This window comes from Malaya genurostris, chromosome 1 (genome assembly GCF_030247185.1).
Source record: "Malaya genurostris strain Urasoe2022 chromosome 1, Malgen_1.1, whole genome shotgun sequence".
Taxonomy (NCBI): Eukaryota; Metazoa; Arthropoda; class Insecta; order Diptera; family Culicidae; genus Malaya; species Malaya genurostris.
In genome coordinates this window covers 61,402,756-61,538,089 of record NC_080570.1, presented here as the reverse complement: position 1 = coordinate 61,538,089, position 135,334 = coordinate 61,402,756, and the positions used below count along the sequence as shown (strand labels likewise).

General features: G+C 37.2%; 1 protein-coding gene across 1 annotated transcript; it reads right to left on the bottom strand.

The window, feature by feature from the left end:
• Window positions 1-34,518: 34,518 nt before the first annotated feature.
• LOC131425990 (uncharacterized) lies at window positions 34,519-132,985 on the bottom strand. The gene is made up of 4 exons (XM_058588361.1): window positions 132,767-132,985; window positions 36,993-38,284; window positions 35,526-36,921; window positions 34,519-34,737 (listed from the first exon to the last, which is right to left on the bottom strand). The coding sequence occupies exons 1-4, from the start codon at window positions 132,983-132,985 to the stop codon at window positions 34,519-34,521; spliced, it is 3,126 nt and encodes a 1,041-aa protein (XP_058444344.1).
• Window positions 132,986-135,334: the final 2,349 nt, after the last annotated feature.

Sequence of the window (135,334 nt, the reverse complement as noted above, 5' to 3'; positions counted from 1 at the left end):
ACAAAAATCTATTTCTTCGCGTTTCGCCTTCGGCTCGTCAGTGCTTAAAGCAGTTCAAATTGAACTGTCATCTCGTGCCTAGCAGTTCAACTTAAACCGCTAAGCAGACGCAAAGTTTGCACTACTTATGCACTCCTCAAACAATATTGCACAAGTGCTATATTATTTCTGACGTCTCAGGCGTAAACGAGTGACGGCTTATTACTGGCCGTCGCAGAATGTGAACATTTAGGAGTTTTGTTGGTTTGCGCCAAAAGCACACTTTGCGTCTGCTTAGCGGTTTAAGTTGAACTGCTAGACACGAGATGGCAGTTCAATTTGAACTGCTTTAAGCACTGACGAGCCGAAGGCGAAACGCGAAGAAATAGAAACAAAATATGTGCTTTTTGCGCAAACCAACAAAACCCCTAAATGTTAACGAAAATCGCCGAGCTCAAAAAAACACGTCCACACCAGCCGCTACAAGACAGAATGTAAACAATGAATACAGCTGAAAATTTCACCATACATTAGGGACATATGTACCAACACAATAAAAAAAAAAATTTGACCACCGGACTCTCCAGACGCGCGCAATTAAAAAATTTCGGGAACTTTTTGAACAGACCTCGTATACATCAAGGAATGTTTACAAAAACGACTTCTACCCATGATTCGGATACACAAGCATCCTGTTTTCTTCTGGCCAGATCTTGCTTCTTCGAAATCAACGGTAAAATGGTATACTACCAAAAATGTCACTTTCGTCCCAAAAGACATGAATCCACCAAATTACCCACAACTTCGACCAATTGAGGAATTTTGGGCATTAACGAAGGCACATCTTAGGAAACATGTATCGGCAGCCGAAACCATTCAACAGTTCGAAAAAGATTGGAAAAAAGTGTCAAAACTTGTCGCCAAGAAGTCTGTACCGAATCAAGTGAGGAACGTTCTCAAGAAGGTGCGCCAGCTAGTTTACAATAGCTAAGTAGCAAATGTTGAGAATAATATTCTGTTGTTGTAGTCAAATATTATCAGTATATCCAATAAAATTTGAATATCTAACACTTGTGAATTATTTACAGCGAAATCAAAGTTCGTCCATACTTTCTGAGACAGTCTTTAGAAGAAGCACATAAGTCGAGCATCATATTTTACACAAATTTAAATTCAAGAAAATCTAAAATTGTGTGATTTGAAAATTACATGACTTGAAATCGAATGAAATAAAAAAGAAACGACCGATGGGTAAAAATTGTGTGTTGAAAATCTGTATATGAAAATAGTAACAAATTAAAGTGCAACGAAATGAAAAAGTTATTAAATCGAATGTGAAAATCACAGCTACTTTTTGTTTAGAGGTAGCGTATTGTAATGTAATTGAAAATTATTTCTTGTTACTGTATTACGTTATGACCAAGCATCTTTCAGAAAACATTAAGAATTACGCTAAAATAATTGCAAGAAAAGTTGACATAGATAAACCGTTATTAGCAGATGGGACCATTTGTAGTGTTTACCAATTTCTTTTGCTTTCAATTGGTTCCCATTTGTTAATATTGTCACAAAATCGTGGTAACGATTCTGTTCCTTAAAAGTATTTTTATTGTCTTTCTCATACGGAAAGTTTAATGTTTAGCTTTTTAAAGAAGTTTGTACTATCAGGAATCAGGAATCAGAACAAATTGGCTCAAATGGCACGTTCCCCTTGACATTTGGAGATTTGTGCCTTGCCATCAATTTGTTTTTAGCATCATTTTCCCGATATATAAGAGGGAAGGATTGAAAGGAAATGGTAAGGGTTGGACTAGGAGGATGGGAAAAATTGACGACACAAAAACACATAAAAGCAGAAGTAAATTCTGCACCCCTAAGGGATGCCGAACAATCTGCTGAGGATCACATTTAGTGGAAGCAGAAGTAAATTCTGAACCTCTACGAGGTCCCGAACAGTCTGCTCTTAATAAAACCTCCAACCCCCGAGAGGATTTAGAGATCTTACAAAAGCGACACCATTCTGCACTCCCGGAAGAATGCAGAACGATTCACAGTATGTACGAGCAGAAGTAAATTCGGCACCCCATAAAGGATGCCAAACAATCTGCTAAACCCTATTTAAGGTGAATACAGAAGGGATTCATTCACTCCAGGAAGAACGATGAACCCTTCTGACTATAGCTCCTTACCACATTGGGTGAGAAACGAGAGAATATCCTTCAATTTTAGCTCCGCATACACAGACTCAACCATGTATGGAGAACCAAAAACCCGGATACGTAGCTGCGTCAATGCGGGACAGTTACATATCAGATGATATGAAGTACCATAATCGCATTCACACAAATCACACGAATAATACTCAGCACGTTGAATAGTAGCCATGTGATAATTGAGTTTGCAATGTCCAGTCAGAGCTCTGACCAGAATACTGCAATGTTGCTTGGAGAAATGCAGTAGACACTTTGACATTTTCAGATTTAAACCTGGTAGAAATGCTTTTGTCTGAGCGCAAGTTTGCAAGCTGCGCCAGTAGCTGGCATGTTTGGATGCAGCCCAAGAACGAATCTTGTGCTTTATCCAACTAGTTGAAAGTGGTAAAGCTGGTTCAGGACCAACGAAATCATTCGTTGCACCAGCTCTAGCCAACTCATCAGCCCATTCATTTCCAGTAATACCAGAATGGCCGAATACCCATAAGAAGTAAACAGCATTTGAAATGCTGAGGTCTTCAATTTGAGTTCGACATGCGATCACTAGATTCGACCGTGAGTCATTCGAACTGAGTGCTTTTAAGGCTGCCTGACTGTCGGAACAAAAATAAATTCGTTTACCACAGATCCTCTGCTGAAGTGCCGATTGTATTCCAGCCAGAATCGCGTAGATTTCTGCTTGGAACACAGTACAGTATCTACCAAGTGAATGAGACTGCTCCAGCCTCATTTCACGACAGTAGACACCAGCACCAGCACGACCATTCAACAGAGAACCGTCCGTATAACAAACTATGTGTTCATCAAGTTGTCGTTCCAGACAACCAGACAACCATTCCTCACGAAGAGGATAGCTCACATGGAATGTTTTGAAAGGAAAACTGCATGTGAGAGTTAGGTCACTAGGAGCGAGTAAATACTCATCCCATGTAACCATTTGAGACCACAAGCGAGTGTGGCTGGTAGCATAATCTAATGGGTTACTGTTCCAAAGCCCTGTAACCTTAAGACGGTGTGCACAAGATAATGCTTGTTGTTTTAGGAACACATGTAGTGGTTTAATGCACAGTAGCGCCTCTAGAGCAGCAGTAGGAGTTGTCGTGAATGCTCCTGTCATCGCCATTAGGACCATCCTTTGGAGATGATTTAGCTTTGACTGAACTGTCGCGACTTCTCCTTTCTGCCACCATACAAGACATCCATATGCTAGAATTGGTCTAACAATAGTTGTGTAGATCCAATGAATATATCTGGGTTTGAGTCCCCATGATTTTCCGAAAGCTCGTCTGCATTGGCCGAAAGCCATACAAGCTCTCTTAATCCTGAAGTCAATGTGAGCAGACCAATTCAGTTTTGAGTCAAGAATAACCCCAACGTATTTAACTTGATCGACCACAGTGACCTCTGAACCGAAGAACTGTAACGGACGAGCTCCTGTGATTATCCTACGATGAGTGAAAAGCACCATTGATGTTTTGCCCGGATTTACAGACAATCCAACCTGACAACACCATTGTTCAACAGATCGCAGGGCTTGCTGCATTAAATCAAAGAGAGTGGTAATGCTTTACCGGTCATCAATATATGATAATCGTCGGCAAAACCATAAGTCGGAAATCCAAGGTTATTAAGTTTCCTTAACAAACCATCAGCGACTAGGTTCCATAAAAGTGGGGATAGTACACCACCTTGAGGACACCCACAGACACTCAGCTTTTTAATCTCTGCTTGCCGAAGCGATGAACAAAGAAGTCGATTGCTAAGCATTGCGTGTATCCAATTTGTGATACTTGAAGGTATGCCATGACCACGGGCTGCTTCCAGAATTGAATTGAAAGACACGTTATCAAAGGCACCTTCAATATCTAGGAAAACTCCCAAGCAAGATTGCTTTAGTGAGAAAGCTTTTTCAATGTTGTACACAACATCATGTAACAGGGTTGTAGTGGACTTTCCACGCTGGTAAGCATGTTGCATTCCATGTAGCGGATGCACGCCCAGACTAACATTCCTGATATAGTGATCGACTATGCGTTCCACTGTTTTAAGAAGAAATGAGCTAAGACTGATAGGCCTGAAACTCTTCGCTTCCTCATAAGTGTCGCGACCGCCTTTGGGAATAAATTTGACAATTATTTCCTGCCAGGCTCTTGGAATATATCCTGTTGCAAGACTAAAAGTAAGTATTTTCTTCAAAACATGTTTGAAATGTTCATACCCTTTCTGCAGTAACACTGGGAAAACTCCATTCTTTCCAGGAGATTTGTACGGAGCAAAACTCTCAACTGCCCATTTGACCGATTCAATCGTCACAACGCTTCGAGCAAGGGCCCAAGAATCGTAACTACCTGAAAAAGTCTCGGGAAGAGCTGTCGGTGATGGATCCATACATCCTGGAAAGTGAGTGTTAAAAAGGCAGTGAAGTACATCACTTTCATCAGACAAGTGTTCACCATCTGAAGTTCTTAAGAAACTGACATTAAAGTCCTTAGACTTCGAAAGTAACTTATTCAATCTGCTAGCCTCGTTGAGACTAGAGACATTTGTGCAGAGGCTTTTCCAACCACTTCGCTCAGACGATCGAAGAGCATTTTTGTAAGCCCTTCGAGCCAACACGAATGCCTCCGACTCATCTCTGCGTCGGTGGTTCCAAGCTCTTCTGCATAGTTTCCTTAGTCTAGCAAGTTCAGCATTCCACCAAGGAGTTCCTCTAGTAGCTCGCACAATCCGAAGTGGACAAGCCTCTTCATATGCTGCAACTATGAGTGAATTTGTCTCGTCGACAACATTTTCCAAATCAATTGGGGTTTCAATTGTTGGTTGGTACCCGTAAAATCTAGTCGCCAAGCCCTCTTCATAGAGGTCCCAGTTTGTAGATTTGGGATTACGATATGTGATAATATCAAATTTAACGTTTGAATGATCAAAGAATATGTACTTATGATCAGACAACGAAGGTTCGAGCTCATCGGAGACGAGCCAATTCACCAACTTATGCGCAATTCTATCAGATCGGAGAGTTACGTCCAAAACCTCCTCTCTTCCAGATCTCGCAAAAGTTGGGCGGTTTCCTGCATTGACTATGTGCAGGTTTGTACTGCTCGCGAATTCCATCATATCAGAGCCTCTCGAATTTATATCTGTGCTGCCCCAAATGATATGGTGAGCATTTATGTCACTGCCGATTACAAGCGGTATATCACTCTTGCAGCAGTATGATACAACCTTTTTGAAGTCATCGCTTGGCGAAGGTTGGTTATGCGGTAAATATGCCGAACAATAGACATATTTCCTGTCTATGCCATCAATAATCATACCAACTGTGACAGCACAAATATCCCGAGTTGTGAGCTCCGATATGAGAGAAACATCGAGAGCACTATTTGCAAGTATGCATGCTCGAGGCATTTCACGTGGATTAGTCATACCGATCTTGTTGAAGGCAACAAAGACTGGGTTTAACAATTTTCCAACGTAGAAGTTTCCCTTTTGGAAATATGGTTCTTGAACCAAAGCTGTAGAAGCTTTACCTTCTTGCAGAAGTCTGGATAGATTCATAGTTGCTGTACGTTTATGCTGAAGATTGATTTGTGCCACTCTAACCATTATAAATTAGAGTAACGAACATTCCACCTCCAGCACCAACCGTACAACAACTACAAGAAACCAAATATATTGGCTTATAATCGCCTATAGCGAACCATGAAAGGATTTTTTTAAATGTTATTATCATTTAAATCCCACGAGTTGCGAAGAAAGAAGTCGTCCACTGTGTCAGAGCTTCGCTTAATACAGTAAGGGAACACCCCAAGATATTCCGTTCACGACTGCATTGTTGAACCTCCTGCAGCCATTCAGCCATCGGCACGGAAATACACCTTGGCTTAGGAGTTCCTATTTTTGTGGCCTTTTACGACATGGAACAGGAAACCAGTGGATCAATTCTTGGTAAAAAATAATTCCGCCGGATGCCACACGGCTTACCTGTTTGGTGGTACAGGTGGACCGTAGCGTTATTCTTAGCCAGTTGGGAAACCGCTACCGACACTACACGGCTATCTAGGCTGCTCAGAGAGGGAAGTTGACATTGATGGTCAACTTCCATGGATGGCCGAGCAGCATCGCCAAGAAACTAAATTTGTGCTTTTTGCGCAAACCAACAAAACCCCTAAATGTTAACGAAAATCGCCTAGCTCAAAAAAACACGTCCACACCAGCCGCTACAAGACAGAATGTAAACAATGAATACAGCTGAAAATTTCACCATACATTAGGGACATACGTACCAACACAATAAAAAAAAATTTGACCACCGGACTCTCCAGACGCGCGCAATTAAAAAATTCCGGGAACTTTTTGAACAGACCTCGTATACATCAAGGAATGTTTACAAAAACGACTTCTACCCATGATTCGGATACACAAGCATCCTGTTTTCTTCTGGCCAGATCTTGCTTCTTCGAAATCAACGGTAAAATGGTATACTACCAAAAATGTCACTTTCGTCCCAAAAGACATGAATCCACCAAATTACCCACAACTTCGACCAATTGAGGAATTTTGGGCATTAACGAAGGCACATCTTAGGAAACATGTATCGGCAGCCGAAACCATTCAACAGTTCGAAAAAGATTGGAAAAAAGTGTCAAAACTTGTCGCCAAGAAGTCTGTACCGAATCAAGTGAGGAACGTTCTCAAGAAGGTGCGCCAGCTAGTTTACAATAGCTAAGTAGCAAATGTTGAGAATAATATTCTGTTGTTGTAGTCAAATATTATCAGTATATCCAATAAAATTTGAATATCTAACACTTGTGAATTATTTACAGCGAAATCAAAGTTCGTCCATACTTTCTGAGACAGTCTTTAGAAGAAGCACATAAGTCGAGCATCATATTTTACACAAATTTAAATTCAAGAAAATCTAAAATTGTGTGATTTGAAAATTACATGACTTGAAATCGAATGAAATAAAAAAGAAACGACCGATGGGTAAAAATTGTGTGTTGAAAATCTGTATATGAAAATAGTAACAAATTAAAGTGCAACGAAATGAAAAAGTTATTAAATCGAATCTGAAAATCACAGCTACTTTTTGTTTAGAGGTAGCGTATTGTAATGTAATTGAAAATTATTTCTTGTTACTGTATTACGTTATGACCAAGCATCTTTCAGAAAACATTAAGAATTACGCTAAAATAATTGCAAGAAAAGTTGACATAGATAAACCGTTATTAGCAGATGGGACCATTTGTAGTGTTTACCAATTTCTTTTGCTTTCAATTGGTTCCCATTTGTTAGTATTGTCACAAAATCGTAATAACGATTCTGTTCCTTAAAAGTATTTTTATTGTCTTTCTCATACGGAAAGTTTATGCAATCACTTGAAAAACTAACTAGTGAAAATCGTCCTATACCATTCGACACAGTTAATCTAGTGTAAAGTTTTATGTCATTTAGTGGTCGTCAAATGGTGAGATAACTAAGTCCTCACATGACATTTGGTCAATAGAACGGCGTCGACTGGGTGCTATCGGCTTCTGCGTTAGTAGCAGAATGAGAGGGTGCGAAAAGGCTGGTAGTTTGAAGCATATCCAATAGTAGTTTGAAGCACATCCAATAGTGCAATATTTATCATAGTATATTGCAACATGTGGTTCTGTTGTTTGTTGCATTATTTGTTATATATTGAATTGAATTATATTACATTGTATTATATATTGTTGTTATTATTATTATTATTATAATCATTATTATTGTTATTATTATTATAATTATTTTTATTATAATTATTATTATTATTATTCAAAATGAAATTTTATATTTCCTGCAGTACTGCGACGAAAGAAGAGCATAACTTACACTGCGACATCAACTGTTATACATTGTATCATAGCATATTATTTCGTATATTATCTTCTGTTATGTTATATTATGTTGTATGGTATTATACTGCATTGCATTATATCATATTATATTATATTATATTATATTATATTATATTATATTATATTATATTATATTATATTATATTATATTATATTATATTATATTATATTATATTATATTATATTATATTATATTATATTATATTATATTATATTATATTATATTATATTATATTATATTATATTATATTATATTATATAACATTATATTATGTTATATTATATTATAAGTATATGTATTGTGTAATGGTATCCCGAGTAGCAATCCGCAACTAGTTCTGATGCGACTAAGTCCAAACTATGTTGCAACAAGAGCACGAATATGTTTTTTATGTTATACTGGTTAAAACAAGGCGATATCAATGTTTCTTCATAACACAACTGGTTACGAAATAGTTATTTAGGTTTCAAATCACCACATCTTTTTGTCATATTGAATTAATTATAATTCATAAGCTATCGTTACTTAATCCAAACATATCTTTAATAACAACTATGCTTCTAGCTACTAGTTGAAAATAATATTAGCAACCTGTAACTAGTTCTGATACCACTTAGCCCACCTATGTTGCAACAAGAGCACGAACATGTTATGCTGGTTGAAACAAGGTGACGGCAGTGTTTCTTTATAACGTAAACATTGAACTAGCAATCATTTGTAAGTTATCGTTACTTGATTCTAACATATCTTTAATCACAGCTCTGGTTTCAGCTACTAGTTAAAAAAAGGTTGCGAAACCATTATAAATACGTAAGCGTATATGTAAATCGTTACGGTTAAATGATGTAGCAATAACTTTGATATTATAAGATTATAACATACAATTTCTGCATTGATTCAGATAGTTATCGGTAGGTTTTCGCAACGTTATGATAACGAAAATGTAACCAAAAAAACTTTTATTGGCTTGAGTATGGCGAACACAATGTGGAGTCTCAAAAAGTGTATGAAACGTAAATAAAACCAGGATATTACTATTTTTAAAACTACTCTTTGACGAAAATAATTTTTGTTCTATGCACTATTATAAACTCGAAGAAAACAATATAGAAACATCGATTCTGATAATATTATAATTCTCATGATATATGAATTTAAAATGATGAGAAATCACTCTACTTGGAACAATTTTGAGCATTTTGAACATAGAATTATTTTGTTGTTTATTCTTTATATTTTTATAAACAGATTTTGATTGATGGCGCATAAAAAAACAGTTAAGTAAAATTGAATTCCGCTCGACAGTTTTATAATTGTTGTGAATTTGTACCTTGTATTAAATTTTTAATTTCAAGTACTATACTGTCTTTTTATTGTTGATAGGAAAGCATTATGGATTCATTCAATGTTTATAATGTCGATGGCAACAAAGTTTTAACTAGTTTACTTGAAAATAAGTTATATTCAAGTTATGGAAAATAAGTTATTCCAGTATGGCATTACAACGTAACGACAACTTATTTTTAACCGACATAGAAACTAGTAGAAACTGCGCTTTTTGAGTCACGCAAGTGGTTAGATGTTAGTAACAATAACTCAAATATCTGGTTGCAAACTAGTCACAAATAAGCTAGCATAACAAAAATTGTTACTTGGGATATTATATTGTGCTATATTATATTATATTATACTGTGTTATATTATTCTATATTATGTTATATCACAGAGAAAAGATATCCAACAAACATTCATACGTGCAAAGCCGTGGGCAACGGTGATTTTTAACGGATTTTCACTTGTATGCTTTACACAGCTTTTTAAAGAAGTTTGTACTAGTTTGGATGTCTATTCTCTGTAGTTATATTATATTATATTATGTTATATTGGATTATATTATATTATGGCCCTTATTACCGGTATCACTACACGGTGAAAACCAAGTGAAGTGATTGTGACCCTTATTATCGGTATCATTTCACGATGAAAATCGAGTGAAGTGAATTTAAGTCTATAGTTCGGAAGTCGCTTAAAATACAAAAGTAATTATTTGGATGAACTTGATGTCACTATGAACATCACGCCATCAACATTTCGTGTAAAAAATGAGTTTTTTCTACTACAGTGATCACTTCACTATGCGTGATACTGGTAATAGGACAAATCAAGTGAAGTGACATGTAAGTGAAGTGAATGTGAAAGTGGAAGTGAGAACGGTAATAAGGGCCTATATTGTAGTATAATGTATTGCATTATATTTTGTTATATTAATTTATATTATATTATATCATATTGTATTATGCTCAAGTATATCGACAACGGGGAGGGGCAGGGAGTGCATCAGGGTATCTTCCAAGTGAATGACTGGATGATGGAGTGGATTGCCAACCTGAGTCACGTGGGGGGGAGCTTTGTGTTTTTCCCTGAAAGTCTGAAATGAGTAAGACGCACCCTTCTAACAAACAAACCATCAGTCGGGTTTAAGCTGGTACAGCGAAATTCTTTATTATATGGCCGGATGTTCTTGCTGGAAGGTGCCGGGTCCTCAAAACCCATTTTGGCCTTCTTAACAGCAGTTATATGAAAGCTATCTGATAATCAAATTCGAATCTACTGTAAGTCTACCCGCATACACTGGTAATGCCTTGAACTGATGGTGGCTTCACACATGCATACATACATACATACATACATACATACATGTAAAGTTTTATGCCATTTAGTAAAATTAATGGAATATTAAAAACACACCACTAGGAGAATTGAAACAGATTTTTCTTCTTTTTTTTTATTTTACAGGAACAGTTTCACTGAAAGCACCATAAATACCGCACCATAAATTGATCGATGACATTTGAGAGATGTCTCTATTGAACGCAAGTGAAATTTTCAACCAGTGACGCCATCTGTCTATAAGATCGGGGACTTATTGACTGAGGTATTAGTTAATATGCGAGCCTATATATCTATAATCTGTGAAGAAACATTAACAAACAAATAATAATAAGAGATTAAATGATTAAAAATACGGGTTGGTATCCATCTCCAAATCCTACATTAATTGTGTCGAATGTTATTTCAAGACAGAAGCTCCACCCGATATGTGATGAAACTAGACGTTCATGTTCATCCGCCCGATCAATCTATAATTCGTACAAATTGTCTCCGTTTTCTGTCGACATGCTCGCAGCCAATGATAGATTTCGAACAGCTAAACTCGCATTGCTAATTCGAAACCTCGTTAGTCAAACGATAGCAAACTTCCAAATCCGACCCCTCAAATCAATAATCAATAGCAGTACACGCCTTCTCTTGCACTCCAACGCGGCAACTGCGATGTGTCTTACTCTAATGATCGTTGTCGTTGTCGTCTTTGGTTGCTACCATCGCATCGCAGCACATGGCATCGAGAAGAAGTTACAACATCAATTCACCGATGCAAGAAACCGCGAATCTTGTTTTCCGACAAGATTATGGTTGGGAGCGATGATTCTACGTCTGCTATACTATTAGTGAGTTACTATCTAAGTGCGGTGCAATAGGTTTGCTTTCATACGTGACAATGACGACGCTGATTTCTGTGAATTTCGACACCCCCCCAGATGCTGGCAGCAGTGTGTGATTGGCTGGTGGTAATGGCAATAGTAGAGATTATCTGCTGTCCATCCATTCACTAGCTTTGCGATAGTGCTGATTTTGACGTTGGATTTTGACGTTGGATTTTGACGCACATTGGAATCCATTGGAAGGTAGCCGAGGTGAGTTTCCCAGCACATTTTTTTTCTATATCCAGTCTATTTATGGACCTAGATTCGGATGTCTGTGGGGTAACTGCATAAGGCTCAGTTAATTTAATGAGGGAATGATAAAGTACTGCTGGGGGGTCTGTATGTAAAAAAGGGTCATACTAGGTTCACTAAATTATGAAAGCAATATGGCCAAGTTAGACGGAGGACGTCGTCGATCGGAGTTTCAAATTACTTGGCATACTGTAAAAGGAGCGTTCCCTACAAGTGACATTTTCTTTCGGCTCCAGCAAGAGTCGTTCGTTTCGAAGGGATCATAAACTATCATCGTTCCCTGCCGAGCTACCCGAGCTGCCGATGAGGTACGAAGAAGGAGGGAGGGTGATCTTTCGCTAACGATTTGTGAAGCATCGCGCACATTTACGAATAATATGCCAAAAGGTGGTTCGTAGCGAAAAGAACATAAATTTCAACTTGATTCGCGTTCAGCGGCTCAGACGACAAAATGTCAAGCGATGATTTGTGGGATAATGTCTGCTAAGTCAAGAATATCTTCGGAAGCAGACTTGTTTACTCAAATACAAATTATTGATCATTTTTTTAGCTCATGAACGACCATTATGCAGATGGTATTTCAAAGACTGGCAAAATCTTGTTACAGAATTTGACAAATGATATTGATTGAGTTTTCCAGTGAACATAAAGTATACATTCTCCAATTTATATACAAAATGGTTTGACACTCAGTAATCACTGAAATTTCATCTAATATTTAATCTAGTCAAATTATTGTTTGCTAGTTTTTTTTGTTTTCAGACAATACACACGAATTTGCAGTTGTCTCAACGGAGTGCATAAACAGCATAGGGTAGGGTGGTCTCATCCCATCCAATTGAAGAAGTGATTTTTGCTTTTCTTATACAGAAAGGTTATGCAATCACTGTGAAAATCGACAAAAATGTGCACTCGATATTTCTCGGAGATGGCAGGATTTTCACAAACTTATATTCAAATGAAAGGTTTCTTGGTCCCATAGCCAGCTATTAAGTTCTGTCCAGATCGAACTGTCTGCTCGGGAGTAACGAGGTAAAATATGTCAAAAACGATAGAAACGTGCACTTGATTTTCTCACCGACTTTCTTCAAATCATGACATTATAGCCCCATATCCTGCTATTAAATTCCGGTTCCAAATGTTCAAAATGAATTAAAAAAGTAAAGCACTTGATTTTCTCCGAGACCGCTCATCCAGTTTGCACTAGCTTAGGTTTTACAATTTCATATAACCCTACCGAGTTTCATTCGGATACGACTTCCGGTTCCGGAATTACAGGCTGATAAGTATGAAAATTTCATTTTCCGGAGCGTGTTTTCATACATGACACGGAAAAATCGCGTTAAATACTTTCAAATAGGCGTGTAATTGTTCATTTAGGCTATGGTAAGATGATGACAAAATACACTGATTTCGGGTATACCGGATCATCGTCCCTGATTCCGGAAATATCGGAAATGTACTCGAACCAATTTCTCAGAAACGACTAGACCCGATCTTCGCAAACTCAGATTTAAATAAAAAGTGTTACATTCCCATAAGTTGATTGTGGAATCCGGCTTCCGATTCCGGAAATACAGGGTGAAGTGTAAATGAAATTGCAACCCGTCATTTAGGCAATAATGCAAAACAAACGAAAAGAATTCTTTGAGCTTGGCTCCAAATTTCGTCTAGTTATAAGATATACTAGTTGCTGGCAAAACGAACCAATATCAGCTATACCAGTTTCCCCGTTTCCGGCTCAGCAAGTACCGGAAATTGTGGTAAAAAACTCAAAAACTATTCAATTTGTCAGAGACAGTGAAATCGATCTCCACAAACTTAGACTCAAATAAAAGGGTCTACGTTTATAGACTGGTTTTGACTTTTGTTTGGATCTAACTTCCCGTTCCAGAACAACAGAGTGAGATGTGTTTAAAATTTTAAACCAGTGATTCCTAAAGAGGTCCCTTCAGCCCATCAGTGGGCACTGGATTATTTTTAGTGGGCAGTAAACTCAAAATTGTCAACAGGTGGTTAATGAATCGGAAATAGTTTGGCTTCGCTATTTAACAAAATCTTCCTGAGAAAGGCTATCAGCAAATATGTGACAAGTTTATATAGTCATGTGGGAAACGTTTCAATATATATGAACAATTTTATTATGGAGAGATTTCTAAAAAAGAAAATGAAAGAGATCAGGTAAAAACAAAGGTGTTGATACAATCAAAAATTGGTCGAATAAGAATGAGTGTAAATAGTTAAAATGTTTCATTTGAAATTCAAATCATGTCTGTATTCCAAATTCAATCTATACAAAATATGTTTCTATTTGGCGGAGCTGTTTTTCTTTTCTAGTAACTGTAGAATATTGCTTCTCAGGAAGCTGTTTAAAACCCTATAATCCCACTTTATCGGCTTCTTGCGCTTACGACCGACGACAAGCAACTATCGCACAATTCATAGTAAACAAATTCTTATAAGTCGACAGTTTTACTAGATTTTAAGTTCAATGTACGATTGTAGACGACATTTCTTGAACGGAGAAGTTGCGGTTCCGGTTGATGACCACTCATTTCAATGTTTTTGTGACATCTGGCTTTCCATTCTCTCCTAATCTGGACTTACTAGCTGCCGACAAACGATTTCCGAATACTTTTATTACATTAGTAACAGTTAATTAGACTCCATTAATCGTTTACGAGCGAATAGTATGAATTTTCTCGACGCACAAGCAAAATTTTGACGGCCATTTTCACAATGGAGAAGCAAATATCAAAATCAAACAGTAGACATGAGGTTTATTGAGGTCGAATGCGACTTAGAGTTCTCAAACAAATTTGTACTTCAATTTCAATAAATTAATTGAGACAAAAATGTTTCAGCTTTGGTCGCAAAAAAAATAAATTTCTTCCGAAGATTTCATTTCAAGATTTGATGATATTTTAAATTTTGATTCCTATTTGGATAAGTTTACAAATTATGTTGAAAAAAACCATGTCTATATTTAAGCGAAATGTTCTGGGTTTTTGAATTCAGTACTTCATTACCTGGCTCCAAGGTTGCTGATCCTATCAATGAAACATTACTCGTGAACTATTCTCTTCACCGGCGATGCTCTACCCGTGCGGCGAGCAGTTTGTATATATTCCGTGTCTGCTTCATTCATTCTTTCCTTCCACTCAGAGAATTGTACCGCTTGGCAAAGCAAGCAAGCATCATATATGCACTCTGTTCGCTCGCAGTGAGTTCGTTTCGAAGCGTTTAGGTAGAAAGCTATTCGGTGGTGCTGATGACTCGCGTTGAGTCGAATTTTCTACTCACGGTGATTCGTTCTCTGCGACGTATGGCGGTACAACTGAATGACCGCCCAGGATAAAATTTTATTCCTGTATAAAGCTTATAAGAAAGATGTCGAATCTTTTTGAATTGTCTTCACTGCACATTTCTTCGGTGTTTGCTATACTTCAATCGTGATTTGTAGCATTAGGGACAACTTTGATACCTGCCAGAATATGTTATTGATTAATCATCAAACTGTAAAGGGTTATTAATGGAGCGTTTTTGTGTATCGTAAATATGTAACTTTCACTCCTATTCCGTAGTTCTATAATAAATTCATTTTGTGTTTCGATCGAGTTCGACTTTTCCAAACAAATTATACCTCATTCGAAATGCCAAATTGGTATTTTTCATTCGGTCGAATGTAGGGTTGTTTATTATGCCTGAGAAGTAATAGTCCCAAGTTTTTGTCAATTATTATTGTTTCTCATGATCGTGAAACTATTTATATACCGATTACAAAGCCATTCGACGATCGTTTCCTTAATAATTATAAACATATGTGATGAATGCTTTTAATTTCATGTTAATCATTCATAATAAACTAATAGTATTTGTATTGACTTCGAGACAAGTTGTGTCGAACCAAGTCAACTACCAAAAAAGTTGAGACCAACTTTGATGATAAACACTATCAGTTCGTACAAATTCTAGAAGAACCATAAACACCAAATAATTCCGTCACATTCAATATACAGGGCGTTAGAGCTACAATATAATAGAAACTAAAACCGAAATAGAACTTCTATAATTTTGTATAAGGCACTAATTTGGAGGCCAACATAAGATTTTACTGAAGAATGATATTTCTATTATTATCAAAAACAAACAAACTCTCTACAGTTACTTGTTGGAAACTGTGCCATGGATAATCGTGCAATGAAGACCTTCCGCAGTTTCCAATAACGAAATAAATATCTAAAAATCAAGTATCATACAATCAAACACAACAAAATTATCTGTCTCGTGACATTAGTGACGTTAAATAAAGTGAAATTAAATGCATATTTTTTTCTTGATCCTATATTCTCCTACTATCTCCTGATTATGTGATAACAGAATTATATTTCATTTGGACTCTTTGTATGTGATCCTTGAAGTATTCACGTAAAAATTTTTTTGCTCAACACAGTTTTAGGGTAAATAATACAATGAGTAGTTTCAAAACTGAATGTGTGATATGAGTAACAAAAATTCTAAATCGCACTATCTGACAAATCGATAAACCACGCGGATTGTGTTATTTTTCAAATTGAAATCGTTTCCTCTGTAATATGAATATTGTAAAATGTTATGAAATTGAATTTACAATTTCTTCTAGCGGATGTTCTTTTTTTAAAAAAAGCTAAACCGATCACTTCGGGAGTCAATTGTAGAACATTTTATTTTCAATACATTTTTGACAGCAATATCAGATTGTAATCTTAATTTGATTTCAGCTCATCAATTTCTCAACTGATATCACATTACGTTATTATTTTGCTGTTTGCTTTTAGAAGAAAAACTTACGAGGCAATAGTTTTGTGAAACTCCAAAAATGATAATATTAAATGCAAAAATTTAATGAATGCATTAAAATAGGACTAAGTTAATAAGGCGATACAAAAATGCAAAAGTAAATTTCAATGGAACATCTATTCCTCCAATTTTATGTTGCGTTTTACAAAATGCTTCGACATCCTGTGGCAGTTGGCCGGAACCACAACCGTGATTCTCAATTTAAAAGTCTTAATTTCCTGATCGTAGTACAGTTATTCTAATCGATAATTTGCGTAGATGTATGGTAAAAGATGCTGAATGAGTATTCAGTTAGTAATGACTATTTCTTTGTTAGCCATTCTTCTTAATTGCTTTGATTTTTGCAGAGCAAGCAGTTACATGGCGTCTCAGTAGATTCAGACGTTGTGGAAAACCCTGCACTCCTATTACTTCTATAAATCAAATCTATGCGAAGAAGCGTTAAATTGTGTTTAATATAATAAAAACATGAGAAAATAAATCATCCCTGAAATTAAAAGATTAGACTTGCCTCTATAATCAATATTCAGAATATATTTTTGTCACTCTATTTGCATTGCATATTGATATTGTGTATTGGACTTGATCATTCATAATCATATGTGATTTTAAAAAATATCACTGTAGATATTTCAGTCCATTTTCAAAATCATAAATAAAATAAATATCAAACCAACCCGAAAGAGAATCAAAAGTGTTGCTACAGTTATATGTGGAAAATAATTCCTTTTATTTTATTTCTTATATAAGCCATATAAACTGCAAAATTTTCACTTTACAAAAGTGATTGCCCTCAGGTGATTCAACTCCAGCTTTTTTAAAATCTATCTGCCATTACTTGCCGCAAAATTTCAACAGCACGGAGTACGAACGTGAGAATAGTATTCGGTGAAATCTGAATAAACTGTTTCATTAGTTTTATTGCAGTAGGAAGTACATTATATGTACATTAGTATACGATTTTAAACGACGTTTTGAAGTGGACTATCAGTTTTATTTATCAGTTTAATTTTTATCCAACCCAATCGTTTCGCCATCTTCCAATAATAAGTAATGATATTACGTTTAAAGTTTTCCAAGCTAATTTGTGATGTTCAACGCACACTTTTTATCAGGGCAATATCTACGAGACAATTAAACTAAGCAAAATAAAAAATTGCTTCCATCGCATCGCTAATTTTTGTCTTCAATTTTTTTCGTACACTTGCATTCATGATTGCTGGCATTTTGACTCGCAGTGAGCCAAAAATTGACTCAATGTAAGCGCTACTCGTGCCTGATGATACCTGCTCTTGAAATGGTAGAGAATGGCTCACGGCGGAATAGCAACAAGCATGAAAAAGCAAGATCTCTTCTCTCTTGCGAGTCGCTCAGGCAGTCACATATTGAGCATAGCTTTTGCCTCGTCCGGCATTACATGCTTTGCTGTCTCCGTTCTTGAATCGTTCGCAGGCGATGAACGTTAATGAGTTGCGTGAGGCGAATTTCAGCAACCCTGCCTGGCTCTATTCTGGCCTATGAATCATTGTTGAAATGAACGGTATAGCGATTCCTTCCTCATATTCTGTCGAAAAAAGATTCAATGTAGTTTTGGTTACCAAACTGAGATGTCTCTTAATAATTACTGAGTGGGAGAATTTGCAAGATTTTCTAACAATTATAGAAAAAATACTAACAAAAATAATGAACATAAACATGCACATCTTTGTCACCAAAACTAAATTTTTGTCCTAATTTTCTCTTTGAAAGATTTTTATTCGCAATTAAACTGTTTGATCTCAAATGTTTTTGTCTCTCACACAAAAAGTAAAACCAAAACCAGAAATGACTCAAAAAGTTACTTTTCGACCAGCACCTGAGAAAAATTCACAGTGTTTTCCACATATGTCACAAGAGAACACACACCCAATGCAAAACTTTTCTCCATTACTCAACGAAAAAACAGTCTGAAAAAATAAAAATGAAATGAAAATAACGAAATATAAAAACTGGCGTCACAAGTTCTCAGCTATAAACCCGCAACATTCTCAAATCCGGCGAAATCGCTCTGCCAACTGAACTACTGAAGATGTGATGACTTTTCGGTAGAAAAGAACTTGATATTTGATCTGACTGTGCGTGACCGATGTGGTACAAATTTTAGTTAAGGAGTGTATCGAAAATAAGCTATCCACAAATTTTTCTTTCAAATTATGATAAAAAACGATATTTTATTCAAACTAAAAATTGATCCTTTATCGTACGAGTTTAAACTTGAGCATAAAGAAAACCGGATGAAATTTAAGTTATTCCTTCACGAATTTTCGAACTTTTCATTAAACGCTCTTCATGAAGTTCCGGACAAGTGCTGCATCGCAATTTTTGGACGCTTGATCCCAAATTTTTTTGAACTCCTGCATGTTCCCAGCTGCCTTACCAGTCTTCTTGAAGACCCTCTTCACGATTACCCAGTAACGTTCGATCGGTCAAAGCCGAGGGCAATTTGGTGGATTGATATTTTTCTCAACGAAATTTATACCCTTTTCCGCAAGCCGATTGAGAGTGGTTTTGGCATAGTGAGCCGACGCTAAATCCTGTCAAAATAGTGGAGGTGTACTATACTTCTTATATAAAGGCAGCAATCTCTTCTGGAGACACTCAGATCGATAGATTTCTGCCTTTATAGTTCCGGTAGTGTAAAAAATGGTTGACTTCAAACCACAGCAACATATTGCTTGCTATACCAGTACCTTTCGACCGAATTTCTCCACTTGAATCGACCTGCCCGCATAGCTTACATCCTCCCCAACGACGACAGTAAAGTATGGTGGACCTGGAAGGGTTTTTGAGTTCTCCTTTACATAAGTCTCATCATCCATCGAATTGCACGCATCCGGACACTGCAAAAGACGCGAATACAATTTCCGGGCCCTTGTTGCTGCTCGCTTCTTCTGTTCGACACTTTATTTCGAGATTTTCTGCTTCTTGTAGGTCTTCAGGTGATTTCGCCTCTTGATACACAGAATCATTGCCACATTCGTTCTTGCTTTTTTTTGCCAAATCATGATTAGAAATACCACTTTCTGGTACAGTTTTGGGCTGGAGGAACCGGGTTTTCTACCTCTTCCTGGTAGCTCATCCCAAGAATAGTGTTCCCCAAACTTATTAATGATGGTTTTAACACTGGCATGATGAATTCCAAATCTCTTCGTCAATTTTCGCATAGTGATACCCTTCCTATTAGCCATGTGTCCAGAACCTTAATATTCACTTCCTTTTCAATACGCCGCATTTTGAAAACGCAGAATGTAAACCGCACAAACAAGTAAACAAACGAAAGCTGACAGCCGAACGCACAGCATGCTGTTATCTGATCATAAAAAACCATCACAAATACATTCGTACTCATTCCTCTACCAATGGAATCTCTCATTAATTCTTCGACTAGAATATGATATGTGAGTTGTATATCTATTGATTTCTATTTTGCTTATAAAATGTTTTTTCGTGTGATCTTGAATTAACATTTAATTTTTACCGTATAATATTAGGAAGAAAACTATTTGTTTGTACCATTTCCATCTATTTTATATTTGAATCTCAAGTTAACTGCAAAAATGATAAATCGATTTCTAGAGCTTGGTGGGCAGTAGAACGAATAATATATTCAAAATGGACTTTTGACCAGAACAGTTTGGGAAACACTGTTTTAAACCGCCAAACCGTTTCTACAAACAACAGTTTTCGATTTACAACGATTTGAAGAATAACTGCACAATTCAACATAAACTTGAGTTTTTCGGAATTCATTCCTAAGTATCTCAAGAACGGCTACTTGTAGGAGAAAAGTCATTATAAGAAAATTTATTAATTTTAATCTGTAAACTCATATTCTAGTGTTTCAATTGATTATAGCTATTATCGTTTATCATATTTAGTCTAATATAGAATTTCAAAATAAAAATGACACGGCAAAAATCGAAGATGTGTTTTTGCCTTTCTCTTATAGAAAGGATATGCAATCGCTGTGAAACCGACTTTACAACCGAGGTCCAGAGGGCCAAGTGTCATATATCTTTCGACTCAGTTCGTCGAGATCCAAAAATGTCTGTGTGTGTATGTATGTGTGTGTGACAAAGAATGTTACTCAATTTTCTCAGAGATTTCTGAACCGATTTCCACAGAACTCTGATTTAAATGAAAGTTCTTATGATCCTATAGACTGCTATTAAATCCGACTTCCGTTTCCGATATTACCTGGTGATATGAACAAAAAAGGGAAAAAATTAGTCACACACGCTTCTCAGAGATGGATGAACCGATTTTCACAAACTTAGATTCAAATAAAAGGTATTATGGGTCCATTCAATTTTCCTGCATTTCATTTAGATCCGACTTTCGGTTCCGGAATTACAAGGAAATATGTGAATTTAATGAAAAAAATGCGTAATCTATTTTATCAGAAATTTCTTAGCCGATTTTCCAAAAAACTAAGAAATGTTGATCCAGATCCCACTTTCGGTTCCGGCATTGCAGAGCGATTATTGAAAATTTTCAATTTCATGAGTATTCTTTCATAAGCGATGGCGAAACGAGATGTATAATTTTATGAAACTTGTTACTTAGTGTGAGCTAGTGAATTTATAAAACTACTTTGGGACTATTAGCCCCTGGTTTGCGCTTCCGAAAGTACAGATAATAATGAAGAAACGTTACAAAAACGGAACTCACTTCGATACTGTGCAATTTCATCCAGATCTGACTTCTGGTTCCGAAATTATAGAGCGATGAGTGTCAACACGACATTCAAATCGTCATTCAAAATGACGATGCAAAACTGGTAAACGATCGGTACGCCGCGTTGCTCCATTCTCAGCGTGCTTTGCTCAATTTCGTAAAGCGTGCAGCTTTTAAATCTATATTTTTCAAATAAAAAATATGTGAATTTGTACATCTTTTATTCAATCTGTATCAACTTGTTAGTATTATCAAAAAACATGATAACGATGTTTTTCTATAAAATTACACTTATTGCCTTTCTAATATAGAAAGTTTATACTATCATTTGAAAAGTTTACTAGTGAAAATGGACCCGAAAGGGCTAAGTTTTCTACACGGAGAACCCTTCGATCCTAAAATTGCGATATCGCAGTTTTTGATTTTTGCGATAGTTGATTTAACTAATTTCTTTTTGATTCAACCAAAATGGTTTTTGATTTGCATATATTCAAGTAGTTGAACAATATGTTGTTTTGAATGCTGTCAAATGCCGGAGACAGTTGAAAGCAAAACAATAATTGCAATGCAAAATCAACAATTTTTTTAGTTGAAATCTGTTCGCGTCGCTTCAAAATGTCAATGAAAACAACATCGATGGTTAAAGCGTTTGGTGAAATTGTATTCATTCGATTTGAGAATTTTATGATAACAAGTGTTTATCTAACAGCGGTGTTGTGATAAAGTTAACCTCGTTTGAGATGAAAAGGATTTGGTGACAAATTAGAAAATGTTAATGAATGATCATCTCGTAATCTTTCAGGTATGCGCAAAAATTTTATGCTTCAAATTCGATCATTATTTACTTCCAGCAGACTGTTTTACTTCCAGCTGTTTGTTACCGATGATGATGTTCATGCATTAGCAATAAAACGCTTTTTGGCATGAATCTAATTTATAAAAGTAACAGGAGCGAAGGGTTTCAAACGCACAGAACGCGCTGCGATTGAATGGCGCGTTTGAATTGCCGTCGCAAAATTCCAATTCCCAGCGGTTGATACACACAAGCTCATATAAATTGACTAAAATTATCAGTGCATAACTTTAGTTCAACCGTTTGAAGGCATCATTTTAGGTAAATTTAATAATTTCGCTAATTATCTCGCCCCTCCGGGCACTTTTGCTGATTAAAAACGTTTTTCTACATCAATCATTTCCGATCGAATCAGAAGTATTTTTTTTTAGAATTTAGATCTTTACTGATCTCAAAACAAACAAACAAATAAAACCGATTTATTTTTCAACTAACAGAATTTTGTTTCAATAACAACACCAGTTATTTCAACTAAAATATTTGTTGAAATTGAAAGGTATGTGTCCTCACTAATTGACAGCATTTTTTTTTCAAACAGTTAAATTAGTTGTTTCAACCATCGTTTCTGCTAATCGAAAAACAAAAATGACAGTTTAGTTAAAACAACAATCGATTAGTTGTACCAAATTTTAACCAATCGAATTCAGAAAATCAACTAATATTCTGGTTGAAATGGGATCGCGGGTGGTTCCGTGTATATCATTCGACACAGTTTATCGTGCAATGTATGTGTGTTTATGTACGTTGTAGAGCGACGATGGAAAAAAGGGTAAAAATCTTCTAGATTTGGCTCTAAACTAGTTTAATGTGTAGGCTATGTTAGTTACTTACCAAACGAACCGACTTCGGCTATACTGGTTCCCAGTTCCCTTTTCCAGACGTACCGGAAATAGTGGTCAAAAACTCTAAAAAGGAAATCACTCGATTTTTTCAAAAATGATTTGATCGATTTTCACAAATTTAGGCTCAAATAAAAGTTCCTATAGTCTCATAGGTTGCTGTTTAATTCCATCCGAATGCGACTTCCGGTTCCAGAACTGTAGAATAAAGTGTGTTCAGTCATTTAGTGTGACGATGCAAAGAAAGAAAAATTCTTATTAACTTGCCAAAACTGTTTACAAATTGAAAAGGTTATGTTAGTTCATACCCAAAGAATGTTTCTCATTTGATTCAAGATTAAAACAAATTGCCTGACAGAATCTTCAAGTGATATTTTTGGAAATATAAGTAATATGAGAAAGGCATCATTACACCACCAGGTGGATTAAAAATGATTTTTTGTTGTAAATTTATCTTTTCGGTTAATTTTCTAATTTTTGAAAAAAAGCATTTAAGTTTTCTTTTCTTTTCATAAATAAGGAGTGTATCGATAAGTAGTTAGTAACATTCAAACAGTTATTACTCTGAAATGGCTTAATTTTTTGCAGCGTGTTTTGCGGTGACATGTTTGTTTACATATCAATAACAGCTGCGCAATCGATTGGTTTCGGTATGGTTTATCGTTTCAATGATGAGTCGAATTGATCCGGAAACGCGAAAGAAAATTCTGCACACTTGGTGCTCAGAAAGTGGTGTCACGTACAACGAAATTGCAAAACGGGTGAAAGTGCACCACACCAGTGTCAAAAATATTATCGAGAAGTTCGGTAAGACCCTTTCCACGAAGGATTTGCCCCGATCCGGTAGGAAAACGAGTCCCAGCCAGCCCGGCCGGGACTTGAAAGTGGTTGAGTACATCAGGAAAAACCCATCGGCGTCGACGCGGGATTTGGCCAAGCAGTTCAACACCAGCATCGGGATGATTCAACGGATCAAAGTTCGGAACTCCCTGAAAACGTACAAGAAACAGAAGGTGCCGAAAAAGTCCCTGGTACAGCAAGTTCAGGCCAAAACAAGAGCGCGAAAACTGTATAACCGGATTCTACAGAATAAAGACGGATGCATCCTGATCGACGACGAAACCTACGCCAAGGAAGACTCTCGAGCGCTTTCCGGACCGCAATATTATATGAAATCGGTGTACCAGAACCTGGACGACGCTGACACTACGGTGGCGATGGAAAAGTTTGGGCAGAAGAAGTTGGTCTGACAAGCAATTTGTACCTGTGGTTTGCGGTCGTCGATTTTCTTCACGAAGGGCACAATTAACGCCAAGGTGTACGAGGAAGAATGTTTGAAGAAGAGAATGCTGCCACAGTACAGAAAGCATAAGGCTCCTCCTCTCTTCTGGCCGGATTTGGCTTCAGCCCCCTACGCCAACTCCGTTCTACAGTGGTTGTCAAAAAATAATGTACAATCCGCAGAAAAGGACATCAACCCACCGAACTGCCCGGATCTTCGGCCAATTGAAAGGTATTGGGCAATTGTCAAGCGACACTTTCGAAAGGAAGGTACAGTGTCCCAAAACATGCAGGAGTTAAAAAAAAAAACTGAACAGCTGCCACCAGGAAAGTCACAAAAGTAACTGTGCAGAATTTAATGAAGAATGTCAAGTCCAAAGTGCGAGCGTTTCACAGAAAATAGGATTTTCTTCAATATAATCAGTGAAATGCATAAAAATGTAATTTTTCTACAATAAAACTGGTGACGGAATAGTTATTTAGGTTTCCAATTATAACATCTTTGTGTCATATTGCATTAAATATAATTTATAAGCTATCGTTACTTAATCCAAACACATTATTAATCACAACAATGCTTCTAGCTACTAGTTGAAAATAAGTTTATTTGACTTCAATAGTAGCAACTCATAACTAGTTTTGAAGAGTACGAACATGCTTTTCATGTTATACTGGTTAAAACAAGGTGACAGCAGTGTTTCTTTATAACGTAAATATTGAACTAACTATCATTTGTAACTTATCGTTACTTGATTCTAACATATCTTTAATCACAGCTATGTTTTTAGCTACTAGTTGAAAAGAGGTTTTTTTTTCGTTGCGAAACCATTATAAATACGTTAGCGTATATGTAAATCGTTACTGTGAATTGATATAGCAATAACTTAGATATTATAAGATTATAACATATAATTTCTTCATTGATTCAAATAGTTATCGGTAGGTTTTCCCAACGTTATGAACACGAAAATGCCTTTGTTGGCTTGAATATGGCGAACACAATATGGAGTCTCAAGAAGTGTATGAAACATGAATAAAACCAGGATATTACTTTTTTCAAAACTACTTTTTGTCGAAAATAGTGAAAGGCAGATTAGTCACTGCACTGTCATAAACACGAAGAAAATAATATAGGGATTGAACATCAATTGTGATAATATTATAATTCTCATGATATATGAATTTAAAATGATTAGAAATCACTCTACTAGGACTAATTTTGAGAATTTTGAAAATAGGGTTAGTTTTTTGTTAATTTTTTATATCTTTATAAACAGATTTTGATTGAAGGCGCATAAAAAACAAGTTAATTAAAATTGAATTCCGCTCGACAATTTTAAAATCATTTGTACCTTGTATCAAGTTTGTGATTTAAAGTACTCTTCTGCTTTTTTATTGATGATAGAAAAGTATTCTGGATTCATTCAATGTTTATAATGTCGATGGTGACTAAGTTTCAACTAGTTTACTTGAAAACAAGTTATTTTCAAGTTATGGAATGAAAGAAAAAGTTACTTCAGTATGGCATTACAACGTAACGACAACTTATTTTTAGCCGACTTAACAACTAGTAGAAACTGCGCTTTTTGAGTCATGCAAGTGGTTAGATATTAGTAACAATCACTCAAATATCTGGTTGCAAACTAGTCACAAACAAGCTAGCGTCAAAAAAATTGTTACTTGGGTCACATCCAGTCCCCTGAACCATGCCTTTGTCGATATTTTAGGAATAATTGAGTGCATCCACCGACCCAGATCATCTCTATCTAAAGAAGCTTGTCAGCTGGCAAGTGTTCTTTGGCGAGACGCACTATAAAATTCGTTGAAAGCAATCGGTCTCTCATAAATTTCATCCTCAGTAGCACCAAGTTTGGCTAAAATATCGGCTCTTTCATTGCCTGGAATGGAGTAATGAGCTGGAACCCAAACTATAGCGATTTGATATTTATTATTCAATATGTCGTTCAGGCACTGTTCCATTTTGCTCAAGAAAAACGGTTCATTCTTGCCAGTTATGTTTGAGCGAATGGCTTCAATTGCACTCAGACTATCTATGAAGAGCAAATAATGGTTTGGAGATAATGTGACGATTACACTCAAGCTATAATGCCATACAAAAAGATGCAATTTTTACTTTCGTCTATTATTTTAAAATGTTCAATCGATTTCCTGCAACAGTTTTTGGACATCATTTTTGTACAATTACCAGCTTCCGAGTTACATTGGTTTGAAGAAAGTGAATGCTAGAATACATCCGTTCTATTAAAAAATCAGACTTAAGCCAAGATAGTCACTCAGTTTGTGTTAAACAAATGATTGGCTATACTGAAGACTTGTTCAAAGTTTCATCAGAATCGAAGTACGTAATGTCTCGTGATTTTATACTCATTTCCGAAAATTTAAATTCAGGGAACGACTATCAAATTATTGAAACAATCAGAGTTCTAGTTATATTGAGTCACTTAACAAATACTGTAAAACAATGATTTAGAAACCGTAACAGATGTACTTGAAGTACAGATGATGGAACAATCATTTTTACCAAAAATATATAGTTTCTTGCATCGGTTGGAACTAATAAAGTGACATGGAAAAGTAACATAGTTAATGTGTAATAGTGTTGAATAAAAATAAATCAGTTTTATTGTGATCTGTAAAATGATCAACGTAGGGTGTAGGGTATCGGTTGTGTCGACAAAATGTCATGGATACAAAATATTCTCAGAACTAAATTAAACTATTGTACAATTTTAACTAAACCAAAACATGCTCTCGACCGTGCCATACCTCACCAAGAATCATTCAAATTGATTTCCTCCGGCGAAACACGATCTGATTTACAGATCCTGATCAGACGTTTCCTAATTGCCGAAATTATTTTAAATTTCCTTCAGCTCAACATTACATTTGATAAAATTTTCGAAGTCTCTTGAATCTAACAATTCCCAACAATGTTCTCATCGACTAACCTGTAACGACGGTATTTTTTTTATTTTGACGACGGTATTTTAACGAAAAAATAATACAAATGAAACTTGACCCTGAAGCATCTAGATTTGTATGTCTGTTTCTAGTTATTATTTTGACGAACAACGAATTAAACAAATCATTCAAACAAGTCAACTTCTTTGAATCTAATTTAGAAATTAAGTTAAGTCTAACAAAATAAGCGTGAGAAAATTGCCCATGCTATTGAAATTCCGCTGTTATTTGATTTGATCACAAAGTTTACAGCATCCTGCACTCGGAAGCAAGCCGAAAATGGACCCGCTACTCAATTAATTACCGTTTTATGGCTTCCGCGCATCGCCACAAATTGTTGGATCAAGTCAGACGACGTGTGAAGTCCTTGACATCAGCAATCAATTGTTGGTGGCAGCTCAATCAGAAAAAAATCGCTTCTAATTAAGCTTAAAGACAGCTCTGAAGCGCGGTCGCCACGTACAGGCGGGATGCCACGAATTGTAGTTTCGTTCCGTTCCTCGAAGACCCCCGATCAGGTACAAAAGGTATAAACACTCCTCATTAAAACCGAAATCAGTCATTAGAACCGGCTCGGAAGACCCATCATCTGCTTGCTGCACATGACATCGAAACCAGTGCCACGTCGCGTTATTTCGTAGGTACATTACAGCTGAACCATGACGGAAAATTGACACTTATCTTCCGCCATTTAACAACTTAACGATCCGATAGAATAAGTAGAGGCAGCAATAATGATCCGGAGCTTTATTTCACTGAAGAGGACCCGGCAATGCGGCACAAGAAATTAAAGTTCAGCGAAGAAGACTCTCGTTGCGCGATCGCCACTGTGTGCAAATGTCATGAGAACCTTCGGTGGGCAAATGGAAATTCCCGCCTGTCGGTGGACTTTACACGGTTGGAACCAGCAAACGATCGGTCCAGTTGAATAATCCCCTCGGCAGGATAGCTGTGATCGATCCGTCGCGGAGTGTAATTTGATATTGCTGCTTTGCCCAAATCATTTCAAGACGCTGACAGCAAACGACCGGGCACTCGAGGGCCTAATTTGATTTTTGCCCATTCGGTCAGTGCTGAAGGTCAAGGCATTGCGCTGTTATAATAAAGGTAATTGGAAGATGAGAAGAGATGTGCATATTTGATTTACGTAAATAATTTTGCAATATTTAAGTAGATCAGAGACAATTACCGAAGCAATAATATGAATGCCTGGAATTTTTCAATCTATTTTATTCGCCACCACAATAACTGTCAGCTATTACGCAAAGTTTGCACTGAATAAGTGACTGGTGGTAGATGGAATGTAAATAAGTGAATGAATTTTATTCATTTCGAGTAGCATTGAGTCTCGGTCGTTTTTTTTAATGGAGCTAAGGCGTTGCCTTTATTAATTCATCTGCTTGTTCTTATCATAAGTTTAATGGCCGTCACAGTAAGATCTAGTGTTGTAAAGAAGTAGAGCCGCCTTGAACTAGCTTAAAATAGTTGCGAATGCAACTATGTAATGTAAACCGCGAAAATGTTACCGCAGAAACGGGACTCGAACCCGTAGCTAGCTCCAATCCGGGGAAATTGTGTTGCCAATTAAACTACCCTGTATGGGTGAAAACACATGAAGAGACAGCCTGACTGACTTGAAGAACCATGCATGCGTCGCTTTACTTGGCCGCCACAGCATTTAATTGTAGTCATATCTCTATGGAAACCCATCCATCAGAAAACAACACACACCGCATCGCAAGTATATCTTTATCACTTTCATTTATTTCTAAATATGATTAAACGATTGTTTCATAGTCACTTGTCAGATTAGCCTTAGAATCAGTATCAGTTTTGTAACCGACAACATTGTATTCTCGTTCAACCCCCACTCCGTCTCTACACCATCTTTTTGGTTACTAAGTAGATCTACATGCCGATTCTAACACCGTCATTAACCCACGCTCGTTTACCAGCCCCTCCACCAACCCTTGTATTCCATTCGCCTATGCACTTTTTTCTTCTCTCTCCTTTTAACCCTTATGCACTCGAATGGGTACCCGGGTACCTTTTCGAATTTCAAAATAAGAAATTTCTGAGTTAGGTTTAAACTAAGATTCTGCAATTCGGTCAATTCCAAGAACTAGTTGGACCATAACTTCTCATGCTTTGACTTTTCATTTTACAGTAAGGGGGGTCGAATGGGGGGGCTCAAATTTTTTTTATTACGTAAACACCCGAATGGGTACCCGGGTACCCACAAATAAAAATGCTTGTAACTAAGGCAAATTCCATCCGATTTGAATTTTTTCAGTACGGGTAAATTCAGAAATTTATCCACTTTTCGATGGCCGTGTATATTGCTGTAGCAGGTTCTTCTGGTTCCCGTTAATCCGGATTTCCGTAGAATGTTCCGACACTTGTGTTTTCCACCATAAATGTCATTTACTAATTTGAAACTTTTCCAAACCAGCTATTTGAGAAAGGCCGTACCAAAATGAAACATATGTAGAATACACAACGCTGCCAACTGTTGCAGGACATCTCACTTATACATATTTACATCGCCTGAGGCCGAGGGGCACGCAGACCGAATTGATTACATGTTCAATTTCAAAATTTATTGTTTTTGTTACATTTTCATTACACTCCTTATATTTTTATTACCTGAAATTTACTACTGCTTTCACTAATTTTGATTGCATTTAATTACATTGCATACATAACACAAAATTTGGTATTGCGTGCTCCTCGCAATAGGCCTGAAGTACATAATAATTTTCAAACTGAAGATGAGAAAGTGAAGTATATAAGGGAACATACATAAAGTACGTCACGCGTTAAGGGGGAGAGGTTTCAAAAATACGTGACAATACATGGTGAAAAGATTGAGAAATGCTCGACAAAGGGGGAAAGGAGTGGTAGAAAAATTCAAAATTTTATGTTACGTACATAACGGATGCCCCCTGAAATATATAAACATAACAACTCAGCATAGCACTTGATTTCATATAGCAATTCTTAGATAAGATTACAAAAATACGTGAAATCCGTGTATAAATGCCTCGATGTCGGAACTCATTTAGGATATCCGGGTTCCTGGGAACCAGGAGCACCATGTCCATCTTTATGGGTACCAATCCCAAAGAGCTTAAGTTCCTGAATCCAACAGTGCTAAAATTACTTCAATCGGTTGAAAAATGCTCAACTTACAGCGATTTAAAAAAATGGGTACCCGGGTACCCATTCGGGTGGTTAAAGGTGTTTTTTTTTTCGAGTGCACAACGGTTAAGCAAGAGCACTATTACTGACCTGTTATGCTTGGGGTCATCAACTAGTTATAGAGTTATAGATTTAGTTTTAACTGTTAGTTTTAGTTGTAGTGTTAAACCTCTGTTGATTCAAATGATGAGGAGGTTATATGCATGCTGGACCTGGAGAGAGATTGCTAAATTTCATCTCCATCGGGCCTCTCTCTGCTCCCAAATAAATAAATATCTTCAATTTCTGCTTTGCTGTCAGACGCTAATTTGAGATTTTGTTTTTATTCTTTTTGCTGCCTGTTGGGTACATCAGTGTTAGTTGCATTCGCATGTCATCTTTTCAATCTATTTTCCTTGTTAGATACTGATCAAATTTAGTATCTACAAGTTTTCATGCAGCTTTGCATTTTTTTCGTAGAGAAAGGCTAGGCAAGCACTGCGAAACCCGACTTTTTAACCGAAACCCGGAAAGCCGAATGTCATATGCCATTCAACTCAGTTCGTTGAGTACGCAAAATTTCTGTGCATGTGTGTGTATGTATATGAGTATGTAACAAAAATAAGCACTGGATTTTTTCGGTGATGGCTGAAACGATTTTTACAAACTTTGATTCAAATAAAAGGTCTATTGGTTCCATAGTCTGCAATTGAATGTTATTCGAATAGAACTTTCGATTCGAGAGTAACAAAAATATTAACAAAGTTTAAAAAAAATCACTCGATTTTTCCAGAAACCGCACAACCGATTTTCTTAAACTTCAAATTAAATTAAAGCCAGTATTGAGTTTTATCCGCACTCGATTTCCGGCTCCGGAGTAACAGGATAAAATGAGCTGGTAAATTTAAAAATCCAGTTTTAATTCAGAGAAAATGAAGAGAGATCCGTTTCTGAGTTTTCGACTACTATTTCCTGTACTTCCGAAACCTGGAGCTGGGAACCGGTATAGCTGAAATCGGTTCGTTTGACCAGAAACTAACATAACCTATAAATTGAAACAGTTTTGAACCAAAGTTAGAAAGATTTTTACGTGTTTTGCCTTATCGCTCTATATGACAGGTAGTAATTTCATACACACTACCCTGTATTTTCGGAACCGGAACCGGATCTGGATAAAATTCTACATTAACTTATGGAAATATAATACTTTTCATTTGAATCTGAGTTCGCGAAGATCGGTTTCTGAGAAATTGTGGTGATTTCCTGTTTGAAACACACTAGCACTTTTCCGGTACTTCCGGAATTATGAACGATGATCTGGTCTACTCGAAGTCGGATGTATTTGGGCATTAACTAACCATACCTACCTAATTGAAGAATTACACGGCTATTTGAATGTATCAGTGCCCAGTAAAAACACACGCTCTTGAATATGAAATTTTTATACTTATCAACCTGTAATTCCGAAACCAGAACTTGAATCCGGATGAAATTTGGTAGTGTTATAAGGGGTTGTAAGACCTTGTATTTATACTTAAGCTCGTGAAAATTGGATGAGCGGATTCTGAGAAAGTCGAGTACACTTTTGTAGTTCATTTTGAACATTTTACGCCGTAATTCTCGAAGCGGAAGTCGGATCCACATGAAATTTAGTAGCACGCTATCAGAAGACCTTTAATTTGTATCTAAGTTGAATAAAATCGGTTGAGCGATCTATGAGAAAATCGAGTGAACTTTTTTACATTTTTGCACATTTTACCCCGTTACTCCCGAAGCGGATAAAATTTAATAGCAACCTATGAGAACAAAACTCCGAGAAAATTTCATTTTTGTTACATACACAAACACACACAGACATTTGCTCAGTTCGTTGAGCTGAGTCGAATCATATATGACATTCGGCCATACGGGCCTCGGTTAAAATGTCGATTTTCACAGCGATTGAATATCATTTCTATATGAGAAAGGTAAAAGGTGCGCTCATTTTTCACTGAGATTGCTCAACCACTTTTCACAAGTTTAGATTGAAATGAAAGATCTTACGCTTTCGTAGAACGCTATCGATTTTCATTGGGATAAAACTTCCTGTTCCAGTATTGCAGTAAACAAATATCAACTTCAAGAATGTATTCATTTCTTATATCGAAAGGTTATGCAATCACTGTGAAAACCGACTTTTGAACCGAGGCCCGGAGGGCTTCGACTCAGTTCATCGAGTACGCAAAGTGTCTGTGTGTGTGTGTGTGTGTGTATGTGTGTGTGTGTGTGTATGTGTGTTTTTTTTTTTTTTTTTTTACAAGGTGAAATACCTACTTATGTACTTTCCCAGTTCACGCGCTCAGTAGTTGTCAAGCTACCGCTATTGTGAACCAGCGAGTGGGACTGGCTGAACCTTACCCACTAAAACACCTTGGACATCTTGCCTTGATCCCCCCGGAACTAAGCTAAGCTCAATACTTCGGGGGAGGCTGTGCTCATGCACTTCTTCGTTTGGGAGAAAATGAGCTCCTGCTCTCTATATACATCTCGGCTGTGCTCATGCACTTCTTCGTTTGGGAGAAAATGAGCTCCTGAGTTTCTATCTTTATCCCTCTCGATCCACCTTTGGCGCCTCGACAGCCCAACGCCGCTACGTCGCGCCGCACTACTCAACTGATCCCCGACGATGGATCTAGCCTACACCGACTGAGAGTTTCCCCTTTTACGCCACGCGGGACACCCGAAGGAGTGCCGAGGTTTGCTCTGCGATTCCGGTTGGAGCATGGCGTCCGGTTCGCTGATGCCCCGACGACTCGAATCGGTGTTGTGGCGTCTGCTCGACTAGTCCCCGGTGATGGATCTAGCCTACATCGACAGAGAGTTCCCCGACGATGGAAGTTCTCCCGAAACCGACGTTTTCGATACCCGTCTACGGCCCGACCGTAATGATGCCTGGGTCGATCCAGTGATGCCGGTTGGAGGATGGCTTCCGGTTCACTGGTGCCCCGACTATCTTAACGGTGCTACGCCACGATCTACTCGTCTAATCCCCGATGAAAGATCTAGACTACACCGACGGAGAGTTCCCCGGCGAAAGAGGCTCTCCCGACACCGAGTACCCTGTTGCACCACTCGGGACACACGAGAGAGTGCCGAGGTCGGTCCAGCGATTCCAGTTGGGGCATAGCTTCTGGTTGGCTGGCGCCCCGACGACACAAGTCGGTGTTGTGGTGGCTACTCGACTAGTCCCCGCCGAAGGATCTAGCCTACCGCGACAGAGAGTTCCCCGACGCTGGAAGTTCTCTCGAAACCGACGTTCCGAAACCGGTTTACGACGAGCCTACTCAACTAGCCCACGGTGGTAGGTCTAGCCTACCCGACGGAGAGTTTCCCGGCGAAGAAACCTGTCCAGAAAACCGAGCCACATTCCACACGCTTCGTCCGTCTTCTTAGGGTGCCGAAAACAGTCCGGCATTTTTCGTCTTTGGACCTAGGTCATTTGACGCTGCTCTTCTCGCCAACTCCTCTGTAGTGTGGACATAATCTGAACAACTGTCCGGTTCACCGCGTTCCATTTTCCTTCGTCACTGCACATCCTTTGAACGATGTTCTCCACACTGACATCGGCGCCAACGATGGCAGTCATTTCGCTACGCGGTTGGATAAACCGTGGGCAGCTGAATATTACGTGCTCCGGCGTTTCTTCTGCTTCCTGGCACTCAACACACAACGGCGACCTTGCGTGGCCAAATCTGTGCAAATATTGCTTAAAACAGCCATGTCCAGACAGGAATTGCGTCAGTTGAAAGTTTACCTCGCCGTGCACTCGAGTTGTCCAAACCGACAGGTTAGGAATTAATCGATGCGTCCACCTTCCCTTCTCCGCGTTGTCCCACTGCTGTTGCCATTTAGTGAGCGTATTGGCTCTCTCTCTGCTCCGGGCTCTTCCTGTGCCTTGATACCTGTAGCATAGGCTATCCTCTTCCAGTAGCAGACAGATGGGGATCATTCCGGCTATCACGAGCACAGCGTCTGACGATATTGTTCGGTACGAACTTGTCACGCGCATTGCCATCAGTCTGAAAGTGCGGTTCAACTGGGCTCGGTTCCTTGCTGTTGTCAATGCCATCGACCACGCTGGAGCTGCGTATCGTACGATCGATGATGACACGCTCGCCAGTAACCTCCTCTTGCTACTGACAATCGCGGAATTATTGGGCATAATCCGAGATAACGCCAATATCACCTTCATTGCCTTCTTGCATATGTAGTCAACGTGACTATTAAAGTTCAGTCGATCGTCCAGTATAGCGCCCAGATGCTTGACCTCACGCTTCGAATTGATGATGCACTCACCGACCGAGATGCTCGCATGTTGCACCGCCTTTCGGTTGCTGATGATTACCATTTCAGTCTTTTCATGTGCCAGCACAAGCTTCTTTTCCCGCATCCAATTCTCAACGTCTATTGCCTCCATGGCGAGAACCTCCACCTCTTCTCGAGACTCGCCGATTACTAGGAGCGCCACATCATCCGCAAAGCCGACAATCCTAACTCCCCTGGGCAGATTTAGCTTCAGCACTTCGTCGTACATAATGTTCCACAACGTGGGACCCAGGATGGATCCCTGTGGAACGCCAGCCGTGACAGACATATTTACGTATCCGGCGTCTGTCTCGTATATCAGCGTCCGGTTCTGAAAATAACTTTTCAGAATCTGACATAGGTACTCTGGTATCCTCAACCTGTGCAGAGAGTCGGCTATTTCTACCCAGCTGGCACTGTTGAAAGCGTTTTTCACGTCCAATGTGACCACCGCACAGTAGCGGTTTCCCCTTTTCTGCTGCTTCTGGGCCTTTTCCATGGTTTCCATGACCACTCGTATGGCTTCTACAGTGGACCTGCCTTTCCGGAATCCGAACTGCATGTTCGACAGACCGTTCTCGCTCTCAGTGTACTTCGTGAGCCTGTTAAGGATCACTCTCTCCAGCAGTTTTCCGACTGTGTCCAACAAGCATATAGGCCTATATGCTGACGGATCGCCGGGTGGTTTGCGTGGCTTTGGTAGCAGCACCAGCTTCTGCCGCTTCCAGATGTCAGGGAAACTACCATCCTCCATGCATTTTTGGAATGTAGTCCTGAACATGTCTGGATTCTCCAGAATCGCAGCTTTAAGGGCCACATTTGGAACCCCGTCCGGGCCTGGAGCCTTCTTCACCGGTAAGGCTTTCGCTACAGCAAGCAGCTCCTCGTTTGATACTCGGATTTCGTCGCCGCGGACATCCTGTACGTCGTACAGTACTGGCGGCCATATCGTAGGCTCATGCTTCGGGAACAGGGTCTCGATTATAGTTTTCATCCTTTCCGGGCACCTATCCGGTGGAACTGCTGGACCTTTCATCTTTGCCATGGCCATCTTATAGGCATTACCCCACGGATTCTCGTTGGCGTTGTTGTTCAGCTCTTCTAAACACTCTTTCTTGCTGAGCCTGATTGCCTTGTTGAGTGCGGCTCTTGCTATTCTATAGGGCAACCTTCTTTCCTCCCTTTCGCCGCTGTTTCTAGCTCTCTGCATCCTTCTCCTGGCATGTAGACAACGGGCCCGCAGGTCAGCGATCGTCGAATTCCACCAGTACGCCGGACGTCGCCCATTTCTGGGTTTTCCCATTCTAGGCATGGTTGCATCACACGCACGTGATAGTGTTGCAGTCAGCTCTTCCGCGTTGAGGTTTATTGTGTTGCGCTCGAGCCTCAGTGCTTCCACAAATACGTCCTTGTTAAAGTTCGCTGTTTTCCACTTTCGCTCACCAAACTGCGTTCTGCTTGATTCCACCTGCGAGTCGCGTCCAACACAATACCGGATCGCTTGGTGATCGCTGTGGGTGTATTCTTCGCACACTCTCCAGTGCATGCTCCTTATCATTCCCGGGCTGCAGAAAGTGACATCTATGATGGACTCTCTACCATCCTTACGGTAGGTGGTAGTGGTACCGTCGTTGGCAAGATCTACGTTCAGCTTAGCTAGGGCCTCCAGAAGACTGCTTCCCCTTGAGTTCGAGAGGCGGCTGCCCCATTCGACCGCCCAGGCATTGAAGTCACCAGCTACTACTACTGGTCTTCGGTCGGTTAGCTCTTCCGTTAGTTTGTCCAACATCCGGTTGAACTGTTCGATCGTCCATCGTGGAGGTGCATAACAACTACATATGAAGACTCCGTTGATTTTGGCTATAACAAACCCTTCATCTGCGCAGTGCACCACTTCTTGAATGGGGTATTTTCCCACTGCCCATATCGCTGCTGTTTTGGCTCCGTCTGATGTCCAGTTTCCATCTCCGGCTGGAATTTGGTATGGCTCCGAAATTATCGCAACATCGCATCTATGTTCCGCAACAGATTGCCGCAGAAGATGTTGTGCCGTATCACAGTGGTTGAGGTTAATTTGCACTACCTCCACTGGGACTTCGTTGCACTCGCTCGTTTGAAGGCCGGGCATCTGCTACCGCCTGTAGGATGTTTGTTATCCCCCGTGGCAGCGCAAATTAGGCATTTCGGAGGCTTCGTGCAATCCTTTGCCTTGTGACCTTCCTCGCCACACCTTCTGCATAGTTTGCTCCTATCCGGCCCTTGACAGTTCCGTGCCAAGTGACCAAAACCCAGACACTTGAAGCACACGTCCGGTAGCTGGGAAACGCTCAGTGGACACACAGACCAACCCACACATATTTTCTCCATTTTCAACGCTTTATTAGCTGCATCTACTGGCAGCTTAATTAAGGCTACCTTGGTGCCGTCAGGTCCATTCCTGATACGGATGGTCATCTGGACCTCTCCTAGCTCGCATTGCTCCTTCAGGGCTAATTTTACCTCCTCCTCCGTAGTAATCTCGTCCAGATCTTTACACCGGAGAGTCGCTTCCGGGCACAAGGCTCTTACTTCCACCTTGTTTCCGAGGGCTTTCTCGGTAAGCTCCTTGTACGAGATGCTGCCTGCTTTGGGGTTTCTTTTCAGCTCGAGAAGCATCTCACCATTACGAGTGCGCCTGACCTTTTGCACGTCTTCCCCTAGCTCCTTAAGATCCGGGTTCATCCGCATAGCGCGTAGGACTTCGGCGTACGAGTCGTCGCTCGCTTTGACGATGAGAGCCTCGCTCTTATTCCTCGTCCTGACGACCTTACGTTTTTTGGGCGGGTTTTTTTTGCTCGCTTTCTCCTTTTTTTTGCCGACGACCTGCCATTCAGTGCGGCTGTTTACCGCGTCGGTTGCTTCTGGTGGTAGTTTAGCTCCAGTGACACGGGCATCCTTGTGTCTCTTGGGACCACCTGGTCTAACATCTCCAGGCGATGCCCTTGGCCTCTTTGGTGTGAAGAAGGGCGTGGACTGCACCCCAGGGGGAACACTACTCGCCGTGTTGACCTCCCTCGTAACTGTGTCGGCTTCTGCCCTTTGCATTTGCGCTGCGCGACGTGCCTCTAAAGCAGTTTTCGCCGCTAACAACTCCTTCTCCCCAGCTTCTGCTCTCTGCACTACGTTTTTCCACTCCTTTACAGCAGAACCAAGAGCGCCTTGGAGCTTAATCACCAACGCCTTGATGTCTTTGTGCACGTTACTTCTCTTATCCACATACTCGTGCAGCTCGTCCACCAACTTTTTCGCTGCCTCTACCCTCGGTGGTTGTGGTGGTTTCGTCCACGCGCTATACTGCTGCTGACCCTGCTGCTCGTTCGTGTGCTGCTTTTGCACCTGCTGGGTTTGCGGCGGCGGTGTCCTCACCAAGCCACTCTTGACAAACGGATTTGTCACTTCTTTCTCAACTTTGGTGTGTGTATGTGTGTGTGTGTGTGTGTGTGTGTGTGTGTGTGTGTATGTAACGTTTATTTGCACTAACTTTTCTCGGAGCTGGCTTAACCGATTTTCACAAACTTAGATTCAAATGAAAGGTCTTGTGGTCCCATACAAAATTCCTGAATGTTATTTGAATCCGACTTCCGGTACCGGAGTTAAGGACTATTCATACATATCCGGTCCGGTTCAGTGCCGGCACGACACCGTGCACGGATACTGATATTATTTCATTCGTTTTCTATGCACGCATTCACACCTATCCGGCACCGTGCCGTTTCAGTGCAGCTCGCTGTCAGTGTACCGTCCGTCCGGCAAACTCAAATTCGTCGTCACCGATATTTTTTATTTTCACTGAAGTCGGTATGTCATTGCATTGGCTGTGCCGAAACGGAAACAGCACGGAAACGGAACGGAAGGGTTCCGATAAAAAAAGAACACTGACGGCGCACTGAAGGCACTTTCACTGAACCCTCACGGAACTGAAATGTGTGAATGGTCCTTTATGGGGTAAAATGTGCAAAAAAATCAAAATATGTGTTCTAACTTTTCTCATAGATGACGCGACCGATTTTCACAAACATAGGATCCGACTTCCGGATCTGGAAATATACGGTAAAAAGCGTTAAAATTTTTATACCATCACTGAAAAGGGAGAAAAACCGTGAAAAGTTTTCTAAATCGGCCTCAAATCTTCTCCAATTGATAGTTTTTATCAGTAGACGGTTAAACAAACCGATTTCGGTTATTCTTTTAAGAATCGAAGAATACCACAGTATTATATATGATAGTATGATTTATATGAGAAAGGCATCATTACACCACTAGGTGGATTAAAACTGGTATTTTATTTTATTTTTTTCAGATCTAAAAAACATTTCAAAAATTATGTTACTATTTCGTAGGTACTTTCGTGAAGACAAAAACCCTTCGCGAAAAAACAAAACCCTTCGTTATGTTTGTGAAAATTTTTATGTCGTAATATATGGAAATTGTAAATTCTTCGGCCCATTTATGAAAACTCTTGCTCTGGAATTCATGCCGATGACGATGATATTATGAAAAACCAATGAATGGATTGGTACCAAAATCAAAAATCTTTTTCAAACTTCCTCGATAAATCGCCAGAGGCAGCCCTCTCTTCGAAGTTATTTCAAAATTATTTGACACATTTTACTCCGTTACTTCGGAACTGAAAGTCGAATCTTGGTAGGTACAATTAACGAATTTCTCGCCAACTCGAACAAATGCTGGCAGCACTCTCTCAGGTTTGTATGAAATTTTCTGGACATGTAGACTTTGTCACAAAAACCCGCTCAGATTTCTAACAAAATTTTATTGAATTCGAAAATGGTGTTCAAGTTTTGAAACCCGTTTTTATTCGGTGTAGGATTCGAGTAGTAGACGAATTTCACGCCAAATAACCCATTCAGATTAGAATGAAACTTTCTCGACATATAGACTTCATCTCAAAAAGAAAAATAAATCCTTCACGCAAAATCAATTTTTTGACAAACAATTTCACAGTAAATTAAATTTTAGGAATTAGTTTGAAATGAAAGAACTCTAGTTAAAGTTGATAAGTGTAGCGCTTTAAATTTATAAACTTTTTTGTTGAAGTAAAAGAACATAAATTCAGTTCTTAAAACTAACCATTTTGTTCGTTATAATCATACTTTTTTGTTTGGTTTTAAGGTAATTTTTTGTATTACTTTTATTTCGATTTATAATCACATTAAACTTCTTAAAAACCAAGCTTTTAATTCACATTTCTAATTTCCAAGACATTTAGTCCTTTTGTCACGAGACATTCGAATTATGCACATACCACCATCAAGCTATGGTATTTTAATTAGTATCCAATAACTTGGCGCTGCATTAGTCCGGTCAAGATCTCTGCTACAAATAGTTTTTCGTTAAGAAAATGTGTTATAAAATGTTATGCAATGTTCAAAAATATTATTAATTATCAATACATACGCTTGAATTGTTGAAAATTCTCTAGGAAATGAAAGAAGCAGAAAAATGTTTACTTATAAAACGCGCACGAACTATATCCGTGGGAGAAAAATGGGAGAAATACTCTGATTTATTCGCGTGGCAAAAAATTGCTCCGGTTAATAAAAAATAAATCAAATATGGTTTATTTAAATATTTAACTCAGTTGTGTCATTACACAAATAAGACCAAAGATAAATTGGGCAAAAACTTTTGTGGGTGCAAAGGTATAGCAGGATGAATTATTATAGACATTGTCGATAACATTCAGTAAAACATTCAGTAAAAACCATTCAAGCGAAGAGGTTGTGTTTCGATTGTACTGGCTCGTGAGTTAACGGCTGCTACCGAGACAATTCTAAGCTTCAGGTAGTTAAACTGCCCATAGCAAACGCAATATTCGGGGCGTTTCCCGACTGGAAAGCTAGCAACGAAGGCCATCCCGTTCATACGCACAGAGGTGTAGAGACACAGAGGTGCGAGAGCATAGAAGTGACGAGTCACAGAGGTGCCATCGCATAAAGGTGCGAAGACGAAGGGGTGCAAAGGCACAGAGGTGCTAAAGCAACCCAGTGCTGATCTACCAGGTACCAGAATTTGTACGCTGCGTAGGATCAAAAGAGACGGCATATATCGCGAGGTGCTACACTGCAAGCATCGCATTTGATCGCCACCAAGAGCAAAAGCACTGTACCTGGGGTCAGGTACAGCAAGTGCAGTGGTGTTCACAACGACGGCAGAGCAACTGAGATAGCAGTAAACGACAGAAGACTGCCAATTGGAAACAGCAAAAGACTGCCAATTGGAAATCGTTGGAAGAGCTTCACGTCGTTCTTCACGATAAAGGAACAGAGACATCAGCTACAAGGTAGATTTAATTTAATTTATTTTTTATTTCTTATATCTGAAATTTTACTAAACATAAGTTTTTATTTTGGTATTATTAATTTAATGTAATGGATGATCTCATGGAAGATCATCCGAATCCGATTCCGGATACTAGTAAAAGTTTAAATACTCCGAGGGCTAAACATTATCCACAGGGTACCACTGGGCCATGGATAGTCTATCTTCGAAAAAAAGAAAAGATTTTAAACTTGATGCAAATTACAAAGGATTTGACATCACATTTCTCTGAAGTTAAAGAAATCTGTAAGGTTAATAGAGATAAAATTCGAGTTGTAGTTAACGACTTGAAACAGGCAAACGATATTGTAACCTGTAAATTATTTGCTATTGAATATCGAGTTTACATTCCATCGAAGGAGGTAGAAATTGACGGTGTTGTGACTGAAGCAAGTCTGACAGCAGATGATTTACTTAAAAATGGAGTTGGCCGTTTTAAAAACTCCATGCTTGAGGGAGTTAAGATACTCGAGTGCAAACAATTGTACTCAGCATCTATTGTCGATGGAAAAAAGTCTTATCGTCCCTCAGATTCGTTTCGCGTAACATTTGCCGGATCTGCATTGCCTAGCCATGTCTATATCGATAAAATTCGTCTTCCTGTTCGGCTTTTCGTACCGCATGTTATGAATTGCACGAACTGTAAAAAATTCGGACATACAGCTACTTACTGTAGTAATAAGTCCAAATGTATCAAATGTCAAGGGCCTCATAAGGATAATCTTTGCGATAAAGATGTTGAAAAATGTGTTTATTGTGGGGAAAGCCCTCATGATGATCTTTCAGTGTGCGCTGCATTTAAGCTGCGTAAAGACAAAATGAAGCTTTCTTTAAAAGCACGGTCTAAGCGCACATATGCAGAAATGCTCAAAACGGTCATACATGTCTCCCCTTTGGAAACCGAAAACGGTTTTTCAAATCTTGCGGAGCCAGAGGAATCTGACTCTGACGGAAATAGTGAAGATACCTCGTTTGTCACTCCTCAAGGGTCTGTTAAGAGGAGATTAACAAACCACAAAATACCAAAAAAGACACCTAAAATTATACCTTCAAAAAAAGATCCCCGTGTTAAAGCTAAAAAGCCAAATTTAAAACCAAAAACTGTGCCTCCTGGTTTGTCAAATTCACAAACCAATCCAGGAACTAGCTCAAGAAAAGACAATAATCCAGTGGGCTCCATTTCACATTCACCAACAGGATTACTGAAATTTTCGGAAATTGTAGAATGGATTTTCGCTGCATTCAATATTTCTGAACCTCTAAAGACCATCATAACAGCATTCCTTCCAATAGCTAGAACTTTTTTGAAACAGTTATCAGCTCAATGGCCAGCTCTTTCAGGTTTTGTATCATTTGATGGATAATTTATCATCCGCCGCAAATGATTCAATCACTGTCCTGCAGTGGAATTGTCGAAGCATCATGCCAAAACTTGATTCATTTAAAGTTTTGTTGCATAGTCAAAAATGTGATGTATTTGCTTTGTGCGAAACATGGCTTACATCAAACATAGCCTTAAATTTTAATGACTTTAACATTATACGTCTCGACAGAGACTCCCCGTATGGTGGAGTGCTTTTAGGAATTAAGAAATGTTATTCCTTTTATAGATTAAACATTCCTTCGACTTCTAGTATAGAAGTTGTTGCTTGTCAAATAAACATTAAAGGAAAGGACATTTGCATTGCTTCGGTATATATTCCTCCAAGAGCTCAAGTTGGACAACGACAGCTTAATGAAATTGTCGAAGCCCTTCCTGCTCCACGTTTGATTTTAGGAGATTTCAATTCGCACGGAATGATGTGGGGTTCCGTTTACAATGATAGCAGATCATCTCTAATATATAATATTTGCGACAATTTTAGCATGACGGTACTAAATATGGGTAGCATGACACGGATCCCAATACCTCCTGCACGTCCAAGTGCATTAGATTTATCTCTTTGTTCGACTTCAATTCGACTAGATTGCACCTGGAAAGTATTTCCTGATTTACATGGTAGCGATCATTTACCAATCATCATCTCAATTAGCAGTAACAAAGGCATTGCTAATTCAGTTAATATTCCATATGATTTGACAAAAAATATTGACTGGATTAAATACCAAAGTAATATTTCAAGTGTCTTAACTTCAATGGAAGAGCTTCCCCCACTTGAAGAATATGACTTCCTCGTTTGTTCGATTCTGGAGGCCGCAGAACAAGCCCAAACCAAACGATTTCTTGGTCCATCGTCTAACAGAAGACCTCCAAATCCTTGGTGGGACAAAGAGTGCTCAGATGCTAAACACGCGAAACAAAATGCTTTCAAGACGTTTTTAAAACGAGGAGGAGGAACTCCTCAGAATTTTGAAAAATTCTTGGTTTTAGAAACCAAGTACAAGAACATACTTCGGGTTAAGAAATGCAGCTATTGGAGACATTTTGTGGAAGGTTTGTCAAGAGAAACCTCAATGAGCACTCTTTGGAATACGGCCAGACGAATGAGGAATCGTAACGTAGGAAATGAGAGTGAGGAGTACTCGAATCGATGGATATTTGATTTTGCGAGGAAAGTTTGTCCAGATTCCGTTCCTACGCATAGCATTGTTAGGGAGTCTTCTTCAAATGATGATTCCATTGATAGCCCCTTTTCAATGATGGAATTTTCCATAGCACTCATGTCTTGTAACAATAACGCTCCTGGATTGGACAGAATTAAATTCAACTTGGTGAAGAATCTGCCCGACCTCGCAAAAAGACGTTTGTTGGAATTGTTCAACAAGTTTCTTGAGCAAAATATTGTTCCACCTGACTGGAGACAAGTGAAAGTTATCGCCATTCAAAAGCCGGGGAAACCAGCTTCCAATCACAACTCATATAGACCCATTGCGATGTTGTCCTGCATCAGAAAATTGTTCGAAAAAATTATTCTACGACGTCTCGACACTTGGGTCGAGACGAACGGTTTGTTGTCAGATACTCAGTTTGGCTTCCGTAGAAATAAAGGGACGAATGATTGCCTTGCATTACTTTCGTCTGACATCCAAATTGCCTTCGCTCAAAAGCAACAAATGGCATCTGTATTTTTAGACATTAAAGGAGCATTTGATTCTGTTTCCATTGATGTTCTTTCAGACAAGCTCCACCAACATGGACTCCCAGCGGTTATAAATAATTATTTGCACAACCTTTTGTCAGAGAAACGCATGCATTTTTCACATGGCGATTTGGCAACAATCAGAATTAGCTACATGGGTCTCCCGCAAGGCTCATGCCTCAGTCCGCTCCTCTATAATTTTTACGTGAATGACATTGACAGCTGTCTAGTAACCCCATGTACACTAAGACAATTGGCAGATGATGGCGTGGTTTCAGTTACTGGATCCAAAGCTATTGATCTGCAAAAACCATTGCAAGATACCTTAGATAAATTGTCCGTTTGGGCTGTTCATCTTGGTATCGAATTCTCTGCGGAGAAAACAGAGCTGGTCGTCTTTTCAAAAAAGCATGATCCCGCGCAACTTCAGCTTCATATGATGGGAAGAATAATCGAACAGGTTTTGACTTTCAAATACCTCGGGGTGTGGTTTGATTCCAAATGCACGTGGGGAGGACACATTAGGTATCTGATAACGAAATGCCAACAAAGAGTAAATTTTCTTCGAACAATAACAGGGTCTTGGTGGGGTGCTCATCCGCAAGATCTAATAAAATTGTATCAGACAACGATACTTTCAGTGATGGAATATGGATGCGTTTGTTTTCGTTCCGCTGCAAATTCTCATATTATCAAACTTGAGCGAATTCAGTACCGTTGTTTGCGAATTGCTTTAGGGTGCATGCATTCGACACATACAATGAGTCTTGAAGTTCTGGCGGGAGTTCTTCCATTAAAAGATCGATTTTGGGAGCTTTCATCACGCCTGCTAATAAGATGTGATGTGCTGAATCCCATGGTAATTAATAATTTCGAACGACTAGTCGAGCTTCGATCTCAAACAAAATTCATGACAGTATATTTTAACCATATGTCACAGGAAATCAACCCTTCAAGATATATTCCTATCCGTGTCAGCCTCCTAAATGTACCTGACTCAACTTTATTTTTCGACACATCCATGCAGCGCGAAGTGCGTGGAATCCCGGACCACCTACGCTCTATGGAAATCCCAAAAATATTTTCAAGTAAGTTCAGGCATATTAACTCTGAGAAAATGTTTTACACGGACGGATCGCGAATGGAAGAAGCGACAGGGTTTGGTATGTTCAACAATAATGTTTCGGCCTCATTCAAGCTTCAAGAACCTGCATCTGTTTATATAGCAGAGTTAGCAGCAGTTCATTATAGCTTGAATGTAATCGTCACATTATCTCCAAACCATTATTTCCTCTTCACAGATAGTCTGAGTGCAATTGAAGCCATTCGCTCAAACGCTGCTGGCAAAAATGAACCGTTTTTCTTGGGTAAAATAAAACAGTGTCTGAACGACATATTGAATAATAACTATCTAATCACAATAGTTTGGGTTCCGGCTCATTGCTCCATTCCAGGCAATGAAAGAGCCGATATTTTAGCCAAACGTGGTGCTATTGAGGGTGAAATTTATGAGAGACCGATTGCTTTCAACGAATTCTATAGCGCGTCTCGCCAAAGAACACTTGCCAGCTGGCAAGCTTCTTGGGATAAAGATGATCTGGGTCGGTGGATGCACTCAATTATTCCTAAAATATCGACAAAGGCATGGTTCAGGGGACTGGATGTGAGTAGAGATTTCATTCGTGTGATGTCCAGACTCATGTCCAATCACTACACGTTAGATGCACATCTCCTTCGAATTGGACTTTCCGAGACTAATCATTGTGCTTGCGGCGAAGGTTACCGCGATATTGACCATGTTGTTTGGACATGCGTGGAGTTTCGTGATGTCAGATCTCAACTAATAAATTCCTTGCGTACCCAAGGTAGACTATCCAATGTCCCAGTTCGCGACATTCTTGCTTGTCGTGACCTTCCATACATGAAACTTCTTTATCATTTCATTAAATCCATTGGAGTTCCAATTTAAATTTTATTTTATGTTAAACTGTTTTCTCTTCCATGAGTTCAACCAATAGCCAACTATAGGATATTGAATATAAGTGGTGAACTGATACAAACAATCCTGAAATAGTTATAAGATCATGTACAAAATAAATGTATTTTATTTAATGTAATTTAAAATAGCAACTCGCTTGATAAAAACAGTGTTTAGATTAACTAATGAGTACCAACATACTAATATGATATTCGAAATGTATTAGGTTTAAACTACTATGTATTGTGGATGCCACGGCGAAGAAAAACTTATGTATATTGCCTATGAAATAAACGTATTTATGAAAAAAAAAAAAAAAAAATTGTCGATAACATCAAGCCAACTGTGACATGTAATAAATAGTTACTTTTGACTAGACCAAAATTTTGGTTCAAATCAAATAACAATTGATGTTGAAGAGCAAATTGGTTCAAAACAATAGCTAGAAACCATCATACATCAAATTTAAAAACTTTCAACAAATATTGGGGAACTAACACAAGGATATTCGGTGTAATTTTCTAACAAACTGAGTTTCATTGGAATCTTGAATGAAATTCCTGAATTTTGTTTGGATTTGACTTCCGTTTCCAGAGTTATGGGGTAAAATGTGCAAAAAAATGAAAATATGTGTACTAACTTCTCTCTGAGACGGTTTGACCGATTTTCACAAACTTAGATTCAAATGAATGGTCTAATTTTCCTTTCCAAAATTCCGAATTTCATCTGGATTCGATTTCCGTTTCCGGAATTAAAGAGTGATTAGTTTGAAAATTCCAATTTCAAATTACTTACTCACTTATCTCAGAGATGGCGTGACCGATGTTTACAAACATAGGTTCGCATCAATGGTCTCATACTTAATTTCTGAATTTCACCTGTTGCTGACATTCGGGTTCGGAATTGTTCAAATGAAAGGTCATATGATCTCACACGGAATTCCTGAATTTCATCTGGAACCGATTTCCGGTTCCGGAATCAGAGAGTAAAGTGTATAAAAAATTTTATACCATCACATAAAAGAGCGAAACAAAATATTTCTAAATCGGCCTCACAATTACTAATACTGGTGGTCATTATCAGTAGACGACCAAATCCGGTTATTCTTCCAAGAATCGAAGAAAATTATTTTGATGAATAGCACAGTATTATATATGATTTCATGGTTGATATGAGAAAGGCATCATTACACCACTAGGTGGATGAAAACAGGCTTTTCAGTATAGGACTCGATAGGGAAGTTTTTCAATATTTTTATTTTAAAATTTGACTGGTTTTGTGAACTAGTGCAACATTATTTTTATAAGATGTGTCCTTTTTTGACGTTAAAAAATTTGGCCCTTTTCAAAAGAACGTCTTGATCAATTTTGGAAAAAAAAAACAAAGTATTCAAAGTGGCTTTTTGGGACAAAGTCCTCATGTCCAGAAAGTTTCATTCAAATCTAAAAGAGTGTTGTGAGCTGCAAATACGAAATTTGGCACGAAATTCGTTAATTTAATAACCGGCTATGAAGTACTATAAGATTTTTCTTTTGAGTCTGTTTTATGTTAATCGGTCAAGCCATTTCCGAGAAATTCGAGTGCACATTTGTTTCATATACACACATCCTACGTACACAGTTACAGATAATGATCGATCTCGTATTGAGTTGAATCGTTTTTGACACTTCACTTTCCGGGCCTTGGTTGTAAAGTACCTTCCGGTATGAGCAAAATAAAAGATCTAAAATTTGAATGCCTAATTAATCTTTAAAGGTACATTATTAACCATTGCAGATCGATGCCAAGTAATTGTGGAATGAAACCGATCAAGTAATTGTGGAATGAAACCGAAGAAGTCTTTATGGTAAAGATGTTATTATCTAACTTTTCAAATGTTGCCTCGCTGCAAAGCCAATCTCGTGTATTTTCTATTGCAGTTTTCCGGTCGCACAATCATGATACTCACTGAACCATCTTGGGTGTTCCTGAAGGGCTGAAGGGGAAAAAGAAACACATTTGCGAGAAAGCCGTATCAAAACCGTATTTTCAAAGCGATGTTAGCAATAATTTACTCCGAAACGTCTTGCAGCTGAGTTGTTTGTAAACATTATACCACCAGCTTAGTATGTGATTATTGCTTATATCTGTCGGTAGAAGAAAATAAATTTTATGGGCGTTGAAGATTTTGAAATATTAGTTCCCTTTTCATTTCTTCAATGCTATCAGCCAGCGAACCTTTTTGAGTTATTTTTACCGAAACGAATCGAAACGATGAGAAATATTAAGCAACTGCTGGTTGCTAAGATTGATATTGCCTCGTGCAGCAGGAAAAAAGCAACATCTCTCGTTTTCAGCGTGGGACTATCGAAACTAATGATTGATTTATTAATTGAGCATCTACACTAGAAAAAAAATGTAACATCCGAGGCAGAAGACTATTTTTTGTTGCGGCGAAACGAGACATTTGACCTCATGCACCCGCTATTTCGCCGTCGTTACGCAATTCACCACCGTGAAATTAGTCGGCGGTGATATGCGAGGGTTTTGCTGCGAAATGTGGGAACTTGAAAAATTAGCAGCCGTTGGAAATTAGTTAATGCTAGTCTGGGTTTAATATCGTGCCGAACGGAAACGTTCGGATGACTTCTCACGCGATAACCCACATTTTGGCTACGTCATTTGGGATGTTACGTGAGGAGGGTAAGATAAATTTCATTATGCTTGATGATGCGGGGTCTCAGTGTTTCTGGAAAATGAAGACAACTGTAGAAATCGAACGATCTTAGCATAATACGCAAATTAGATACTGTTTCCAGCTTGGTTTAACGATTATATAAAGTGCAGTGATGTAGCAAATTTTGATGAGGTTTCGAAAAAGTAATAACGATTCTTTTTGAATATTGGCATTGCGATCCTATTATGTAGGTGCGTTCGAATTTTGTTTTTTATTGTCATATAAAACTGTCATTACAATTGTTTTTAGTGCTAAATCAAAGATGTTATCGCGATTATAGTACAATTCGATGATTGTAGGCCAAATACAAGTACTCAATAGGGGACGGGTATAGTGTGATAGGTAAGTCGATGCCTTCCACGCCGCCCGCCTGGGTTCGATTCCCAATTCCAGGGTCAGAAAGCGAGTAACCTTAAGGTTTAAACCTCTATTATCGAACCAAAGTACTTAATAGAATAGTGTGGTGTATAGACAGACACCAGGTCTGTATGATGTATATATCTAAATTTTAATTTTATTGTCATTATTACAGAACATTGGCAATCTGGTTTAAATTAATATAGTCACTAATTTGTCACTTGATCGTTTAGCAGAATAATTTCACTAGACTACTATTTTAACACCATTCATTTTTACTACATATCACGTCACTATACACAACAAAACTTTGAAAATGTATAATGAACGTTATATCACGGATACGTATTTCGAATACTTTATGCATTAATCATAAAACTATGACAAGCATTTGACTTCTATGTTGTGTTGGAGATTAAGGGCTGAGGGCACTAGGTCGCGTAAAACCACGTGGCTCGCTCTGCGTATTACGTTTCCCTCAATGCTCTCTCGCAAATGTGCAAAATAACTCTCGATGTGGCCTAGTGGCCAAGAAAGTTTTGATATTTTCGGTTACAAGTTTGACTACATCACATAAAATCCAATAAAGCTACCGCTTGTTTGGCAGCCTTGCTGAGCCGATTATATTTCTCTCTCAGAAAAAATGGCGCCGCCATAGAAATCGACTTACCTTCACAAAAATAACATTCACTTCATTTTTATCGCGACAACATATATGTTTTTATGCACTAATCACATCTAAACTAAATTATCTAGACATTGTCAGGATAGATTTTTGATCCATGCTTTTGAGGGCGAGATATTCAATAAACAAGTTGAAAGACGGCGTTTTCAGCTAAGCAATTCTCCCTTCAGAAAAAAGACTTTCCCGACCGCTAAAGTCAATGAATCATTCTGAAATTTTCACAGAATAAACTAATTTTCTAAGAAATTGTCAGTTGGGTTTTTTGATATTAGTCACCGTTTCTGAGAAAATCAGATTTAAAGCGTGAAAATAACCCTCTAAATCACCCTAAAACACACTGGCCTCAGCTCTTAAGGACTTTGATTTGTTATTTGATAGCGAGTTTTGCCTTATCAACTTAGTAAAAAATCAAAAACTTGTTGACTTGTTGTTTCGATGTCCGTTAGTTTCGGTGAATAATTTCAAATACTTGAAAACGATTAAATAAATCGTTGAAACTGTCGGACATTGAAACGTTAAGTCGTTTTTGCAAATCTACAAGACTGATAAGCCGAAACTTGATTTAAAATTGAAAATACAGCGCACCTCTTCTCGCCATCACTTTATTCAACCACTAATTGTCACAGTGAAGACGTGAGTAAGATTTTTTTTCTTAATTGAAAAAGCGAAGTCTTGAGATTACATTCCTTTGTTTCAACAGATTTCGCAGCCATTTTTAGTGTACACAATCATTGCGTTGGCATTGTACTACGATCCCATTGAAACTAAGAATCCTTCTAGGTGGGGGCTCAAACATACGACAACTGGCTTGTAAGATTTGCGCTCTGTGGTTTGAACCACCAACCCGGGCTTCCTAATTGAAATATGTAAATTCTGATTATTTAATACCTATATTTGGAGTGAGTTTATTTTGCCATCAATTAACAAGATATGTAAAGAAAGAGAATTTAATAACTAGAACGGAACGACCGAAATTAGCTCTGCCCCTAATTCGTATTACTGTTTTTGAATTAGTTGATTTTAACAACAAAATTTCCAAAATAACTATTAAATTAGTTAAAATTAGGAATTTACTTTGCTGAAAAAAAAACTTATTTTTAGAGAATGTGTTTAGTTGGCGAATATCCTGGACACAAACCAGCAATATTTCAATCCAACACGAAATTCTCATGGACAACTAATTTTGTGACTAAAATCAGAAAATTTGTCTCTATTTATCTATCACCATCATTGCTGAAGGACAGCACGAAGAAAACAAAAATAAAATCGGTTTTATCAACAAGTTTATTAGCCAAAAACTCATGAGAAGTGTCAAAGCAAAACAATCCATCAAAAAGCTAAATAGGACAGTCTTGTTGAAACTGCTTGCAAATTGTTTTGATGTTTTTTTCACATGTGTTAAGATATATCCACATTTAAATGTCTAAACCGATATGTAAAAATGCCGTAAACTGTTAGTGAATAGTGTATTTATTCAGAATTGGTGCGCATTTGAAGCGATTGTGCGGAATAATGTTTTTACGTGTAACAGTGAAGTGAGTTTTGAATGTTGCACTCTAATTGTATATGTCAAATGAAGTTTTTGTTTTCCGAGTGCTAAAAGTTTTCAGTGAGAGAGTCAATTTCGCGAAGTCGAATGAAGAAAACAGCGATTTAGAAGATGATGATGGTCCCACCTCATACCCCTACAAAGGTGTGAGCAGAACGAGTTATCTAAATGATAATTAATAATTTGCACTTATCTTAACCAGTAAACAAAAGAAAACGATCTGATTAATCTAGCAGGTATAGATTCTTCTTCAAAAGAACGACTGACCACAAAATAACATTCAAATATTTCGGATTTACTATCCAGGGTTAATCAAGAAAATTTCCAACCCGGGAAGATCCTTGATCACATCAGGAATCGAACCCGATATATTTACCATTATCAGACAGTAATTCATCTGACCCTTCCCGCCGGACCAGTTCATCGCTACACACATCAGCTATGATGGAGTAACGAGACTGCGGATGAGCAGAGCCAAGCCCAATTCCATCAACAACTGTCGATCCCAATTAGTTTACCGAATCTATTCCTTAAATTATTAATCAAACCTTGCGATCAGTGCGCCATATAGCTGCAAATTGCAGAAGCCAACTCAACCATTTATGTTGGTTGAAAACAACTAGTTCAACTAAAATATTAGTTGAATGGAAATGAAGTGGGCCTTAGCTAAGAAATGACAGCACGTTTATTTGGTGAATTCAACTAAAAATAGCCATTTCAACAAATATTTTATTATTATTATTAAGGGAATGAGAATTAAAAAATCTAAATTAGCAAAAATAAGATTTTTTTAGTTGTCTCAAAAAATAACTAACTAAAATCCGAAAATCGACTAATTTTTTCGCCAAAATGCTGATTTCGGTGTTTCCGTGTGGTGATCGAATGATATTTTGACATTATTATTGCTGTCTATTGAAAATAACAGAACGCAATGAATTAAATGTATGAATGAGTATGAGTTTTACGAGTTTCGGAAGGAATTTCGTATTTTAGTAGAAAGCACATATTAACACAAGTCACGATAAAGTTGCATGGTGTTCTCGGTAGCCGGCTACCCAGAGCAATACACGTGATGATATAATTTAAAAAATTACTAACAAACAACCTCTTCCTGAAATGCAGAGGATTTCTCGGTTTCTCGTTGCAACATGCATTGAACTAACAATCCTTTCTTCCCAAGTAGATCTGCATTCGGACGTGGCGAGCGTTACTATTGTTCAACATGCAGAAATCAATGCTATTTACACAATGTAAAACTACGTGCTATTCTCAAGCAAGCTGTTTCAGGATAACATTTTGCAAGCTTGGTTCTGGTCAATAACGGAGTAGCAACACACGGGCGTTCTCTAATGCTAATTCTAATGCTAAATTTCTACATTCCTAGAATAGCAAATCTTAAGAAAAACCACTGATTTGTTTCGTTTTTTGGTATATGATAATTTTAGGTTCAATAAAATCAGAAAAATAGGGAAGGAACATGTTTTTACGCACACATTGTTGACAATACTCATACGCTGGCAAAGTGTCTTCCTCCTTAATTGGATCTCGCCATTTCCAATTTTCAATTAGATGTAGAGAACTATTTAGGGGCTTTGGTACCTATGCTATTAGAAACTACGCCATACGTTTTGTTCGCTACTGATTAAAATGTTTGATATTTTAATTATAATTTTTGAAAGAATTCACTATCGCATTTTTCGTATGACACTTTTAATCAAGCTAGTTGGTTACCACTTTTCTTATGCACAAGTTATATGGTCTTAAGCGTACTCTCATGAGTAGCTTCCCTCTTTTTTTTAACTTTGATGATATATTTAATTAACGTTATTGGGTTCAATATATGCTCTATTTCTGCTAGGCTTGTGTCGTATTGTGTTAATCCATATAAATGAACCTTAAACATAATATCTATTATAGCGGAGGGAATTTAGCTTGGACCCGCTGACTACCGAAACAATTAGCCTTAATTATAAATGTGTTGAAAATAGGCAAATCACCTTATGACTGTTTCTAACATGGAATGACTCTCTAAACCATCACTCGCTGTGTGGCACAACGCCATTGAGCAATCCAGGTTCGTCGCTTGGACGCGTCAGCACATGCACGTTGAAATCTTTTGTTTATTTTCCCGTTCAACAAAGCGTTCGCGCCCATGCCAAAATCATGCGGCTGGTGGTAGTTTTTTTCTGCAGTTTGTTTTTTTCCGCTGTGATCTCACTACCGCTTGCCGCTGGAGAGCGCCGGCGTGTGAATTGAATCAACGTAAATTTACATACAATCAATCTCTTGCACCTTCGCGTCGCGGAGCTTTATGATTAATGTGATGAAATGGTAGCATGCAATTATAAAACACAAAATGTTGATTAAAATGCCACTTGACTCCGTTTGAGCGAGAAATATGAGCTGTTTGCTTTTATACTGATTTTTCGTACCTTCGTAGAGATTCATTTATCTTTTTCACCGCTTTCAAAATATGTGCGAGAATTTTTCCCAAAAATAAGATTATCACTCAAAATGATGCGGTTATCTCGAAAAAAAAAACAAAAATTACCTGCCCGTCTGTTGTCCAGCAAGAAATAAGCAAACCCTTTTAGTATAAAACGTAACGCAGCAAACAGACGGAGGCTAGTTGAATTGGGTCCTTCAATTTATCATGCACCTTGTCTCAGTTCTCGTATCTCGGCAGCCTTACAACCGCTCGTTTTGATTACTTAATCCGCGCGTATTCGAACCGATGGCAAGTGAGAGGTGCAATGCATTCCATTCTGGCATCGTTTGCTGAATTTCACGTTTTATCGGTAATAAATTTTCCCATTAGAGAAGCGCATCCCAATGGCCAATGGCTGAGAGGTAGTTGGTTTGTGTGCAATAGTCATTCATTACTGCAAGCTTTTCTGTCGATCGTTCTTGGGAGAGCAAACTTACTCTGTCCCGTATGTCTTGTTTCAAAATATTACTTAACAAGCTTCACCTATGTTGCTTTGCTTGGTGATTGGAAATTAGATATTCACATTACACACATTACAACTCTTTAATAATATTTGAAAGGATTGAAAATGTTGATCAAACAGTATGGTCATTTCTTTATTTGTAGCATTGTGACTGATTCAAGATAGAGTAATTATATGAAAAATATTGTGTGTGAGGAAATTTGTCAAATTTGACTGATTTGACAAAATCCCCTTCGCTTCTTTGACATTTCGTGTTTTCTCTATCGAATATTCTCAGCTTCAAATATTGTTTGGATTTTGATCAAATTTTAGATAATCGTTTGTTGTGAAAAGATATTTATATAGCGTTATCAGTTCTATCACTATCAAGTTGTTCAATTCTTTCCAAAAAGATAACACTAGTTGATCTGTAATATTCAAGTTGTTTTTATTTACTGTAGGTTTTCAGATTGATTCAAATGAACTAACTAACGTCAGGATAGCACCGGATAGAAAACGACAAATTTTTGCGCATGTTTTTGTCAGAGAGATTAGACTTATGTATAGGTCGATTCGCTGAGGCCAATTCACGCTGCGCACTAGGGTGGGACAAGGCTGTATGACAAAAAGATGAAAAGGTTTAATTTCTCGCTCCACTAAACTTTTCGAGTTACTTTTGGGTCCCATAAAAACTGTGCAAAATTTTAGCTCGATTGATGAAACTATATTTTCGTCATTTAGGGGTTAGCCAAATTTTGTGCTAGGGCACATAACCGTTTTTATTAGTTTTACGTTTCGTCTTTGACTCATCAGTGCAGAGCAGTTCAAATTGAACTGCTTAGTGCTAAACTCGGCAGTTCAATTTGAACCGCTAAGCAGACGTAAAGTTTCTGCTACTTACAGAACACTTTTTGTTTTGCAACGGAGTGCAATGTCTTTTCTGACGTGCCGAACGAAAACGTGTTTTCGACTATTTCTGGCCGATGCAGGTATGGTCATTTAGGGGTTAGCCAAATTTTGTGCTAGGGCACATAACCGTTTTTATTAGTTTTACGTTTCGTCTTTGACTCATCAGTGCAGAGCAGTTCAAATTGAACTGCTTAGTGCTAAACTCGGCAGTTCAATTTGAACCGCTAAGCAGACGTAAAGTTTCTGCTACTTACAGAACACTTTTTGTTTTGCAACGGAGTGCAATGTCTTTTCTGACGTGCCGAACGAAAACGTGTTTTCGACTATTTCTGGCCGATGCAGGTATGGTCATTTAGGGGTTAGCCAAATTTTGTGCTAGGGCACATAACCGTTTTTATTAGTTTTACGTTTCGTCTTTGACTCATCAGTGCAGAGCAGTTCAAATTGAACTGCTTAGTGCTAAACTCGGCAGTTCAATTTGAACCGCTAAGCAGACGTAAAGTTTCTGCTACTTACAGAACACTTTTTGTTTTGCAACGGAGTGCAATGTCTTTTCTGACGTGCCGAACGAAAACGTGTTTTCGACTATTTCTGGCCGATGCAGGTATGGTCATTTAGGGGTTAGCCAAATTTTGTGCTAGGGCACATAACCGTTTTTATTAGTTTTACGTTTCGTCTTTGACTCATCAGTGCAGAGCAGTTCAAATTGAACTGCTTAGTGCTAAACTCGGCAGTTCAATTTGAACCGCTAAGCAGACGTAAAGTTTCTGCTACTTACAGAACACTTTTTGTTTTGCAACGGAGTGCAATGTCTTTTCTGACGTGCCGAACGAAAACGTGTTTTCGACTATTTCTGGCCGATGCAGGTATGGTCATTTAGGGGTTAGCCAAATTTTGTGCTAGGGCACATAACCGTTTTTATTAGTTTTACGTTTCGTCTTTGACTCATCAGTGCAGAGCAGTTCAAATTGAACTGCTTAGTGCTAAACTCGGCAGTTCAATTTGAACCGCTAAGCAGACGTAAAGTTTCTGCTACTTACAGAACACTTTTTGTTTTGCAACGGAGTGCAATGTCTTTTCTGACGTGCCGAACGAAAACGTGTTTTCGACTATTTCTGGCCGATGCAGGTATGGTCATTTAGGGGTTAGCCAAATTTTGTGCTAGGGCACATAACCGTTTTTATTAGTTATACGTTTCGTCTTTGACTCATCAGTGCAGAGCAGTTCAAATTGAACTGCTTAGTGCTAAACTCGGCAGTTCAATTTGAACCGCTAAGCAGACGTAAAGTTTCTGCTACTTACAGAACACTTTTTGTTTTGCAACGGAGTGCAATGTCTTTTCTGACGTGCCGAACGAAAACGTGTTTTCGACTATTTCTGGCCGATGCAGGTATGGTCATTTAGGGGTTAGCCAAATTTTGTGCTAGGGCACATAACCGTTTTTATTAGTTTTACGTTTCGTCTTTGACTCATCAGTGCAGAGCAGTTCAAATTGAACTGCTTAGTGCTAAACTCGGCAGTTCAATTTGAACCGCTAAGCAGACGTAAAGTTTCTGCTACTTACAGAACACTTTTTGTTTTGCAACGGAGTGCAATGTCTTTTCTGACGTGCCGAACGAAAACGTGTTTTCGACTGTTTCTGGCCGATGCAGGTATGGTCATTTAGGGGTTAGCCAAATTTTGTGCTAGGGCACATAACCGTTTTTATTAGTTTTACGTTTCGTCTTTGACTCATCAGTGCAGAGCAGTTCAAATTGAACTGCTTAGTGCTAAACTCGGCAGTTCAATTTGAACCGCTAAGCAGACGTAAAGTTTCTGCTACTTACAGAACACTTTTTGTTTTGCAACGGAGTGCAATGTCTTTTCTGACGTGCCGAACGAAAACGTGTTTTCGACTATTTCTGGCCGATGCAGGTATGGTCATTTAGGGGTTAGCCAAATTTTGTGCTAGGGCACATAACCGTTTTTATTAGTTTTACGTTTCGTCTTTGACTATTTTCGTGCCCGAGTTTTAAAGATTGTATGAGATTTAGTATGGGAAAACTGACTTTTTACAAAATAATAGTCAATAGTCAATCAATAGATCACCCCATAGACTCTAAAAATCAGTGCATGTGTTATTTTCATACAAAATTCAACGAGTAAGAAGGAACCTTCCAGGACCGCAAAACTATCAACGAATCTCAATAAATTTTAAACCCTCGAATTTTGTGAAGTTCGTAGATTGATTCAAAAACTTTGTAGGAGACGATTGGTAAAGGAAAACCAATGAAAATTTAATTTTTCCCGTTCCAGGTATTTTTCACGCACTCAATATGCCCTATCTGCTTTCCTATTTTTTTCCTTTGGCATAAACGTCGCATAGAAAATATTGAACACTTCAACTTTACCGAGTCATAACTTTGTTGTTAGTGAACCAATTTTCAAAATTTGCTCACCATTGGAAAGGTACTACTTCCAGAAATAAAATTCACTGAAAAAAATGAGAAATAGTGTTGCCTACCCAAAGTTACAACGAAAACTGTAGATAGATGACCTCAGAATATGTGAGACTTTTTACAATGATCATAAATATCTAGAAATTCAAAGCGATGACCTATATATTTTTACACATCATTCGATTGCTAGTGATACCAGCTACAGTTTTCGCCCAACTACCATTCTTGAACTATCAAAAGAAAACCTTAAAAAATCGATGAATTTATAAATATATATATGAATTTTGCTAGTACATGAACTAGTGTAACCTACAGAATGAAACAGTTCTCAGATCGGTTAAGTCATCTTTCTTAGTGAAGTGAGTTCCACTATTCCACGTACTTATGAAACTGGAATTGCCCCGAATATTGGATTTTTTTGTCGTGAATACGACTTACTTTACTATGGGGCGCCTTTTCAAAATTTACCCTCTGAGAGAGTGATAAGTTTTTGATCGTGAATATCTCCTGTTATATCTAACGAATCAACATAATTCTTGCTACATGCCATCGGAAATATGATCACAATTTTATGATAAAACTTTCAGTTGTGTGACATATTCTTAAATAGTTCACAATTAAACTTTTCTGAAATGTTTGGTATAAACGAGTATCAAAGAGGATAATTCATATGGCGCGTTTGCCTTTCTCGTATTTTGAAAGCTCATAGCTCAGTGATCTGTAGAAGGATTTATATAATCTAACTACCAATAGAATCGAAAATATTCAACTTGAACGTGTATTACAACAATATTGAAGTTTTTCAATAGTACACAAAACCTGTTTGATTTAACCCATGACAGCACCAGCCAATCAGAACGCGAGATGTCTGTATCTATACAAGAGCATCCATATAAAAGTTGAATGGTTCACTTTTCCTATCATTTGCTGAGCAACTCTCCCCGAAACAAGACACACGACAGCAACATCGAGGACCTGTCGTCTCATTGTTTCCCGATATGAATGCACGAGACACCGTCAGCACAATGAAACCGAAAAAGGCAGCCAAAAAGTCCAGCAAGGCCGAAACAAGACACACACGAGAACCATCTCAGATCTCAATATTTCCTACCAAAAGATTCATCAAGATGGGAGTTAAAATAATTTGCACCGTCACTAACACATTCAATTACGAACGGCAATGCGAAAGCGAAAGTGATGATTTTGAACACATCTTTATACTAGTTTACAAATATGCCGTGCGAAACAGAGTTGCCACAGATCAATATGTATTTTTGTCGCGAGTACTTTAGTATGCGGCCGAAAACAAAAATTGTTAGAACAAATGTTTCCACTTGATTTGCGCATTCTACTTTCCAGGCGTATCAGAACTGGCTAAACTTAAAGCAATTCTAAATATTTCTTTATCACAGTGATGTGGTCATCCTGAAAAGGACGGGGTTTTCAACGGATGGCCAGCTGCAGATGACGAGGGATGATTTTCGTTTTCGTTGTCATGGGCAGCGTTACCGGTCAACTCCAACACTTCGGCAACCAAGTACTCCATCACTGCCGCCAGATAGACCGATGCACCAGCACTGACACGCTCGGCGTAGTTCCCCTTCCGAGGCAAACGATGGATTCTGCCGCCAACTGGGCACTTCAGACCAGCACGGTTTGAGCGGGACTTTGCCTTGCCCTTAATTGTTCCTCCACAGCTCGACGACCCATTCAGTATTACTGACTGCCGCTCTGCTAACTCTCTCTTTTATATCGTTTCACTGTTTCCCGTTCTGCGTATAGGAAAGGAATTCTAACAAAGGGGACGTCCTACCGTGCTACCACTAGCACGTATAAAAGGAAATGTGATGTGAGAAATAGCGTCATTCGTCATCTAACACTCGATGTGGATAGACGAATAACCTACTACGACTAATTTCGATTTTGTTTTATTTTTTATTCGCAGTTGTCTACCTACCCAAGCTATGGGTAAAAACCGCCATAGATTCGAGAAGGATCCAAAGGATGCTAAGCGTCTGAAGCCAAGTGATGTACAGGTAAACGACCGTTTGCTGAGTAAAAACCAATATGCTGATCTGCCAGTAGATGTCGAAGAGGAACTGCAGAAGAAGGAAAAAATGCCGCCTTTCTACCTGAAGGGCTTCCCACCAACTCTACGCTCGGATTTCAACACACTGATCAGCAAAGGACTACAGGCAACAATCCGTTTATGTACTGAAGGCTACAAAATAACTGTTCCGGCTTTGAATCACTACAAAGGAGTGGAATGTTATCTGAAGCAGACAAAAGCGGAATACTTCACACACGATATTGCCGCCAACAAACCTATGAAGGTTGTACTTCGAGGACTACCCGACATGATGGAAGCCGAACTAAAGCAGGCACTGTCAGAGGCTGGACTAAAGCCTTTGATGGTATTTAAAATGAAGCGACATAATACGGACAAAAAGTTTAGAGATCAACTGTACCTGATTCATCTGGAGAAGCGCTCCATCACCATGAGTCAACTAAAAACGATTAAATCGTTATTTCACATAATCATCGAATGGCAAAAGTATAAACCGGTACATCGGGATGTCACACAGTGCACGAACTGTTTGAGCTACGGCCATGGAGCGAGGAATTGCCACATGAAAAGTCGGTGCGGGAAATGTGCCGAACCACACAATACCAACGATTGCCTACTAGATGACATCGCTGTAAAATGTGTGAACTGTGATGGCGACCATCCATCTACTAGCAAATCGTGTCCCAAACGTGCTGAGTTCACAAAAATTCGACAACAGGCATCCCGTAAACAATCAACGCGCAAAAATGTTCCACAGAAGGATGAAATTAATTTCCCACGGCTCCCACCGAAGAAGGATATTCCGAATTTGCCGCCACTTCCTCGCAGCAATCCAAAGACATCAGCCGCTGGATCTCAAAAAGAATCTTCCTCAAGAATCCCTCCTGGATGGGGCAATAATCAACCACAAGCAAAGGATGACTCTGGTGATTTATTCTCTGCTGAACAACTGATCGTCATTTTTGAAACAATGACAACAAAACTACGAAACTGCAGAACGCGGTTAGATCAAATCAACGCCTTAGGCAAATTCATCATCGAATATGCAATATAATGAATTGGTTATAGTAAATTGGAATGCTTGCTCACTCAGGAGCAAAACTGCTGAATTGTCCGACTTTCTTCAAGAGAAGAATGCCGATATTGCTATTTTAACTGAAACTCATCTCAAACCTGAAATTTCTATTTTTATTTCCAATTACAGGATTCACAGGCTCGACAGGACAACTACCAGAGGAGGGGGAGTTGCCATTGCCGTTAAACGATCCATTCAGCACAGGCTTCTGTCAGCCTTTAAATTGCAACTCATAGAAGCCATCGGAATTGAGATTACAACGACGATGGGACCCATCATCATCATTGCAGCGTACTGCCCCAAACAAACAAATCTTCGAGATGGTACGTGTGCATCATTGAAGCGAGATCTGGCTATGCTCACTCGACGACAGAACAAATTCATCATTGCTGGGGACCTGAACGCACGGCATGAGCTGTGGGGGAACAGAAGACAGAATCGAAACGGATTCGTACTTGCCGAAGATTACGAAGCTGGACAATACAACATCTTCGCTCCGGATCAACCAACGCGACTTTCCAGATCGGGAGTTCATTCCATTTTGGATATATTCATCAGCAACATCGCCATAGACAGCTCTCCGGTTGTCTACTACGAGCTCTCTTCTGACCACTTTCCAGTAATATTGACGTTGGGATCTTCACCAGAAACAGTGCCTATTCAACCTCGGAGGAACTATTATCGCACCGATTGGGTCCAATTTCAACATATCGCCGACCAACTTATTAATATCGATTTGCCACTTGATTCCCCGATGGAAATCGATGCAGCCCTATCTTCCTTCCAGCATTCAATCACAGTCGCTCGTGATAGGACAGTTCCAGTACAACATATGCCGAGTTCCTCTCATCAAATCGACAGTGTCACCAAGAAACTCATCCGACTTCGGAATATCTACCGGAGGCAGTATCAACGAACTGGCATCCTAGATAGGAAGACTACTTATAACAACTTAACTAGGATAATCCAGGAACGGATATCTGAGCTTCGCAACAGGAACTTCCAGCAAAAGCTTCGAGAAATTCTCCCACATTCAAAGCCCTTCTGGTCCTTAACGAAGGTGCTTAAGAAAAAACCGAAGCCTATTCCTCCTCTGATGTCACCCCAGGACGCAGCTGGAGGAATACCTTTAATCACACCAGTAGAGAAGGCAAATGCGCTAGGCCAGCAGTTTGTGTGTTCTCACAATTTAGGACTTAACATTGTTAGTCCATATGAAAGAGCCGTTGCTGATAGCGTAGCTGAGGTTGACCAATCAGACAGCTTGGTTCCTGAGGAAAGTAGAGTCACTGCGAATGAGCTGATGGCTTTTGTGAAAAAATCCAAAAATATGAAGGCCCCCGGTTTCGACAACACATTCAACATTGAGCTGAAACATTTGAGTATTCGCTCATTTGTCTTCTTAGCTAAAATTTTTAACAGGTGCTGGGAGCTTGGTTACTTCCCTTCAATGTGGAAGTTAGCTAAAGTTATCCCAGTTTTGAAACCGGGGAAAGATCCTTCCTTTTCCAAGAGCTATCGGCCCATCAGCTTACTCTCTGCCCTATCCAAGCTGTTTGAAAAGTCAATACAAAGGCGAATTCTTGCTTTCGCAGATGAACAGAACATATTTCTGGAAGAACAGTTTGGGTTCCGGAAAGGAAGATCCACCATCCACCAACTCACAAGGGTTAACAACGTCATCCAGCAAAACAAATCAGTGTCCAAAACGACTGCCATGGCAATATTGGATATTGAAAAGGCATTCGATAATGTGTGGCACGATGGACTGGTGTTCAAACTGCATCGGTATAATTTTCCCATGTATCTTATTAAAATTATCAAAAATTATCTTGCAGATAGAGCATTCCAGGTTTCTCTGAATAATGCACTTTCAGAAAGATTTACTATTCCTGCTGATGTACCCCAGGGAAGTATCCTAGGTCCCATTCTATACAACATTTTCACATCAGACATCCCACCTCTTCCAGGTGGTGGTGTTCTGTCACAATTTGCTGATGATACTGCCATTCTTTACAAAGGTCGTGTCATTAATGCTCTGAAAAATAAACTACAGACAGGTCTGGACGCTTTAACGGAATATTTTACAAGCTGGAAAATTGTGATCAATGCAGCAAAAACTCAGGTCATCTTGTTTCCACATTCAAGATCTCCAAAACTTGTTCCATCAGACGAATGCAGAATACGATTCGGTGATGAGGTCATTCAATGGTCCGATGAAGTTATCTATCTAGGACTCACCTTTGACAGACATCTGATATTCAGGTCACATGTTGACAAAATCGTTCAAAAATGCAGCATACTCATTAGGTCTCTGTATCCGCTGTTTTGTAGAACATCTAAACTGTGCCTGAAGAATCAGATGGCTGTCTATAAACAAATCATCTACCCCGCAATTGAATACGCAGTCCCTGTTTGGCGGGGTTGTGCACGAACACACAAACTTAGGCTTCAACGCATTCAAAGTAAGATCTTAAAGATGATTCTAAATCTACCCCCTTGGACAAGGACTAGTGAAGTACATGAGATTGCCTCACTGGATATACTAGAACAGAAATTCGAACAATACTGCACGAAATTTGAAGAGAGGTGCTCAATCTCTGAAATACAAATAATTCAAAATTTGTACGTATTAGGTTAGGGATGGTTATAAGTAGATAGACATTTTATAAATAATTAAAATAAATATTATGATTAAACATTAGTATGTAAAACAAGAGTAACTAAAACACCTAATATTAATAACGAATCGTATGAACAACAAAGATGAAAGGCCAAAGGGTCAAAACACTTGTACTGTAAAATGTTGATGTAATACACAAAAATAAGATTAATAAACAGATATTTATGCAAAAAAAAAAAAAAATGAGAAATAGCGTCATTTAAGTTAAAGCAGCTACTCTGTACGTACGAGACACCGTCAGAACGATGGCTCCGAAGACAGGTAGAAAAGCAGATTTGTACCGTCACTAACACATTCAATTACGAACGGCAATGCGAAAGCGAAAATGATGATGTTGAACACATCTTTATACTAGTATGGGGTCGTGTGAAAATATGCCATGCGAAACAGGGTTGCCATATATACAGGTTAATCTGTATTATTATTATTACTATCATTATTATTATTAGAATCACTCTTGCATACCGAAGATCGTAGATACATTTCAGACCAGGCCATTGCAATTGTCTCGTACTGAAATTTCGAGAAGAATCAGATATCTTCGAACTTCATAGCTTCAATAAAAATAAACTACAAATTTGTCGTACCTAGCTTCCTATATTAGCAAATTAAAAAGGAATTGTTTCAAGTTTGGAATATATAGTTGTAGAATAGTAGCTGTTTAATGTAACTAAACTGTACTTTAATGTAGGTGTATCGCTTCAAATTCTATTAGTGAAAAAGAGGAAAGCTTGCACAATTCATACAATCAATCAACTAACTGATATTCGGAAAAGTGATGGGAGCGTGTCAGTTTTTTCGTATTCACGACATCCAGTTATGTCTCTGACATTACTCACCCGCCTTTTGTGATTGGATTTTTATTATTACTACTACCATTATAATTGAACAGTAGGGTGCCAATATTTTGGAATCATCTTTAATTTCGTGAAACGGTAGTTGGGTGAGTGGAGCCGGCCGTTATTGGAAGTTATTTAGGAAGTAACCTTGTTTGTGCTAGGGCACATAACCAATTTCATTATGTTCACGTTTTGTTTTAGCCCCGGCGGTTTATGTTGAACTGCGAGGTGGCATAACAGTTCAACATAAACTGCTAGGCACTGACGAGTCTAAAACGAAAGGTAAAGATAATGGCGAAAGTTTGATAATTTTCCATTTTGAAAAATATCCTCACAAATATTTTTCAATTCCAGGTATCTTAAAATTGGCTGATACGTTAAAATCTAGTGTCATCAAAAAAAAAAAAATTTTTTTTTTAAATTCATCGAAATCGGAAATTTATTTTTTATGTCAAATATCTTTGAATTGCCTGAAACATCGAGATAACACCAGATCTCGACGTTCGATATCGGAAATCTTAAAATTCAAAGTCCCAGAAAGTCAACTTTTTTCCAAAAAAAAAAATCGAGATTACTCATGATCTCGACGTTCGGTGAGGAAGCAAAGAAAGTCAAAATTAATCAATACAAAAGTGTAGGAAAATTCAATCGTTTAGTGAATCTGGAGGAGGTATTCAAACGATTGCTTTCAAAGTCAGATAATCTCTGTAATAGCATTATCAAATAGAGTAACAACCAACGTTAGTGAACTTCATCTTCCCGAATATGCATCTGAATTAGTTTTAACACTCTAGAAGACAAAAATGCCTTATTTTCATGTATAGCTAATAAATGCCTTACATGATAGAGTATTTTTCAATGAAATAACCCAATGTTTGAACACAATTAAAAAAATTAAAAAAAATATCATCCGCCTGATTTTTATAAACATGCTCGAAAGTATTTTCTGTCAAATGCAAGAAACGGATTTTTTTTTCATTTGCCTCAATGGTAGGTATAGCAGTTTAAAAATAACCTGTTTTTGAACTAGTTTTGCTCATAACTTCGGTTTAGAAAACACTACCTGAATTAGTTTAAACAAACTCTAAAAGACGTTAAAAAGATACATAATACCACAAATGTTTTTGTCCCCCTAAATTAAGGATCCGGACCACTGTGCAATGCAATATAACTCGGAAATTTTAAAATTTCCGATCTTCTACCTATTTTTTGAGATTCTATGGCAAAACTAAAACAAAATCAGAATTTGAGTAGTTATCAATTGCGTTTGGGTTGTGCACACAAATTGTTCAAATCTTTTGTCCAACACAAAAATATATAAATATTTTTAGAGTATAGGTATATTTACCAAAATTTTAAAGATTGTGAGTGATATCCAAGTTTCAGATTTTCTGTAAATTTTGTTCATAATAAATTTCCAACTAAAATAATAAAAATATATATGTCATAAAATTTTAAAGTTTTGATTTGATCTTGTTTAGTAAAATTTTCCTAATAATACAGTTTTCGAAAATCGGTTGACAACAAAGTTATGACTTGGTAAATTTGAAGTTCTCAATATCCCATTCGCGATGCAGGTGCCGCATGAATGCAGATAGGGCATATTTTGCGCTTGAAAAAAAAACTTGGAACAGGAAAAATCTCATTTTCATTGATAGAATAAAAAATGTTTAACCATTGAATTCTACTATAAGTAAAAACTTATAGTAGAATTCATTGGTTACCAATTTTTTTATTCTATAATAAATATTCTACTAAACACTCAGATCCTGTTAGTTAGTGACTTTTTCATTAGTTTTTCCTAAACGATTGTCAATAATGATATACTTAAAATAATCTACAAACTTCGAAAAAATTCAGGGGGATAAAATTTATCGAAACTGGTCATGTAACAACTGAGCTATGAGAGCTCAAAGTTACCGTTCCAACTTTTTTTCGGGCTTGGTGCTCCGCGTAACTTTTTTAGGCTTGGTATTAGGAGTGTTAATGTATCTGCTGCTAGTGTAAGGAATATGATGTGACTACCTTTTAATGCGCTATAACGGTTGATCTGCTGTAGCTTTTACCTAAAGCAAGTCAGATTCGAAAAAATTGTATCTCATTGCCACTTGTGTATCTGTAATAACTGAGAATTGATGACACCTCCCTGTGAACGACTTTTAAAGTTACCTAGATAACTAAACTCACTTTCAACACAAATAGTGCATTCCTGCGCTCGCCTTGGGGTTAGTAGTATCATCTTGTTGAAAAACAAAATTTATTTCGACTACTGGACCATCTCGCGAATTATTTTAACTTTTAGTTAAAATTTGACAGTCGTACAGCAGTTTGTCGTTATCAAATATAACCCTGCATAAAAGCATGATTATTTTTGGCAGTTCGAGATGTATTTTCCGACATAGAAAAAAATCTTGCAAAACAATTATAAGTTTATATATTGAGTAAAGGTTATTCCTTTGTAATTTTTTTCATACTCACAGTAAAAGAAAATACCCCAATATTAAGTTTAAATACATTGCCAAACTAAGTTAGTTTTTCTCGAAGTTCTTACGTTCTCAGTATACGACTTGTTATCATTTCATTTTCAGTACAAAATAAATCCAAATAACTTTCCACCCGCCAAACTTTGAGTTCAAAATTTTGGTCTACGTGGTTTATGAACGGTCCCTGATAGACAGACGTCAGTTGGCTGGCGGTTGAGACGTCAGTCTAACGAAAGGTTGAAATTGAGGTATCTTGAGATTTGAAACCCCATTGTATTCGTTCTTAATTTGTGTGTGAAGTTTTATAGTCTAATTTACCCCATAACGAATCATGCTTCCGCGATTCTAGAATTTTTAGATTTTGTGTTAGTCACTACTGCGCGACTTGACACAAAAACCAATGCATATTTTTCTAAATCACAAATTGGGAATTGTAATTGAATGCTGAATCTACACAACAGTATAGATGACTTGGGCTGAAAACCCGGTAGTAATGAATGTTTTTCTTTTCAATTTCTAAAAAGTATCCCCGGTCTGCCCTATATTATGCCAGTACTAAACTATTGTCATAAACTAATCATAACACTCGAGGTCCAATCTGACAAATATATATTATCTATTGGATTTTAAGCCGTTCCTCAGGTTACTTCTAATCAAATTGATTTGGCGAATTTTAAATAGACGCAATAGGATTTTTCTAACCATAAATCAAATCGTTGGAGATCCTCAAAAGGAAAAATTTTCTTTTTACTTCCCTTTGAGAGTCCTTCACTGCTAGTCTGGTGCCATGACAAAGTCGTGCTTAATCGATGTTACGAGGGTCAATTTCATCTATTAGAGTTTTTCTAATCCATTTATGGGCTATTCTGGCCGAGGTTGGGGGTTACAAGGCTCTACACTTTCCATATCGGACGAACTAGACTATGGTGCCAATATGAACACTAGTAACGAAGGAAGAAGCCCTTCAGCATGTAACTCAAGCGATTTAGAGATTTTATTAGTATGTTTGATTTATTCTAAATAATACCTTTCATTTGAATCTAATTTAGTGAAAATCAAAGATTTTGCCAATTATTCCCGGTACTTTCGGAGCTGGAATCTGGAGACCGATATAATTGAATTCAGTTTATTTATAACAAGAGAACATAGTTGGTCGCAACATAGACAGATTTGACATAACGCTGAAACTTTTCATCTACTTCTCAAAATCAGAAATTTTATTCCAGTTATCTAATGACAAAACTCTACAAGCACAACAAAGCAAAGTCAAGGTACTTACGTTCCGATGCGAAACTTGGCCTGTTTCAGCATACTTCGCAGGACTACTGTGCAGCTATGATCATACGGACAATAAAAATTCTTTCAGATCAGGGCTTGAACATACGGTAGCGCCTTTCACTCTGAACCGCCGACCGCGGTCCTCTTCATGCACATCACATGGATCCGAATTTTCTCTCGACGGCCCAGGTTAAAACCATAAATTTCAAAAGTGTGCTTTATAAGTGACGATGTAGAATGAAACGAATACCTTAAAACTTATTTTTATAGTTTAATTTTACCAGTTGCGGAAGCTCCGGAAAAAAGCGATCAAAGACGTCGAAATGGAACTCAATCCAATTTCTCAGGATGTTTTACTCATCTGCACAATCTTGTCCAACAATGGCATTCTCGCGCACTTGTATTGGTTATCCACTACAATTTTATGTATTATTATATTTTTCATTTATTTTGCTCCAGTTTTAATCTTCATTTTATGTACTTTCGACGCAGTTCTGTGTAATCGCAATGTAAGGCCTGCCTCTGCGTGTTTCATCGGCAGAGGAATTTCGACCATCACAGCCTCATCATGTTCATCAAACTTGTTTTTGTTTCTCTGGCCCTCTCTGGGTATGTTCTTGTATGAGACATTATTGACTTCTTTTATTTGAATATGAGTTTGTGAAAATCGAGGCAGTAATTTTTCAGAAAAGCTAGGGACATTATTTTGACTTTTTCGGTGCATATCACCCTGTAATTCCGAAACAGGAAGTCAGATCCAAATAAAATTCAGGAACATTGTATGGGATGATTATTTGAATATAAATTTGTGAAAATCTATTCAGCTATTGCTAACGAGTGAAATTATTTGCCGCACATACGCAATCATCGACGAACTGATGCGAATGGTGTATGAAACTCGACAATTCGAGCGTCTTTTCAAAAGTCTTTTCAATAGATAGAATAACCTATCTTTATAAGAAAGGGAAAAAACGAACAATAATGTGTGTAAATCGGCATTTTCTATTAAGGTTTCTATAATCGTAATCAGGCCGACTTGTTTTCTTTATCGCCTCGATTTGAAGTCGTCACCTTCTTGTAAGTCCTAAGTTAGGTTCGGTTATTAACTCGAAGAAACTTTCATAACGTTGGTGGTAATCGATTTGGTCATATTAAACATTTTCGCCACAACTTGGCGAGTTAGCAGATTGGATTTTTGCGATGCGCGAGAAAAAAAAAATCTAAATCAAACAGTAGGTTTGATGCAACATGAATTGCTAGACTGTAGTTTTTGGTTATATCAAATCGAATAAATAGTTATATAAGCAGGAATAATTGGGGTTCGAAGTTTGACTGGGGCTCGAAAAAACTGTTCCAATTTTTAGGACTTGTTAGTAAAGGGTGATTTTTTAAGAGGTACAGGATTTGATTTTCAAAAAAATAAAAAAAATGAATGAGAAAATTCATGAAACATTCATTGGAGTCGATGGAACGATCAATATATATAATATATATTAATGTTTGAAGATGATTTTATGCAAATATTTTCCGCGGCTCCGCTTTAAATGGTTCATGCGTAAGGTTCAATTTTGGCACACTCTATTCAACATATCGGTCGGTATTTCAAGAATAATGCCACCGGTCCATAATCCACTCCAAATAGTGACTATGAATTGTTGAGATGCATTGGGAGTTCTTGCAATGATTCTGGCTGGTCTTTACTCCAGATGCGGTAATTTTGCTTGTTGACGACCATTCTTAGTTAAAAAAGTAGATCTTCCTCCAACTTTGCCAGTGCCCATTCATGATTAAATGATAGACCAAACTGAACAAGCTTGACAATGACACAAGACACGATTCGAGCGTGATTTGTCAAAAGCACTGTTGCCAAAAAGATTCAAGCAAAAAAATCTCCCTTTAGATACCCAAACAAACTTTCGTGCTAAAGAAAAGTATTTTGAAGAACTCCATTGTATCTGTATTATAAGTATAAGAAAATCATTATTACACCACTAGGTGGATTGAAACAGATTTCTCGATGTTTTTTACTTTCTTAAAACGAACGTTTCACTAATGAAAATCAAAAGTTTAAGAGCTTTTTTTTTTGATGATATTTGAAAGACAATTGACGTCCAAATCTTTGACAAAATCTATGTCGCAAAAAACTTTTTTTTTTTCAAATGGACAACTGATTTATTATGGCTTGCGTTTCTATATTTTCAGATATTCAGTGTGCTTCATTAGAATATAGGAGTGGTATATGAATTGTTTATTTGACAACTGATTTTGCATTCATTCAGTAAAAACCATTCAAGCGAAGAGGTTGTGTTTCGATTGTACTGGCTCGTGAGTTAACGGCTGCTACCGAGACAATTCTAAGCTTCAGGTAGTTAAACTGCCCATAGCAAACGCAATATTCGGGGCGTTTCCCGACTGGAAAGCTAGCAACGAAGGCCATCCCGTTCATACGCACAGAGGTGTAGAGACACAGAGGTGCGAGAGCATAGAAGTGACGAGTCACAGAGGTGCCATCGCATAAAGGTGCGAAGACGAAGGGGTGCAAAGGCACAGAGGTGCTAAAGCAACCCAGTGCTGATCTACCAGGTACCAAAATTTGTACGCTGCGTAGGATCAAAAGAGACGGCATATATCGCGAGGTGCTACACTGCAAGCATCGCATTTGATCGCCACCAAGAGCAAAAGCACTGTACCTGGGGTCAGGTACAGCAAGTGCAGTGGTGTTCACAACGACGGCAGAGCAACTGAGATAGCAGTAAACGACAGAAGACTGCCAATTGGAAACAGCAAAAGACTGCCAATTGGAAATCGTTGGAAGAGCTTCACGTCGTTCTTCACGATAAAGGAACAGAGACATCAGCTACAAGGTAGATTTAATTTAATTTATTTTTTATTTCTTATATCTGAAATTTTACTAAACATAAGTTTTTATTTTGGTATTATTAATTTACAAAAAAAATTTAATGTAATGGATGATCTCATGGAAGATCATCCGAATCCGATTCCGGATACTAGTAAAAGTTTAAATACTCCGAGGGCTAAACATTATCCACAGGGTACCACTGGGCCATGGATAGTCTATCTTCGAAAAAAAGAAAAGATTTTAAACTTGATGCAAATTACAAAGGATTTGACATCACATTTCTCTGAAGTTAAAGAAATCTGTAAGGTTAATAGAGATAAAATTCGAGTTGTAGTTAACGACTTGAAACAGGCAAACGATATTGTAACCTGTAAATTATTTGCTATTGAATATCGAGTTTACATTCCATCGAAGGAGGTAGAAATTGACGGTGTTGTGACTGAAGCAAGTCTGACAGCAGATGATTTACTTAAAAATGGAGTTGGCCGTTTTAAAAACTCCATGCTTGAGGGAGTTAAGATACTCGAGTGCAAACAATTGTACTCAGCATCTATTGTCGATGGAAAAAAGTCTTATCGTCCCTCAGATTCGTTTCGCGTAACATTTGCCGGATCTGCATTGCCTAGCCATGTCTATATCGATAAAATTCGTCTTCCTGTTCGGCTTTTCGTACCGCATGTTATGAATTGCACGAACTGTAAAAAATTCGGACATACAGCTACTTACTGTAGTAATAAGTCCAAATGTATCAAATGTCAAGGGCCTCATAAGGATAATCTTTGCGATAAAGATGTTGAAAAATGTGTTTATTGTGGGGAAAGCCCTCATGATGATCTTTCAGTGTGCGCTGCATTTAAGCTGCGTAAAGACAAAATGAAGCTTTCTTTAAAAGCACGGTCTAAGCGCACATATGCAGAAATGCTCAAAACGGTCATACATGTCTCCCCTTTGGAAACCGAAAACGGTTTTTCAAATCTTGCGGAGCCAGAGGAATCTGACTCTGACGGAAATAGTGAAGATACCTCGTTTGTCACTCCTCAAGGGTCTGTTAAGAGGAGATTAACAAACCACAAAATACCAAAAAAGACACCTAAAATTATACCTTCAAAAAAAGATCCCCGTGTTAAAGCTAAAAAGCCAAATTTAAAACCAAAAACTGTGCCTCCTGGTTTGTCAAATTCACAAACCAATCCAGGAACTAGCTCAAGAAAAGACAATAATCCAGTGGGCTCCATTTCACATTCACCAACAGGATTACTGAAATTTTCGGAAATTGTAGAATGGATTTTCGCTGCATTCAATATTTCTGAACCTCTAAAGACCATCATAACAGCATTCCTTCCAATAGCTAGAACTTTTTTGAAACAGTTATCAGCTCAATGGCCAGCTCTTTCAGGTTTTGTATCATTTGATGGATAATTTATCATCCGCCGCAAATGATTCAATCACTGTCCTGCAGTGGAATTGTCGAAGCATCATGCCAAAACTTGATTCATTTAAAGTTTTGTTGCATAGTCAAAAATGTGATGTATTTGCTTTGTGCGAAACATGGCTTACATCAAACATAGCCTTAAATTTTAATGACTTTAACATTATACGTCTCGACAGAGACTCCCCGTATGGTGGAGTGCTTTTAGGAATTAAGAAATGTTATTCCTTTTATAGATTAAACATTCCTTCGACTTCTAGTATAGAAGTTGTTGCTTGTCAAATAAACATTAAAGGAAAGGACATTTGCATTGCTTCGGTATATATTCCTCCAAGAGCTCAAGTTGGACAACGACAGCTTAATGAAATTGTCGAAGCCCTTCCTGCTCCACGTTTGATTTTAGGAGATTTCAATTCGCACGGAATGATGTGGGGTTCCGTTTACAATGATAGCAGATCATCTCTAATATATAATATTTGCGACAATTTTAGCATGACGGTACTAAATATGGGTAGCATGACACGGATCCCAAGACCTCCTGCACGTCCAAGTACATTAGATTTATCTCTTTGTTCGACTTCAATTCGACTAGATTGCACCTGGAAAGTATTTCCTGATTTACATGGTAGCGATCATTTACCAATCATCATCTCAATTAGCAGTAACAAAGGCATTGCTAATTCAGTTAATATTCCATATGATTTGACAAAAAATATTGACTGGATTAAATACCAAAGTAATATTTCAAGTGTCTTAACTTCAATGGAAGAGCTTCCCCCACTTGAAGAATATGACTTCCTCGTTTGTTCGATTCTGGAGGCCGCAGAACAAGCCCAAACCAAACGATTTCTTGGTCCATCGTCTAACAGAAGACCTCCAAATCCTTGGTGGGACAAAGAGTGCTCAGATGCTAAACACGCGAAACAAAATGCTTTCAAGACGTTTTTAAAACGAGGAGGAGGAACTCCTCAGAATTTTGAAAAATTCTTGGTTTTAGAAACCAAGTACAAGAACATACTTCGGGTTAAGAAATGCAGCTATTGGAGACATTTTGTGGAAGGTTTGTCAAGAGAAACCTCAATGAGCACTCTTTGGAATACGGCCAGACGAATGAGGAATCGTAACGTAGGAAATGAGAGTGAGGAGTACTCGAATCGATGGATATTTGATTTTGCGAGGAAAGTTTGTCCAGATTCCGTTCCTACGCATAGCATTGTTAGGGAGTCTTCTTCAAATGATGATTCCATTGATAGCCCCTTTTCAATGATGGAATTTTCCATAGCACTCATGTCTTGTAACAATAACGCTCCTGGATTGGACAGAATTAAATTCAACTTGGTGAAGAATCTGCCCGACCTCGCAAAAAGACGTTTGTTGGAATTGTTCAACAAGTTTCTTGAGCAAAATATTGTTCCACCTGACTGGAGACAAGTGAAAGTTATCGCCATTCAAAAGCCGGGGAAACCAGCTTCCAATCACAACTCATATAGACCCATTGCGATGTTGTCCTGCATCAGAAAATTGTTCGAAAAAAATATTCTACGACGTCTCGACACTTGGGTCGAGACGAACGGTTTGTTGTCAGATACTCAGTTTGGCTTCCGTAGAAATAAAGGGACGAATGATTGCCTTGCATTACTTTCGTCTGACATCCAAATTGCCTTCGCTCAAAAGCAACAAATGGCATCTGTATTTTTAGACATTAAAGGAGCATTTGATTCAGTTTCCATTGATGTTCTTTCAGACAAGCTCCACCAACATGGACTCCCAGCGGTTATAAATAATTATTTGCACAACCTTTTGTCAGAGAAACGCATGCATTTTTCACATGGCGATTTGGCAACAATCAGAATTAGCTACATGGGTCTCCCGCAAGGCTCATGCCTCAGTCCGCTCCTCTATAATTTTTACGTGAATGACATTGACAGCTGTCTAGTAACCCCATGTACACTAAGACAATTGGCAGATGATGGCGTGGTTTCAGTTACTGGATCCAAAGCTATTGATCTGCAAAAACCATTGCAAGATACCTTAGATAAATTGTCCGTTTGGGCTGTTCATCTTGGTATCGAATTCTCTGCGGAGAAAACAGAGCTGGTCGTCTTTTCAAAAAAGCATGATCCCGCGCAACTTCAGCTTCATATGATGGGAAGAATAATCGAACAGGTTTTGACTTTCAAATACCTCGGGGTGTGGTTTGATTCCAAATGCACGTGGGGAGGACACATTAGGTATCTGATAACGAAATGCCAACAAAGAGTAAATTTTCTTCGAACAATAACAGGGTCTTGGTGGGGTGCTCATCCGCAAGATCTAATAAAATTGTATCAGACAACGATACTTTCAGTGATGGAATATGGATGCGTTTGTTTTCGTTCCGCTGCAAATTCTCATATTATCAAACTTGAGCGAATTCAGTACCGTTGTTTGCGAATTGCTTTAGGCTGCATGCATTCGACACATACAATGAGTCTTGAAGTTCTGGCGGGAGTTCTTCCATTAAAAGATCGATTTTGGGAGCTTTCATCACGCCTGCTAATAAGATGTGATGTGCTGAATCCCATGGTAATTAATAATTTCGAACGACTAGTCGAGCTTCGATCTCAAACAAAATTCATGACAGTATATTTTAACCATATGTCACAGGAAATCAACCCTTCAAGATATATTCCTATCCGTGTCAGCCTCCTAAATGTACCTGACTCAACTTTATTTTTCGACACATCCATGCAGCGCGAAGTGCGTGGAATCCCGGACCACCTACGCTCTATGGAAATCCCAAAAATATTTTCAAGTAAGTTCAGGCATATTAACTCTGAGAAAATGTTTTACACGGACGGATCGCGAATGGAAGAAGCGACAGGGTTTGGTATGTTCAACAATAATGTTTCGGCCTCATTCAAGCTTCAAGAACCTGCATCTGTTTATATAGCAGAGTTAGCAGCAGTTCATTATAGCTTGAATGTAATCGTCACATTATCTCCAAACCATTATTTCCTCTTCACAGATAGTCTGAGTGCAATTGAAGCCATTCGCTCAAACGCTGCTGGCAAAAATGAACCGTTTTTCTTGGGTAAAATAAAACAGTGTCTGAACGACATATTGAATAATAATTATCTAATCACAATAGTTTGGGTTCCGGCTCATTGCTCCATTCCAGGCAATGAAAGAGCCGATATTTTAGCCAAACGTGGTGCTATTGAGGGTGAAATTTATGAGAGACCGATTGCTTTCAACGAATTCTATAGCGCGTCTCGCCAAAGAACACTTGCCAGCTGGCAAGCTTCTTGGGATAAAGATGATCTGGGTCGGTGGATGCACTCAATTATTCCTAAAATATCGACAAAGGCATGGTTCAGGGGACTGGATGTGAGTAGAGATTTCATTCGTGTGATGTCCAGACTCATGTCCAATCACTACACGTTAGATGCACATCTCCTTCGAATTGGACTTTCCGAGACTAATCATTGTGCTTGCGGCGAAGGTTACCGCGATATTGACCATGTTGTTTGGACATGCGTGGAGTTTCGTGATGTCAGATCTCAACTAATAAATTCCTTGCGTACCCAAGGTAGACTATCCAATGTCCCAGTTCGCGACATTCTTGCTTGTCGTGACCTTCCATACATGAAACTTCTTTATCATTTCATTAAATCCATTGGAGTTCCAATTTAAATTTTATTTTATGTTAAACTGTTTTCTCTTCCATGAGTTCAACCAATAGCCAACTATAGGATATTGAATATAAGTGGTGAACTGATACAAACAATCCTGAAATAGTTATAAGATCATGTACAAAATAAATGTATTTTATTTAATGTAATTAAAATAGCAACTCGCTTGATAAAAACAGTGTTTAGATTAACTAATGAGTACCAACATACTAATATGATATTCGAAATGTATTAGGTTTAAACTACTATGTATTGTGGATGCCACGGCGAAGAAAAACTTATGTATATTGCCTATGAAATAAACGTATTTATGAAAAAAAAAAAAACTGATTTTGCATTATATTACGAATTCCATCTGAAGTAGCATCTCTCAATAGCCAAAGTTAAAACAAGCAACATCATTCTGATGGTGATGTTTTCTTTCGCACTATAAGATTTTATCAATTATCAAATTACGCCCCATGATGAGCTTTATTGTCTTCCGACCTTTGTCAGCAGATATTATCAATCGTTTGGTCAGCCACAGGCCAATGCGAAACCTAAAACTTCAATATAACCGGTTTTGTTTTAAATGTCAAATACGCCGTATCTTTGTCAAATTAAAATAAAACTTTGTGAAATATGGGATCTTTCATACCTCACAATTCAAACCACTGATTCGTAGTTTGATTGATTTCACGCCCGCTGAAGGTGACATCGATGTCAGTCAAATGGTTTGGAAGTTGTTTTCTTATGAACGAATAACACAATGAACCAACATGTTTCATTCCTTGAATCGATGCACAGGTGATGTAAGTTGATTAATAAAAATAATACTGAACGGTCAAAGTTACACCGCAAGTGAGAACAGCGCGAAAACACGACACGATGACTCACCAGAAAGCGCTTGAAGATGATCATCTTCTTCGCCGCGGGGCAAGTGATCAGCATGTTTAATCCAGTGTTGGCTGCGCACTATGGTAGTTATGTAATGTGGATGGAGTTGGCTTCGCTGCAGCCCATCCTAAGCAGATCATGCTAGTCTTGACATACTAATGAAACTTAGTATTCGATGATCCCAAGAGCTTCTTTTTGATAACATAAATTCGACAGTGAAATGGTAATTTTCTTTGACAATAGATCCAACCACAAGAGAAAAAAAATACTCACCCATGCAACATAAAAGATTGCCGAATCTCATCCGTCGCTATCCCACAACAGTTGTCATGTAACTAATCAATCAATATGCTTTTCTTCGACCAAGAGGGCCACAAGAAAAGAACAAAAAAACAACCAGGCTCTTGAAGATATGTTCGCTGGTTGAGTCGCGTCACGCTGACCTAACAATGAAACAGCACGGCTCACAACCGCCACCATAGGGACCTCAATCGTTCGCTGCGAGCCGGTACGGCATCAGAATGCAAAGATACGTTCGGTTCGGTTGATGAAGATCGAACAAAAATAAACATAGTATTTAAACTATTTTTTGACCAGCATCTGTTGTACAACGCCTCGAATTGCCATTTTTTTCTGTGTACAGCAAGAGATGAAAATTATGCAATCTCTGTCTGTCCGGGCTCATCTGAAGTGTTGATTCAAATGCGATCGGGTGAATGAGAAAATCATCGTTGACGGCTTTCCTAATATGTACCCGTTGATATCTGCAACTTACCAAATATCTATCATCGATTAAGCGCTTGAATAACGTATCACGTTTTAGTATCTCGCTCAGGAAGAATGTGATCCACTTGTACTGTTCGGATTTTGCTATTTGATGCTTTATTGTAAGAAGCGATAGCTTCTAAAGGGTGATTTTTTAAGAGCTTGAGAACTTTTTTAAACAATAAAACGCATAAAATTTGCAAAATCTCATCGGTTCTTTATTTTAAACGTTAGATTGGTACATGACATTTACTTTTTGAAGATAATTTCATTTAAATGTTGACCGCGGCTGCGTCTTAGGTGGTCCATTCGGAAAATCCGCTTTTTTATCGACAAATTTTGTTCAGCGATGAGGCTCATTTCTGGTTGAATGGCTACGTAAATAAGCAAAATTGCCGCATTTGGAGTGAAGAGCAACCAGAAGCCGTTCAAGAACTGCCCATGCATCCCGAAAAATGCACTGTTTGGTGTGGTTTGTACGCTGGTGGAATCATTGGACCGTATTTTTTCAAAGATGCTGTTGGACGCAACGTTACAGTGAATGGCGATCGCTATCGTTCGATGCTAACAAACTTTTTGTTGCCAAAAATGGAAGAACTGAACTTGGTAGACATGTGGTTTCAACAAGATGGCGCTACATGCCACACAGCTCGCGATTCTATGGCCATTTTGAGGGAAAACTTCGGAGAACAATTCATCTCAAGAAATGGACCGGTAAGTTGGCCACCAAGATCATGCGATTTGACGCCTTTAGACTATTTTTTGTGGGGCTACGTCAAGTCTAAAGTCTACAGAAATAAGCCAGTAACTATTCCAGCTTTGGAAGACAACATTTCCGAAGAAATTCGGGCTATTCCGGCCGAAATGCTCGAAAAAGTTGCCCAAAATTGGACTTTCCGAATGGACCACCTAAGACGCAGCCGCGGTCAACATTTAAATGAAATTATCTTCAAAAAGTAAATGTCATGTACCAATCTAACGTTTAAAATAAAGAACCGATGAGATTTTGCAAATTTTATGCGTTTTATTGTTTAAAAAAGTTCTCAAGCTCTTAAAAAATCACCCTTTAGTATTCAGATATGAGAAAGAAATTATGGTTAGTTTTTCTGCTGTAAATGACTGTGACGCAATTGGTCTAATGTAAGTACTCCATCATCTTGTTCTGATTGGAATATCGTAATGTTTGACGAGCCAACGTTGTCAACGAGTTCATCTATCTTGAGACACTAGTTAGACGCTGGTGATGCCTCGTAAGCATTACCATCTACTAGTGTTTTTTCGATTCATTTGCACCAAAGAAATTGGTGTGCATTTCTAACACTTTTGAGGAGTGAGTAATTAACGACTACTGATGATCAGAGTATGTTCTATCGACATTTTAAATGCTTTGACGTGAAATTCTCGTATATATGACGGTTTGTATCGTTAATAATATCATTTGTATTGATTGGAGGTTGATTGATGATAATTTGGACACTGTCGAATAATGTTCTTCAGTTTTGTACGAATAATTAACATTTTTGCCTTTCTCATATAGATATATATTTCTCATATTCGCTGTCTTTACAACCGAGGCTCGGAGGTCCGAGTTTCATATACCATTCGACTCAGTTCGTCGAGATCACTAAATGTCTCTGTGTATGAAACGAGGTGTATATTTTTTTAAAATTTCTGCTAAATTCATCTAGTTGGTAAATCTTATTAGTTAGTGAACACCCAAGTAGCATGTTAAGTTGCTGTTCTGTATTTTTCTACTGATTGTGCAATTTATCTAGTTAGTTTATATCACTATTCTAGTAACTGTTGTGTTATGGAAAAAGCGGAATTTTTCTGTGTTGTGCAACATATTTTTAAGTCCATCCGTTATTACGAACATTTATTCACAACGATTGTGCAACTGACCCAAAAACTCATGTCTCGATCCCATCACAAAGGCAGTAATAAAATCAGCGAAAAACAATTGTGAAACTCGTAAGAACTACTACGTAATGTAAACAAAAAATGGAATGACGTTTACAAAAACATGCAAACTTAATTTCGAATGAATAAGTTTCACATTTGATTTTCAATACAACGGCTCTTAACACAAACTTGGATCTCGTAAAATAATCTGCACATGAAAAATGATAATACTACATATTGAAGAATTGATCTTTTGTGTTTTTGTAATTAAAAAGTCGACAACGAACTGCATTTTTATGGTGAAACATGTATTCGTACGGCCGAAATTTTCAAGCGCCTTTGAATTAACGTGTTTTACTGATTGTGCACCAATTACTGTGAAAATAACAGTCTATTATTTTTAATGAGAATCATCGGAATGGTGTTTAAACTACATGCATTCGAACATTCTTCAAATTTTCAGTCGATTTTCATCAAACTAATGTGTAATTAAATCTGAAAAATCTCGAAATGAATTTTGCTTGAGTATTTTCCAATATGGCATCAATGATAGCAGTGAGTTGAATAGAAAATGGTTCACCCAACGTAATGACATATATTATCTAAATAACAGTAAACAATAACATGTTAATATTTCGGAAAGAAATGCTCTACGTTTTTTTTATCAGTTTCAATCTTCTAGTTGAATTAAACAACAATACAATATAGTCATTCATCTTAGCGGGTCCGACTTTTGTGATACCCACTGTAGGTATTATTTTGGTGAGGCCGTGTGCTGGAGTTTCAAAAACAAGTTGCACAAGCGGTAATATATAACTGTGGGAGTAACTATGATGAAATTAACTTTAAAAAGTGATGTCAGGTTTGCTTTTTTTCGCGAGATGAAAACCGAATACAAATTATCTGATTGATTTTTGTTTTCATTGCGTATATAACGCTGTATTCCTGCAACTTTTATGATAATAATCTCATGTCTGCAAGTTTTGCGTTCAATTCAAACAGATAAATCTTGCACAACTTTTTTGCAAGTTTTGAATTTTATATCAATGTTGTTCTAAATCTGAAGAAAACTGCATACACTGATCTAAAAATTCATGAGGCAGCAAAAACAATGCGGGCTCTGCAGAAATATATTTTTTACAGCAAAGTTATCAATTCGGATTAGCCTTTTTTACCTTGCGGAGAGCATCAATCATTTCCCTATTTTTTCTTCCACAAGAGATTTATAGCAATTTCGACGTATATTGTGTCCGGTACAATTATGACAGCCGTTTGGAAAGTTTTTGATAAGTTGCACAATTGTTATAGTTACTCCCGTCTTACATGAGGATGTAAATTTTTTTGTAGAACTTCTAGTGAAACATTAATAAGTTGGTGATTTACTGCACAATTGTTTTAGATGTATTTAAAGTTGTTGTACAGTGATTTTTTCGGTAGTATTGTGAAACTTAACAGTGATATGTTGCAAAACCAATTTTAATAGATATTTCTAAACATATCTAACAAAAATAACATTTCTAAATCAATTGTAAAACATCTTGAAAGTTCAATAAGTTACATTTGCTAATTGGTTATATAAAACTACTACTAGTCCCTGGTTTCCACTTCCGAAAGCACCGATAATAGTGAAGAAAAGCTTCAAAAACGGAACTTACTTCGCCGTTTTCACAAACTATGATTCAAATTAAAGTTCTCATCGTCTTCAAAATACTATGCAATTTCGTCCAGATCCAACTTCCGCTTCCGTAATTATATTGCACTGAGTGTCAAAACTATCGAACTGTCATACAAAATGACGATGCAAAACCGGTACGCATCAGTACGTGCTGGTACGAAAGAAGAAAATACCGCCGGCTTTGATCCTTTCGCAGCGTGCTTTGTTCAATTTCGTATAGCGTGCAGTGTTTTCACATTTAATCCATATTTTTCAGGTAAAATTTGTAGGCTATATTAGTTACTTACTAAACGAACCGACTTCAGTTATACTAGTTCCCAGTGCCCAGAAATAGTGGCCAAAAACTACATAACGATACTCACTAAATTTTCTCAGAGATGATTTGATTGATTTCCATAAACTTAGGTTCAAATAAATGTTTCTACAGTCTCATAGGTTGCTGTTTAAAGTCATCCGGGTACAACTTCCGGTTTAGGAAGACCAGAACTATAGGGTAAAGTCTGTTTAATCATTTAGTGCGATGATGCAAAATAAGAAAAAAATCTTATTAACTTGACATAACTGTTTACAAAATAAAAAGGTTATGTTAGTTTATACCCACAGAAAGTTTCTTATTTTATCCAACATTGGAAAAAAAGTCTTGACAGAATTTTCTAGTGATATTTTTGAAAATATACGTAATATAAGGAGGGGATCATTACACCACTAGGTGGATTAAAAAAGGTTTTTAGTCTTACCAATACTTGATTTTGCATTCAATGTTCAATTTCTTACCGTATCGAAACCATGCAAACCTTCAGTCTTGTGAACCAACCAATTACACCCTTGGAGCATAGTACACAAATAAAAATATTTTGTGAATTTACATTTATTTTCATGCTCAAATTTGGAGCAGGCAATTGAATGGAAAATTACTTTACAAAACTAAGCGGTTTGTAAATATACAGTCTTGTTAAATGAAAAACGAAATGAATCTTAATGTAATTTTACATAAATCATGGTTTTAAATCAGATTGTCGTTTCAATTGATGTCTATTTCAAAGTACTATCGGTTTACATGTCGTGTAAGTTTCATATTTTCTTTCTGTGTATGAGATTGCAAACTTCTGACAAATTCTTTTTCTATAGACGCTCCTGCATAAAACACATATAATAAGAATAGAATTATTATTTATACACAAAAAGTTACAGTTACATCTTAATTCTGCTTTATGCGTCAAATTATATAAGAATGATATGCAAAATGCTAATTTATGAATTACAAGGAATGCTGCAAACGGTTTTCATGAAAACAAGGTGACAATTTAAAGTAACATTAAGGGTTTAAATACACATCATCAATAGGACGTCAAGGCGAGATACTTGACTTTTTTATGGAGAAATTTTCAATAATTTTCACGTCTCAAATGAATTATTACCTACAAACCAATTCGCACCCTCTCATTCTGCTACTAACACAGAGGCGATAGCACCCAGTCGACGCCGTTCTATTGACCAAATGTCATCATTGACACACGGGGAGGCATGAGAAAGTAACTTGTTAATACTTAGTTATCTCAACTTTTGACGACTGAATCGAATTCCAATTTTCTGAATTGGGCTCAAAACGAATCCGATTTGAAAGTTATATAAGTTGATTGCCAAATGAACCAACTTCAACTGTACTGGTTCTCGGATTTCGGCCAAACCCAACGAAAAAAATTGCTGTTTCAGTTGATTTTATTGTTGAAATAATCTTTGTTGATTTAATTCTAATTTATCTTTATGTTAATAAAAATTTGATTCCTTTCATCTATGATATAATTTGTACAATGATACAACACAGTTTATTGCTGAAATGAACCGTATCAGTTATATTTCTTATAAACCAGCGAAACTTTTTCAACTGTGAATAAACAAAATAGTTTGTTTGTGTTTCAAAAAGTGAAATTTCATCTGCTCATTTTACTTTCCTGGAGAATTTCAACAATCCAAGCGTAAGTATAGTTTTGATAATCAGTAATATTAGAAACCTCATAATATTACATAACACGTTTTCTTTACAAAAAAATTGTTACAGGATATCTCTATTTTAATCGATCTGCAAGGGCATCGCGCCATGATTGTGGTTGGATATAATTGTAATTTCATTAATGTAAGTAATTAGAAGTAATGCTAAAATAAAATAAATCGACAAAAAATGTCTTAAAAATAATCCTTCAAATCATTTTGAAAGAAATCATTTTACTCTTAACAACAACAACAAAAAAAAGGATTTTAAGAAACAAAAAACGTGAGTAAAAATAATAATCATTTTGAGTTTATATCTTATCGTTTATTTCGACTGCCAAGTTTATAAATTCAAAGCACTATAAAGATTACCTTCATTTAAAATTAGTTCATTGTAAACTGATTTGGCAAGAAATATTTACTATGGAATTGTTTGTTAAGAAATTGACAGGAATGCATAAGTCAAATATTGTGGTTTTTAACAAAATATTCATTGAAATAAACTAATTCACTGAGACAAATCAAACATTTAGTTTTGTAGTTTCAAGTAACAATATTTGCTATATTAAACCAAATTTTCTTTTGTCACTATTTCAATAAAATAAATCGTTGCGAGAAACCAAAATTTAGTTACTTTTACAATATTTTTCTCTGCGTGTAATACTGTGTCATCAACGAAGAAATTACTGTATGCTTGCATTAACGTCAAGCGTAAATTTAAGTTTATCTAAGAGTATGGAATAAAACAAATTTTTTAGAAGACAAAGAAAATCCTTGAAAAATTTCCATTGATCTCCATTCGCATCACAACAATCACTGTAACGTAAATTTCACTTCGTCTCCCACAGGTGCAGATAGCCTTCCAAATGAGATATTTCGATGCGAATTTCGAGTTTGTTTTATTTTTTATTCCTGCTATTTATTTTTTACTTCGGTTCAGGAATTACAGGTTTATATGTGCACGAAAAGGAACCTTTATGTATTTTCTTCAGATATGACTGAATAATTTTCACCAACTTGGATTCAAATAAAAGGTTTGTTGGTATCACAGCCGGCTATTGAATTTTATCTGGATCGAACATCCGGTTTAAGAATAGCATAAAAAGGAACTCGACTCTCTCATAGACCGCTTAACCGATTCTCTTAACCACTTAACGCTCATGGGGAAACATGTTATTCGTTATCGATTCTTCAATTATTATTAAATCGAAGTTTTTTTATTGAATGTTAAAAAAACTCATTTCCAAGACTTTCTGAACAAATAAAAATAAAAGAACTCTCAATCTTTAAGGCACTAAAAAAGTTTGTGCAAAACGACGTAAAGAAAATAGAACACATAATAAATGTGTTATGTGCAATGTCCACTTGTGCCAAGCAAGTACACGAAATCGTTCCGTAGAATACCATAACTAGCTATTTATTTTACTATTCTGATAATTTAAGCAATTAAAGCAATAAATTAAATTACGATATAATAAACCCAACTCGATGTTTATTTATTTCTGAGGTTCAAATATTTCCCTTGAAATTGTAGGAAACTTATGCACCCTGCTATGTTTTTCTGATGATATTATCTTACTTTTCACCCACAATAGCTAAAATATTGTGTTGTACTGACATATTTCGTCCTGGACATCTTATGGTCGTGAAAGGGTTAAACTTAGATTCAAATAAAAGGTTCCCTAATTACAGGCTGATAAGTATAAGAAATAAAACTTTTCTACACATGACACTGAAAAATCAAGCAATTCAATTCAACCGGTCTGGTTGGTTGATGACCAAATACATGTTTATTTTGGATACTGGATTTCCGTTTCCGGAATTATCGGAAAAAGTGATTGTATACTCAAAATCGGGAATCACTGGTTTCATAAGCTGATGTAGAATTTTGTTCGGTTCGGCTTACGGTTCCGGAATTGCAGTGTGCATGAAATTGTAACTCATACTTTAGAAAGACGTTGATTTCATATATACCGGTTCCGGAAGTACTGAAAATAGTAGTCTAAAACTCAAAAACAGATCTTTCTTCATTTTCTCAGAGACGGCTGAGCCAATTTTATTGAACGTAGACTCAAATGAAAAGTTTTACGGTATCATAGACTGCTATTGACTTTTATTCGGAAGTGTGTTCAAGCTTTCATACCGTCATTTAGAGCGACAATGCAAAAAAAACCAACGAATTCGTTTAAACTTGCTCCAAACCGTTCATTAATTGTAAATGTTATGCTAGTTTTTTCCCAAATATACTTTCTTTTTGTCATTTAATATTTTCAAACTAAGTTTTTTGAAGAATTTTTAATATTTATGAAAATATCAGTTATATGAGAAAGGCGTCATTACGCACCTGAGATGGATTACAAACTTTATTTTTTCAAACAGCTATAGTCGACAAATGACCAATCGCATATTTGACACCATTTCCAGAATCTAAAGTATCAGTAATAATACAGTTGAACTTGATCATTGGTCACTTTCCGAAAAATTTCGAAATACTATTTTTCGGTAACGTCAACTTTACGAACAGGAAGTGTTACTTTTCGAATTTGAACCACAACCTAATAGTAGCTTTGAAACGAACTCAAGCTTGTTGAAATCGGTTAAGCCATCTTCGAAAAAAATGAGCAGTGAGAAGCACACACATACACATGGTATATACACGCAGAGAAAAAAATATATAAAAATTACTTTGAGTTTAACACAACGATTTTTTATTGAAATAGTGACAAAAGAGAGTCTGGTTTGATATGGCAAATATTGCTGGGGTAAGAACTCCCTAATTCATCTCATTTGTAAGAACGTCGCCTCAAAACCCCGATTTAGCCACTAAAATCACTATAACTTTTTCATATTACTGTTTCAATCGCCTTGCTCCACGTTGAAAATTGATTCACATTTCTTGAAAATTTAACTAATATTCATGAAACAGCTAAAAACACTCTGCTACTCTGCTCCTGATTTCATCTCAATGGATTTTTATCGATCCTATCGTTGGTCCTTTATTCATCCTATAAATTAGTAATGGCGACAGCAATCAAAACAAAATATTCCACTATTACACTCTCCGGTTCAAAATGACAGAATTCACACACGATATTTTTAGAACCAGTTTGGAATCATTTCAACGTTTAAAAAAAGTTTGGTCGTTTCCGTTACCTTTCGCTTTCAATTTAAAGTTTAATTGCAAAGTTATTTTGTTGAACTTAAAATAAAACCAAAAACGTAATTGTTACTATTTAGGCATTAGCCCTTCTGAAAACAAAATGCAGAGCCAGAGATGCCATTTATACAGATTTATCTGCGTTGTATAGATTTTTGCGCATTCTGATTTAAATCAATGTACAAATTTTATACAGTTTTCCTTAATTTAATACAGATTTGTACTGGTTCATAAAAAGTGAACAATTAAAAAGTAAAAAATTAAACTTTTCTCTTTGAGTATCTATTAGTATTTGATTGCAGTGATTCTTTAAAAGTTTATTAATCAACGGACAAATCACATGTTAAAGTGGAAATCTTTTATGCAGATAATTGATTATGATTAACACCATTTTATTAGTGAAAACAGAAAGAGCAGATATAGACTTTCTATCCAAAGTAATACATATTTTCTTTGAAAATATCTGGCATCTCTGTGCACAGCCGATGAAGCACACACACTTCACAGCGTTATGTTGACGTATAGCGGAATGAAACCAGTGCTGCTAGATTTGCAACAATGGTTATTTCAATAGTATTTAACACGCTCTTTCTGGTAGTATTCGAAGCCGAAACAGTTTTATTGAAATATTAATATCAATAATATAATTAAACTAATGTCACGGATACCCAAAACATACTTTTTGATGATAATTTGAAGAAGAAAAACAATTTTTGTTTCGTAACATTATGAGATAACTTGGCAACTTTGTGAAACCAAATGGGATGAAAACAAAGCCCAATCAAGTGAACTAAGTGAAAAACTGAACCATATTAAACCATTTCTTTCAATGGGAAAGTGTGACAATAGCTTTTATAATCATTTTAACACATTTCACAGTTTGGTTCAGGTAGGTTGTAAAGTATTATTCATGTTCAAAGTAATGAGGTGACGGGATGAGATGGAAATAAGAGCTCTGATGAAATAGGGAGCCGTTACCTACTTGAAACTACAATGCATGATAAAAAATTTTTCTCAGTGGTTCAGTTTGTTTTAATCGATATTTTGATCAAAAATAATAAATATTTTACTTGAGCGTTCCTGTCAATTTTTTGACAAACAATTTCACAATAAATTCAATTTGAAAAATTACTTTTAAATGAACGAACTCTAGTTAAAGGTAATAACTGTAGCGCTTTAAATTTACAAACATTTTAGTTGGAATAAATGAACTTAAATTTAGCTAATTCAACTAAAGCTTTTGTTTGTTGTAATGATATATTTTTGTTTGTTTTAAGAATAAAATGATTTCTTTCAAACTAATTTGAAAGGTAATTTTTGATACGACTTATATTTCAACTTATATTCATTTTTAAATTCTTAAAAATCAAGAAATTGATGTTCAAAAATATTAGTTATCAATACATACGTTTGAATTGTTGAAAATTGGAAATGTAAAAAGCAGATAAAATTTAAATTTAAAACGTACACAAACTTTATTCGCGCGGGGACAAAATGCTCTGGTTTATAAGAAATAAAACTTAATTTGAACAGTAAACTTAGTTATATCATTACACAAATAAATATCCTAGATAAATTGAACCAAATAGCAGAATTAAATCAACATAGATATTGCCGATAACATTAACTCAACGGTTGACATAGAATAAATAGTTATTTTTGCCACAATAAAGTCAGCCGGAACAAATAATTTTTTTATTCGGCATGACCAAAATTTTAATTCAAATCAAACAGGAAACAATGTTGATGTCGAAGGGAGAAATTAGTTCAAAGCAATCATATTCTAGCTAGAAATCATCCTAAATCAAATTTAAAAATCTATTCAAAGTTTTGTTATTTTAAACATGCTTAAGACAGGAATCAGGATTATTAGTGGATTGATTTAGGAAACCTATCAATTCGAAATGATCCTCATTTCAAAAAGCTACTTGATGATAACTGATCATATCTTAGTATATATAAAATACATATCATCCCACTGACAACACACTGAATTGGGAAATGGCACCTACAGACAATCATATCTCTGCTCAAGGTCAGAATAACGGATCAATTGACTCACGTTCCGCTTTTCTTTGAAGTCGCCTTTTTTTCGCACTCGTCGCTTTGTGATTGAGTCTGTTTTGATGATACTCCTGTGTGTGGAAGCACGCAATTAAAAACATTTCGAGTGGTGACCTTTGAAGAAGGCGCGCTCTTAACGTCACTACTGAGCGGCCTATGGGACGATATTGCAAACATAATTATGAATTTTGAAGGTTTCAGATTGCCTCACTGTCTCGTGTTAGAGAAGATCTTGATCAATTCGGTGTTGAGTACGTACTAGTAGTGTAATAGTCTCGCTAGCGTGTTGCTCTCTGTCGCACACTCCAGTGTCAATTGACGCATCATTCGAACCGGACGCGAAGGTTGACAAACGATTCCGAACTGTTTGTGCAAAAATCTGACAGTTTATGATCACGACTCTTTTAAGTACTAGGTTGAGTATTTGAAACCATTCAGTTCAGTTGTAAGTGTAGGGATGACAGAAACAGTACCCGAGTGAAGGAAATGAATAAAAAAATAATGACAAACGTTTCTACTTCACCGTTTGAGTGACGTTTTGTTTCTGTATTCATCACATTCGACATTGCTTAGCGAAGGAACTCATAGCTCTGTTTGATGCATGAGAAATTCAAAAAATGTGTAACAAGACATCAGACTACAAATACTCGGATTTGGATGAACACATTCGACTCAAGACTAACTTTTTCAAAGGGCGAATATATTTTAAACTATCGCAGTTGATTGTTACTAGCAGTGGTGTATTGGCCCTTATTACCGTTCTCACTTACACTTTCACATTCACTTCACTTACATGTCACTTCACTTGATTTTCCTTATTACCAGTATCACGCATAGTGAAGTAATCATCGTAGTAACCATTTTTCCAACAAAATTTTGGTGAAGTGATGTTCGTAATAACCACAAGCTCATTCATGTAATTACCTTTTCTCGGAAGCGACGTCTGTAATAAGTACCTACATTCACTTCAATTGGTTTCCACCGTGAAGTGATACCCATAATAAGGGTCACAGTCACTTCACTTGGTTTTTACCGTGTAGTGATATCGGTAATAAGGGTCATTGTTATTTATTGCTTATTACTGAACAGCTCATCGGCAAAGCTTGAACGCTAGTATAGTACCAAAGATGGTGACATTGAAATGCCATGCCATGAAATTCCAAAGAAGGAATGTAATACCAAGACTTTGCTTAGTACTTCTTAAAGAATTGCAACCAATAAAACACCTTATTATATCACTCTTTGAAGAATTTCATTATGTAAAATTGGAGCTCAAATATCGCATTTTTTATTACGTATCCTGAAACCATAACTTCGAAATCGTATGTGTGAAATATTACCCTGATCGGTGCACTAGACTACTAATGACAGCCGATCGCAGCGCACTGGTTTCATTCATAAGTAAACAATATAAATGCGATTTTCATCCGATTTTCCATATTTAGTTTATAAATTGTTCGTATTTACAAACTCTTGTACATGAACAATTACTTTTTCATAAACAAATTCTTTTGGTAAAAAATTTTTGTTTAGAATTTCGAACACAATATTTTTTTATAGAATTTCACGTACACCACAAGACATTTTTCTTCAATAATGTTTTTACTGTTTCGATTTAAGGTTCTTGGAACTAACGGTCGGGAATTATTTCTTCGCATCGATTTGAACAGATGAACATATTCTTAATTAACTCTTATTACCCATTTTTACTGCCTTTCAACTTTCATTGACTCAATTTCTTAGAATTGAGACTTTTTGTACTATATAAGTTGATATATGACTGTAAATAATATAAAACATATTTTGAAATAAATTTCTTTGCACATTAGTTATTATTCCATCATTCAGGTAATACTTTTAGGCAATGTGCTAAGCTAAGATACTAAGTTATAGTCCTTTTTGTGTTAACAATTAAATTTCGGTTAATAGTGAGTATCAATCTACCAGATATGCCAGTTAATAATGCAAGATTTTTCCAAGAGATGTCTTTGCAAACATTGATTAGTTCACCGTCGAAGCAACTGCGTCATTTTTGTTGTAACATCTGGTTCCAAAAAATCATCTCATCTTATTGATTACAAGTTAGTGGCATACACTTTTAATGAAGTGAATATGTCATAGTTCTTGTCAAGTAAAGAGCATTGGCGTGATTCAATACTATGTTTTGTTAAAACGTTTTGCTAAATCCCATTATATTCATGTTGATGTTCACGGGCAAAATGATCTATCAGTCGCGACTTGTATACGTTGGTTTAGACGTTTTAAAAGTGGAGATTCCAGTGTGATGAAGTACAAAAATCGCACAGGTCAACCCTAAAATTATCGAATGAAGATATTTCCCAAACTAAAAACAAATGACGAAAAGGTTAAAGGATAGTCGTCAGACCCTTTTTGATCATCTTTATGTCACGGGAAAGATTTCGAGGGTGGGAAAATGAGTTCCACATGAGCTGGATGATAGATAGCAGCAAATGAGGAAAACGATGAGTGAAATTTTTCTAAGATAAAGGATATTCTGCACCCAATCGGGACGAGAGATGAGAAATGGATTTGAGGATTCCAAGTGCACGAAATCATGGGTCGACCTCAACTAACTAACGACATCAAATGCAAAACCTGATCGTTTCGGAACTGTATTTGGTGAAATCAAAAAGTGTCTCGTACTGCGAGTTTCTAAAACCAGTAAATGATGAAAATTAATCAAACATTGCTCAAAAGAGGACCAAACGCTCCACAAAACATGAGAAAGACATTTTTCAGCACTACAACGCCCCACAGCGAGAGAGGCCAATAACAGAATTTCTGAACTCATTTGGAAACTTTTTCCCGTGCTCCCTAGATTTGGCCCCTTCAGACTGTTATTCTCGCTGAGTCGCTTTAAAAGATGGACAGTTTTTTCGGTGTAGTATTGGTGGAAAGATGGGAAAAATGCATAACTTTTGAAGGCAACTAATCTAAATCTGTATAAACCTATCATTTACAATCAACATGTATTCGAAAAATCCCGCAAGTAAGCGATATATCAGAATACATCACTCTGATTGGCTGTTCAATCAGAAGCTAATCGTGCACGAGGTCATAAATCAGGATTGTACTCGAATTTGTTTTAAATAAACATTAGCTATGAACTGCTGACTCAAAAATACACTCCATATTCTGTGCAACACTTGCGACATCTTTCTAATAACACGCTGTTAATTTAAATTCTTGTCGTTTTCGAAAACCTACTAGCTTGCCATTTTTAATCGCGCAGAAGGTTTTTATTGGGCGAGATTCTAGCGAGTAACGAAAACAACAACATTAGCTTCGTACAAGTCACGTACCAAGGGGTGGGGGGGGGGGGTTTATATTAGCCAGAGGGGCCCTGGTCCCTCCGTTACGAAGCGTTACATGCGTTACTTTTTAGTTACATTTGTTGTGAATCATAGGCGCTACGATGCGTTATATGCACCGTTACATGCACCGTTACATGCTTTGCTTTTTAGTAAGTTAGAAGCGTTACTTTTTTGTAATTTATTGGCATTACAAAGCGTTACATGCGTTACTTTTTTGTATGTTATAGGCGTTACGAAGCGTTATATGTGTTACTTTTTGTATCTTACAGGTGTTAAAAGTGTTACAAGAGTTTTGGAAACCCAATTTCAACAAATTGAAGAAACACTTATTTGCAAAATCGACTGGAAATGTCAAAATTATGAAATGATTAGAAATGATCCTGCGACGACATGGAATACAACGAGAAAAATTAACACAATGGCATATTTTATTGAAAGGAAACCTTGTATCCAATTTTGAAAGAAAATGAGCATATTATTATTCTAGTGTAATTCTATCGACATTTATAATTCAACGTACAACGCACTCACACTTTTGAGTGATGTGTGTTTGTGCTAAAAATCATATGAATGGAAATTATAAACGCATTCAATACGAAAGAGATTATGTCATGATGATAGATTATTATCATGTCACTAATGAACCAAAAATAATAATAATCGGCTAATCGATCTATTTTCATTACTTGTAACAAAATAGTATATTTAATATACAATAGTTTTGCCTTCAACTTCTTAAGCCTTAGAACCATGCGAAGTGTTAGATTTCTTTTGCCACAAGTAAAGGCTTGTGAAGTCCTAAAATGGATGTAAGGCCACACAATCGGCGTTTAGCATCAATCCATCGGTTACAATCATGAATACATAATTGACCTCTGTTCGATCATCTTCGATGATCTTCAGCCGCGAAGATAGCTGTCCAAGTGCCGTACATATATTGATTTATATGACCATCACAAGCCATTTGCATGACTCGTCGTTTGGTCGTTCGTGGCATCGTAGTTTGTACGAGTTCGCGATTCCTCGTCAGCGATTACAAAGCGCAAAGATCTATAAGATTTACGATTCGCATCATTAGTACAGGCAGCTAAGTCTGCAGCCAAAAAGAGAATGCCAATGGATGTTTAATTTTAATTAACCTTTCACCTGCTAGCAGGCACCTGGTGCTTTATAGCGGGCGGTGTGTTCTGCGCATCATTCAGTGGATGAATTAAACTTTTCAATTAGGTGAAATGGCAAATTTGTAAATGCCTGAAATTGCGCGACGTCGTAATGCGCTAGTGTAATGTATTATTTTGTCTTTTGTAAGACGATTGTGTAATCCTCGAGTACAATGATTCACTATTCCGGATTTAAAGCAACCCGAGTAAGTGGGTTTCAAGCGGCAGGTCGCACAGAATGTAATTATTTTCTTGTGCCTAACATATTTGTTCCTTTCAAATGTTTTCCTATCTCACCGAAACGATTCCATTACGGTGAACTAAACTGTAGCGGATGAGTTGTCCATAACAGACAACTGACTCGTGCATTATTTCATGGCCACAAAGCCCCTTGAATCGAACTGCTAATGTAATGGATAATCATTTTCTGTGAAGCACGACCTGTTGGTACCGATTTGATCGAAAAGGTCCACTCTGAAGAAGTAATTAGTAGCATCTTGATTGCAGCACTTTACACGCATTGACCTGTGCAGCAGCAGAAAATATCATTCTATGAATCAAGTCCAATGGCTCTATCGTTCAACGGATGATGATGGTAGAGCTAGTTGGGAACATTTATTGTCGAAGGCCCTTTTAATTATGTTAAAGTATTTGTTTAGTTTTAAGAAGATTTGTACCAAGAGCATAACTTAATAGAAAATACGATGGGGTAATCAATAACAGTTGTATTGCTTTATTCAGTTTTATAAACGTAATGGTCATATTCAACCGAAAAGAAATTTCAGCGATTCGTGGTTGAATTCTTCTTATATTATTTGAAATAAATGTTTGACGGATGCCATTTTTAGTTCTACGTCAACCCCATGTCTCCCCCGTCAACGAATTTCTATCTCAAAACACTAGTAACATATGATAACGACATTTTCTCAAAATGAAATATATTGTATTTTCAAATACACGGGCAAAATTCCGATTCAAGAAATGAGCAAAGCGAGTCATGATTTGGGGAAAATAGTATATTTTCATGTTATGATAATACACACACTTAAAACCATTTCTTGAGCTCGGCATAATAAAATGCCGAAACTGATCAGCAACACCTAAATTTGCTGATTGCTCAGTAATCAATACGCATGTTTCTGAACTTCGTTAAATGCATTCACTGATATTTCGGTAAAATGCTTCACTTTGCCGAAATTTGGCATAATTGTTTGCTGAATTTATCAGTAAACAACAGATATGCCGACATCAGCAGAGACGTTTGCCGAGATTTCGGAATATGAGCTAGCTGTTGCCGAGATTCAGCACGACAGCTGTCATTTATTGCCGCGTTACATTTTCGCTTCGCATTGCGCGATTATTTTCTGATGAAATTCTCGAGTGAAAAAATGGATAATCTTCGAAGAAACGTGGAATCACTTGCAAGTAAAACTACTGAATAAATATGGTGACATGTTTCGCTTTACAAAAAGCGACTTTATCAGATCACATTATAAGGGAAAAACACACGGGGCTCAAAGAGTCCTCGAGACAAAACTTCTGGGGATATGCGAAAAAATAACCCAATGCATGGACAAATTCAATAGATCAAAGTAAGTTTATTTTTTGAACAATACCGTATATGCATCATTAAATATTGAAAATTTTTGTATATTTATTTTTATTTTCATATTTCCAGCTCGACTCAAGGTGGCCGCATCCGGAAACGCCGCTTTTTATTATGCTACATGTTTTAAGGTAGAGGCTTTAAGCACTACTGGCAACAAATTTGTAAGCCTCCTTTAAGTGTTAATAAAATGAATTTTTGATCCTGAATGGGGTGTTTATAATGTTTAGAAATTACAAACAAAATTAATTGACTAGATTTTTAATTACTGATGATTCGATATGTAATTTGTTTTTTTTTTTTTCATTTTTTCGTTTTATTGGATTGCCGAATATTCAGCGAACGTTTCACTGAGCAAACAGTAAATCTTATGCTGGCGATTTCGGCGATGTTTGACGTTTGTCAAATTTGAGGGTGCCGAGACGCTCAGTTATTTTATTTTTGCCGAGATGATTGCTGATTACTCGGCTGTGCGAATCTCGGCATTTTTTTGCCGAGACTCAGCTAAAAAATTTAAGTGTGCACTATGATTAAAAATTCTAGGATCATGGTACATTCAGCGTAACGCATTTAACGTTGTTGGGTATTCAGGCGTGTTACTGCTACTTTGCAACATAAATTCAGGCGTTATGATTTAAAATATGAAGATTTCAAATATGAATTAAATAGAATGGTGTGAAAATGTATGGCGTTTTGGTAACACGATAATGTACATTCGAACAGCAAAACAGTGAAAAGCACAACGAATTTCTTTTAATCTAAAACATCAACAATTTAAATATGTTTTTGAACAACCATGACACCTAAAATAACGTGTTTACTTGCATTCATTGTTCCAGTTTTGATTTTTTGTTTCAGAATTTGAAACACATAATCGAACTGCATGAAAAAACTACAAGGATCAGCCCCATGGGGTTGTTCGAGCCATTGATGTGGAACAAGGTAACCAAAATGTCTATAGATCGACATTTTCAATTAATTGTCACACTTTTGAATCCGCAAATGCACGAGAGTTTCGGTTCCTAATAAAGATCAATCTAACATCTTTATTAGGAACCGAACCGAACACGCGAACCCAGAATATAGACTCTATTTGTCGTGATTTGTATTTGTTTTGTAGCCGACGAAATTATGTCAATAGCCCAAATGTATGCAATTTTATGTTTGTACATGTTTGCGATACGGATATCGATATTTAAACTTCTCTTCGCCAAGCTTGTGTTCAAGTTTTGTATGCAAGCAGTTATTTTTATAGCGTTTCTCTACTATTACTACCATTCTGCGATGTCGATTGAAGCGATAAACTTTTTCTCATTGTCAATCGAGTTTTTTTTATATAAATTAGAAATTAATCTTATGCGCTCAAAATTTACCCTAGGGTAGTTGTCAATTTCTCAGGCGAAACGACATAACATGGAATTTCATTCGAGCTTGCATGACACAAGATCAGAGCATACCAATTAAAGCTTCAAATCGTTTTATAGCACTTTTTGTCTTGCTGTCTAGCAACAACCTACCTCTAGCATGCTACCCGTAGGACTGAAACGTTAGCTATAATTTTGCTTATATTTATAAGTCACATTATATATACAACAGTCACATCGAATATGTAAGAATACATTCAGATATATTCATACAAAATATAAAACTTATGATGTCAATTTTCGGTTCATTATCTTTATGTTGTCAATTCTCTGTCAGCCGGTGGGTGAACCAACACAATTATAAAACGAATATGCCTCAGGATCAAGTAAAAATTTTCAGTAGATCTTATTTTCAAATGTCTGCTTTTTGTCTTACCATTAATTCATTAAACAGTCCATCACATCACTTGAGGCAGAGGGTTCAATGTGATATCCGGATAGAAAATTGGAGTTACGATCTTTAAAAGAAATACATTCCTCAAGTAACGCATTTTCGGACCATGATTAATTTTCATGGGAGAAGACTTTTTGCTCATGGTTTCATGAGAAGTTAAAATTATTGGTTTCATGATTTTCTAATCATGACAGCAGTAACGGATTTCTTTCCGTGTAGTATTTTTTATGCTTGGCATATTCAACAAATTTGCTCAATCTTACAGACGTACTCAAATTTTGCGTTCATAATCCATGATACAATGGTGCTGAAAAAAGCAGATTATCGAATAGTCCGAGTGTTCAAGAGAAGAACTCAGTGATTGCGCACGGCCAGTGTCCCATCTCAGATCTCACAATAATCATAATTTTCACGTAACGCTCGTCAAATCGGGATAGTTTTATGTTAGGACCCATTTCTAAGGTCATTTTAAATACCTTTCTACATAAATGCGTTCTTAGTAACCTTTGAGATCTAAAAAGTATATCTGCTTGTAACGTTTTTGATTCAACGTTCCTCGTCCCATCTGAACAACAATCTCTTGCTACTCTCTCCTTGTTATGAAGATGTTTATGACATCATTATTTCACGCTCAAGATTTTTCATTTCATAGTGATTATCTGATAACGAAAGGCTGTTTATCATTATAACTGCATTCGTACTATAGAATAACGATTCAGTTGATACAAATATTGTCATAAATTTATTTTAATCACCTTGGGTCGACAGTCTTCTCAATTTTTGTTTTAATACGCACATTGATTGTATGATTTCTTCGTCAACTCAGATCAATGTTACCTCCCTTTGTTAAGAATATTTATTCCCCCTCCCTCTTGTCAACGTTGACTCTCATTTTGTTGCTAGAAATATGCTGTAGGATAATTTACTGAATTGTTCTGGAACTTTGCCGATATATACAAATAATTTGACTTCCAGATTCTTTATTAGCGACCAAGGGTGACAAAAACTTGCTTCGATTTTTTCTATTCATCAGCTCACCTCATGATTTACGACAGGCCCGTACCCAGCATTTCGTTTCGGGAGGGGCCCTCAGATGAAAAAATAATGTTACTGAAGATTGCTTAAGTAGATAATTTCTGGTGCGCCATTTACCGGCGTTTTTACCAGGCACCTTAAACTTTTACACTGGAACTATCATCATTAGGTATTTAAATAACTTAACGTTTACTGTCATGCCATTCCAGTCCCACATGTCTAAGACCTCCCTTACTTCGATTCGTTGAGAACGGAAAGCATCTTCTAAATTTCTAGGTCATATTTGTTGCTACTTTAGCTGTACAGGTTCCGATATCAGATGCCGGAAGTATCCTATGACATTTCCAGAAAACCGGCATTATGATCTTTCCGACCCACTGAGTCTCCCTTCTAGGCAGACGATTTCAGTCCATTGTCGGATAATCATTTATTTCTCTGGCGTATAATAATGGATCCAGCCAAACATGTACTCGAAGTGCACTTACGTTCGTCTTTTTAGTCCTACACAAGTATGTGAGAGATCCATCGGCAGGATATCTTTCTCATTTGCAGAATATTGCCAACTATGGTAAGCTCGCGAACTTTCTCTTTCCTGTCATCCAGTACAATTAAGTGTCTTATTAAATTCCATTTTATTTAGTTTTGACACTTCGTATCAAACATTTTTGTCGTGAATACGACTTACTTTACTATGGGGTGCCTTTTCAAAATTAGCCGTATGGAAGAATGGGCAGGACTTAATCGTGAATATCTCGACTTGTATTAATGGTAGCAACATAATTCTTTCACCATTTCATCAAAGATATGATCAGGAATTTAGGATAATATTTTGAATATTGTGAGATAACCACAAACAACTCAAAAATTAGGTTTTCTCAAAATTTGAAAACAATGCGGAAAACTCTTTACTTTCGCTTGGGTTTTTCGCGCAAGGACGACGGTTTTGAGGTAGTCAGGCACATATCTTCAACTGAATGCGTATAAGAGGGAAAGCAGACGTCGTGGGAGTTAAACCTTCAACCAGCAGTGACGAAGATAGCACTTTCTGCGTGGTTAAAACCTCAAACGCTCAGGTCGCAACTCTCATTTGCTTTTCGGTAGTCGTAGCGAGGTTTCCGGAACTAATTTGAGTTTCGAAATTGCAGTTCTAGAATTGAAACTGGGGTGGAATCATGTAAGGTGATTATCACCAGGTGACTATCACTTTTGAAAATTTGGAATCATGTAAGGTGATAATCACCCACTTCTGTCAACACTGCGAGAGGGCTCACTTAGCGCTTATTTTTTGGAATCACGTAAGGTGATTGTCACCACTTAATCATCACCTTTATGTCAAAACACCGGTGATAGCTTTTTTGTTGTCACTTATCAGAACAATTCCTTTTGTATTTTTGCGTTCTTACAATATAGAAAATGAGTGCTGCTAAAAGGTGATATAAATTCGTTATTACTAAACATAGATAGGATGTTTATGTTTAATAACAGTGAGATTTTATATTTTGTGTTGCTAAAAAAAACAGTCGGAATCTAACCGCTCCAGATGAAGTGCAGACATGTAAATGTGGTTGCATTGCCGTCGATTGCAACCACATACTCTTTTAAAATTGTTCGATAAATGAAATTCCTGCGATGTGTACGAAATTGTGATCAATAACAACTTCAATTGAATATCGTATAGCAAAGTGCAGCTCATATTATAATATTGATGTTTCGATGAACCCGTCAATGAAAAGCATTTCCCGTAAATAAAAATTATCCTCAATGATTTCATTTATTTACTGTCGCACAAGAAAAATGAGTTCAGGCTACAACTATGGTTTAAAAAGGAAATTGCTTGTTTATTGTAATGTTACTTCGAACGATAACGAACTTCTCAGACCGTTCTTTTTTAGCGCTGCACTGGTGCAGTGTAGTACCGACTATACTCGTTTCAACTCATCCTTTTTTGCCCTACACCGGTGTAGTGCCACCGTTGAATACGAAAACGATTTTAGTTTTTGCATTACACATAATTGTATTCGAAATTAATGTTGTATACCTTTCTTGAATGCATTGTGAGTGTTTTTACTAATACACATTTTATGTTTTTTGTTATTTTTTTGTACTTAATTAACAAAAAAACATTACATATGTATAATAAGATTTTTAATCTTTACCAAACAAAAACAAGATTTTCAAAATTATATAAAAATAAATCGTTCAGAAAAAACATTTTGTTTTGTGTTTTTTTTTCTTTATGAACCTTTCTGACAGCTCACTTACAATCACAAATGCTCATTCGCCTTTCGGAAATTAGTTTGTTTTCATTATGAATCACCTACCTTCAAGTAGTTTTAAGTACGACTCAGACGACCAGTCAACTTCCGTTAATGGGCGGAAAAACATTCTGTGAGATTGACGTAGCATGTTAAAAAAAATCAATTCTAGTATTACATGACATTATATGACCGTATGACCTATTCATGTATTTTTAAGCCAGTTTGTCAGCGTTGTTAACATTATGTGGTTTATTAAAAATTATGAAGCTTGTGCTAGAACATGGGTAGATTAATGAAAAGAATTGAAAATTAAACTTTCAGATTTTTGAATATTATGTGGGTATACGCCACTTTCATATATTACTCTTTCTAATTTCAACAGTATACGCCATTTTCATATTTAACTCCTGAACGATTGACGTTTCTTGACAGGTGATATATGGGTGAAGTTAGCTCAATCACCGGTGATGGTGATAGTAAAAGTGATCACCTTCGGCGATTCCAAACATTCTGGTGATCACCTCTTTATCACCAGGAGGTGATAGTCACTTATCACCTTACATGATTCCACCCCTGGATTCCGAGTCTGTTATTGATTTAGTTCTTGAACTCAGGATCCAGTTCTGTATTCCAGACTCCTTCTATTCGGTTCTTTTTAGTACCATAATAATACTCCTAAAGAATTATGCGGAAATTTACTTCACTGTACTCTATACAACCCATTCTGGTAGTCATGGCGAAAAATCGTCTTCAAGTTTCAGAGCTTAGTTCTGGAATATGGGTTTAGAATTCAGAGTCTGCGTGCTGAACTCAATCTTCATCACGAACGCTTTCATAAAAAGTACTTTTCAGAGCCACCATTTTTTATTATAAGAACTATATTGCTTATTTCATAATATTTAATTGCGTTTCAGAATGTTTAATGTAACTAATTTGTAATTTAGTCTAGGCGCATCGTTTAAATTTTTGGTAATGAAAGAGGGGAAAGTTGCACAATTCAAACTATCGATCAACTACCAATTCGAATTAATAAAGCGTGTCATATTCGTATTCACGACATCCAGTTATGTCTCTGACATTACACACCCGAACTTTTTTGTTTCTGTTTCTGATTTCGGGAGGGGCCAGGGCCCCTCGCCTAACCCCCCTCCCCCCCCCCCCCCCCCCCCCTCTGGGTACGTGCCTGATTTACGATGCAATCCGTAAAATGATGGTAAAGTTGAAACTCATCACACTCACCTATACAGAGCACCGCTGACATTAAATTATGATGGCATTGATGGTTCTCAGTTTTGATTCCATAGCATATAACTCTCATTCCTAGTTTTAAAAAAGTGAGTTTGGCATCACCGTACCGAGCTACACCGGTGAGTGTATGGTTAAACCACAGAGCCGCCAACACAACCCAGATTTTCGGTTTTGTTTTTGCTGGTACTCAAAACGAGCATGAGCATTAATGTACGAAAACAAAAGTGGAACTATACCATGATGTATACCATAAACGATTGAATTTCATGTCTCGAGCTAAACACAACTGGTTACTGTCATCCAGTATGCGTTTTCCAGCATACGAGAACATGTGTTGAGAACTGGATTGAAATGGTACCGATTCGAACGTTGGCCGCCCATGGCAACTCTGGTGGATGGGAAATACAAGTGAGAGAGTGTCATAAGAATCTGTTTCAATGTGTTGATGTACAAACACATCGACTCACAACTCAAAAATCGTCTCTCAGTGGATTCTAATATTTGATGTGCATTCAGCGCTCATCTGCTGATTGCTTGACACTACGATGTTGAGACGATGTTTTCTCTACACAAATGGTTACCCAGTTACTCAACTCGCTCAGTGTTGCTTCTGAAACCGATTTGCAGGCTGAACTCAGTGATGATGAAGTACGGGGTTGATTATAGCCAGCCTTGTTAACGACACTTGCTATCCTTTCACGCGTATAAATATACTTTCGACCATCTTTTTATTCAACCTGACAAACCTTTTCTCAGAGATGACCGAACTGATTTTCACAAACTTAGATTCATTCGAAAGGTCTTATGGTCCCTTATGACGCTATTGAATTTCATCTGCATCCGACTTCCGGTTCTGGAATTACAAGGTTTAGAAAAAAAGGCTTATTTTTTCATACTTATTTCCATACAAACTTTATACCTCGGGCGCGAAAATATAGTTTCTCTGATCGAGCTAAAATTTTGCATGGTACAATACCCAAATTTTGCATTGGTACAATACCCAAAAGGAACACGAAAAGTTTGGTGGAGCTGAAATCAATATTTTGTCCTACCCTAGTATTCAATCAAAAGATTTTATCAGTTGCAGTGAACGTGCTTCAAAATTCTTTGAATGTACTTTAAATTTCATAATTGTACTTCAATTTCAGTTAATTGTACATACATGCAGTTTCGCATTTCATTTCATAGGTCAATCGGATCACTCAATCAGCAACTCAGGATAAATGACGGTTATTTGTTTTACCTTCAAACAACCAATTCACCAAACTCCTTCGTTAAGGTGAATCTATTTTTTGATGAGACAGTAAGTTGTATATATTTTTCTGAGGACGCGTGAATGATCCTCCAGTTGAATAGTTTCGATCATGTTGTTATTATTTTTGCACAGTAGATCTGTCAGGCAGTCAGCGAGCAACTCTAAAATCTCATTCATCAGAACAAAAAAAAAAATACGACCGTCTTTCGAACAAGTGTTTATTGGTAGAATGAAAAGTACTATCGCTTTAGTACTATCAAAAATCAACTAGAATATGGTATCGCTGATCAATCAGACGACAGTTAAAATCGTCCTTGATCATTTTAATAAGTTTCAGGAAAAGCCAACAATCTTTCTCAATCATACATTTCTATAAGGATCCAGAAAAAAAAGTAAATACTAGTAGATCTTCGCGATGACCTCCAATATTTGCATTGCAAATGATTGTAGAAGAGAGTTACAATTATAAATCGTTACAGCGATGACACGGTTAGTTCTAGTGCATAATTACAACCATTAATGAGGGTGAGCTCGCGGGTTTTCTGCCTTTTCTGCATCATTGCTCTCGCAAGAGAGAGATTTCCCGCCAGCAGATGGAGATCCTCATGCTGCGAGGCACTCTTTGAACGATTCGTCGTCCGACGGACTGCAGCGAAGACCCCATTTCAACCGCATTGTATGACTACTAAAGCTCATGTTCATGCCCATGCTCGATGATAGATTAATGATTCAAGTACGAAAGGTGCCCAACGCTGGATTGTGTACTTGATGAGATGACACGGATGCTGCCGCCGTTGTATTTCACCGGTTGACTGCGGGGCTTTTAGATAAACTGGCAAAACCGGATTGGGACCGTAAGTATGTGCATTGTACGGTTTGTGGTCAGAATGGGTCATTCGAGTGAAGTGTTCTTTCGAAGTCTCACAGTGTTGAACCACCTCAAGCGCAGAAAAAAAGATGGTTGTGGAAATTAATTGAATTAAGCATACAATTTGATAGTTGCTTCACCATGAAAAGAATGAGCAATGCGCCAGTCGCGTTCAATATGTTAATATCTTTTTTGTGATCATAACACACAATGGAAACTAGTAAAACTGGATAAGTATGCCGGATGATGCTTTAATCCACAGAGGATAAGATCATGATCTTATGAATTTAGCGGATTTAATCACATTAACGGGTGAATTCGGTCATCGCCAGCAATTGTATTTGGTAACATATTGTAAACTTATGCGGTGTCGCATACAAATTAACCTTCATAATAGATTCACCTTTGCTACATACACCTAAATGAAAATTCGTGTAATTTTGTCGGCTATAAAACAAATACAAATCAAGACAAACGATGTTCGGTGTTGGTTCCTAATCAAAATCAATATAAGCAGACTCTCGTGCAATTGGGGATTCAAAAGTGTGACGATTGATTGTAGATCAATCAATAGATTTTGGTTGCGTTGTTCCACATCAATGGCTCGAACAACCCCATAGGGCTGATTATTGTAGTTTTTATAGAACCATAAGACCATTCGTTTGAATTTAAGCTTGTAAAAATCAGTCACGCAATCTTTGAGAAAAGTGAGTAAGGGCATTAGATATTTTATTTTGAATCTGATTTTGTGAAAATCGGTTCTATCATCTCCGAAAGAAGTTACAACTCATATTTTCATTTTTTGCACATTTTATCTGATAATTTCGGAATCACAAATCCAAACAATCCAAACATAATTCAGGATTTTTTATGGACCTCAAGACCTTTAATTAGAATCTAGGTTTGTGAAAATCGGTTCAGCCATCTCCGAGAAAGGTTGATAAACTTATTTTCAAATTTTTTGAACATTTTACTACATAATTCCGAAACCGGGATCCAAATAATATTCAGGCATTTTAAATTTCTTCCATAAGATCATTGAATTTAAGTTTGTAAAAATCGGTCCAGCCGAGAAAAGTTAGTGCAAAAAACGTTACATACATACACACATACGCACACAGACATTTTGCGTACTCGACGAATGAGTCGAATGGTATATGACACTCGTCCCTCCGAGCCTCGATTCAAAAGTCGGTTTTCGCAGTTATTGCATTAACTTTTTATATGAGAAAAGCAAAAAAATGGCAATGAAGATGCATTAAACTTCAGACTGGAGCAACCAGAAACAGCACTTTTTCCTTCTCATTATCTATTTGAGGAAAAAACTACAAAAATCAGCCCTATGGGGTTGTTCGAGCTATTGATGTGGAACAAGTTTATTACGCGTTTTTTTACGAGGATTTCTGAAGCTACGCTGTTTTACGCTGTAACAAAAGACCTCAGTGTATTAGGAACCAACATCGAACATGCGAACCCGGACTCTGTTTGCCTTGATTCGTGTTTGTTTTGTATCCTACGAAATTACCGAAATTACATTAATAGCCCAAATATATGCAATTATTCCTACGTGCATACTAGCGTAACGGATTTCGATATTCAACACATGGATCAATAAGTCCCGAGATTAACAATGGAAACAACATTTTTTTGCAAATTTTTTTTTTATTCATCAACATAATCACCTTTTAGGGTGATACAATGGTTCCAACGTTTTTCCAATTTCTCAATACCATGTTTATAAAAAAATTTATCTTTCACTTCAAAATAAGCTTCAGTTTCAGCGATAACCTCCTCATTTGAGCCAAATTCTTTTTCCCTGGAGCATTTTTTTAAGATCAGCAAAGAGCCAGTAGTCACTGGGGGCTAAATCTGGCGAGTATGGGGGGTGGAGAAGCAGATCAAAGCCCAATTCGTTCAATTTCGCCATTGGTTTCATCGACTTGTGGCAGGGTGATTTGTTACTTTTTTGGTTCCATCGAAAGCAATCGCGGCACCCACTTGGAAAAAACCTTTTTCATGCTCAATTTTTCATGAAGGATAATAAATACACTTCCATATGATATCTGTGTCATCTCAGCAATCTCACGGAGCTTCACTTTACGATCTTTCATTATAATTTTTATCACTTCATTCACATTTTCCGGTGTAACGGCTTCCACAGGTCTACCCGAGCGTTCCACGTCATTTGTGTCGGTACGACCACGTTTAAACTCGGCGAGCCACCGACAAATCGTTGCTTTTGATGGACAAGAGTCCGGATAACTTTTTTCAATCCATTGTTTCGCTTGCACGGTGTTTTTACCCATTAAAAAACAATGTTTTTTCAAAACACGAAACTCGGTTTTTTCCATTTTTTAAACAAACTACAAAACGACTTTACTCCAACCTCGATAACTGTTAACGATAACAGCTGTTTCTGGTCGGATCGACTTAAAATTTTGACCCGTTTCAAGCAAAGGTTGGTACTCTAGAAAGACGTGGTTACTGGTTTACTACGAGCGCCATCTCTGCTTTAGTCTCGGGACTTATTGATCCATGTGTTAAGCTCCTTTTCGCCAAGCTTGTAGTCAAGTTTTGCATGCATGCAGTTTTATAGCGTTCAGCTCTTTACCATTACTACCATTCTGCGATTTCGATAATAAATCGAGTTCATCTTATTTAAATTAGAAATTAATCTTAAGCACTTAGAGCAAATTCAGCAGCTGCAAGATTCATATGGGTGGTCTATAATGTAAATGAAACTGAAACAAACGTATCCCCAGCAATCCGTTTTAGTTTTATTTATTCGACCAGTTCTACTGTCAAATTTAAAACTGGTATACATTGCCGTTCTATTTTTTCTATATTTGAAACACAGATAAAACGCTGCTGGGGCTGCCAGTTTATTTTGTTATAATTTCTAGATTTAAATTTTAAAACTGATATAAATTATGCATCTAGAACTAGAACACTCCTGAATATGCCCTTAAAAGTTACCCTGAGATTCATAACATAACAAATCATTTCATCCAAACTCGCATGACACAAGATCAAAGCAAACCGATTAAAGCTTCAAATCGTTTTATGGCACTTTTTGTCTTGCTTTCTATCAACAACCTACCTTTAGAGCAAATTCAGCAGGTAGAAGGTCTATATTGAAGATTTATAATAGAACAGAAACTGGAACAAACGTATCCCCAGAAAGCCGCTCTAGTTTTATTTATTCGACCAGTTCTTTTGTCAAATTTAAAACTGGTCTACGATTGAATTGATTGAAAATAGATGCAAGATGTTGGAAAAATCTAACGCTAAGGGCATATTCAGGAGTGTTCTAGTTCTAGATGCATAATTTATGTCAGTTTTAAAATTTAAATCTAGAAATTATAACAAAATAAACTGGCAGCCCCAGCAGCGTTTTATCTGTGTTTCAAATATAGAAAAAATAGAACGGCAATGTATACCAGTTTTAAATTTGACAGTAGAACTGGTCGAATAAATAAAACTAAAACGGATTGCTGGGGATATGTTTGTTTCAGTTTCATTTACATTATAGACCACCCATATGAATCTTGCAGCTGCTGAATTTGCTCTAAGGTGTTTGAACTTTATGTTGAAAATAGAGTCAGCACCCGGAGCTTTCATATTTTTTTACCTTTTTATGGATTTTTTCAATTCTTCTTCTGTGATTCTGTGATTAGCAGTGAATATAGAAGGCATTCTATCAACAGTTTCGACAGTGGCTGAAACAGTAGTTTCATGATGTCTTGACCGAGACGGTGGGAACTAACAATATGTTGACCTAAAGCAGTAGCTTTTTCAACGGGTATTATGAGCAAACAGTCATCCAGACGAAGAGGTGGTATCGGTTTCGGCTTGTTTTTAAAAAGTTTAGACAATTTCCAAAAAGGTTCAGAATAATTATCTAGCTTACTGATATGGTCTGAGAATGCCCTGTTTTTGATATCGTTCATCCTTTGCCTAATGATATTAGTTAGATTATTAGCTGAAGTTTTCTTTTCCCTGAGTCATGTTCTCTGGTACTGTCTTCGATAAATATTTCTTAACCTAAATAATGTTTTAGTGGTAGAATCAATGGTGATAGATTTACGGAATATTGGTATTTCTTTTATGTTTAGTTCACGAGCTCTGGCGATGGCACGTTCAAGTTCATTTAGTTGTCTGTCGATGTCCTCTGCTGATTCTGAATGGCGATCGTAGTTAATGTTGCTGTCCACACTGCTGCTGAATGCTGACCAGTCAACATGATGATAATCACGTCGAGTTCGTTGCTGGGTTTCAACACCGGACCCAACTTCCACCACAACAGGTTAGTGGTCGGAACTGAGATCTTCAATGATGACAGGATGAGAGATGTTCTCAGCAGGATTGGTGATAAACAGGTCGATGATTTAGCAGGTCCCTGATCTGGCAACATACGTTGAACTATCCGGACTCAGGATAGTGTAGTAGCCATTTTGAAGGTCGTCGTTCAGCACTGCTCCATTCCGATTATTTCTGGAATTTCCTTGGTTCCTTGGTTCGGTGAGCACTGTCTAGGGCAGTATGCTGCGATTAATTTTATCCTTCCGATCGTCGTATCCAATTCAACTCCTAGCGACTCGATGAATTTCGTACCAAAGCTCGGAAGTACAGTAAACTTCACTCCGCTTCTGACTGCAATCGCAACACTACCGCCCCTAGAGTGAGTTCGATCCAGGCGAATGATGACGTAGTTCGGTATTGAGAAGCAGAGATGGCATTTAACCAGAGTTATACACGCTAGAGTTAGATTTTTGCCACACCAAAGATGAAAAAAACGAAGCACCGCACAAAGAGGAAAGCGCACTTCTTCTCAGTGTCGAATAGACAGCATTTTAGTGTGTGCTTGTGGTTAAAGCAGCTGGCGCGAGTGAAACACATTCTCTTCGCATGAATCGCTCACACGCGCTCTCGTCTAAATACACCCAAGTGACCACTGGCGCGTGATTGTGAGCGAACACTTCTGTGAACTTCAATTAATAGAGAGTAGATCTGGCCTTGCTATGAAAAATTTGCAAGGAAAACCGAAAATTTTACGATAAATTGTTTTATTTTGCTGATTTTGCGTGTCCACGCTTCATCTACGAAAACCATACAGCAGAGTGCTCACCGGCGTGTACACCTCTGTGAAAGTATCTGCATCCTCCTCAGAGAATTTATTAGCTAATGCTCTAGCACTTTGGTGCGATTCAGTGGAAGAGGTTCAAGCGAAGAGGTTGTGTTTCGATTGTACTGGCTCGTGAGTTAACGGCTGCTACCGAGACAATTCTAAGCTTCAGGTAGTTAAACTGCCCATAGCAAACGCAATATTCGGGGCGTTTCCCGACTGGAAAGCTAGCAACGAAGGCCATCCCGTTCATACGCACAGAGGTGTAGAGACACAGAGGTGCGAGAGCATAGAAGTGACGAGTCACAGAGGTGCCATCGCATAAAGGTGCGAAGACGAAGGGGTGCAAAGGCACAGAGGTGCTAAAGCAACCCAGTGCTGATCTACCAGGTACCAGAATTTGTACGCTGCGTAGGATCAAAAGAGACGGCATATATCGCGAGGTGCTACACTGCAAGCATCGCATTTGATCGCCACCAAGAGCAAAAGCACTGTACCTGGGGTCAGGTACAGCAAGTGCAGTGGTGTTCACAACGACGGCAGAGCAACTGAGATAGCAGTAAACGACAGAAGACTGCCAATTGGAAACAGCAAAAGACTGCCAATTGGAAATCGTTGGAAGAGCTTCACGTCGTTCTTCACGATAAAGGAACAGAGACATCAGCTACAAGGTAGATTTAATTTAATTTATTTTTTATTTCTTATATCTGAAATTTTACTAAACATAAGTTTTTATTTTGGTATTATTAATTTACAAAAAAAATTTAATGTAATGGATGATCTCATGGAAGATCATCCGAATCCGATTCCGGATACTAGTAAAAGTTTAAATACTCCGAGGGCTAAACATTATCCACAGGGTACCACTGGGCCATGGATAGTCTATCTTCGAAAAAAAGAAAAGATTTTAAACTTGATGCAAATTACAAAGGATTTGACATCACATTTCTCTGAAGTTAAAGAAATCTGTAAGGTTAATAGAGATAAAATTCGAGTTGTAGTTAACGACTTGAAACAGGCAAACGATATTGTAACCTGTAAATTATTTGCTATTGAATATCGAGTTTACATTCCATCGAAGGAGGTAGAAATTGACGGTGTTGTGACTGAAGCAAGTCTGACAGCAGATGATTTACTTAAAAATGGAGTTGGCCGTTTTAAAAACTCCATGCTTGAGGGAGTTAAGATACTCGAGTGCAAACAATTGTACTCAGCATCTATTGTCGATGGAAAAAAGTCTTATCGTCCCTCAGATTCGTTTCGCGTAACATTTGCCGGATCTGCATTGCCTAGCCATGTCTATATCGATAAAATTCGTCTTCCTGTTCGGCTTTTCGTACCGCATGTTATGAATTGCACGAACTGTAAAAAATTCGGACATACAGCTACTTACTGTAGTAATAAGTCCAAATGTATCAAATGTCAAGGGCCTCATAAGGATAATCTTTGCGATAAAGATGTTGAAAAATGTGTTTATTGTGGGGAAAGCCCTCATGATGATCTTTCAGTGTGCGCTGCATTTAAGCTGCGTAAAGACAAAATGAAGCTTTCTTTAAAAGCACGGTCTAAGCGCACATATGCAGAAATGCTCAAAACGGTCATACATGTCTCCCCTTTGGAAACCGAAAACGGTTTTTCAAATCTTGCGGAGCCAGAGGAATCTGACTCTGACGGAAATAGTGAAGATACCTCGTTTGTCACTCCTCAAGGGTCTGTTAAGAGGAGATTAACAAACCACAAAATACCAAAAAAGACACCTAAAATTATACCTTCAAAAAAAGATCCCCGTGTTAAAGCTAAAAAGCCAAATTTAAAACCAAAAACTGTGCCTCCTGGTTTGTCAAATTCACAAACCAATCCAGGAACTAGCTCAAGAAAAGACAATAATCCAGTGGGCTCCATTTCACATTCACCAACAGGATTACTGAAATTTTCGGAAATTGTAGAATGGATTTTCGCTGCATTCAATATTTCTGAACCTCTAAAGACCATCATAACAGCATTCCTTCCAATAGCTAGAACTTTTTTGAAACAGTTATCAGCTCAATGGCCAGCTCTTACAGGTTTTGTATCATTTGATGGATAATTTATCATCCGCCGCAAATGATTCAATCACTGTCCTGCAGTGGAATTGTCGAAGCATCATGCCAAAACTTGATTCATTTAAAGTTTTGTTGCATAGTCAAAAATGTGATGTATTTGCTTTGTGCGAAACATGGCTTACATCAAACATAGCCTTAAATTTTAATGACTTTAACATTATACGTCTCGACAGAGACTCCCCGTATGGTGGAGTGCTTTTAGGAATTAAGAAATGTTATTCCTTTTATAGATTAAACATTCCTTCGACTTCTAGTATAGAAGTTGTTGCTTGTCAAATAAACATTAAAGGAAAGGACATTTGCATTGCTTCGGTATATATTCCTCCAAGAGCTCAAGTTGGACAACGACAGCTTAATGAAATTGTCGAAGCCCTTCCTGCTCCACGTTTGATTTTAGGAGATTTCAATTCGCACGGAATGATGTGGGGTTCCGTTTACAATGATAGCAGATCATCTCTAATATATAATATTTGCGACAATTTCAGCATGACGGTACTAAATATGGGTAGCATGACACGGATCCCAAGACCTCCTGCACGTCCAAGTGCATTAGATTTATCTCTTTGTTCGACTTCAATTCGACTAGATTGCACCTGGAAAGTATTTCCTGATTTACATGGTAGCGATCATTTACCAATCATCATCTCAATTAGCAGTAACAAAGGCATTGCTAATTCAGTTAATATTCCATATGATTTGACAAAAAATATTGACTGGATTAAATACCAAAGTAATATTTCAAGTGTCTTAACTTCAATGGAAGAGCTTCCCCCACTTGAAGAATATGACTTCCTCGTTTGTTCGATTCTGGAGGCCGCAGAACAAGCCCAAACCAAACGATTTCTTGGTCCATCGTCTAACAGAAGACCTCCAAATCCTTGGTGGGACAAAGAGTGCTCAGATGCTAAACACGCGAAACAAAATGCTTTCAAGACGTTTTTAAAACGAGGAGGAGGAACTCCTCAGAATTTTGAAAAATTCTTGGTTTTAGAAACCAAGTACAAGAACATACTTCGGGTTAAGAAATGCAGCTATTGGAGACATTTTGTGGAAGGTTTGTCAAGAGAAACCTCAATGAGCACTCTTTGGAATACGGCCAGACGAATGAGGAATCGTAACGTAGGAAATGAGAGTGAGGAGTACTCGAATCGATGGATATTTGATTTTGCGAGGAAAGTTTGTCCAGATTCCGTTCCTACGCATAGCATTGTTAGGGAGTCTTCTTCAAATGATGATTCCATTGATAGCCCCTTTTCAATGATGGAATTTTCCATAGCACTCATGTCTTGTAACAATAACGCTCCTGGATTGGACAGAATTAAATTCAACTTGGTGAAGAATCTGCCCGACCTCGCAAAAAGACGTTTGTTGGAATTGTTCAACAAGTTTCTTGAGCAAAATATTGTTCCACCTGACTGGAGACAAGTGAAAGTTATCGCCATTCAAAAGCCGGGGAAACCAGCTTCCAATCACAACTCATATAGACCCATTGCGATGTTGTCCTGCATCAGAAAATTGTTCGAAAAAATTATTCTACGACGTCTCGACACTTGGGTCGAGACGAACGGTTTGTTGTCAGATACTCAGTTTGGCTTCCGTAGAAATAAAGGGACGAATGATTGCCTTGCATTACTTTCGTCTGACATCCAAATTGCCTTCGCTCAAAAGCAACAAATGGCATCTGTATTTTTAGACATTAAAGGAGCATTTGATTCAGTTTCCATTGATGTTCTTTCAGACAAGCTCCACCAACATGGACTCCCAGCGGTTATAAATAATTATTTGCACAACCTTTTGTCAGAGAAACGCATGCATTTTTCACATGGCGATTTGGCAACAATCAGAATTAGCTACATGGGTCTCCCGCAAGGCTCATGCCTCAGTCCGCTCCTCTATAATTTTTACGTGAATGACATTGACAGCTGTCTAGTAACCCCATGTACACTAAGACAATTGGCAGATGATGGCGTGGTTTCAGTTACTGGATCCAAAGCTATTGATCTGCAAAAACCATTGCAAGATACCTTAGATAAATTGTCCGTTTGGGCTGTTCATCTTGGTATCGAATTCTCTGCGGAGAAAACAGAGCTGGTCGTCTTTTCAAAAAAGCATGATCCCGCGCAACTTCAGCTTCATATGATGGGAAGAATAATCGAACAGGTTTTGACTTTCAAATACCTCGGGGTGTGGTTTGATTCCAAATGCACGTGGGGAGGACACATTAGGTATCTGATAACGAAATGCCAACAAAGAGTAAATTTTCTTCGAACAATAACAGGGTCTTGGTGGGGTGCTCATCCGCAAGATCTAATAAAATTGTATCAGACAACGATACTTTCAGTGATGGAATATGGATGCGTTTGTTTTCGTTCCGCTGCAAATTCTCATATTATCAAACTTGAGCGAATTCAGTACCGTTGTTTGCGAATTGCTTTAGGCTGCATGCATTCGACACATACAATGAGTCTTGAAGTTCTGGCGGGAGTTCTTCCATTAAAAGATCGATTTTGGGAGCTTTCATCACGCCTGCTAATAAGATGTGATGTGCTGAATCCCATGGTAATTAATAATTTCGAACGACTAGTCGAGCTTCGATCTCAAACAAAATTCATGACAGTATATTTTAACCATATGTCACAGGAAATCAACCCTTCAAGATATATTCCTATCCGTGTCAGCCTCCTAAATGTACCTGACTCAACTTTATTTTTCGACACATCCATGCAGCGCGAAGTGCGTGGAATCCCGGACCACCTACGCTCTATGGAAATCCCAAAAATATTTTCAAGTAAGTTCAGGCATATTAACTCTGAGAAAATGTTTTACACGGACGGATCGCGAATGGAAGAAGCGACAGGGTTTGGTATGTTCAACAATAATGTTTCGGCCTCATTCAAGCTTCAAGAACCTGCATCTGTTTATATAGCAGAGTTAGCAGCAGTTCATTATAGCTTGAATGTAATCGTCACATTATCTCCAAACCATTATTTCCTCTTCACAGATAGTCTGAGTGCAATTGAAGCCATTCGCTCAAACGCTGCTGGCAAAAATGAACCGTTTTTCTTGGGTAAAATAAAACAGTGTCTGAACGACATATTGAATAATAATTATCTAATCACAATAGTTTGGGTTCCGGCTCATTGCTCCATTCCAGGCAATGAAAGAGCCGATATTTTAGCCAAACGTGGTGCTATTGAGGGTGAAATTTATGAGAGACCGATTGCTTTCAACGAATTCTATAGCGCGTCTCGCCAAAGAACACTTGCCAGCTGGCAAGCTTCTTGGGATAAAGATGATCTGGGTCGGTGGATGCACTCAATTATTCCTAAAATATCGACAAAGGCATGGTTCAGGGGACTGGATGTGAGTAGAGATTTCATTCGTGTGATGTCCAGACTCATGTCCAATCACTACACGTTAGATGCACATCTCCTTCGAATTGGACTTTCCGAGACTAATCATTGTGCTTGCGGCGAAGGTTACCGCGATATTGACCATGTTGTTTGGACATGCGTGGAGTTTCGTGATGTCAGATCTCAACTAATAAATTCCTTGCGTACCCAAGGTAGACTATCCAATGTCCCAGTTCGCGACATTCTTGCTTGTCGTGACCTTCCATACATGAAACTTCTTTATCATTTCATTAAATCCATTGGAGTTCCAATTTAAATTTTATTTTATGTTAAACTGTTTTCTCTTCCATGAGTTCAACCAATAGCCAACTATAGGATATTGAATATAAGTGGTGAACTGATACAAACAATCCTGAAATAGTTATAAGATCATGTACAAAATAAATGTATTTTATTTAATGTAATTTAAAATAGCAACTCGCTTGATAAAAACAGTGTTTAGATTAACTAATGAGTACCAACATACTAATATGATATTCGAAATGTATTAGGTTTAAACTACTATGTATTGTGGATGCCACGGCGAAGAAAAACTTATGTATATTGCCTATGAAATAAACGTATTTATGAAAAAAAAAAAAAAGTGGAAGAGGTAAAAGGAAATAAACAAACGCACTCATGATGCGTGCACACTTACACAACAGCGGTGTATAAATGTGAAAGAGAAGAGCTCTCGTTGAAGTTGTCAGTGCGAGGGGAGAAATTTTGCTTGCTCTTCGTCACACAGAGGAGATAGACATCTCTGTTGAGAAGGACATCTTCGATGACAAATGTGTTTCCGTGATGTTGTGTTACACATCGACGTGCTGTGTTCTTACGAAGTCCGATAGTTCAATTTGCTTTGGACACACTGAGCAGGCATTCCAATTCATCACTTTTAATGTTTTACACACACCGTATTGGATAATAAACGAACCGAGCACTTGAATCTGCTCTATTTTCGTCTTGCAACCACGGAGCGCAGAGCTTATGTCGACGAAAATTTTCATCAACTCCACAGAAGTAAATAGCGGAGTACAGTTTACAGTTGTGCCATCATCAGTAGTTTTGAAACCAGGTGGCGGGAGGATTGGATCCGGTAGATTATTCAGCCTGGGGAAATTCACTGGGTCCAATGGCGGTACAGGTGGTACAGGTGGAACCTTCTTCTTCGATGGTTGTCGCTGAGGTGTAGCTTGTTTCCTTATTTTCAGGAACTCAGCACGTTTCGGGCTGAAACGTTAGCAATATTTTCGCTTCTATTTATAGATTCGCGTGCTTTCAACAGCTTCGCTTTTGCATCGATTGACCAATCAGAGCGATGCTTTCCCTTTGATATATCGCTTACTCTTTCAAAACCGTCGTCTATGGCAGGGAAATCTTGTATGCCGGAGAATTTTAGCAGACAAAATAGGACACTGCTCGCTACTAATCAAAATTTCAATCATTTATAGTTGAAAATACGTGGCTTGATACATTTAAATCGAAACGAAATATTTCCTATCAAATGGTGAAAAAATATTAATAATTGATGCAAAATTGGCTGAGCTGTGAGTGTTTAAAACCTGACCACATTTGTACGTGTATTTTGCCTTGAGTTTCAAATTTGCAACCCTATATAGAAAACAAAGATGTGTTCCACATCAAAATCAGAAGATGAAAAAAAATCAATGAAATACGTACACATTTTGACAAGAACACGATTGACACCAAACTGAATTGACTCAGCGTCATCCAGCTAGCTGACGTCTGTTTGTCACATGAAAGCGCGTTTACAAAGTCAATCCATGGATCGAAATAATTGCTGGTTATGGTAAGATATTTAAGCGATCCGGTTTAAAACCGAGTCCGGTCTCCCCTGGAGCATCGAAGCAAAATGGATATTTAGTAACTTATTATATTTTACAAAGAACGTCTTTAAGAAATGTATGTATGTATGGTTCTAATCATTAGGTCTTTCACAGAGGACTTAAAAATGTTATAGTATTGTTAAATTTATGTTCCATACACTTCTTCCGCCGCCACAAATTCTATACAGTTTTCAAACCAGATATTTAAAAAACATGTTCGTGCTCTTGTTGCAACATAGTTTGGACATAGTCGTGTCAGCACTAGTTGCGGATTGCTACTGGGGTTGATCCTTTCCGACTACCATTTTTTTAAAGTATCACACTCGTGATGAGCAGCACTTTACAAGTTAGGAAGATGTGAAAAAGAGAACAGTCGTTTCTACGTGAAATTCATTAGATGGTGGAAAGATGAGGTAAATTCAAAGCTTTCGAAGGCAACTACTTTGAATAAAGTACCCTGAATTTATTACTTACAAACAAAATATACTTTCATTCAAAAAACTCGCATTAACAGCTGATAAAGATAGTTTTAAATTCAATTTTGTATCTGTTTATTACGAATGCTTTGTAGCTACCGCTTTATTGTCCCGGCGAGTAATCATCAAATTATTGTAACAGGTAAATCTTAAACTATCCCTCTATTATTACCGATCTGTCAGTGACTACCACTCATCTAGCAAACCCACAGATTATACCGAAAACAGCAAAGCTTTCTTTTGTGAAACCGCATCATTGTGGAGTAGATTCCGTGTACCGACTGAAATGAACTTTCAGCGTGAGGTGATCATCATGATTTATTAGGTTACTGTTTAAATGCCACCCTGAGGCGATCACCAGCGACGTGACGCGGTAGTTTTTGTTGTGCTCAATTTTCTAGCAATCAAATCTACCTTATACGATTATAGTGCGCATAATCTCCTTTGCCAGAGGGAAATTTGAAGCCAGAGGGAAATTTGATATAATTCTGTTATAATCTGCTGTTTGAGCAATATCAGCTGAGGAGAGGAGGTTTATCGAAAAATTAGAAGTCGCTTGAGTATTAAAAATAGTAATGGTTTTAAATGTCTTCTTGGTATGCTTTCCATAGATTTGAGTCAATCTAATAGAATCCAGTCATTTGATTTATCGTTATTGAACAATTCCAGAAATGAGTAGACGAAAAAGTGACAAAATCAGAATCGACCTTCTCCGATTTGGAAGAAACTTTGCACATGGCTTCAATATGGCAAACCATAAGTGTTGAACCGGTGAAGAGGTCAATCCGACTCACGACTGATTTTTAAAAAAAGGCGTATGTATTTTTGTATTTCACAAAAATTGCCTTTTTCAAATCATTGTAACCCGGAAACCGTTAATCGTACAAAAATGACGTCCGGGAAGAAGTTGTAGGGAATGAATAGGGCATTCTAAAAAAAATATACACTGAATATTGATTTTTTTCTCTATAATTTCAAAATGAACCAAAAAAGTGATTTAAAAAAATCAGGGTTTCGATTTTTTTTTGATAATTTTTATTTCAAAGCTGGTATTAAAACCTACAGATTGATGGCTATCCCATCCATGCCTTTTGAAAAATGAAGAAGTTACAGCTAAAACAATTTACAGATATATTCGAAATTTCAAGTTCTCGTTAAAAGATAATCATTGAAACAGTAGAATATTATTCTACAGGTTAAAGGCAATAAATTTGCTCATGATATCCTTTCTTCTAAAAGTAGCTGTTCTTGAGATACTTGGATATTTAATTATAACACCATTTTTTATATTTCCATGAATTGTATATTTGCTTGCTATATCTACAATTATTAGATGTACATGAATAATCCCTAATTATATTTAAGGTTTTAAATTTTTGAAAATTGTATGAGTACTACGTGCATCGTCATTCGAATACAGTCTTGTGACAATTGTGGTTTTTGAAATCGGAAAAATTCGCTTTAAATTACCCCCGAGTGCATCACATGGTCCTTTACCATGAGAAGTTGCAAAAAAATGTCACTCAGCATCAATGTTATACATTGATTTAAATTTACAGAGACTTGCAAAATTTTTTCTGTTTTTGACTGCGAGGCAGCATCGTCAGACATAAATAAAACCTTGAATATAATTAAGAATTATTCATGTACATGTAATAATTGTAGATATAGCAAGCAAATAAACAATTCATGTAAATATAAAAAATGGTGTTATAATTTAATATCCAAGTATCTCAAGAACAGCTACTTTTAGAAGAAAAGATATCATGAGCAAATTTATTGCCTTTAACCTGTAGAATAATATTCTACTGTTCAAATGATTATCTTTCAATGAGAACTTGAAATTTCGAATATATCTGTAATGTTGCTGTAACTTCTTCATTTTTCAAAAGGCACGGATGGGATAGCCATCAATCTGTAGGTTTTAATAATAGCTTTAAAATAAAAATTATCAAAAAAAATTAAAACCATGCTTTTTTTTATTTAACTTTTTCGGATTATTTTGTAATTATTGAGAAAAAAAATCAAAAAATTTTTTCAGTGTACATTTTTTAGAGTGCCCAATCGATTCCCTACAACTTCTTCCTGAACGCCATTTTTGTACAATTAACGGTTTCCGAGTTACAACGATTTGAAAAAGGGAACTTTTGTGAAATGCAAAAATACATACGCCCTTTTTAAGAATCAGTCGTGAGTCGGATTGACCTCTCAATTGGTTCAAAACTAATAGTTTGTCATACTGAAGCCATGTGCAAAATTTCATCCAAATCGGAGAAGGTCGAGTCTGATGACCTGCTAAGCATTTCTAGAATTGCTCCTTAGATTCAAATGAAAGGTCTCGTGGTCCAATACGGAATTCCTGAATTTTATCTGGATTCGACTTCCGGTTCCGGAGTTATAGGGTAAAGTGTGTTCAATATTGTACATAGTCACTTAAGCCGGCGAAGCAAAACATGCAAAAATTTTCTAAACTCGCCTCAAAACTACACAAATTGATAGCCTTCATCAGTAGGTAGCTAAACAAACTGATTCTGGCTATCCTGGTTCCCGGTTTTCGATTAACGGCGAGAGATAATAGTCATATGCTCAAAAATAGATCTTACTCACTTTTCTCAAAGATTGAATAACCGATATTCCCAATCTTAGGGTCACATGAAAGATAGGTCATACCAAAAATTACTGAAAATTTCTGGATTCAACAAAAATTTAAACCGTCGTTTAGAGTAGGATGGCAAAATCGTATAAAAACTACAAAATTTGAATAAAAACTAGTAGAATTTATACGTCATGTTAGTTGGTGGCCGTACGAATCGACTTCGATTATACCGGTTCTCGGGTTGCGCTGCTGGAAGTACATATAATAGTGAACCCACTTCGTTTTTTTAAGGATGACCTACGCGAGCAAAGCACTGTTTCATTTTGTATGTTATACTAGTTAATGCACAAACAATCCCTTGGTTTCTTTTGAAAAACGAAGAGAAACATTTTGAATAGAATACCACAGTAGTATATACATAAGAAAGGCGCCATTACACCACTAGGTGGATTAAAACATGTTTTTTCAATAGTCAATGCGTTCTTTATTGACAAAAATGCGAACGCGGAAAGCTTATTTTTGAATTAAAACAATCCGGTTACTTTTGGACAATCATTAAAAAATAAATTTGTCTCGCAAATTTTTCAGCTCCACTTTCCAGGGGACGTCGAAAAAAGCGAGTATTTTCTAATGTTGATCCGGGAAGTTTTTGTTTTTGGAAAATCGTTTGAAAAATGTAAATATAATATTTAATATTTTAAACATTTATACAAGCTTTGGAAATTGTTGCACAAAATTACAAAAAATAATTTCAGAGGGACGTGAATCAACAGAAATACACGGAAAAGCTCGCGATCGAAAAACAACTAAAATATTAGTTGTTTGTCTGATTTTGATTCGTTAAAATTTGGTACAACTAATCGACTGTTGTTTTAACTAATCTGTCATTGTGCTTAGCAACGACACCCAACAAGTAATGAAACGTTTCAGTTGAACAATGCCAAACACCCTGAGCGGGCCATCTGGAAGACTCGTGAAATATTGAATACATCTCGACCACTGCCGATCGCCAGCCGAACGCTGGATTTTCGAGACGCTAAGATCACATCACATGAGATGTCACTCCTGCAATTGAGCAAAGACACAATTCCAGCAAAGTTACTTGTAAAAAAATGTCTCAGTTGTTTCAACCAATTATTCAGTTATTTGAATTTAAGACGCCAATTGCAATAAATATTTTTTACTGTTAGCCTCTTCGGGGAGCAGCTAACCGTTCACTGTTTGAACAACGAAATTTTACCTAATTAACTGCTTATATCTTTATCATTAAACTCACAAAGGATATAGAAATGAACCAAAAGATTACAATTCTCAAAAGGGAACACACCAGAAAAATAGTCACAGGGAATTAGGAAATTTTTCCTTCACTTGCAGAGTGGCTCTCTGGTAAAGCTAATGCTACAGATACACTTTCAAGAAAATACAAATAGTACCACTTCACTTTAGCATCAAATTTTAAGGCGTTAAGCGGTTTTAATAACATTGACATGAGCTGTCCTAGAATACATTACTCTCAGATGAAATTCAAACATTTATACTGTAAGAATATCTATTTAACACATGGAAAACTTGTTTTACAATTAACTGTTATATTCTTCTGCATACTTTCACTTACATAAAACGACCACTACGTAACTAACATAAATGACGTTAATTTACCATTGGAAATTTTCAACATGAAACGCTTCTGGTGAAATGAAGAGGTTTTTTGTTCTGCGTTTTGTTGTCTTCGTTCTCCGCCAAGTGACAGCATTTGAATACAACAATTTCGGTTACCTGAATGGTTATGACAAAATCAACAGATATGTTAGTTAAATCAACAACATTTTAGTTGAAACAACCAGGGCGTGAAACAACAATTGCAATATTGTAATTTTGTGATCTGCGGGTTCTCCGTGTAGATTAAAAAGAATAGACCCTCCACTGCTGTCGTAATTCCGGCTATTCTGATTACCTCACATTAAAAAATTATACGTCAGGTACTTCACGAGACACTCCCAGAGGTAAAATAATGTTTTTTCTACAAGCCTAAGAGAAAAAAAACACATTTCCCCTTTCCTTGGTATCTTTTGTGCTAAACTAAACTTTTGTGCTGCTAAAAACTTACTGAAACAATTTTTATTCTTTTAGTTCAACACAACGTATACGCTAAAGATGCTACATAAATTTGAGCAGAAACAATCCAATAGTTGTCATTACAAGAGTTTAAAAAAAACGCGTTTGAAAATTATTGTATATAATATAACTACCTGCTTCGGTTTTTTAATCTTTCATCAAATCGCAAAAAAATCCTTCCACTCACGTCTTGTATACATATTTTAGGTGTGATTTATGGAAATAAAAAAATCGATCCTACGCACTAGACGTCCTTTGCAAATGCAACTTCTTTTTGAGAATAATTTTCGATTAAACGACATGAATGAAGAAAATCACAACGAATCCTTAACTTTTATGCTATTATCGTAAGACCGGCGATTCTCCAAAATCTATCAAATATTTGTGATTTAAATTGTCAGTATAAATTGGTTTGTACTGAACACATATTATAAACGTTTTGCATGCGTTTCATACTTTCATGTTTATAAAATGTTCGTTAAAAATATAACATAATAAAAATAAATCATTCGCCTGCTTCCATTACTCTCCTTACTGCCACTGTAGGCTTAATAAGTTCAGATTTAATAAATATTTCGAACCGATTGATGCATAAACGTTATTAATAACCATTTGATGAAATGTCGTATTAGTTGAACACTATCATTGCCACATTAATCTAACAAATAATAAACACAATCGTAAGCTCTTCGTGTTTTACCAAATGCCACCGGTAGTAAAATGCTATTGAAACACCGATCGGGTGATCATTTGGAGTCATTAGTCACCTCACTCCGCGTGCGTTCCAGCTCGACGACGCATTGTTTTCGCATGTTTCATACACACGTAAGCAGCAGGAGACTGGGACTCACAGCAATCATGTGAGCTATTAAGACATATCCAATGAAACTCGTTATATTTGCTGTTTTCCGAGAGAACCATGGGCGTAAAGAAGTCATTTCCACGACATTAGTCAGTCATTTAGGTAGTCGCAATAGGATAGAATAGCAAACTGTGGAGTAAAACTCATATGTAATGACTCTTTTGATCCCTTTGGCTCTATGTATTTCTGTGTAATTATTTGATGATTGATATTAAACATATTCTGTTTGTCCAATGAATGAAATAGTGTTTTTTTTGTGTTTGCTAATTTTTGTACCAAAAGACTTAAGACCTTATGTATTCACAAACGAGTGGAATTCGTACGCTCTTGCGTTCGAGCTTTCATACAATGGCAATTAATGCGTGCAAAATCGTACCCAATGGCGATTGTTAACAGATTTTTACTTGTATGTTTTACACAGTTTTTGAAAGAGTTTGTACTAGCTGTTCTCTGTGATATAATTTCGTCGCATACAAAACAAAATTATGGCTAACTGTGGCATTTTCTTGGTTTGCCCAGTGTTTTTCGTACGTACACACAAAACCTGAAAAGTTTGTATTGTGGCGCTAGTATAAATCGATATACAATTATCGATAATTGGATTTCAAAAGGAACGGCGTGTTAAAAATTTCAAAAGGAACGGCGCAGTAGCTACGTATTTATGGGAGGCACCGACTTTAAATTGTGGAAAAAATGCTTAGAATTTACTACAGTATTTACTGCTACACTAAATTTTATACTCAATACTAACAAAATACACAGTTTTGTACATTTTACACTATATAATATTGTTGTTAAACAAGGTAACCTGAGATTTAAATGATCGATATTTTCTATCTAATAGTTCAATCCTACTTAATTATGAATGTGCAAAATGTAAATCTCATTTGATCATTTCTTAGCCCTACAGCGATTTGGAAGAATATCAACAAACCGAAAGCCGTCATCTTGGATTTTAAGGGCGTGCATAAACTCGCGAGTTATTTTAAATTTGACAGCCGAGCAGTTATTTTGCCAGTTTCAGAAACAACCCTGCTCAAAAGCATGGTTATTTTTGACAGTTAGATAGTTATTTTCTGACACACCGATAAAGAAATTCATTTCAGATCCTTAGTAAAAAAAATCTCTTCATACTTTTAGTCAAAGAGAACACCGCAATGAAAAGTTGTACAGTCTGTTACATAAGAGCTTGGTCACTGTTATGAGAAAATGATAAGTCTCAACACGAAAATACTTTTGAATATTGCTTTTTTAGATCAATAACTTGCATGCAAATAATAAATTAACAAAATTTGGAAAATCAACCTTATGATGGCTACAAAGATTAAATTCGGACACATTTTTGGAAAACCTTTTCACGCTTTTCGTAGAAAATCAACGAATTTCAAAAATTTCAACGAAATCGGTTATATGAAATTCGTTGATTTTCCATGAGAAGCGTGAAAAGGTTTTCCAAAAATGTGTCCGAATGTGATCCTTGTAGCTAGCATAAGGTTTATTCGAAAATAAAAATTTCATACCATCGAATTGTTTTTTCAAATAATTGTGAAAGATCACTAAAAGAGCTAGACTAGGAAAATCCTCCGAATTTTTCAGCCATTTTTGCCCTGCAGATAGATAAAAGCTTTTCAAAAGTCTGTATGCTTTTGGTTTTGGAAAATCTTTCAAAATTTCAATCGAAAATTTCCTAAAACCACCCGCGCGCATGGTACTTGGACGATGGCCTTAAGCCCAAACGTTCTCAATTGGATTGGCATCGGGTGACTGAGAGGGCCAATCCAAGGTCACGACACCATGGCCCATTCAAGACGTTTTTACACATGTTTTTCACTCAACATCGGTTTTTGCAAAGTTCGATCGATATATTTAAACGTATGATACATTTAAACCTTTTTTGGTAAATTTTGAAGCATCTTCGCGCAAAGTTGATGTCAAATTCTTCAAAAACAGGTCACAAATCACTTTTTCGTATTTTTCTGACAGTACACCGACAAAACAGTGATTTGGAAAGTCGTCGACATTTTTCACCTCTTTAAAACGATTCACCCACTTACTCACAAACTGTTTCGACTTTTGCCTGTATTTCGCCGCAGCACCTTTCGGATGCGAGCACAAAAAAACTGCTTGGAAGCGCGAAGCGTACGCGGTACTCATTTTGGAAAAATGCTGAGATCGAATTCTAAACAATAATCAGCTAATTTATTCTCGCATTGCATAAAGGACACTACTGCCCTCTGTGTTAAAAAAAATCAAAACATTCCACTTTACCGAGTTCGAGTAATCGTGACCACGCTTTTATGCAACAGACTGTACATTGTTAAACCAAGTAGGTTTTTCTCGAAGTTTTTACGTTCTCTGTTTTGCAATTATTATACCGCTTGAAATCATTATATCACATTTTTAATGTGATTTGTTCGTTACGTTTGGTAATTGTTAGGGTGTACCATTCAACTCATTTAATAATGCTCGTAAGTGAAATTATATGGTGTGTATAGCGGTTGGTTGCTTTTGTCGCACCAGTTGTGAAAGTTCTCACCTCCGGCGCAGATTGAAGGATTTATGTCTTTTCTCGTTATCTACCTCTTACAATCTATCGTATTCGCAATATTCCTTCAGGAATTTATAAGAAATGGTAAAAAAATATTAAGCAATAACCGAGGGTTTTTATATACTAACAGAGAAAAACAGTTTGTGAATTTACACTTATTTCTATGTACATATTTGAAGCAGGAAATTAATGTTAAGTTGAATGATTCCGAATAGTTAAATTATACAAATCGATCAGCAAATCACTGAATTATAGGTGCTCATAACTACAACAGAAAAAGGCAAACACGCGACATAAGTTTTTCTCTTTAATGCTCGTACATAAGCGACATTTTGGAGGACTTTAACTTTCAGTTATTTGTGATTATCTCATACCACTGAAACTTTTTAACATACATTGCGGAACATATTTCCGATGATATGACGAAAAAATTGTGTTGCTGCATTGAATAGAACAAGAGATATTCACGATGAAGTTCTTGTGCAGTGTAATTTTTGAAAAGGCGCGTATTCGTTCGTCAAAAATTCACCTTTTGATTAGCGTCCTTTCACAGTTCGCATTTGTTTTGAACGACCAATGCGCTGTTTTCTAACTGAAATGTCGCTTAGTCGTTCAAAACCATCATCTCCGATAGGCAGTCAGCAAAGTGTCTTAGATTTTCAGATACTGCTAGCTGTTCATTAAAATTTCAATCATATGTAATTGAAAATACATGGCTTTATCCATCCAATCGATATGTATAAATATCTAACATCAGCAGAAGAAATCATATACGTCCCGGGTTGGCGGTTCAATGCATAGGATGCTGGTCTTACAAGCCAGTTGTCGTATGTTCGAGCCCCGACCTGGAAGGATTCTTAGTGTCAGTAGGATCCATAGTATGAATCGGTTGCGAAGTCTGTTGAAACAGAAAGACCAAATTCTTCAAAAGAAATGTAATGCCAAGACTTTGCTAGAAGAAATCATATTAGTGATTGAATCAGAATTGAATGACCGCATTTTTTGAGATTTTTATGTTTAAAAATTCTCTTATTCGTTAAAAACAGTTAAACCTGAAAATTACATACTATTTATTACTTCATCACCAATACACAGAACGTACATCTGTTGATATTTTGCATTGCTTGTTGTCATGTAAATTTGTACTAAACTTATGTTAAAATGTGAAGGGTTATAATTCAGAAAAACCGTTTCGAGTTGTTCCAATTGCAGCTTCTAACATATAGATAGTGAGAGTCCCTTTGTTATTAATAAGTCGGCAGTCAGTGAGAATACCTCAAGCAGAATTTTGTTCAAGTTAAACAGTGCCAGTACCATTGCTTCTACTACAATTCATCCTGCAGTTCAAGTGTGTTCGGTTCAGAAGATGCTTTGAAAATACTAAACTTGCGTTCAAATTATCCTACTTATATCTAGTACCGTATCATTAAAGGCTAGATTAACCAACCACGAGTGTAAATCTCTCCATGCGATTGGGAAAAGTATGGTGGATGGTATTGCAATGATGCGAGTATGAATGCAAAGTATACGGTACTGTTCATGTTAGAGAAGGCAAATGCCACAGTAAGCACTAACATCGATGTTTATTACACCTTTGGAATCGGTACTTGGCAGAACAAGCAGTTTACTATAATGATTGCGAACAGATTGAACCGAACGATTCGGACAGCGGAAAAAAATCTTTTAGCTTGAAAATTGCCCCAAAAGTGGAACGAGTGTTTCATAATACATCATGAGACTGCTAGTACAAGTATGATTACATACGTAGCATTATTAGTGGGTAAATAGAGTAATGAAGCTGTACTCTTTTGAGCGACATTTTCTACAATTTCATAATCCGTGCCATGATCTCAAGGTTGTTCATTGCCGCATCGGTTACGTCTGCGAATAGGATTCATACATACCCGGATCAGTGAACATGAACTTTTGCCTTTTCACAAAACCGGATAGAGGTGCTTATACAATTCTAGACACAATATATTAGCATCTAGCTTGATCGAATACTTATAAAATCTCCAACCCGCCAGAGCCACTGTAGGCAAAAATAAACTCGATCCGCACTCGATCGCTCCTGAGAACGACCTTAGGCTGTAAAAAGTCATCACCATCCGCAACTGAATTTTGAAGCATTACTGCGGCATCCACTGCACATCACAGCCGGCCCGGCGAATGTAGCATTTATTACACCAGCAGCATCCTATCGTGAAACGATGTCGTTCCAATTGGAATAGAATGCAGATGTACCGCGCACAGCCAGTCGTATAATGTCTGACTTTTTTTTTCTCCTCGAATCGAAAGGAGGTTCAGGAAAACAAATGTCACAATTGCATTGTAAGTCTCGAACTCAACGGAGGACGGCACGGAAACCATGCACGCCAGCCAGAAGCGATTGGATCCGTGACAAACCGATGGTTATTAGGAAGGTAGAAGGTGGGGTGCGCGGTACGCGAGAGACTTTGACGCCAGATCATTACACAGATCTATGCTCACGTGAAACGAATAGTACCAATTTGAGCTGAAAATTCGTTATGAATGGAATAGCAAACCGGATAAGAGACCAGTAGTTGGGAACATCGAATGGAATTCGTTTTTTTTTCTGTTACTGACTGGTAAAGGAATTTTCATGGTGATTGTGTGCTTGTTGATAACACGTTGTTGTTGCATAATACGTCGCTCAAAAATTCCTCGGTCGGGTAAAAAAACAACACTTTGTTTCAAGTTTCGATTTTTTTCATCAATGTATTTTTCTCCAACGACGTACCAATACTTAGCCTCAAACAACAAGCTTCAGCAAGCTTCTTTTTAAAAAATGAGAACAGATAAAAATCGCTTGGAGCTGAATTTGACGAATATGATGGATGCGGAGGCAATTCGAATTTGAATTCTTGGAATTAAGCCATCGTAACGATCGACTTTTGACAAGCTGCGGTGTGTTGGCGCAAAAGTAATATTTTCTTAGTCGTTCCGAACCGTTTCATCTCAATTTTGCTAATAGAAAGATCGTAACCTTACCTGGCGATATTTCAGTTTTTGGACACTTTGGTCGGTTTTCATCAGCTACTGTTCATTCGGCTGACTACCGATTTGATTCTGACAGTGCTTATGGCAAATCAAATTGAACTACTACTCCACCTAACAGTACAATTTAAACCACTAATACAGAGAACAAACATCCAAGCTAGAATAATTTTTTTCGAATAAGCTGTGTAAAGCATACAAGCAGAGGCGTCTCGTCCTAATGTGCACCTCGTGAACTGCACAACCGGCCAAAGTGAAGGAATTAACTTTATCGCCATCTGCATTCAATTAGTTTTGAGATACCGAATATTAAAAATTTGCGATTTTGTCCACAACACAATATGCACAAATTCACCCTAAGCCACTTGCGCTTGCTGGTCAATGACAGCCAAACGATATTTTTTATATATATTTTTGTATTTTGACACATCTTATATACATCCAACTAAAAATTTCTAGTATCTCTTGTCTCCATGATAGTATCTTTTCCGTGCACATGAGTTATTGCACTGATTCAAGAAGAAAAGGAATTACTCAGCTCAGCTCAGAGATTTGTTTTTTCTCTCAGTCATGTTTGGCTCTGTGAGAATTTGTGTATCCACCACCAGGAGAGACTTCATTGCTTATGCTTATGACAATTGTAAAGAAATTGCTGTCTCAGTTGCTACATCGAAGCCGTTTTATTGATGAAGTTATTGACAGATTTGCTGAACGTACAGATCACCGAATTCTTCTATTGTAACTATGATACGAAATAAGTTTAATGAAAAATTCCCATCCAAGAGTATATTGTTATTTCAATGTATTGAAAAACGTAATCGAATATCCATTCCTCAACCTTTAGTTTCACTTACAAATTACCACAAGTGAAAATTACCGATTAATCACCGTTGCCTGCGATTTTTCATGCAATAATTATCTATCTATGCAAGCTCGAGCACAAGAGCCCATATACGATTGCTTGGCTGCTCAAAGCAGCTCTGTAGGAGATTTACTTCTTGGTGATCACTATGCCAAACAACCGTTAAATTTTGAAATCACTACTTGGATGTCTGTTCTCTGTTTCGGTAAGGTAAGCAAACGCAAAGTTTACACCTAGCGCCATAATTGCATTTGCATACAAGCAAATCTTGGACACAAGTTTGGCGTAAAGTGGTTGGATACCGAGTTCTCGAGTACACAGCACGAAAAGATCATGTAAATTTAAGCGAACAGTGTCTTTGTTCTTGGTTTACGTTTTCGATGTTTATCGATTATTTACACGATCGATCGATATCATTACTGATCAAACATTGCGTTTCTACGAATGCATTATAATGATTTTTATGGCAATAGGTGGTTTCTATTGGATAGAGAAAATCGATCATAAACCATTTTGCACCCTAAGGGGTTGTTCCTTGTAGTGTTTTGAATAATTTTCATTCTATCTTGATTCTCTGTTTTTGAGGTAGGTTAGTTTGCGAAGTTCAAACTTAGCACGATTTCTTCTGAGAGATTCAAAGGAACTACAGCTTATCTCAGATACACGAACAACCTCAACACTCAACGCTCTATATTCAGTGAGATCTGTGTGATGTGGTGAGGTGTATAAATAATTTATTAGAACTGGTTGATTAGACGGGTGATAAAGATCGCAAGATTGACTAATCAATAATGCGTTGTTCTGAAAAACGGCCGGAATCAGTCCATTGATATGTCAAGGATATCTTCTAACATGACAACGCGACGTCTCATTCCGCTGAATGCTGAAGAAATATTATGAAATATTATGACACACACACATCACAGACTAACAGACAGGACACTCAAATTGGATTCTTTAATTATTTTAACGGTCATTTCCAATATTCCTTCAGTTGGTACAGTACTCGAATATGTCACAATGGTGCCACGTTACCTCAACAAAAATATCCAGTCTGTCATCCAGACTGTGTTTATTTTTGCCTTTTTCATTTGAATCCGACATCCGGTTCCGGAATTACAAGGAAATATGAGCAAAATTATGCACTCTCCATTTTCTCGAAAATCTCCTAACCGGTTTTCAAAAACTAAAAAGCAAATAAAGGGTCTTGAAATTCTTCAAAAAGTCCCCGAGAAGTTGATCCATTTCCGACTTCCGGTTCCTATACAACAGGGTGGTAAGTGAAAATTTTCAATTTCATGAGTATTTTTTCACAAACGAAACGAGGTGCACATTTTTATAAAACTTACTGCTAAATTTATCTAGTTGCAGATCTTGTTAGTTAATGAATATAGAGAAACGGATTTAGGACTACTAGTTTCTGGTTTCCGCTTCCAAATGCACCGATAACAGTAAAGAAAAGCTCCAAAAACGGAACTCCTTTCGATTTCTCAACAACGATTGAACCAATTTTCACAAATCATGATTCAAATTAAGTCTCTCATTGTCTTAAAATATACTAATCAATTTCAGCCAGATGCGACTTTCGGTTTCGAAATTATAGGGCAATGAGTGTCAAAACATTCAAATTGTCATTGAAAATGGCGATGCACGCGTCGGTACGTGCGGCACGGAAGAAGAAAACACCACAGGCTTTGCTCCGGTCGTGCAAGGCAGCGTGCAGGATTACTACATTTAAATCTATATTAGCTTGATATAACTGTTTACAAATTGAAAAGGTTATTGGTAGTTTGTTTTTAAAAATATAAGTAATATGAGTAAGACATTAATACACCACTAGGTGGATTAAAACAGGTTTTTCATCTGTTTTGAACATATGTCTTGAACTTGGCACAAGTACTTTTTAGTACTCTGTTATGAAATCCTTAAGGTGTCAAAAGACACCTTGTGACAGAAATACATATACCCTTTGAACATCTCTAAATCTAGATTAGCTGGAAGAAAACAACACTGCTAAATTATTTGAACAACTATCATATGAAAAATTAAAAACATGGTGGAGAAATTATTAAACTTAGGAAAATATTATATACGTTTATTTCTTAAGGCAGTTTACATAAGTTTTTTTTCGCCGTAGCATCACTTTTACATAAAATTCTTATCCTAATATAATTCTAAAATAGTCACAACGATTTAAATTTATTGAAACATATTTCTCTTATTACTTAAATATCATCTTAGCTAATTCGTCATTAATTATGATATCTACTCGGAAATATTATTTGAACCAAACGATTAACTTCTATAAATTATAAAATAAGCTGTTATTTTTAGACATTTTGTTGATAATTTCATAAAGTATTTGGAGTTTGTTTGTATCATTACATAATTTCTATTCTAATTTAGCTATTGGTTGAACTCATGGACGCAGCTGGAATCAGAACTAAGTCTTAAAAGGGTCCTTTATTAAATTGAAACTCCAATTTTCTTTATGAAATGATAAAGAAGTTTCATGTATGGAAGGTCACGACAAGCAAGAATGTCTCGAACTGGGACATTGGATAGTCTACCTTGGGTACGCAAAGAATTTATTAGTTGAGATCTGACATCACGATACTCCACGCATGTCCAGACGACATGATCAATATCCCGATAACCTTCTCCACAAGCATAATGATTAGTCTCGGAGAGCCCAATTCGAAGGAGATGTGCGTCTAACGTGTAGTGATTGGACCTGAGTCTGGACATCACACGAATGAAATCCCTACTCACATCCTTAAATTTGGCTTAAATATCGGCTCTTTCATTGCCAAGAAACAGGAAAATTTGTTCATTTGGAAATAGATATGTGTCTTTGGATACCTCCCGGTAGAAATAACGTTAAAACAGGTACTTGAGAAAGCGAAAGATTATTGAATGTGTTTTTTATACGTTTTGTACAATTCGGAATAAAAAGCATGCTTAGAAACAAATTGAACAACAAGAAGTTAGTTATGACAAATCGAATGCCAATTGAAGTGATTCAGTAATGTTTTCGTGAATTTTATTATTTAAATGAACTATTGTAAATTTCTAAACAAAATTAAGGGACGTTATTTTTCCTTGAAATTTAAATTTTATTTTATAATAACATAATTAATCAAGTAGAATAAAAAATATAAATTTTGTCTTGTTTTATCCATTTTTAGATCTTTTATGTCATTGTCTTGAAACCATCACCACAACAAATAGGGTTTCAATTGTCAAAAGGAATTCTAGGTGTGGAAATTGGACCGACATTAGGATGAAGCCATCGCTTGAACAAACAATCTCGGCTCGAATCGTGGTAGTTTGTTTTACTTCTGTAGTATCGATGGTATTTTTTTACTGCGTTGAACCCCTTAATTTGACACAGTAGATACTGCTTTTGTGAACCATAAACCATTTCAACATTACAAAATGAACGTCCATAACGCCCCTACGATTTTAGTGCTGATTCGTTACCCTATCTGACGCCATCCGTTTCACGAAACAAAAGATATTTTTCTTATCCATCAACCTCATCTATAGATAGCACTACTCCTTTGAAAAGGTGAGCTGAATTTTTACCTTGCATGAATCATGACCCTTCGGAGTTATGGCACTACTCTAAATCGACTTTCTTTTATCTTTTTATTCCTAATTTTTGGTGGCTCAAACCATCGCACAACAGCTCCGTTTTTTTTTACCGCCGGCACAACCTTCTCCATTACTTGTGCTATATAATAAAAGCTTTATGTCTCTATTAAATGCAAACTATTCTGCCATTAAACCAGATAAACATGGAGCTAACAGAGCTCGAACTAACAGCCGATTCCAAAACAGGAGAAAGAAGCGTGAGCGAAAGAGTTTTTTACACTGCATTGCAAAAAATTGTCTATAAATACTCTTTGAGTGATGTCTAAGTAATTGTCACTGTTGTTTTTGTTATTTTTTTCCTGGTATATATTATCGTCATTACGTCGATGTTGAACACTGTGTATTAGCTATAAAGTATAATACTACTTCAGTTACGTTATCAAAATTTGGGTCAATGAATGAACAAAAATCCGTTCTACCTCGAGACCAAAACTAAAAGGAATTCCAGAAAGCTCGTCTTTTTCTCACCGTACATCACCAGCATGGAACATCTGCCGCACGACTCGAGGACAAACGCGTTCACCTTTTACGAAGCGTGAGACTTCTCAGATCACTCTTCGGCAAGCATAAGGTCATATTTTATGGTTTAATACAAATTCCCCTTACCAGGTTAGTGAAACCTACATCGATATCTGAGCAGACAGTCTGCTCGGTCTGTGTGGGGGGATTGTGATGACGTGGAAAAGTTGCCATGTTCCTGATTTATCAACACCATAGACGACTAGTAACTGAACTGAAGGGATGAAGGAATTATGCATCTTCCATATTGAGGAGGTACGTCAGCTGCTGCCTTCAATAATATCAAAGGGTAGCCTATCGTCACTGATGGCACACTCTCCCCGTCAACGTCTGCGGTGCCGCAGTGAGGGCCATCAAGTCACCATCGCGGGAGTCGTACATGACAAGTGAATGGTTCAAGTACGTTCGGTTGATGGTTGATGGCAACCAACTAAACGCTTCGTTGCTTGCCCGATCTGTGGGAGACGACGATCGCAGAAGGGAGTGAGGTCTTTGATCTAGTTTTGAAAGGGATCGCGCTTCGGTCGAGCTCATTTCAACAACATCAACAACAACAACCAATAGCAGTACAAATAACTCAAGATCGTTCCGAGCGCAATCGCTTGATATTGTGAATTTGCTGCCCTCATTGGGGAATCTGATGATGAACGATGCTCTGTTTTGAACCGCAATTAATTGTGCTCTTGGCGATGAAGTGAATAATTAGGCAATGATTCTTGAAATAGTGTCCTATCACGTCTGTAGTCGTAGGTTTGATTAGGTTAAACTTATAACGTACTGTCATTGTTTTCAGAAAACAAAAGGTTTGAAAGATCTAGACGCGGTCCAATAATATAAAGGGTGTTACAGTAAAAAATTGGTCAAATAAGAATATGTGAAAATCGGTCAAACTTTTTATTATAAAATCAAATCACGTTTCTTTCGAAAGTTCATTTTTTACGGAATAATAAAAAACATTCATCAAGTCTTGTACAGCCTTCTTTGTGTTTTTACGTTGTTTAGAAAGGCCATGTAATTGCTGTGAAAACCGACTTTACAACCGGGTTTCATATACCATTCGACTCAGTTCGTCGAGATCACAAAATGTGTGTGTGTGTATGTGTGTGTGTATGTGTGTGTGTGCATGTATGTGACTAATAATGTCACACAATTTTCTCAGAGATGGCTGAACCGATTGTCACAAACTCAGATTCAAATGAAAGGGCTTATGGTCTCATAACAATTTTCCTGAATTTCATTTGAATTCGACTTTCGTTTCCGGAATTATAAGGAAATATGTGCAAATTTAGGAAAAAAAGCGCACTCAATTTTCTTGAAAATTTCTTAACCGATTTTCACAAACTAAGATGAAAGTGAAAGATCTTCTAATTCATTAGAAAGTCCCCCAAAAGTTAATCCTGATCCGACTTCCAGTTCCGGAATTACAGAGCGATTAGTGAAAATTTTCAATTTCATGAGTATTTTTTCACAAGCGATGGTGAAACGAGGTGCACATTTTTATAAAACTTACTGCTACATTCATCTAGTTGGCAGATCTTGTTAGTTAGTGAATACATAACTACTTTGGGACTACTAGTCCCCGATTTACGCTTCCAAAAGCACCGATAATAGTGAAGAAAAGCTCCAACAACGGAACTCGCTTCGATTTCTCAGCAACGGTTAAACCGATTTTCACTAATCATGATTCAAATTAAAGCTCTCATTGTTCTAAAATATGCTGTGCAATTTCATCCAAATCCGACTTGCGGTTCCGAAATTAAAGGGCAATGAGAGTCAAAACATTTAAACCTTAATTGGAAATGACGATAGAAAACTGGTATGCGTCGGTACGTGCGGCTTTGCTCGGTTCGCAGCGTGCTTTGTTCAATTTCGTATAGCGTGCAGGGTTGTCATATTTAGATCTATATTTTTCAGCTGAAAAATATGTAAGTTCGTAAAGCTTTTATTTAATTTGTACCTACTTGTTAGTGTTACTACAAAATCATGATAACGATGCTATTCTATAAAAGTACACTCATTGCCTTTTTCATATAGAAAGTTTATGCAATCACTTGGAAAATTAACTATTGAAAATTGGCCCGGAGAGCTAAATGTTCTATACCATTCGATACAGTTTATCGGGCTGAGCAATGTCTGTGTGTGAGTATGTGTCAAATGATGTCACTCATAAACTAAAAAACCAATATTTATCACTATTGATTTGTCTTTAAAACGAGACTCACTCAATTTTCTCAGAGATGATTTGATCGATTTCAGCAAACTTAGGCTCAAAGAAAAGTTCCTATAGTCTCATAGGTTGCTGTTTAATTTCATCCGGGTCCATCTTCCGGTTCCAGATCTATAGGGTAAAGTGAGTTTATTTATTTAATATGACGATGCAAAATGAAGAAAATTTCTTATTAACTTGACATAACTGTTTACAAATTTAAAAGGTGAGGTTAGTTCATACCCAGGAGAAAGTTACTTATTTTATTCAAGATTGAAAAAAAATTCTTGATAGAATCTTCTAGTGATATTTTTGGAAATATAAGCAATATGAAAAAGGCATCATTTCACCACTAGGTGGATTAAAATACATTTTTATAAATATAAAATATAGGTATAGAATTCGCTCATACTTTCGAAAAAATTCCCGTGGCCCATAGGGCCGTGTTTCACATACCAACTGATTCAGATCGACGAAATGAACAAATGTCCGTGTGTGTATGTGTGTTGTCAACAAAGAGGTCGAGATTTCAAAGATGACTGAACCGATTATGATCAAACTAGTCTCAAATGAAAGGACTTCCCGTCACACTGAACGCTATTGAATGGCTTTGAGATCGGATGACTTTTTGAGATATACGAAGTTTCATGTCACAATTTTCAGTTTTTTGACTATCA

What these genes read in the sequence shown, in the direction of transcription:
- LOC131425990 (XM_058588361.1), bottom strand. Translation starts at nt 132,985, where the DNA reads ATGAGCTCGACCGAAGCGCGATCCCTTTCAAAACTAGATCAAAGACCT. An exon ending in GCAACGAAGTCCCAGTGGAG is followed by an intron (nt 36,922 to 36,992) that starts GTAGTGCAAATT and finishes TGCGGAACATAG; the next exon opens with ATGCGATGTTGCGATAATTT. An exon ending in TCGGAAAACTGCTGGAGAGA is followed by an intron (nt 34,738 to 35,525) that starts GTGATCCTTAAC and finishes GATTGTCAGTAG; the next exon opens with CAAGAGGAGGTTACTGGCGA.